The sequence below is a fragment of the Prunus avium genome, chromosome 6 (genome assembly GCF_965620075.1).
Source record: "Prunus avium chromosome 6, drPruAviu1.hap1.1, whole genome shotgun sequence".
Lineage (NCBI taxonomy): Eukaryota > Viridiplantae > Streptophyta > Magnoliopsida > Rosales > Rosaceae > Prunus > Prunus avium.
The window spans coordinates 36,669,624-36,808,186 of record NC_142289.1 but is presented as its reverse complement, the minus strand read 5'-3'; the positions used below and the strand labels follow the sequence as shown (position 1 = coordinate 36,808,186).

The 138,563-nt window shown below is 36.1% G+C and overlaps 16 protein-coding genes and 1 pseudogene across 33 annotated transcripts; 12 read left to right on the top strand and 5 right to left on the bottom strand.

Moving 5' to 3' along the window:
- Positions 1-27,993: 27,993 nt before the first annotated feature.
- LOC110767512 (uncharacterized) lies at positions 27,994-29,587 on the bottom strand (annotated as a pseudogene). 2 transcript variants are annotated; one of them, XR_015836388.1, is made up of 3 exons: positions 29,457-29,558; positions 29,072-29,219; positions 27,994-28,903 (listed from the first exon to the last, which is right to left on the bottom strand). The product of XR_015836388.1 is annotated as an uncharacterized LOC110767512, transcript variant X2 (transcript). The 2 variants fall into 2 exon arrangements; XR_015836387.1 differs by lacking the exon at positions 29,072-29,219 and having other exon boundaries at positions 29,457-29,587.
- A 2,698-nt stretch (positions 29,588-32,285) lies between these two features.
- LOC110767519 (seed imbibition 1) lies at positions 32,286-36,423 on the top strand. Its single transcript, XM_021971083.2, has 13 exons — positions 32,286-32,617; positions 32,840-33,099; positions 33,220-33,310; positions 33,524-33,572; positions 33,704-33,795; positions 33,882-33,989; positions 34,101-34,235; positions 34,326-34,736; positions 34,838-34,979; positions 35,087-35,154; positions 35,251-35,385; positions 35,470-35,687; positions 35,790-36,423. The coding sequence occupies exons 1-13, from the start codon at positions 32,427-32,429 to the stop codon at positions 36,161-36,163; spliced, it is 2,274 nt and encodes a 757-aa protein (XP_021826775.1). The 5' UTR covers positions 32,286-32,426; the 3' UTR covers positions 36,164-36,423.
- A 2,338-nt stretch (positions 36,424-38,761) lies between these two features.
- Positions 38,762-39,329, top strand: LOC110767543 (glycine-rich protein / oleosin). The gene has a single exon (XM_021971119.2). The coding sequence runs from the start codon at positions 38,826-38,828 to the stop codon at positions 39,225-39,227; it is 402 nt and encodes a 133-aa protein (XP_021826811.1). The 5' UTR covers positions 38,762-38,825; the 3' UTR covers positions 39,228-39,329.
- A 2,212-nt stretch (positions 39,330-41,541) lies between these two features.
- CAX2 (cation exchanger 2) lies at positions 41,542-46,258 on the top strand. The gene is made up of 13 exons (XM_021971118.2): positions 41,542-41,722; positions 42,220-42,393; positions 42,556-42,813; positions 42,888-42,955; positions 43,043-43,071; positions 43,752-43,948; positions 44,029-44,241; positions 44,444-44,578; positions 44,826-44,942; positions 45,013-45,066; positions 45,337-45,453; positions 45,698-45,794; positions 45,899-46,258. The coding sequence occupies exons 2-13, from the start codon at positions 42,349-42,351 to the stop codon at positions 45,919-45,921; spliced, it is 1,353 nt and encodes a 450-aa protein (XP_021826810.1). The 5' UTR covers positions 41,542-41,722; positions 42,220-42,348; the 3' UTR covers positions 45,922-46,258.
- Positions 46,259-48,655: 2,397 nt separating this feature from the next.
- Positions 48,656-54,997, top strand: AAP7 (amino acid permease 7). Of its 8 annotated transcripts, none has more exons than XM_021971104.2 (8): positions 50,126-50,223; positions 52,484-52,594; positions 52,693-52,929; positions 53,050-53,143; positions 53,405-53,619; positions 53,914-54,047; positions 54,171-54,398; positions 54,491-54,997. In XM_021971104.2, the coding sequence occupies exons 2-8, from the start codon at positions 52,522-52,524 to the stop codon at positions 54,890-54,892; spliced, it is 1,383 nt and encodes a 460-aa protein (XP_021826796.1). In that variant the 5' UTR covers positions 50,126-50,223; positions 52,484-52,521; the 3' UTR covers positions 54,893-54,997. The 8 variants fall into 8 exon arrangements, with proteins under 8 accessions (XP_021826798.1, XP_021826793.1, XP_021826796.1 ...); XM_021971105.2 differs by lacking the exon at positions 50,126-50,223 and adding an exon at positions 51,299-51,861; XM_088254990.1 differs by lacking the exon at positions 50,126-50,223 and adding an exon at positions 51,299-51,963.
- Positions 54,998-55,822: 825 nt separating this feature from the next.
- Positions 55,823-57,290, top strand: MYB80 (myb domain protein 103). The gene is made up of 3 exons (XM_021971079.2): positions 55,823-56,166; positions 56,246-56,375; positions 56,560-57,290. The coding sequence occupies exons 1-3, from the start codon at positions 56,034-56,036 to the stop codon at positions 57,272-57,274; spliced, it is 978 nt and encodes a 325-aa protein (XP_021826771.1). The 5' UTR covers positions 55,823-56,033; the 3' UTR covers positions 57,275-57,290.
- A 100-nt stretch (positions 57,291-57,390) lies between these two features.
- Positions 57,391-70,556, bottom strand: PA200 (proteasome activating protein 200). Its single transcript, XM_021971077.2, has 35 exons — positions 70,205-70,556; positions 69,841-69,943; positions 69,620-69,732; positions 69,302-69,424; positions 68,806-68,907; positions 68,535-68,700; positions 68,190-68,306; positions 68,016-68,083; positions 67,795-67,896; positions 67,490-67,706; positions 66,777-67,010; positions 66,574-66,701; positions 66,324-66,441; positions 65,998-66,216; positions 65,759-65,914; positions 65,563-65,639; positions 65,260-65,468; positions 64,827-65,043; positions 64,651-64,730; positions 64,443-64,560; positions 64,154-64,324; positions 63,104-63,272; positions 62,985-63,028; positions 62,833-62,875; positions 62,596-62,741; positions 62,261-62,355; positions 61,246-62,144; positions 60,556-60,837; positions 60,369-60,464; positions 59,518-59,696; positions 59,113-59,194; positions 58,696-58,820; positions 58,072-58,164; positions 57,616-57,769; positions 57,391-57,527 (listed from the first exon to the last, which is right to left on the bottom strand). The coding sequence occupies exons 1-35, from the start codon at positions 70,363-70,365 to the stop codon at positions 57,486-57,488; spliced, it is 5,448 nt and encodes a 1,815-aa protein (XP_021826769.1). The 5' UTR covers positions 70,366-70,556; the 3' UTR covers positions 57,391-57,485.
- Positions 70,557-72,426: 1,870 nt separating this feature from the next.
- On the top strand, positions 72,427-74,151 carry LOC110767541 (RNA polymerase II elongation factor). 3 transcript variants are annotated; one of them, XM_021971116.2, is made up of 2 exons: positions 72,427-73,374; positions 73,487-74,151. In XM_021971116.2, exon 1 carries the CDS (start codon positions 72,665-72,667, stop codon positions 73,328-73,330), a length of 666 nt encoding a protein of 221 aa, XP_021826808.1. In that variant the 5' UTR covers positions 72,427-72,664; the 3' UTR covers positions 73,331-73,374; positions 73,487-74,151. The 3 variants fall into 3 exon arrangements, with proteins under 3 accessions (XP_021826808.1, XP_021826807.1, XP_021826806.1); XM_021971115.2 differs by having other exon boundaries at positions 73,473-74,151; XM_021971114.2 differs by having other exon boundaries at positions 72,430-73,374; positions 73,500-74,151.
- A 68-nt stretch (positions 74,152-74,219) lies between these two features.
- On the bottom strand, positions 74,220-77,649 carry TEX1 (Transducin/WD40 repeat-like superfamily protein). The gene is made up of 11 exons (XM_021971112.2): positions 77,465-77,649; positions 77,255-77,350; positions 77,029-77,158; positions 76,857-76,948; positions 76,624-76,692; positions 75,893-75,950; positions 75,712-75,811; positions 75,354-75,440; positions 75,105-75,183; positions 74,666-74,798; positions 74,220-74,576 (listed from the first exon to the last, which is right to left on the bottom strand). Exons 1-11 carry the CDS (start codon positions 77,537-77,539, stop codon positions 74,539-74,541), a joined length of 957 nt encoding a protein of 318 aa, XP_021826804.1. The 5' UTR covers positions 77,540-77,649; the 3' UTR covers positions 74,220-74,538.
- Positions 77,650-92,537: 14,888 nt separating this feature from the next.
- LOC110767530 (lipid transporter) lies at positions 92,538-100,005 on the top strand. 2 transcript variants are annotated; one of them, XR_002528342.2, is made up of 14 exons: positions 92,538-92,738; positions 92,863-92,942; positions 93,298-93,392; positions 93,469-93,629; positions 93,933-94,084; positions 94,973-95,091; positions 95,683-95,846; positions 95,993-96,067; positions 96,307-96,378; positions 96,872-97,009; positions 97,441-97,596; positions 98,033-98,085; positions 98,201-98,353; positions 98,464-100,005. XR_002528342.2 is itself a non-coding variant. In XM_021971100.2 (14 exons), exons 1-14 carry the CDS (start codon positions 92,657-92,659, stop codon positions 98,522-98,524), a joined length of 1,587 nt encoding a protein of 528 aa, XP_021826792.1. In that variant the 5' UTR covers positions 92,540-92,656; the 3' UTR covers positions 98,525-100,005. The 2 variants fall into 2 exon arrangements, 1 of the variants encoding a protein (XP_021826792.1); XM_021971100.2 differs by having other exon boundaries at positions 92,540-92,738; positions 98,175-98,353.
- On the top strand, positions 99,892-104,732 carry LOC110767518 (KH domain-containing protein At5g56140-like). 2 transcript variants are annotated; one of them, XM_021971082.2, is made up of 7 exons: positions 99,892-100,171; positions 100,377-100,462; positions 102,242-102,387; positions 103,230-103,349; positions 103,428-103,544; positions 103,716-103,859; positions 104,016-104,732. In XM_021971082.2, exons 1-7 carry the CDS (start codon positions 100,044-100,046, stop codon positions 104,163-104,165), a joined length of 891 nt encoding a protein of 296 aa, XP_021826774.1. In that variant the 5' UTR covers positions 99,892-100,043; the 3' UTR covers positions 104,166-104,732. The 2 variants fall into 2 exon arrangements, with proteins under 2 accessions (XP_021826774.1, XP_021826773.1); XM_021971081.2 differs by having other exon boundaries at positions 103,200-103,349.
- Positions 104,733-105,374: 642 nt separating this feature from the next.
- LOC110767544 (Calcium-binding EF-hand family protein) lies at positions 105,375-108,351 on the bottom strand. The gene is made up of 5 exons (XM_021971120.2): positions 107,894-108,351; positions 107,059-107,310; positions 106,540-106,742; positions 106,202-106,376; positions 105,375-105,731 (listed from the first exon to the last, which is right to left on the bottom strand). The coding sequence occupies exons 2-5, from the start codon at positions 107,255-107,257 to the stop codon at positions 105,625-105,627; spliced, it is 684 nt and encodes a 227-aa protein (XP_021826812.1). The 5' UTR covers positions 107,258-107,310; positions 107,894-108,351; the 3' UTR covers positions 105,375-105,624.
- Positions 108,352-109,490: 1,139 nt separating this feature from the next.
- Positions 109,491-112,097, top strand: UBC30 (ubiquitin-conjugating enzyme 30). The gene is made up of 5 exons (XM_021971095.2): positions 109,491-109,652; positions 110,379-110,470; positions 111,157-111,284; positions 111,484-111,588; positions 111,692-112,097. The coding sequence occupies exons 2-5, from the start codon at positions 110,401-110,403 to the stop codon at positions 111,833-111,835; spliced, it is 447 nt and encodes a 148-aa protein (XP_021826787.1). The 5' UTR covers positions 109,491-109,652; positions 110,379-110,400; the 3' UTR covers positions 111,836-112,097.
- A 9,377-nt stretch (positions 112,098-121,474) lies between these two features.
- Positions 121,475-126,940, top strand: LOC110767528 (Sec14p-like phosphatidylinositol transfer family protein). Of its 2 annotated transcripts, none has more exons than XM_021971097.2 (15): positions 121,475-121,799; positions 122,872-122,983; positions 123,203-123,506; positions 123,623-123,722; positions 124,010-124,276; positions 124,446-124,523; positions 124,601-124,705; positions 124,791-124,840; positions 124,924-125,023; positions 125,128-125,226; positions 125,316-125,429; positions 125,534-125,687; positions 125,858-126,243; positions 126,340-126,414; positions 126,652-126,940. In XM_021971097.2, exons 2-15 carry the CDS (start codon positions 122,977-122,979, stop codon positions 126,667-126,669), a joined length of 1,857 nt encoding a protein of 618 aa, XP_021826789.1. In that variant the 5' UTR covers positions 121,475-121,799; positions 122,872-122,976; the 3' UTR covers positions 126,670-126,940. The 2 variants fall into 2 exon arrangements, with proteins under 2 accessions (XP_021826789.1, XP_021826788.1); XM_021971096.2 differs by having other exon boundaries at positions 121,476-121,799; positions 126,649-126,940.
- A 1,347-nt stretch (positions 126,941-128,287) lies between these two features.
- On the top strand, positions 128,288-130,255 carry LLG1 (LORELEI-LIKE-GPI-ANCHORED PROTEIN 1). 2 transcript variants are annotated; one of them, XM_021971092.2, is made up of 3 exons: positions 128,288-128,549; positions 128,669-128,725; positions 129,728-130,255. In XM_021971092.2, exons 1-3 carry the CDS (start codon positions 128,444-128,446, stop codon positions 130,090-130,092), a joined length of 528 nt encoding a protein of 175 aa, XP_021826784.1. In that variant the 5' UTR covers positions 128,288-128,443; the 3' UTR covers positions 130,093-130,255. The 2 variants fall into 2 exon arrangements, with proteins under 2 accessions (XP_021826784.1, XP_088111004.1); XM_088254878.1 differs by lacking the exons at positions 128,288-128,549; positions 128,669-128,725 and adding an exon at positions 128,750-129,408.
- A 202-nt stretch (positions 130,256-130,457) lies between these two features.
- Positions 130,458-132,400, top strand: LOC110767521 (pentatricopeptide repeat-containing protein ELI1, chloroplastic-like). 2 transcript variants are annotated; one of them, XM_021971087.2, is made up of 2 exons: positions 130,458-130,969; positions 131,204-132,400. In XM_021971087.2, the coding sequence occupies exons 1-2, from the start codon at positions 130,657-130,659 to the stop codon at positions 132,268-132,270; spliced, it is 1,380 nt and encodes a 459-aa protein (XP_021826779.1). In that variant the 5' UTR covers positions 130,458-130,656; the 3' UTR covers positions 132,271-132,400. The 2 variants fall into 2 exon arrangements, with proteins under 2 accessions (XP_021826779.1, XP_021826778.1); XM_021971086.2 differs by having other exon boundaries at positions 130,458-132,400.
- A 58-nt stretch (positions 132,401-132,458) lies between these two features.
- Positions 132,459-137,393, bottom strand: ARP8 (actin-related protein 8). 2 transcript variants are annotated; one of them, XM_021971088.2, is made up of 12 exons: positions 136,912-137,392; positions 136,421-136,506; positions 136,063-136,133; positions 135,830-135,897; positions 135,447-135,508; positions 135,196-135,293; positions 134,925-135,006; positions 134,313-134,455; positions 133,744-133,892; positions 133,408-133,541; positions 133,124-133,242; positions 132,459-132,899 (listed from the first exon to the last, which is right to left on the bottom strand). In XM_021971088.2, the coding sequence occupies exons 1-12, from the start codon at positions 137,247-137,249 to the stop codon at positions 132,822-132,824; spliced, it is 1,428 nt and encodes a 475-aa protein (XP_021826780.1). In that variant the 5' UTR covers positions 137,250-137,392; the 3' UTR covers positions 132,459-132,821. The 2 variants fall into 2 exon arrangements, with proteins under 2 accessions (XP_021826780.1, XP_021826782.1); XM_021971090.2 differs by lacking the exon at positions 132,459-132,899 and having other exon boundaries at positions 133,124-133,238; positions 136,912-137,393.
- Positions 137,394-138,563: the final 1,170 nt, after the last annotated feature.

Here is a 138,563-nt window from a genome sequence, read left to right as displayed (position 1 = left end):
AGAGGTTTTTTGTCGGGAGAAACCTAATCCGACAAGTATTTGCCGGCATAGACATATGCCGACGAAAATTCGTCGGGAGAAGTGTTTATGTTATTTTTTTTAATTTTTTTTAAATATAAAATTAGTTTCTTCACTTCTTTTTTTTGGCCAACTTCTTTATTTTAATTAATATCTTATCCTTTTTAATTTAAATTCTTCTATGCAAAAACAAAAACAAAAATTAATTTATTTTCGTTTGGGTGTCTTAATTAAACTTCCCTAGAGCCCAAGAGCGGCTATAGTCTTTTGTATGTATATATATGTACGTACGTATTTTTCAATAATACATTCATATTCTATACACGTATATTGTTTTTTAAGTCGTATTGTACATGTACATACGTATTTCTAATGCTTAATACACATATTTTTTACAAAAATTTCAGTAATTCACACAAAGTTCACGTATTATACAAATAATTCTCACATATTATTCAATACGAATAATATATGTTATAAAAATTATACTAAAATATTATATAATGGCTTATTAATATCTACTTTGGATATGTTGGAACTAGCAAATTAATATCTATAAAGTACAAACTCATGAAACTTGGAGGGTTCTCTTTTCTTTTTTTAATTTATATATTAAATAGTATAGATAGACCTTTTAGAATAGTATAGCCGTGCGTCTATACTACGATTTTTTTTTTGTCCAAAAATTGTATAGTGACACGTGGCGTCTAGGGTCCTTTAAAAAAAAAAAATGAGTACAGCCGCGCGGCTATACTCTGTGTTTTTAATTTTTTTAAAAAGAGTAGAACTGTCTTGACACGTGGCGCCTAATGATTGGGGCCCTCTTCTTTTTTATATATAAAATAGTACAGCCGCACGGCTATACTCAGTTTGTTTAATGTTTTTTAATAACGTATAGCCGCCCGGCCATACTATTTTACGAAGCCTTTTTTTTTTTTTTTTTTGGATTAAATTTTACGAAGCCTTTAAGTAGCATGATATGTATTTCTCTTATTTAATTACTTTGATTAGTAATTGTGTTTTAGTTATTATTTACTTAGTGAATATTAAAGGAAAAAAAGAAAAATTGAATTACTATTTATTAAGTAATATAATTCATGAAGTTAATTAAAATATTTAATACTAATTATTCACTAAATAAATTATAATTAAAATATAATTACTAATTTAACTAATTAAATCAGTCAAATATATTATTTAATTACTAAAAACAAAATTTTAAAAAATTAATTAACCTAAACATCCTAAGTTTATATTTTTATTTTTTTTAAAAGACCTCTCCCGACGAAATTTCGTCGGCACAAGTCGTTAGACCTCTCCCGACGACATTTCGTCGGTAGAGGTTTTTTGTCGGGAGAAACCTAATCCGACAAGTATTTGCCGGCATAGACATATGCCGACGAAAATTCGTCGGGAGAATTGTTTATGTTATTTTTTTAAATTTTTTTTAAATATAAAATTAGTTTCTTCACTTCTTTTTTTTGGCCAACTTCTTTATTTTAATTAATATCTTATCCTTTTTAATTTAAATTCTTCTATGCAAAAACAAAAACAAAAATTAATTTATTTTCGTTTGGGTGTCTTAATTAAACTTCCCTAGAGCCCAAGAGCGGCTATAGTCTTTTGTATGTATATATATGTACGTACGTATTTTTCAATAATACATTCATATTCTATACACGTATATTATTTTTTAAGTCGTATTGTACATGTACATACGTATTTCTAATGCTTAATACACATATTTTTTACAAAAATTTCAGTAATTCACACAAAGTTCACGTATTATACAAATAATTCTCACATATTATTCAATACGAATAATATATGTTATAAAAATTATACTAAAATATTATATAATGGCTTATTAATATCTACTTTGGATATGTTGGAACTAGCAAATTAATATCTATAAAGTACAAACTCATGAAACTTGGAGGGTTCTCTTTTCTTTTTTTAATTTATATATTAAATAGTATAGATAGACCTTTTAGAATAGTATAGCCGTGCGTCTATACTACGATTTTTTTTTTGTCCAAAAATTGTATAGTGACACGTGGCGTCTAGGGTCCTTTTAAAAAAAAAAATGAGTACAGCCGCGCGGCTATACTCTGTGTTTTTAATTTTTTAAAAAAGAGTAGAACTGTCTTGACACGTGGCGCCTAATGATTGGGGCCCTCTTCTTTTTTATATATAAAATAGTACCGCCGAACGGCTATACTCAGTTTGTTTAATGTTTTTTAATAACGTATAGCCGCCCGGCCATACTATTTTACGAAGCCTTTGTTTTTTTTTTTTTTTTGGATTAAATTTTACGAAGCCTTTAAGTAGCATGATATGTATTTCTCTTATTTAATTACTTTGATTAGTAATTGTGTTTTAGTTATTATTTACTTAGTGAATATTAAAGGAAAAAAACAAAAAGAAAAATTGAATTACTATTTATTAAGTAATATAATTCATGAAGTTAATTAAAATATTTAATACTAATTATTCACTAAATAAATTATAATTAAAATATAATTACTAATTTAACTAATTAAATCAGTCAAATATATTATTTAATTACTAAAAACAAAATTTTAAAAAATTAATTAACCTAAACATCCTAAGTTTATATATTTATTTTTTTTAAAAGACCTCTCCCGACGAAATTTCGTCGGCACAAGTCGTTAGACCTCGCCCGACGAAATTTCGTCGGTAGAGATGTTTTTTCGGGAGAAACCTAATCCGACAAATATTTGCTGGCATAGACCTATGCCGACGAAAATTCGTCGGGAGAAGTGTTTATGTTATTTTTTTAAATTTTTTTTAAATATAAAATTAGTTTCTTCACTTCTTTTTTTTGGCCAACTTCTTTATTTTAATTAATATCTTATCCTTTTTAATTTAAATTCTTCTATGCAAAAACAAAAACAAAAATTAATTTATTTTCGTTTGGGTGTCTTAATTAAAGTTCCCTAGAGCCCAAGAGCGGCTATAGTCTTTTGTATGTATATATATGTACGTACGTATTTTTCAATAATACATTCATATTCTATACACGTATATTGTTTTTTAAGTCGTATTGTACATGTACATACGTATTTCTAATGCTTAATACACATATTTTTTACAAAAATTTCAGTAATTCACACAAAGTTCACGTATTATACAAATAATTCTCACATATTATTCAATACGAATAATATATGTTATAAAAATTATACTAAAATATTATATAATGGCTTATTAATATCTACTTTGGATATGTTGGAACTAGCAAATTAATATCTATAAAGTACAAACTCATGAAACTTGGAGGGTTCTCTTTTCTTTTTTTAATTTATATATTAAATAGTATAGATAGACCTTTTAGAATAGTATAGCCGTGCGCCTATACTACGATTTTTTTTTTGTCCAAAAATTGTATAGTGACACGTGGCGTCTAGGGTCCTTTTTTTAAAAAAAATTAGTACAGCCGCGCGGCTATACTCTGTGTTTTTAATTTTTTAAAAAAGAGTAGAACTGTCTTGACACGTGGCACCTAATGATTGGGGCCCCCTTCTTTTTTATATATAAAATAGTACAGCCGCACGGCTATACTCAGTTTGTTTAATGTTTTTTAATAACGTATAGCCGCCCGGCCATACTATTTTACGAAGCCTTTGTTTTTTTTTTTTTTTTGGATTAAATTTTACGAAGCCTTTAAGTAGCATGATATGTATTTCTCTTATTTAATTACTTTGATTAGTAATTGTGTTTTAGTTATTATTTACTTAGTGAATATTAAAGGAAAAAAAGAAGAAGAAAAATTGAATTACTATTTATTAAGTAATATAATTCATGAAGTTAATTAAAATATTTAATACTAATTATTCACTAAATAAATTATAATTAAAATATAATTACTAATTTAACTAATTAAATCAGTCAAATATATTATTTAATTACTAAACACAAAATTTTAAAAAATTAATTAACCTAAACATCCTAAGTTTATAATTTTTTTTTTTTTAAAAGACCTCTCCCGACGAAATTTCGTCGGCATAAGTCGTTAGACCTCTCCCGACGAAATTTCGTCGGTAGAGGTTGTTTGTCGGGAGAAACCTAATCCGACAAGTATTTGCCGGCATAGGCCTATGCCGACGAAAATTCGTCGGGAGAAGTGTTTATGTTATTTTTTTAAATTTTTTTTAAATATAAAATTAGTTTCTTCACTTCTTTTTTTTGGCCAACTTCTTTATTTTAATTAATATCTTATCCTTTTTAATTTAAATTCTTCTATGCAAAAACAAAAACAAAAATTAATTTATTTTCGTTTGGGTGTCTTAATTAAACTTCCCTAGAGCCCAAGAGCGGCTATAGTATTTTGTATGTATATATATGTACGTACGTATTTTTCAATAATACATTCATATTCTATACACGTATATTGTTTTTTAAGTCGTATTGTACATGTACATACGTATTTCTAATGCTTAATACACATATTTTTTACAAAAATTTCAGTAATTCACACAAAGTTCACGTATTATACAAATAATTCTCACATATTATTCAATACGAATAATATATGTTATAAAAATTATACTAAAATATTATATAATGGCTTATTAATATCTACTTTGGATATGTTGGAACTAACAAATTAATATCTATAAAGTACAAACTCATGAAACTTGGAGGGTTCTCTTTTCTTTTTTTAATTTATATATTAACTAGTATAGATAGACCTTTTAGAATAGTATAGCCGTGCGTCTATACTACGATTTTTTTTTTGTCCAAAAATTGTATAGTGACACGTGGCGTCTAGGGTCCTTTTTAAAAAAAAAATTAGTACAGCCGCCCGGCTATACTCTGTGTTTTTAATTTTTTAAAAAAGAGTAGAACTGTCCTGACACGTGGCGCCTAATGATTGGGGCCCTCTTCTTTTTTATATATAAAATAGTACAGCCGCACGGCTATACTCAGTTTGTTTAATGTTTTTTAATAACGTATAGCCGCCCGGCCATACTATTTTACGAAGCCTTTGTTTTTTTTTTTTTTTTGGATTAAATTTTACGAAGCCTTTAAGTAGCATGATATGTATTTCTCTTATTTAATTACTTTGATTAGTAATTGTGTTTTAGTTATTATTTACTTAGTGAATATTAAAGGAAAAAAAGAAGAAGAAAAATTGAATTACTATTTATTAAGTAATATAATTCATGAAGTTAATTAAAATATTTAATACTAATTATTCACTAAATAAATTATAATTAAAATATAATTACTAATTTAACTAATTAAATCAGTCAAATATATTATTTAATTACTAAAAACAAAATTTTAAAAAATTAATTAACCTAAACATCCTAAGTTTATATATATATTTTTTTTAAAAGACCTCTCCCGACGAAATTTCGTCGGTAGAGGTTTTTTCTCGGGAGAAACCTAATCCGACAAGTATTTGCCGGCATAGACCTATGCCGACGAAAATTCGTCGGGAGAAGTGTTTATGTTATTTTTTTAAATTTTTTTTAAATATAAAATTAGTTTCTTCACTTCTTTTTTTTGGCCAACTTCTTTATTTTAATTAATATCTTATCCTTTTTAATTTAAATTCTTCTATGCAAAAACAAAAACAAAAACTAATTTATTTTCGTTTGGGTGTCTTAATTAAACTTCCCTAGAGCCCAAGAGCGGCTATAGTCTTTTGTATGTATATATATGTACGTACGTATTTTTCAATAATACATTCATATTCTATACACGTATATTGTTTTTTAAGTCGTATTGTACGTGTACATACGTATTTCTAATGCTTAATACACATATTTTTTACAAAAAATTCAGTAATTCACACAAAGTTCACGTATTATACAAATAATTCTCACATATTATTCAATACGAATAATATATGTTATAAAAATTATACTAAAATATTATATAATGGCTTATTAATATCTACTTTGGATATGTTGGAACTAGCAAATTAATATCTATAAAGTACAAACTCATGAAACTTGGAGGGTTCTCTTTTCTTTTTTTAATTTATATATTAAATAGTATAGATAGACCTTTTAGAATAGTATAGCCGTGCGTCTATACGACGATTTTTTTTTGTCCAAAAATTGTATAGTGACACGTGGCGTCTAGGGTCCTTTTTTTTTAAAAAAATTAGTACAGCCGCGCGGCTATACTCTGTGTTTTTAATTTTTTAAAAAAGAGTAGAACTGTCTTGACACGTGGCGCCTAATGATTGGGGCCCTCTTCTTTTTTATATATAAAATAGTACAGCCGCACGGCTATACTCAGTTTGTTTAATGTTTTTTAATAACGTATAGCCGCCCGGCCATACTATTTTACGAAGCCTTTGTTTTTTTTTTTTTTTTTGATTAAATTTTACGAAGCCTTTAAGTAGCATGATATGTATTTCTCTTATTTAATTACTTTGATTAGTAATTGTGTTTTAGTTATTATTTACTTAGTGAATATTAAAGGAAAAATTACTATTTATTAAGTAATATAATTCATGAAGTTAATTAAAATATTTAATACTAATTATTCACTAAATAAATTATAATTAAAATATAATTACTAATTTAACTAATTAAATCAGTCAAATATATTATTTAATTACTAAAAACAAAATTTTAAAAAATTAATTAACCTAAACATCCTAAGTTTATATATATATTTTTTTTAAAAGACCTCTCCCGACGAAATTTCGTCGGCAGAGGTTTTTTGTCGGGAGAAACCTAATCCGACAAGTATTTGCCGGCATAGACCTATGCCGACGAAAATTCGTCGGGAGAAGTGTTTATGTTATTTTTTTAAATTTTTTTTAAATATAAAATTAGTTTCTTCCCTTCTTTTTTTTGGCCAACTTCTTTATTTTAATTAATATCTTATCCTTTTTAATTTAAATTCTTCTATGCAAAAACAAAAACAAAAATTAATTTATTTTCGTTTGGGTGTCTTAATTAAACTTCCCTAGAGCCCAAGAGCGGCTATAGTCTTTTGTATGTATATATATGTACGTACGTATTTTTCAATAATACATTCATATTCTATACACGTATATTGTTTTTTAAGTCGTATTGTACATGTACATACGTATTTCTAATGCTTAATACACATATTTTTTACAAAAATTTCAGTAATTCACACAAAGTTCACGTATTATACAAATAATTCTCACATATTATTCAATACGAATAATATATGTTATAAAAATTATACTAAAATATTATATAATGGCTTATTAATATCTACTTTGGATATGTTGGAACTAGCAAATTAATATCTATAAAGTACAAACTCATGAAACTTGGAGGGTTCTCTTTTCTTTTTTTAATTTATATATTAAATAGTATAGATAGACCTTTTAGAATAGTATAGCCGTGCGTCTATACTACGATTTTTTTTTTGTCCAAAAATTGTATAGTGACACGTGGCGTCTAGGGTCCTTTTTAAAAAAAATTAGTACAGCCGCGCGGCTATAATCTGTGTTTTTAATTTTTAAAAAAAGAGTAGAACTGTCTTGACACGTGGCGCCTAATGATTGGGGCCCTCTTCTTTTTTATATATAAAATAGTACAGCCGCACGGCTATACTCAGTTTGTTTAATGTTTTTTAATAACGTATAGCCGCCCGGCCATACTATTTTACGAAGCCTTTGTTTTTTTTTTTTTTTTTGATTAAATTTTACGAAGCCTTTAAGTAGCATGATATGTATTTCTCTTATTTAATTACTTTGATTAGTAATTGTGTTTTAGTTATTATTTACTTAGTGAATATTAAAGGAAAAAAAGAAAAAGAAAAATTGAATTACTATTTATTAAGTAATATAATTCATGAAGTTAATTAAAATATTTAATACTAATTATTCACTAAATAAATTATAATTAAAATATAATTACTAATTTAACTAATTAAATCAGTCAAATATATTATTTAATTACTAAAAACAAAATTTTAAAAAATTAATTAACCTAAACATCCTAAGTTTATATATTTTTTTTTTTTAAAAGACCTCTCCCGACGAAATTTCGTCGGCACAAGTCGTTAGACCTCTCCCGACGAAATTTCGTCGGCAGAGGTTTTTTGTCGGGAGAAACCTAATCCGACAAGTATTTGCCGGCATAGACCTATGCCGACGAAAATTCGTCGGGAGAAGTGTTTATGTTATTTTTTTAAATTTTTTTTAAATATAAAATTAGTTTCTTCCCTTCTTTTTTTTGGCCAACTTCTTTATTTTAATTAATATCTTATCCTTTTTAATTTAAATTCTTCTATGCAAAAACAAAAACAAAAATTAATTTATTTTCGTTTGGGTGTCTTAATTAAACTTCCCTAGAGCCCAAGAGCGGCTATAGTCTTTTGTATGTATATATATGTACGTACGTATTTTTCAATAATACATTCATATTCTATACACGTATATTGTTTTTTAAGTCGTATTGTACATGTACATACGTATTTCTAATGCTTAATACACATATTTTTTACAAAAATTTCAGTAATTCACACAAAGTTCACGTATTATACAAATAATTCTCACATATTATTCAATACGAATAATATATGTTATAAAAATTATACTAAAATATTATATAATGGCTTATTAATATCTACTTTGGATATGTTGGAACTAGCAAATTAATATCTATAAAGTACAAACTCATGAAACTTGGAGGGTTCTCTTTTCTTTTTTTAATTTATATATTAAATAGTATAGATAGACCTTTTAGAATAGTATAGCCGTGCGTCTATACTACGATTTTTTTTTTGTCCAAAAATTGTATAGTGACACGTGGCGTCTAGGGTCCTTTTTAAAAAAAATTAGTACAGCCGCGCGGCTATAATCTGTGTTTTTAATTTTTAAAAAAAGAGTAGAACTGTCTTGACACGTGGCGCCTAATGATTGGGGCCCTCTTCTTTTTTATATATAAAATAGTACAGCCGCACGGCTATACTCAGTTTGTTTAATGTTTTTTAATAACGTATAGCCGCCCGGCCATACTATTTTACGAAGCCTTTGTTTTTTTTTTTTTTTTTGATTAAATTTTACGAAGCCTTTAAGTAGCATGATATGTATTTCTCTTATTTAATTACTTTGATTAGTAATTGTGTTTTAGTTATTATTTACTTAGTGAATATTAAAGGAAAAAAAGAAAAAGAAAAATTGAATTACTATTTATTAAGTAATATAATTCATGAAGTTAATTAAAATATTTAATACTAATTATTCACTAAATAAATTATAATTAAAATATAATTACTAATTTAACTAATTAAATCAGTCAAATATATTATTTAATTACTAAAAACAAAATTTTAAAAAATTAATTAACCTAAACATCCTAAGTTTATATATTTTTTTTTTTTAAAAGACCTCTCCCGACGAAATTTCGTCGGCACAAGTCGTTAGACCTCTCCCGACGAAATTTCGTCGGCAGAGGTTTTTTGTCGGGAGAAACCTAATCCGACAAGTATTTGCCGGCATAGACCTATGCCGACGAAAATTCGTCGGGAGAAGTGTTTATGTTATTTTTTTAAATTTTTTTTAAATATAAAATTAGTTTCTTCCCTTCTTTTTTTTGGCCAACTTCTTTATTTTAATTAATATCTTATCCTTTTTAATTTAAATTCTTCTATGCAAAAACAAAAACAAAAATTAATTTATTTTCGTTTGGGTGTCTTAATTAAACTTCCCTAGAGCCCAAGAGCGGCTATAGTCTTTTGTATGTATATATATGTACGTACGTATTTTTCAATAATACATTCATATTCTATACACGTATATTGTTTTTTAAGTCGTATTGTACATGTACATACGTATTTCTAATGCTTAATACACATATTTTTTACAAAAATTTCAGTAATTCACACAAAGTTCACGTATTATACAAATAATTCTCACATATTATTCAATACGAATAATATATGTTATAAAAATTATACTAAAATATTATATAATGGCTTATTAATATCTACTTTGGATATGTTGGAACTAGCAAATTAATATCTATAAAGTACAAACTCATGAAACTTGGAGGGTTCTCTTTTCTTTTTTTAATTTATATATTAAATAGTATAGATAGACCTTTTAGAATAGTATAGCCGTGCGTCTATACTACGATTTTTTTTTTGTCCAAAAATTGTATAGTGACACGTGGCGTCTAGGGTCCTTTTTAAAAAAAAAAATTAGTACAGCCGCGCGGCTATAATCTGTGTTTTTAATTTTTAAAAAAAGAGTAGAACTGTCTTGACACGTGGCGCCTAATGATTGGGGCCCTCTTCTTTTTTATATATAAAATAGTACAGCCGCACGGCTATACTCAGTTTGTTTAATGTTTTTTAATAACGTATAGCCGCCCGGCCATACTATTTTACGAAGCCTTTGTTTTTTTTTTTTTTTTTGATTAAATTTTACGAAGCCTTTAAGTAGCATGATATGTATTTCTCTTATTTAATTACTTTGATTAGTAATTGTGTTTTAGTTATTATTTACTTAGTGAATATTAAAGGAAAAAAAGAAAAAGAAAAATTGAATTACTATTTATTAAGTAATATAATTCATGAAGTTAATTAAAATATTTAATACTAATTATTCACTAAATAAATTATAATTAAAATATAATTACTAATTTAACTAATTAAATCAGTCAAATATATTATTTAATTACTAAAAACAAAATTTTAAAAAATTAATTAACCTAAACATCCTAAGTTTATATATTTTTTTTTTTTAAAAGACCTCTCCCGACGAAATTTCGTCGGCACAAGTCGTTAGACCTCTCCCGACGAAATTTCGTCGGCAGAGGTTTTTTGTCGGGAGAAACCTAATCCGACAAGTATTTGCCGGCATAGACCTATGCCGACGAAAATTCGTCGGGAGAAGTGTTTATGTTATTTTTTTAAATTTTTTTTAAATATAAAATTAGTTTCTTCCCTTCTTTTTTTTGGCCAACTTCTTTATTTTAATTAATATCTTATCCTTTTTAATTTAAATTCTTCTATGCAAAAACAAAAACAAAAATTAATTTATTTTCGTTTGGGTGTCTTAATTAAACTTCCCTAGAGCCCAAGAGCGGCTATAGTCTTTTGTATGTATATATATGTACGTACGTATTTTTCAATAATACATTCATATTCTATACACGTATATTGTTTTTTAAGTCGTATTGTACATGTACATACGTATTTCTAATGCTTAATACACATATTTTTTACAAAAATTTCAGTAATTCACACAAAGTTCACGTATTATACAAATAATTCTCACATATTATTCAATACGAATAATATATGTTATAAAAATTATACTAAAATATTATATAATGGCTTATTAATATCTACTTTGGATATGTTGGAACTAGCAAATTAATATCTATAAAGTACAAACTCATGAAACTTGGAGGGTTCTCTTTTCTTTTTTTAATTTATATATTAAATAGTATAGATAGACCTTTTAGAATAGTATAGCCGTGCGTCTATACTACGATTTTTTTTTTGTCCAAAAATTGTATAGTGACACGTGGCGTCTAGGGTCCTTTTTAAAAAAAAAAATTAGTACAGCCGCGCGGCTATAATCTGTGTTTTTAATTTTTAAAAAAAGAGTAGAACTGTCTTGACACGTGGCGCCTAATGATTGGGGCCCTCTTCTTTTTTATATATAAAATAGTACAGCCGCACGGCTATACTCAGTTTGTTTAATGTTTTTTAATAACGTATAGCCGCCCGGCCATACTATTTTACGAAGCCTTTGTTTTTTTTTTTTTTTTTGATTAAATTTTACGAAGCCTTTAAGTAGCATGATATGTATTTCTCTTATTTAATTACTTTGATTAGTAATTGTGTTTTAGTTATTATTTACTTAGTGAATATTAAAGGAAAAAAAGAAAAAGAAAAATTGAATTACTATTTATTAAGTAATATAATTCATGAAGTTAATTAAAATATTTAATACTAATTATTCACTAAATAAATTATAATTAAAATATAATTACTAATTTAACTAATTAAATCAGTCAAATATATTATTTAATTACTAAAAACAAAATTTTAAAAAATTAATTAACCTAAACATCCTAAGTTTATATATTTTTTTTTTTTAAAAGACCTCTCCCGACGAAATTTCGTCGGCACAAGTCGTTAGACCTCTCCCGACGAAATTTCGTCGGCAGAGGTTTTTTGTCGGGAGAAACCTAATCCGACAAGTATTTGCCGGCATAGACCTATGCCGACGAAAATTCGTCGGGAGAAGTGTTTATGTTATTTTTTTAAATTTTTTTTAAATATAAAATTAGTTTCTTCCCTTCTTTTTTTTGGCCAACTTCTTTATTTTAATTAATATCTTATCCTTTTTAATTTAAATTCTTCTATGCAAAAACAAAAACAAAAATTAATTTATTTTCGTTTGGGTGTCTTAATTAAACTTCCCTAGAGCCCAAGAGCGGCTATAGTCTTTTGTATGTATATATATGTACGTACGTATTTTTCAATAATACATTCATATTCTATACACGTATATTGTTTTTTAAGTCGTATTGTACATGTACATACGTATTTCTAATGCTTAATACACATATTTTTTACAAAAATTTCAGTAATTCACACAAAGTTCACGTATTATACAAATAATTCTCACATATTATTCAATACGAATAATATATGTTATAAAAATTATACTAAAATATTATATAATGGCTTATTAATATCTACTTTGGATATGTTGGAACTAGCAAATTAATATCTATAAAGTACAAACTCATGAAACTTGGAGGGTTCTCTTTTCTTTTTTTAATTTATATATTAAATAGTATAGATAGACCTTTTAGAATAGTATAGCCGTGCGTCTATACTACGATTTTTTTTTTGTCCAAAAATTGTATAGTGACACGTGGCGTCTAGGGTCCTTTTTAAAAAAAAAAATTAGTACAGCCGGGCGGTTATAATCTGTGTTTTTAATTTTTAAAAAAAGAGTAGAACTGTCTTGACACGTGGCGCCTAATGATTGGGGCCCTCTTCTTTTTTATATATAAAATAGTACAGCCGCACGGCTATACTCAGTTTGTTTAATGTTTTTTAATAACGTATAGCCGCCCGGCCATACTATTTTAAATCAGTCAAATATATTATTTAATTACTAAAAATAAAATATTAAAAAATTAATTAACCTAAACATCCTAAGTTTATATTTATTTATTTTAATTAAACTTCCCCAGAGCCCAAGAGCCCCAAGGCCCAAGGCCCAAGTCTTTGATTAATTTAATTATTATTGATGGAAGCCAAATCCAAAACCAAGCCCGTTAGCCCAACTCTCCAATGTTAACCACACTTACTAAATCATCATTGTGCTTTGTTTATAAACACCTTAATAGGAGTGTGAATTTTCGATGTGGTTTTTCTAATTTTTTTCACGCTTCTTCATAGTGTTACCAACCCCATCCCTGAATTTCTTTTCTACCTGATTTGCTGAAAAATGCCTTTCTTTTTCCACCATTGCCTTTTCAATAGCTTTTATTCTTCTTTGTAAATCCTACAAGTCCGAAACACCATCTGATACCGTGGCCACTTTATCTCCATCCAAATGAGAGTTTCAGCATGCAAAAAGTCATTCTGGATACAAATGATATCCAAAATCGCATGCACCATTGAACTATTGAAATTTGGTGTGATCGACACTGGAATTTGGCCTGAATCTGAGAGCTTTAAAGACGATGGTTTCAGTCCTCCTCCTAAGAGTTGGAAAGGTGTTTGTGACGATGGCAAAAATTTCACATGCAACAAGTACGTTCCCTCCATTTTTTGTTTCTCACTTATTTAGTCATATTACAGGATCATGCAAATCATCTTTAGTTGGAGATCTGATATTCTAAAGTGTTGTGAAAACGCCCACAAAAATAACCATGATGAAACTAACCAGAAATAGAGGGAATCTTTGATAGTGATACTCTCATTGTGCTTCAGGCAACTGATATAAATAAATATCACCTAGACTACCATATTTTTTCTTGAGAGAATGATAAAAAGATGGCTCCATGTGCTCTGATTCATTATTTGGATTCAATCCAATCCAGGAGAACTACCAAAGTGTTTAAGCACTCTTCATCCGAGAGTGTACTGAACTACTCTATTTCGAAACTGTTATCTCGATATATATTTTTGGCCCTCATCCTGCTTTTTGGATCACGACGTTGTCCAATATAGAAAACCAAATCCATGTAACTAATTCCAAAATATAGAAACCAACTTTGTACTTTTTAGTTATTGTTTTTCTTTTTAGTACTAAATCATAAATAGACAAATGCATCTTGCATGACAGCAATATATATGCAGCATTGTTGTAATAACTGTTGAGCTCTGAACTTAGAAAGATTATATCAACATTCTGAAATGTTTATTTTGCAGCAAGCTTATTGGAGCTCGACGTTACACAGCAGAGTCTGCAAGGGATGAATTGGGTCATGGAACTCACACTGCCTCAACGGTAGCAGGGAATGCTGTTAAGGATGTAAACTTTTATGGACTAGCAAATGGTACAGCCGCGCTTCGTGTCAAAACGTACAACTATAGTTCCATCACTTCTCCAATTATCCTAAATGAGGGGAAATTGCCTCACCTTCATATGCTACTATAACGAATTCTACTGGGTTAATTAGAGTATTCTAAAACTATAAATACCTAAATCTGCAGCTTCCCCTCAATAAATAAATAAACTACGGTGAGACCAGGAGAAGGGATCACACACAGAAGAGATACACTCAAAATCCTCATTTCATTGGGAATCATGCACACGGAAATGTCACCTTTGGTGTTGATCTGAACGCTGCTCAATCGGAGGGGAAGTGCCCCATCTTCCTTCTGATTCTAATGGCTTAAGTACATGCACTCCACCATCTGTAAGTCCTTTTGCAAACTAATTGGGTTCAGATGGATGTGCCGCAACAACGAGAGGATTCCCCCTTAAGCTGTTATGAGTATAGCCACTATACTATATATTTTTAAATTAAATAATACAAAACCCGAGTAAAGCCGGTCGGCTATACTATTTTAAAAAAATACCCGAGTATAGCCGAGCGGCTATACGATTTATAGATAAATAAGGGAGCGACTAGGCACGTGTGTGGGCTATACTAAATTTTTTTCTATTGACTGAAAGTGGAATGATTGTGAAAGAGTTACGAAGTAGTCATGGCAGACGATGGGTGTGCGTGGGGGTTGAGGGGTTTATCGATGAAGCAGGTGGTTTTTGGGGTTTTCTTATTTATTTTTCTAATTTTTTTAAATCTCTTTAATTTTATTTTTTAAGAGAAAAAATGAGTGTGAATCCAGTTGTCACAAAATTATACACGTTGCGAATTTTTAGTGAAAGTATCACATGGTAAATTAAGATTACTACTTGAAGTGCAAGTACCTATCAATTGAATTCACCAACAGATTCAAACGAGTTAAGTTTTGTTCAAGAACTATACGACTAAAACGTGCATTCAATACATGTAAACTGAAATTCACAAACAAATCCAAAGAACTATACAGCACATGAAAGTTGCTCTAAAAAAAGTGCATATAAAAGCTCCCAACTTCAGTACATATAAATCTTCAGCATGGAATCTACTTGTACAAGTCTGTTGGAATTGTCAAAGCTACATACAATACACCTCACTTAGGATTCCTAAGAACAATGTAACTGAATCCCCACGGAGAAACATCTTGCTGATGATAATCTATCCTTCATTGTTAACGGATTGAGCCTGTTTGCGCTAAAACTAGACGGGTAGTAAATAGGCCAACTTAAAGATGAGGTGGATGCTGAAGGTGAGGACCCTCAGTATGTAAGAGCATTTGGTAAGTAAATGGACATGCATACATAAGACAAATGTACGTGGTTCACCCGAATAATGGGCTATGTCCACGGAGAAGTATGTTCTCATTACGATAATGTGAGTATACATTGCACATAGGTTTAAACTCAAGGAGAAGGGGAAGAATACCGAAGGCCGAAGGCCGAAGACCGAAGGCTGATGGCCGATGCCGAAGGCTGAAGGCTGATGGCCGATGCCGAAGGTCGAAGGCTGTAGGATGAAGGCTGAGGATCTGGTATGATCCGTGGGCTTGTGAATGGGCTCATGGGTAAGCCCATGAGGCCCAAGTAGCTTGCCCCACTCTCTCCTCTCTCCCTTTTGAAGGAGATGGGTCTTCTTTTATAGGGAAGGGAGAGTCCCCTTCTCTTGTGTTTTGTCGATGTGGGACTCCCTTCCCTTTGCTTGGATTAGCTTGGAAATGCTTGACCAGATATTGTACAAACAGAGCCTTTTTTCTTGCCTTTTCCAGTCTTTGGCACCTGCATACACACAAAAAAATCACACAAATATCACGAGAAAAAAAAGAACTTTGATGATTGATGAAGATCTACCAACGAACACAAAATAATCTGCTTGGGTTCGGATCTGTGCATGCTGGAGTATCTGCTTGAAATAATATATTTAAAGGGCTATAAGCTTCAAATAATATATTTAAAGGGTATAGCCGCTCGGCTATACTATTTAAATAATAAATTTTATAAGTATAGCCGGATGGCTATACCCTCTAAATAATATAATTAATTAAAAAATGAGTACAACCTTTATTAAAACTAGCCTCTCTGCACGCGCTTCCACGCCTGCAAGAGACTTTTTTTAAAAAAATTAAAATTTATTTTAGAATTAAAAAAGATAATGGGTAGTTGTGTTCCATAAAAATAGGATCCATTATCTGATTTTTCTTTTAATTTTAATTTTTTTAATATTAAAAAATGTGAATTTACCATATTATCCTCATTTAATTAATAATTTCAATTCTTAATGTTGGCATTAACCAAGGGCAATTTCTGGTATTTTGAATGTTTCACAATTCTCTGCCTTTTGCTTTATATATATAGATAAAATAAAAAAAGAACCCGCCTAGGCCGCCGATTTTTCGAAAACTTGAATGGCGTGTTTTTTTAATTTCTTTCTTTTTTCCTAGCGGGTCTGGCATCTCTGCAAATACTCAAACATGGAGATCATCCCTCCTGATATGAGATATGAATCATTCTTGGACAAATCAAAGCAGGTCTTTGTCCTTTTACTTTCATTTATTTTTATATTATTCTATTTACTTAAGTTTACAATGTAAATAAGGAAGTACCCCCCATTTGGATTTAAATAAAAATACTAGAAAATCAAATTCCCACCAAATCAAAATATGAAAATCGGTTTTAGTGCAAAATACAATTTAGGATAAAAATGATGGCTCATTAAGTCAATATATACTTCATACTAAAATCCCATAAAATCAAGTTTTCTTATTTGATGTGTAAAGAATAAAAGCCGCCAAAAATTATCTTGAGAAAACGATTATTCTAAAAAACCATTTTTCATACTTAGTCAATATTGCACCTCCGCTAAAAAATTTCTGGGTCCGCCAATGCCTTCTTTTCCTTAAATTAGGGTGAACCTTGGGAGTTGCCTATGTTCAATCAATATCATCAAAATCCAATGACCAACTGTCGCTTCGGTTTCAATTCGAAAGGAAATAGAGGAGAAATCTATTAGGAAGGAATTATAAAGCATGTCATTCTTTACCACTCCACTAGAATTAAGGTCCTGTGGCCATTTCCAAATAAAATGAATGCCATTTGATGCTAACACCAAAATGGCATCACCTCCATTTGTGTAGACCAGCCCTGATATAATGAGAAGCTACCAAAACATTTTAAAGGCAAAATCTGAAACTTAAATATTAGACATTCCCATGCTCGTATGCTCCCAGTGCATAAACAGAGAAAAACTATAAATCAGTTTCAGAATTGAGAGACCTCATATTGAATTATTTATTTTCCTTTTTCTGAAAGATAGAGTACCTTCAGACAGAATTGCAAATTGAAACTTAAATATAGTATAGCCGGGCGGCTATACTAATTATTTAAAAAGGAACCGCCTAGCCCGCCGATTTTTCGAAAACTAGAATGGCGTTTTTTTTTTCCCAGATTTTTTTTTTCCTGGCGAGTCTATTGCAATTATGGAACTTAAATATAGTATAGCCGAGCGGCTATACTATTTATTTATTTTTTTTTAAAAAAGGGAACCGCCTAGCCCGCCTAGGCGGCCGATTTTTCAAAAAGTTGAATGTCGTTTTTTTTTTTTCAGATTTCTTTTTTCCTGGCAGGTCTGGCATCTCTGCAAATACATTTTGTCAATTCTCAGTAATGTAATCTGGGTGAAATGCAGGTTTTGGATCCATAAGATGGGCAAAAAGAGTAAATCAAAAACTCCCAGAGAGATGCAAGATAATATAGCTGTTGGTATCGGTGGCAGCTTCTTAGGTCCTCTTCAAACAGGTTTAGATGATTCTTTCCATTTTGTCAATTTATAACTCTATTTTGCAGTCTTGTTTAATATTTAGTGTGAGTTTCCTTGTGAAAATAATTAAACTTTTCTTTGGAATAAACTTTGGGTAGTGTTCACTGGTTTGATTACATTTTGCAATCCAGAGGCTATCGAAACAGCAAGGGGAAGGCAACTGCATTTATAAGTACTTACGTATCAATTTTTAAGTGATTATTTTCTAGTTCTCTATATCAATGAATTAAGAGCCGGTAAGATGCTAATGGTATGAATCCATGTCTTGAGGCTTTTGAAGGGATTTCCCACTACTGCTGTCAAACATTGCGGATTAGCTTTCTTTTAGCTCCTTCATTTTAGGACCTACCTGATTGGAACAATGAGATTGTCTGTGTTCATGAGTTTATTTCAGTGGCATAATTCTTGAAGGAGGGATGCATTCATCTGTTAAAGACATGTAAAGAAGCATTTTGTATTTGCTACGACACATACGATTTTAGGACATGGCATGCTTTTGCTTATGCTTTCAAATATTATTTGTTTTTTTATTTTTGAAAGCAATCTGTATTCTGCGTGTTTGGTTGTATTTGTGGTGGTTGAAGAAACATAGCCCATATTTAGAGACTATGTTACATGCATTCTCTGTGTAAATATTTGGTTGTAGTCTTGGAATTTGATGCATTCTGTAAAAATCCTCTAACATGGCCCATATTTGCAGTTGTGGTAGTTTCGAAGACTTTTACAACAGCTGAAACTATGTTGAACGTTTGAACTGATACCGCATATCCCAAATGCTTGGGTTAGTGCACTGCTATAGCACTTCTTCAAGTATATGAACACGTTGTTAGTGCACTGCTATAGCACTTCTTCAAGTATATGAACACGTTGTTTCAGTTCAGGATTTTTGCTTAATAATCTTTGGGTTAATTTAAACAAACGTGTATGAGCTTGGGAGTGGGCGGGAATGAATCATATTTGGAATAGCTTAGTAATTTTATAATTGAATAATTTAGTCCTCAAGATGGTATGATGGAGTGAAGGTTTATTATGTCTTTGTAGTTAATCATTGATTTTGTCTGATAAAATGTAAGTTTTGAATATATGCCTGCCCCTCTCTCTTTCTCATGATTGAGCGTAACAATTTGATGCAATTGCAAAGCATATGGAATGGTAACAATCAGCACTAATCTTATAGTATGGAAATTTCCTTTGTTCTCTTGCCTTTAGTTGATTAAACATTCAGATTATCACTAAATTTAATTAACAATTTTTCATTATCCGCTGGTAATTCTGAATTTATGTGCTTCTTTTTCTTTTCGATTTTGATGGTGATGCTATTTATTGAGTTCATGAGGACGAAGGTTCTAAAGATATCCTTGTTATTTCTATTTCATATTGACATATTGGAGACATCAAATCAGGTAGAGAGGAAAAATGCGAGGGTCATTTTTTGAAGAATTAAACTTAGTTTGCCTAGAGTGCAAAATGGTTATTTTTCATTGCTCATGAGTTTGACTCCAGCTCTTCAGTTAACTGCATCTAGAATATTGGTTTCGATCACTTTTTCATCCCTTTCAATCATATTTCAATGGATTCAGATGTTGAAGAACTGTTCAACGAGCATAAAGATCAATTTTCTCCGATATGAGCAGTCGAGTCAGTGCAAAACTTTGAGGGACATCAGCATAAGTTATGCATCTGCAGCGGCAGGCAAAGGTAGATGCTTGAAGATGTATTCTCCTTTGAGACATTAAGCAATTTAATTTTCATCAAATTGACTGTAATGTTTAACTCAAGTAAATATGCATTTCATGAACCCTCATAGGGTTCCTCCTGCTTGTAGATTGCCACTAATAACCGATACCCTCCGATTTCTTATGTAGAGATGAGATATGATAAACAGCACAGAAAATAGATCAGTGCTTCATGTAGCTCTTCATGCTCCAAGGGATGCAGTCTTGTTTACTATTTAGTATGAGTTTCCTTGTGAAAATGATTAAGCTTTCTTTGGAATAAACTTTGGGTAGTGTTCTCTGGTTTGAAAACATTTTGCAGATCCAGAGGCTATTGAAACAGCAAGGGGAAGGCAACTGCATTTGTAACAATGAGGTTAGCTTTCTTTTAGCTCCTTCATTTTAGGACCTACCTGATTGAAACAATGAGGTTGTCTGTGTTCATGAGTTTATTTCAATGGCATAGTTCTTGAAGGAGGGATGCATTCATCTGTTAAAGACATGTATAGAAGTATTTTGTATTTGATACAGCACATAGGATTTTTGGACATGGCATGCTTTTGCTTATGCTTTCAAATTTTCTTTGTTTTTTATTTTTGAAAGCAATCTGTATTCTGTGTGTTTGGTTGTAGTTGTGGTGGTTGAAGAAACATAGCCCATATTCAAAGACTATGTTAGATGCATTCTCTGTGTATACTGTTCAAATATATTATTTAAGGCGTACAGCCGAGCGGCTATACTCTATAAATATATTATTTAAGCGGTACAGCCGTGTGGCTATACCTTTTAAGTATATTATTTAAGGAGTATTTTCGGGCGGCTATACTATTTATAGGAAAAAAAACAAAAAAGGGAGCCGCCTAGCCTGCCTAGGCGGCCGATGTTTCAAAAACTTGAATGGCATTTGTTTCTTTGGATTTCTTTTTTCCTGGCGGGTCTGGCATCCCTGCAAATACATCAAGCTAGGGTTTTAGTGACTATATTGAAGACATCAAATCAGGTTGAAGGGGAAAATCTGAGGGAGAAGAATTTTTTTGAAGAATTAAACTTAGTTTACCTAGACTGCAAAATGGTTTTTTTTTTCATTGCTCATAACTTGGACTCCAGTTCTTCAGTTAACTGCATCTAGAATATTGGTTTTGATCATTATTTCATCCCTTTCAATCATATTTCAATGCATTCATATGCTGAAAAACTGTTCAACGAGCATAAAGATCAATTTTCTCCGATATGAGCAGTCGAGCCAGTGCAAAACTATAAGGGACAGCAGCGTAAGTTATGCATCTGCAGCAGCAAAGGTAGATGCTTGAAGATGTATTTGCTAAAACATGAGAAGTTAGAATATGAAAATATAAGAGAATATGAAAATGAGAGAAGATAATTTTCTGGGTTTTCAACTTGTATCAGTTTTTATTGATTACAACATATTTATACAAGTCCTACAACTACAAACAAGAAAACAAGGTTTCATGAAACAAGGAAACAATGTTCCCATAAAACAAGGAAACATAGCTTTAGCTAACACTCCCCCTCAAGTTGTGCATAGATGTCATCAATGACCAACTTGCCAAAAGAGAGACTGTCGATATTAATATTTCTGCATCAAGCTTCTTCTTAATAGAATGTCGATCCACTTCAACATGCCCCCTCACGTGGGACCACTGCATAGTGGGCCACATGTGGAGCAAAGGCCACATCGAAGTTAATCATTTCGGTCTGTCGGTGGCAACACCAAATCCAAGTGCAGCCGGTTGGTCGGTAGATCACATAAACCATGCGAACAAGGTAAAGGCAAAGCAAAGAACACAGAAACCCTGTGAACACGGCAAAGGTAAGGTAAAGAACACAGAAACCCTGTGAACACGGCAAATGACACAGAAACCCTGTGGACACGGCAAGGACACAGAAACCCTGTGAACACGGCAAAGGACACAGAAAACCAGCAAAGGCATGAGCAACAATATTGGTACCAACAAGAGCAACAATATTTTCCCCAACAAGAGACATAACAGGCAGAAGCAACAACACTGGCAGCAGCAAGAGTCATAACAGGCAGGAGCAACAACATTGTCCCCAACAAGAGACTTAACAGGCGGGAGCAACAATACTGTCCCCAGCAAGAGACATAACATGCAGGAGCAATAACATTGTCCCCAACAAGAGACATAACAGGCAGAAGCAACAACACTGGCTAGCAGCAAGAGTCATAACAGGCAGGAGCAACAACATTGTCCCCAGCAAGAGACATAACAGGCAGGAGCAACAATACTGTCCCCAGCAAGAGACATAACAAGCATCATCAACAGTAATCAACACTGTCCGCAGCAAGAGCAACACAGGGCACTGGCACCAGCAAGAGCAATATAAGGCACTGGCACCAGCAAGACAAGGCAGGGCAAACAACTGTGGCAGCAACAACATCATAGACAACTTCTCTTCACTCCCCCTCTCCCCCTAAAGAGAAAGGGTCGATGGAGCCATATGATCAGTGGTACTTGAGAAACATGGACGGACAATAAGCCATTGCAGATAGGTAGGTAAATTGCAGTGGAATATATGAGCAGCGGTGTCACTCCCCCTCAAATCCGACGATGTATGAAAGTCGAGATTTGGAGAAAGTAACACCCAAATAAATAGAGAGTAAGAAGACACGAGTGACTTTGGGCAGACACGGGTGAAGAGAAGATAACAAAAAATAAAAATACAAATAAGGTGAAACAAATGGAAGACAGATTACACGTGGAGATGAGAACAAAGTCTGAGAAAGAAAATTGTGGCTTCAATAATATAAGGAACATAAAGGATGAACACAATTTGAACAAATAAAAAGGAAGTGAAACACATTATCAAATGGGAAAAGGCCATACATGCGTGCACAGAGAGAGAGCATGCGATTAAGCATGAGAGGAAAATAAATAGGAGCATGAGGTTAAGCATATAAGGGAGCCAACATAGAAAAAAAGATGATAAAAGATACCAATGGAAAAATAGACAGAGAAGGAAAAAAAAGGGCGTGAGACGAACAGGAAAAAGAAGAAGAGCACAAGAGATAGCACTTTGTTGGTGAGAAAAGAAACCATAAAAAAGAATAAGAATAAGAAAACACAAGATGTTGTCGTGAGAGAGAAGTCATATTGAAGAGGAGAAAAAGGTAGACAATGTGAAAAAAAGAAAAACACCCTCGGGCCAATAAGTTGGCAAAAGCAAATAAAATCAATAAAGAAAAGAAGATCAAATTGGAAGAAGAGAGGATAAGGAAAAAATAATAATTAAAAGGAGCAACAACCCAAATTGGAAGAAGATAGGATAAAAAATAATTAAAGGGAGCAACCATCACGTGGATAGGTTGTTGAAAAATGAGATAAAATAAAATAAAATAAAACAAATGAGAGACCCACCGAAAAAGAAATAAGAGTTGGGTAGTGGAGAGTGAATAAAGAGAGACAGCGTGGGAAAAATAAAGAAGAGAAATAGAAGGGTGCAGGAGCACATGACAGGGAAGGACTAACAAATATTAAAAAGTAACGTAAAGACAAAACATGACCATAAAGAAAAAGGAGGAAAGAAAAATTGTGCCTGACAAAAAAGTTGTCTGATAAGAAAAATGAAGGAAAACTTTGAAAAGGGTGCTCAAGTGAGCAATGAGAGAACCAGAAAAGGGTTTTCGTGGGTGATGAGCTTGAGAAGGGGACTGAGTTTGGGAAGAAATGGTGAGATATTTGAGATGGAGAGTAAATATAAAAAAAGGTGAAAGAGAAGAAGCTACCCCAATTCCCTGTATTCCAGTATCGATTCGATTCTTTGGATGACAGAGAAGTTGGAGATCACAAAGCGAGTGAGACTTTGTTCTGATCACAAAGGAAAGGACTAAGGAGGGACAAGAGGACTGTGAAAGGGTTTAGAGGTGCCGATGGAGCTGCCATGGCGGATTGGGACTGAAGAAATGTGAAGGCAGTTGTAAATTGCAGGTGGAAGAAGGAAGCAGAGGATGAAGAGGACATGAAAAAAGGCCGACTGCATAGCAGTAGAGGAAACCACATCGGAAGATTAAAGAGGAAGAAGCTAAAAATATTTAAAAAGTAAAGCATGGGAAAGGCATGTGACAAATTTAAAAATTGAAACTAGTGGAAGAAAGGGAGGTGCTAGAACCGAAAAAGGAGAGAATAATGTTGTCATTGAAGGAAAAAAAAAATGACAAAGGGAGAGAAAGGGATGAATGTTGGATAGGTAGGGTAGTAGGTGTTGACAAGTGTTAGTGGTGTTGAAAAAGAAGGCAGATTGTGCAAAACAACACAACGAAAGAAAGCCAAATTTATTGGCATGAAAGAGAAAAGTAGCAACTTTTTTCATATGTATATTTTTATTGAGAAATAGGTAGACAGAAAACTTTGATACCCACCAAAACATTAGGCACAAATGTGGTGTGCATGAGAACGAAGAGATGAGGAGAAAAACACCCTTCACGTGGGTAACACAGAGAAAAGTGAAAGGCAACAAGGGAGAATAAATAATTTAAGAAAATAAAAGGGAATAAAATAAGAAGTATGAGATCGGTGGTGAGAAAACAATTTTAAAATATAAAGAGAAGTCATTATAGAGAGACTGGCACACAGAGAAAAAATGGGGAAAACAGCGGAATAGATGAGCAGTGAGAAGACACAGATCACGTGGGAAAAAGACATACTTGGAACGAAAAACAAGTGAAAGAAATTGTGCCAAAAGGAACATCACGTGTGGCAACAGAGGGCAAGCAGGCAGGTGTCCAAAGTGTGCAGTAGAGAAGAGAGCAAGTATTCTGCTCAGAAAAACGGAGAGATACAGAGAGACAGAGATAGGGAAGATATGAGGAGATAGACAGAGAGAGTTGAGCAGAGCTGCATGAGCGATACAGGCAAGCTAAGGAGCCGGGACAGTGCCGGCAATACAAAGAGAGAGTCCATGGAGAGAGTCAGCACATGTGCAAGAGAGCAACAACACCAGTTAAGGGACCAACGATTGTGCAAAGGGACCAACGACAGAGACAAAGGCCTGGCTGGAGAAGCCTCGGCGAGCGGTGACGAGGCTCGCGGAGGAAGGCGACGGCTCGGTGAGCGGTGCCGAAGCTCACGGAGGAAAGGGATCATGATGATCAAGGGACGTACTGCCCAAAGGAAACAGATCAGGCCATCATGGCCCAGGGGCTTATTGCTCATACAGATGAAAGAGAGGAAATTTAGCAGAAACAAGGTAGTGACAATTTTTATATTTATTTTTATACTGGAAGGGAAAGAAAATGAAGAAAAATGTAGTGATAAAAGAAGCTGCGAAAAAGGCTAAGGTAGAAAGAAAAAAATGTTGATTATAGAGGAGAGGAGAAACAAGAGAATTTACAGTAACATGAAGATACGCCAACAACTCTCAATTTGGCAGAGGATCTTAAGGATTAGCCATTAGGCTCTGATACCATGCTAAAACATGAGAAGTTAGAATATGAAAATATAAGAGAATATGAAAATGAGAGAAGATAATTTTCTGGGTTTTCAACTTGTATCAGTTTTTATTGATTACAACATATTTATACAAGTCCTACAACTACAAACAAGAAAACAAGGTTTCATGAAACAAGGAAACAATGTTCCCATAAAACATGGAAATAATGTTCCCATAAAACAAGGAAACATAGCTTTAGCTAACAGTATTCTCCTTTGAGACATCCAGCAATCTAATTCTCATCAAATTGACCGTAATGTGTAACTCAAGCAAATATGCATTTCAGGAACCATGCCCTCTGATTTCTTATTAGTTGCATATCAGATCATGTATTGAGTTATCTTTAATTTCTCTTAGAGATTCAATCCCACTCGAGCCTAAACTTATAACTAATGATCCCGATCAATCGTCTCCACTCTTTTCTTCTTTGTCGTCTATAATTTTTGGCTTGGCCAAAATGAAATTGTGAAAGAGAGATTGGTGAGTTTTGGCTCAAAAATGACTGTTGAAATGTGGTCAAGATCATCATAGAGAGAGACCAAGTGCCCAAGAAAGAATAGTTGAAACTTAAAAGAAATAATGGCTGCAAATTTTGCAAGAAACTTCTGAGTTTATTTTGTTGAGGATCCATAACATTATTGATTTTAGATTTATAAAATTTGCTGCCGCAAATGCCTAAACTACATAGCATACATTATCTAGAGATGAGTTATTATTATGTTTAGGCCTATATTATCTAGCGAAAACACGCCAAGGACAATGCCATCGGATTCCACAGGCTCGCAGCTCTCCAACTTGCTGCCAAGTCAACCAACGGCAAAAATACCCCATTTATCTTCATCTTCCAAATGCTCAAGGACATGGAGCTCGCCATTGGAGAGCCCCACAACAAACTGGGCTGCTTTTCTTGGATGTGCCGCCATAACAAGTGGATACACCAAAATGGCATCACCCGCATTTGTGTAGACCAGCCTCTGCATTGCTAGAGACAAAGCTAATGAGAAGCTATCGAAACATTTTAATGGCAAAATTTGAAACTTAAATATTAGATGTTCCCATGCTTAGGCATTCTCCAACCCATTCGGGGTTAGACTTAAATTTTCACCTTCCAAAATACAACTATTCGTGTATTGCCTGACTCAAAATTTGACCCCACACCCTTATTAAATTGTTAAAGAATCGTTTAACTCTATGTTTTTTTTTTGGTGGTTAATTCTTGAGTTAATTTTTGTTTATTATTCCGTGATTTATTTTTCTGAACATTTTGACATAAAAATAATTGAAATTTTAGAAAAATGAATTTTTCCTACATCAGAACATATTCACATTTGTTTCATATATGACTTACAAAAAGAATTAATAATTAATATGCGCAATCAGCCCATTTGAAAACAGTCATTGGATTGCTACATATACTTCATTGTGGGCTTGACAGGTGGTGCATGTGGCATGGGAAATGGACAACAGCCTTGGCCCACCTCTGATGGTCCTTCACGTGGCTCATTGGTTCCTAGGACTGCGAAGCACTTCTAGCGCGGAAAGCAGCCCGGGCAACTGGTTGGAGCCGCCAACCCGGTCAAGCCCAAAAGCATATCCAGCCCGTGTTATTGCATGAGGGTTGGTGACGTCATAGCTAACACCAGTCAGTGCAAGATTTTGAATTTTTTTTTAGTGTGTGACGTAAAAAGAATATGTAGGTTATAGTGAGAACTTAGCTAAGGTCAGCATTGTTTATTGATTGACTTCTTGTGAAGTTGTGTCAAACCATGAATTCTTAGTTTTAATTTCATGCCAAATTGTCTCTTTATTTCTTTTGGCCGGTTAATATATCTCTGTACCCTTTACACTTTGTTTAATCTTCTATCAGAACACATGCATTTGATTTCAGAATGAATTTTTTACACTACAAGTATATTTGATCCGGCCAGAGATTTTACTTAGTTTTTACAGTTTTCCTAGAAGAATAGTATTGCTAAAACACTTCTAAAGCATTTTTAGCCCTTCCAGAAGTACTCCCAAACATATTCTATAGAAAATGCTTATAACTCAATCAAAACAAGTTCTCTTGGTATCATAAACCCAGATCAAAACCAATCTGCCAATCTGTTTGTTGTCAGCTATCATAATCATTATCTTTGAGAGCATTCTCGTTCAATACTTAAGCTTACTTGAGAGGCAAGAAACAATGTGGCGGAACATAAGACTTCTCGGAACTGAATTTCACCATATGACATCTCATGAGCCTTCAAAGGCTCAAACTTTGACTTGGGTGGCAAGGAACCAGATGCTGCATCTGCTGCAGTTTTAAGCGTGCTGACTATGACCCTTCAAACATTAGAAGAGTTGCTCTGCGGAGTGGGCGATGGCGATCAGGGATAGATAGCTAACCAGCATAAAGTCTATATTTTTTTTGTTATTTGATACAAAGGAGCCTAGTCTAAAATGAAACGGAAATATAAATATGAATGCAACTCAAACAAAATGTTTCCACAAAAGGGAAATTCTTACAAGATGTAACGTCTAATCAAGTTACAAAAATACCTAGAACCTTTGCAGAGCCACACGCATCCTCGGAAGACTCAAAACTATAATTGGCTATAACAAATGCATTACTCAAGACAAACTCTCTAAGGTATCACAGACTAAAATCAAAACCTTTCTGCCAATCTAGCAGTAACTGCTCTTAATTTTGAATACACTTTTCCAGCAGGGGACCCTAAGATAAGGCTGCAAAGAGAATCCCTTGCAACTTTAATATTTGCAAAAGAGCCCAGTATGTGAATCTTGGTATCAGCAATCACAATCCTCGTCTTTGTAGCATTCTCGATGGCAAACTTTGTTTTACCACCTTTGCCAGACAATCTTCCTATAGCACGAGACAGGTGCTCCCCACGAAGTGTTTTAACATCCTTGATCTCAAAAGACTCCACATACAGCTCATCCATACGCAAAAGGGCAATTGCATCTATCACATCAAACCCCAGCATGAAAGCCTGAACAAAATCAGAGCACTTCTGTAGATTACTCACGTCAGGTGTGTCAGCTCTGGTCTTTAACTCAACTTTGCGACCCTTGAGATTCATATGAATGTCTATCTTCATCTGCTCGTAAACTGGGGTGTATATGTCCATCCATACTTTCTTGAGAGGCGAGTATCGATGTGGCCGAACAGAGACTTTCCGGAACTGGACTCGACCATCTGACATCTCATGAGCCTTCAAAGGCTCAAAAATTGGCTTTGGTGGCAAAGACGCAGATGCTGAACTTGGTTCAGATGGAACTGCTTCGACTTCCATGGAAACAAGAGCTTCATTGGACTGCATTTTTAACTGCTCTGACTTTTGGAACCTTCAAATATTAATCAAAATTTGTTCAAATCTGAGCATAAAATCAGAAATCATGTTTACCAATCCCTAAAAAATGACATCTGTTCTCACAATAAACATCTACTCTAATTCTAATTAAGCTTTATATCAATAAAAATATACAACACAATACAAACTATACAAACTATACCTGCCTTGTCTAAGAGAACTGAAACAGAGCTGTTCTCACAATTACAACCTCAACTGAAATATCCACAGCCTAAGATGCAATCATAAACTACACAGATGCTTCATGGACTTTAAATTTCACGAAGTGCTTCAATAAACCCTGCTTTAAACTTACTCCAAATAAAAGGAAAATTAAGTGACAAAAATTTCCCAATTTAAACAAGCATCAAAATTGGCAGAGACCCAAATGAAAAACACACACAAAATTCTGTAAAATTCAACAAAGATACAAAGATCAACTGCTTTTTTAACATACCCACAAATACTTAGGCCACGAATAGTCTAATTTTACTACGCTTAAGAATGTTGGAGAAAAAAATTAAACCTTTATGATAAAAAGAGAGTACCTGGAGGGTGATGTAAGTAAATTTTGACCTCCCTCTCTCTTCCTCTGCGTCTTCGTCTATATGTGAGAGAGAGGGGCACGAAAGAGGAAGAGCGGGATATCTAGAGTTTTGCTTTTATTAATTTCTAAATAGTGATTTGGGTTATTTTTTTTGGTCAGACTGATTCTCCATGGATTGGGCCTTTTTTGTTTTTAATAAGATTGGGCCTTATTTGTTGTTACATAAAAGTGAATTGGAAAAAAAAGATTAAAAAAATAAATAAATAAATAAAGTATTATCCAAGAAGAAAGATAAGGTTGGAATTAAAAATGTTTTAGGTTTCCTCTTATTCATCCCTTTCCTTAATTTCTCTCCTCTACTACTACAACATTTGTATATGATATGAGCAGAATAAATTCCCCTTTTTATGAGAAAGGGTGCATTGGCAAGGAATGAAAGCTACGGCAATGCAACCAAGGTGGTTTGTGTGAGTGGTTCGGCACTCTCATTCCTTAAGAGAGGTCAGAGGTTCGATCCCTGCTCTTGTACGGAGTCACCACTTTGGCCAACACTTTACCCCTTACGGGCCGACCCGGTGTGAGTGGGGATTAGTCTGGGTTGTGGTTAAGGCTTAAAGGTGCCACCCATAGTTGGGGCCCATCCAGGACCACCTCATGGTTCATACCAAAAAAAAAAAAGCTACCGCAATGCCCTGAGAGGAAGGTGGATTGGAATGAAAACCTTGAGAAAATGAGGTATATATACAATAACATATCCCACTACTATTGTGTGTCACTCCATGGAATCGAGATATATTCACTCGATGCACAGTATTTGTGTTTGAGAGAAGAGAGAGAAAGAGAACAAATGGGATAGAGGTTAAAGAGAGTAAGGCAAGTTTAAAATAAATAGGATGAAATTACCATAATGTTCTTAGATGCGGTCAATCAATCATTAAAATTGCTTGCCAACAGGTTTAACATAGTAGAAAAGAGTTTTGACTTGTAGCCTTAACCATTGGTAACCAAAGAAAAAGAAAGTAAAATATTCATAATCTTATTACTTGTAAGTTAAGGCCATCTCAAATGTATTGCTCAAATTCTCATATTTGGTTCCAAAAATATTGAGTCCTAAATCTTATTATATTTAGACTCAAATTTCGAATTTCAATCTTAGCATATTGGAGATGTTGTCACGTCCTTATTTTTATATGCCAACCAACTCCCTCCTACTTTTATGTGCACATTTGTTACACTTACACATACCAGTGTTCCTAGGATATAGACATGCACATAAAAGTATTATTAGGGGAAGTGATTTGAAGACACGGCCTTTTTGAATGTAGAAATAATACTTTTAACCACGTGAACTAATATAAGATTAGGACTTGTTTTTGTAATTATATTTGCACTACAATTGTTATTTGGCTGTAAAACTAGACTATGGAGCGATTCATTACATATATGATCACGCAACTAAAGATCACAGTCGGCCCTAGTATGGACTGCAGAATTTGCATAAACGTGGCCACATTAATTATCATTAAAGTAATTTGCATTCTATTGGACTACTGACCATGTCTCAATCTGCCTGGGCGTTGCTTGTGAAAAGGCCAAGCGTGTTGTGACATGAATTCCAACTAGGATTTGAGCTGTTTTTATGCATTATCCCACGTTGCGCCACGTATACATTTCTGAATTCTTTATGATAAGTTGGCTGCAATTTTGAGTTTCCACGTCAGGTCCACGTATTTCCAGCTAAAAGCCAACGTTGTATCCTACAATCAAATTCAGAGCCCTTACCTACCAAGACTGAGCTGTCCTCAAGTTATTGGGTACAAATTAGTGAAGGACATTCTATCTAGCCATTCATCACATGCCGCGTGGTAGGGTTCATGTGACTTTGAGCTCATTGGATAACTTGCCTATTCTCTTTCCCTCAGAATTTTGTTGTTGTTGAATTTGAACCCTTCAACGTTTAAAACCGCCACTTTTGCATGCGCCGCCGGGAAGTCACATAATTGGTCATACGAAGTGGATATTTTTCACAAAATAATCCAGTGCTTCTCGTGTGCATCCACGTGGATCAATACCAATCACGACCGTTGGTCAATCTGCGGGCCCACTCCAACTATTCTGATCAACCACATCCCGAAAAATGGCGAAACCCAATTGATCTCTTGACCATCACTCAAATTCACATGCTGCGTAACTGTGCGTGCACCTTATATGACAAAAAATTCTGATTCAGCAGAATAAGCAGGGTGGTCCCCACCTATACATCTGACGGCTAATAATCAAAGATTGGCTACTTGGCAGGTGACCGGGTTCACATGCATGCGATGTAATTACGGTCCAAAAAAGGCCTAACTTTATGTCTGTCAAAAAAATGGAAAAGTTATCCAATAATACAACTCCATCAATTTTTTTCTTCTTATTTATAGGGGGTAAATTGTTTTAAATTGACATAATTTGCAGAGATAAGATTCGACATTAGATGCAAAATGCGTGTTTTTTTTTATTTTTATACTTGTAAAGTATCTTAAATTGGTCTAATTAGCGCAGAATGAGATTCGAACTTTAGCACAAAAAAGTGGCTAAATGGAAAAGTTATCCAATAATACAACTCTATGATTAAAAATGTGACAGGACATCATGTTACAGCAACGCATACCAGATATAAATTAATGTACTCCCCCGCCAACAAAGATATTTTTGTTTACGTGGGACACGACAACCGAGGAGGGGCTTTTCCCGGTTTCCACGGAGTCCCTAGATTGCAAAATTCAAATTTGCACAACTCCTTTTCAGTTAAACACGACAGTTCTTCCCGGGCTATAAATACCCCTATAGTTTTATCCGTCTTCGTAACCACCCTGCAATCCAATTGCATTATTGCTGTTGGGCAGGCATTGTTTTGTTGTTTCACTCAGATTTCTAGTGTAGTTTTTGGTTGAGTTTTTGCAGCAGAGGAAGAGGAGGAAGATCAAAGATGACGGTTGGGGCTGGGATTTGTGTTGAAGATGGGAACTTGATGGTGTTGGGGAACAAAGTGTTGTCTGATGTTCATGACAACGTTGTTGTTACTCCAGCCTCTGGTGGTGCACTGACCAACGGGGCTTTCATTGGGGTCCAATCTGATCAGATTGGTAGTCGCAGGGTCTTTCCAATTGGCAAACTTGAGTAAGTTTTTTTTTAATCTTCATTTTTCACTTTTTAATTGTTATTTGCAATGTGGCCAAGTGTTGTAATTTGAATTTGTGTCTTGATTGTGTGTTGAGGTTAATGCAATTAGCAAACTTGAATGAGTTTATCTTCTTTTTCACTTGTGATTTCAATGTGGTAAGTGGATTTGTGGCTTAATTTCATGTTGATGTTGAAGTATATGTGATTTTTTGTGTGCAGTGGATTGCGTTTTATGTGTGTTTTTCGGTTTAAACTATGGTGGATGACACAGAGGATGGGCACAAGTGGCCAAGATGTTCCCTTTGAGACTCAGTTTTTGATTGCTGAGACAAAGGAGGGTTCTGATTTTGGTGAAGGAAGCAAAGATGGGGTGGATCAATCTGCAGTTTATACAGTTTTCCTACCAATTCTTGAAGGGGACTTCAGGGCTGTTCTTCAAGGGAATGAACTTAATGAGATTGAAATCTGCCTAGAAAGTGGTAAGTGAAAAGGAGAATGATTTTGAATTTTAAAAAGAGGGAAGGTTTTTCATATACTTCTTGTTCTTTTAGAAGCATTTTTGGTTGGTTCTGGGATTATGAAAATTCTGGGTTTTGTAGGAGATCCTGCTGTTGATGGGTTTGAGGGTAATCATTTGGTTTTTGTTGGAGCCGGATCGGACCCATTTGATGTCATCACAGATTCTGTGAAGTAAGTTCAAGCTGTTATTTCGACTCATGATCTTAATGTGACAGTGGCCAATTTAAATTTTGGTTGAAATTTAAGATTCTAGTAATCCTTATCTTCAGTTTATAATTTTAAGAAGGAAACAAAAAATGGAAATTTCCAATAGAACCATTTTTAGGACAAAGATATTGAATTGGGACTGTCACAGGACTTAGTTTTATTTTTAACTATACACAGGACTGTGGAAAAACATTTACAGACATTTTCTCATCGCGAGAGGAAGAAGGTAATTTGATTTTTTTTTTTCCTCAGTTCTTTAACTTGCGGATTGAATTTGTCTTTTCTTTTTGTCCAGAAAGAAGGTGAATATATTTATTTGTTTGATCATTTCTAAATCACTTATGCTTTATTTTACAGATGCCAGACATGTTGAACTGGTTTGGGTGGTGCACATGGGATGCTTTCTACACTGATGTGACTTCAGAGGGCCTGAAGCAAGGATTACAGAGGTACTGATTTTCTCATTGTGGACAGTATCTTCAATGCTCGGTGTTAGCATTATGCAGACGGTCACAACTGTTTTGTCCTTTCGCAGCCTAGAAGATGGTGGAGTACCTCCAAAGTTTGTTATCATTGATGACGGATGGCAGTCAGTCGGCATGGATTCCTCTGGTATTGGATATGAAGCTGATAACGCAGCAAAGTGAGCACTTTGGTCCACAGTACTATCATTTTGATGTTTTTTCACCTTTATGTGTTGATTGGCTTATAGGTTTTCTTACATAATTACATTTGTTATTTTCTTGTTTTTCAGCTTTGCAAACAGGTTAACAAACATAAAAGAAAACCACAAATTTCAGAAGGATGGTAAAGAGGGTCACAGAGTAGAGGATCCTGCTTTGGGCCTTCGCCACATTGTTACCGAAATTAAAGAAAAACACGCTTTGAAGTGAGTCATAATATTCGAATTTTCTGACTTTGGCTGTGATAATCATTTAGTTGATTAGAGATTAATTCTGTTTGTTTCTCAAATTTCCAGGTATGCTTATGTGTGGCATGCTATAACTGGATATTGGGGTGGTGTTAGACCTGGTGCTACTGAAATGAAACACTACGATTCCAAGTTGTCCTACCCTATTTCATCTCCAGGAATTGAGTCTAATGAGCATTGTGATGCCTTGAAAAGTATTACCACAAATGGGCTTGGCCTTGTGAATCCTGAGAAAGTTTTCAACTTTTATGATGAACTGCATTCTTATCTCGCATCAGCCGGTATTGATGGAGTCAAAGTTGATGTTCAGAACATTCTTGAAACTCTAGGGGCAGGCCATGGTGGAAGGGTGAAACTTTCAAGAAAATACCATCAAGCATTAGAAACGTCTATTGCTAGAAACTTTCCTGACAATGGTATCATTTCTTGTATGAGTCACAACACAGACGGTTTATACAGGTAAAAATTTGTGTCAGATCTGTCTGTTCAATAGTAGCTCTTGTTCTATCCTGTGAATTATTAACTTTAATGATATTATGGTATGGCCTTGAATTTTTTAGTGTGAAGCGGACAGCTGTTATAAGGGCATCAGATGATTTCTGGCCTAGAGATCCAGCATCCCACACAATTCATATTGCATCAGTTGCTTATAACACTGTTTTCCTTGGGGAGTTTATGCAGCCAGATTGGGATATGTTTCATGTAAGCAAGCAAACTCTGATCTATAGTTTGAACTTCAAGTATTCACTTATGGTTCTTTTCATTTTTGCATTTTCGGATTCTTATTTTGGAATTGTTCCGAATGTTAGAGCCTGCACCCGATGGCTGAATATCATGGAGCAGCTCGTGCAGTTGGAGGATGTGCAATTTATGTTAGGTATGGTCTTCAGTTATGAAAATATGCCAGTTTCTGATGTGAAAATGATCAACCAGACAAAGTCAATTAATAATGGTGTATCTATATGTGATGCAGTGACAAGCCTGGGCAGCATGACTTCGATCTTCTGAAGAAGCTCGTACTTCCTGATGGCTCTATCTTAAGGGCTAAACTTCCAGGAAGACCAACAAGGGATTGCTTATTTTCTGATCCTGCCCGGGATGGGAAAAGGTTCGAAAAATATTTTATCACTGTTTTGTGGTTTCGTTTTTTCAAAACAATGCTGTTTTTCTGATTTAAATTTTGGTATTGTAGTCTTCTGAAGATATGGAATCTGAACGATTGTACTGGAGTTGTGGGGGTCTTCAATTGCCAGGGAGCTGGGTGGTGTAAGGTTGGGAAGACGAACCTCATCCATGACCTAGAGCCGGGAACAATGACTGGGGTTGTTAGGGCTAAAGATGTTGATTATCTGCCTAAGGTTGCAGATGACAAATGGTCTGGGGATGCTGTCATATTTTCTCATCTTGGTGGTATGTTTAGCATTTTGATTTTGCTCTTGTACACTCTGCGTGTTTTATTAGTACCATATAGTTCTTAAGTAAACTAACCAAATTCATTGATATAAATTGCAGGAGAGGTGTCCTATCTTCCCAAGGATGCATCCATGCCGATAACACTAAAATCCCGAGAGTACGAAGTTTTCACAGTGGTTCCTGTTAAGGAATTGTCCAGTGGTGGTGTAAAATTTGCTCCCATAGGCCTAATCAAGATGTTCAATTCTGGGGGAGCCATAAAAGAGTTTGAATCTAAAACAAGTACAGCAGTTGTTCTGAAAGTTTGCGGATGTGGCGTATTTGGAGCCTATGCATCAGCTCGACCCAAGAAGATAACAGTTGATTCAGAGGAAGTAGAGTTTGGATATGAAGACAAATCTGGTTTGGTCAGCATTGCTTTGAGAGTGCCAGAGAAAGAATTGCACCTTTGGAACATAACCATTGAGTTTTAAAGGTCATATATATGAATTATGAGTTGTAGTAGTATGAGTGTTCTGTTAGGAGCTTCTGTAGAAGAAAATGGTTGTAGCTTGTAGTTGTGTTGATTACACTGGGAGAGAAATGCAGTCTGCCATTATGCCTGCATGGCTTGTAGTTGTTTTAATTAAAATTGGAAGAGATGCAGTCTGCCATTGTTGCCTGCATGGCTTATAGTTGTATTCCTCAAAATTGGAACAAGTTTCCATTTATTTATGAGCCTAAGGTTCCTTTTTCTCTTTGTTCCCCTAACCCAACCCAACCCAATCTTAATGATCATATAATTCACTCTTTTCTATTTTCTGTTTCACATATCTGTGACAATATGAATATATTGTATACAGAAAGGAACCCCCAGACACATACAGACACAAACAACCAGGATCTAACTATATTACCAATAACTTTCTAGCTATCTCCTTATTACCAATCAAATTATTATTATTATTATTATGTTGGAGTGATGCAAGTTGACCGGCTTAATTGTTAAAGAAAATCCAAGGAACCATTCCAAAAAACAAAACGCTAGATAGAGTCCACAGATAAGCTTTGTGGGTTTGAGTGGCTTTGCTTTATGCGCATACAAGGAAACCCTCACCGCCACTCTCATCTTCCAATTGGGCCAAATGTATCTTTCCAGCTAGCCTTCAGGGTATTGTTTTTAGATGTGATGATGCATCAAAGAATGATGTCATACCAGTTTAGTAGTAAATTGAATAGCAGACTTATTTTAGGTATTCCTCTTTCGAGAGTATATTTTTTTCCCTCTATTATTAATATTGATGATGTTGGCGATGGCTGCAGGAGTGAAGAAGTTGTGTTTGTAACATATTAAGATGGGTGGTGGTGGTGTTTATTCCTTTTAACATGGTGTATAGTTTTCCTGAGCTTCCTCTCCCTTTATACTTTTCTTCTAGGGTTTCAGAACTTTTGTAATGGGGTGGCTTGATGAAGCAAGGGATTTATATAGTATAGCACAATGCATTCCTAAAAATGATACACTTATGAATTTTAAATAGAATGTTTAAACCGTACAGCCGCGCGGCTATACTGTTTGAATATATTCGAATATTTAAATTGTCTAGCCGCGCGCCTATACTCCGCGAATATATTCAAATATTTAAGCTATACTCGTTAAATGTATTCGAATATTTTAACAGTTTCGCCGTGCGGCTATACTCTTTGAATATATACGAATATTTAAACCGTATAGCCGCACGGCTATACTCTGGGAATATATTCGAATATTTAAATAGGCTATACTCGCCGAATATATTCGAATATTTAAATAGTATAGCCGGACGGCTATACGCTTTGAATATATTTTCGAATATTTAAATAGTATAGCCGCCCGGCTATACGCTACAAATATTTAAACAGTATAGCCGCGCGGCGATACCATTCGAATATATAAATAGTATAGCCGCGCGGCTGTACTCTTTAAATATTCGAATATTTATATCGGTGTAGGTCTCTATGTCACCGTCACTCTCCTTCCATAACATAAGAAGCTTAAATATAGAGCCTAGTATTTCCGGTGAGCCAACTCCTGCAAAATATAGGCAAGATGTTTCTCACTCCAAACACTAATCTGTGCCCACTCAAAGCTATCGAGGGGTTGGGATGGACTTTGAAGAACTCATCTACTTCCTTAACCTTCTCGAATGAAGTCAACTGCAGAGGAAGGTAAAACCACCAAAAGTACAATGAAGGCACAAGCATTGAACAAAATGAAAAGGCATCAGAACAAAACAAAAGACCTCAAAGACAAGAACAAACGTTTCAAGATAAATGCGTAATACATTATAATTCACTTTTTTCTATTTTCTGCACATATTTGTGACAACATGAAAATTAAAACATTACAACCTAAAAAAAGTTTGACAGTGTTAGGAAGGGTTTTCGTTTGAATCATTTAGCTTCAATCAAGGAAAGTGCATGCTGTCTTCTTTAAAGTCATTGAAATGCCATTCCATTCTAAGCACTACAAGAAACACTTGTGTAGAATGGAAATAGGCCAATTACAGTATGCTAAGTGAAAAAGTTATCACGCATTTACATACCGTGATTGGCCGGAATGTTATCCCTGTTTCACACAATTTTTTCTGCAGCTGCCCCCTTATCTCTTTGAGCTTAACATGCTTACAGACTTATGCTTTCTGAAACTACAGAGTTTCTAAACCTTATCCTGTATTGGCATGCATATCCGGCCGTTTGATATTTGATTGGAGCTACTATTTCCTGATCAAATTAATCAGTCAAAATGATTTAGCAGTTGATTACAGTTAACCACAAAAATTTATGCTAAAAGTGTCTTAATATAATTACTTTGTCTTGTGTAGTTGTTGCAGGGGCTTTGACTTTGTTATCCTTCCTTCTCAAACAAATTCTAGAACAGACCTATCAACAAGAATTATCCATTTCACATGCAGCAGCAACCTACGTGTCACAGTACCCGTTGCCACCTGTCCCACATGAACTCCAACAGTTGCCACATAACATCAGAAATGAAACCAACACGTAACGAAAGCCTCCACGCACCAAATATAAAACCACACTTTCATGTACAATTTCAAAACCACACAGCCAAAAAGATCACAGCAAAAGAGCAAAAAGAAAAAGAAAAAGCAAAACCCAATGGAGGTTCATGGGAAGCAGCAGGCCTCAGGCACCAAGGTGGTCTTGGCAGCCATGGGAGGCTTGGCAATTGGAGGGTCGCTTGTGTTCTTGATGGGGTTCAGTTTCTTGGCCTCAGTGACGCTTATGGTTTTGAGCTCACCACTTCTGTTGATCTTCAGCCCTCTGCTGTTTTTTTCTGGGTTTGTGTTTGTGGGAGCAGTGGTTGGGTTTGCTGTGGCTGGAGCCATGGCCCTCACAGGCATGTCTACTTTGGGGTGGATTTTTCAGGAGCTTGGAGGCACAAGTCTTTTGGGATTTGGTGGTGGTGTGGCCGAGAGATTGAAGGAACAAGGAAAAGATTGGGCTGGGTTCTTGCAGCATGGGAAAGAGCAAGACGTCATGATCACTAGTAGAGGCTAGAACTTATTAGTTGTGTAGATAGCTGTGTGTTGGTTTTCTTTGTCCCTGTAAAAGTTGCTCCAAATTCAATAAGATATATTCTCAGTGTCTAGTAAAAATAAATGGAATGATTAACAATTTTCATGGGATGATTGGAAATGAACACCCACAAACCTGAAAAAGGAAGGGAAAAATGCCCTGTACTACATAGAATATGGCCAATTATAAGATGGTTCGAGATGTCTGTAATATCCTCTAATTTCTAGACATTATCCTCTAATTTCTAGACATGAATTGGCTGGAGTATTGAAGTATAATATCATTTTTATTATTAAAATAATAAAAAGCTGATTTTTTTCGTTCCTCTTTTATTCACTTACAACAAATTAGGAAGAAAAAAAAACAATGCCCTATAATATTGATTTATAGCATCCAACTCTCATCATATACTAAAACAAGTAAAATGGATCGGACCCATAAAGTTAGGTTGGGTAAAAAATCCTAACAAAACCGTAGGCCTAAAATTTAAAAAGTTTACAAATTTTTATCTAAAGGAAACCAAATAAGGGAAGAGTTTATAGTTAGAATTGGTTATCTCTGAAATTGAGGTAAAAATATCTAAAAATTAAACGCTCCAATAGTATCATTACATACACTCGAATTTCGAATTGGAAAGCTCTAGTTTGTAAATTAAGACCTTTTTTATTAAATTAGACCGTGTTGATGCTTATTAACTTAAGGGTTATTCGCAGCAATGGTCCTTCAACTATACCCGTAGTTACACTTTGGTCCATCAATTCAATTATTAGTTGCCGGGGTCACTCAACTCTGTGTTTCGTTGCACCAGCAATCCTTCTGTCAAGTCCGTTAGTTTTTTCCGTTTAAAATGATGACGTGGCAAGCATCTGTGAGAATCTCATAGATTCGTGAGGGGCAAATCTGACTTTTTAGTTAGCCTTCTTCAGCTCCAATCTCCCCCACCTTAGCCGCCTCCGAGCCTTCAGACCCAGCTCAGTCGTTCAAGGGCTGGTATGTAGTTTTCGTGTTGTGCTCAACCTGCAGTTTTCAATTTGGGGGTTTGTTCAAGGGGGTTTGTTTCACTCCCGACACCTGACAAATTCTCCACCATCAGATTCCATCTCAACAAGCACAGATCCAAACCCATAGACCCAGCCCCCCTCCCCCATCACAGATCCAAACCCATCCTCCCCCTACTCCCCCGCCGTTTTCTTCTCCCCTCTTCTCCCCCAATTCCTCCATAACCAGAACCTGCAAGCTCCAACCCCCAAACGAACCCAGAACCCACAGACCCAACCCCCCTCCTCCATCACAGATCCAAACCCATCCTCCCCCTACTCCCCCGCAGTATTCTTCTCCCCTCCCATTTTCTGCCCCCCTAAACTTTTGAATTCGAATTCACACCATTTGGAATTGAATTTAGAGACAAGCATACAACCCACGCAATCGGACCACCATACCCACTCTCCGACGACGACGAACCCAGCCATCAACCCCACAGCAACCCCGAGTGGCTTCGCCTACCCCCTCACCCTCTCTCCATCTCCGACCTCGCTTTCCACCATGTAAGAATCGTACAGTTTACAAGTTTCAATTTTGTTTGTATTCGCCGTCATCTATGCCAGGGAGCTGAGAGACAGAGAGTTACAATGAGGATGGGTTTGTGGCTAGGCATGGGGCGGAGAAGGTTTGGAGATACGGTGTGGTGGCTGGGATGAGGGGGGGCTTGGGAGGTAGGTGATTTGGGTTTGGAAATACAACAATGGTGGAGGGTTGATGGCAAGGAGTTATGCGAGTACGGAGGAATTGAAATGGGCGCTAGACGCCAGGCGGGCCTCTTTCATTTTTCATAAATAGTATAGCCGCGCGGCTATACCATTATTTGGGTTTAATGGATGAATTTGGGTTTTTGGTTATTTATTATTTGATTCTTGTGGATGAATTTCCGAATTTACCCTCACTTTTGATAGAAAATTTAACAAACTTGACGGAAGGACTACTGGTGCAACAAAGCACCTAGTTGAGTGACCCCGAAAACTAATAATTGAATTGATGGACCAAAGTGTAACTACGGGTATAGTTGAGGGACCATTGCTGCGAATAACCCTTAACTTAAATATATATAAAGTAAAAGGTAGAGTTTTTTCCTATATTTATAAATCAAACAGATGGAGATAGGCTGAGGTGAAGGTACGGAATAGTGTCATACCCTATTACCGCCATCGGTTAACAACTTACTTAACTGTAGATACAAACACGACATGTCGTTTGCCTGCACCAATTGGATATTTTATTGAACGCGCTTGCGGGGACGGTGCGTTGACGTATCAACCAAAGTTATGCTTTACGAAACTGTCTGGTGAATGCAAGAGAAGAGAAGCAAGATCCAATCTTCCAACAGTTCCTCAGGAGGACAAGAAAACCCAACAAACAATAAAGAAAGAAGAGAGGCAGAGACTCGCAAATTCAATTTCTTTGCTAATAATAGCAACAATCAAGTACGTGATACATTCAATTTTTGTGTTCTGTTTTCCTTTCTTTCTCTGTTTGTTCATTCACTTTGTTGCTTCCTGCTGCTGAGATTGTTTGAGATTGGCAATGTTAAGGTTACTGCTCCCTCATATTCAAGAACCCACCAATTCCCATTCGAGTATAGTGAATTTAATTCTAGTTCTTTCAAAACCCACTTTAAATTTCGTATTTTGATTCCGACCCAGTTCCATTTTCAGCATTTTTGTTGTTTATTCTGAGTTCTAGAGCGGGAGCAATATGCAAAAGAAAGAATTTATTCTACCCTTTATATGGATTAAATGGAGTCTTGGAGTTGGAACACCAGAATTAGGATTGAGACTACAGTTTCATAGTAGAAGGAACAAACTTTAAAGTTTGGTTTTTGTGGGAGTTTTCGTATCCTTTAGTGTTGAGTTATTGATACATTATGAATCTAATTGTGTTTATGAGGTACGCTTCATCTTTGAATTCCAATTTTTTGCAGTACATCATCAAGCTTGGCTGGAACATTTTGAACCTTTTGTCGCATCTTTGAGAATGTACACTAAGACCTTCGTGCATCGATGCCATTTTTTATCGTATTGATGAATCATTGCGTATCTTATAAAAGAAGATGAATTATAAGTTACAAGGGCTTGAAATCCAGTCTCAACTTGAAGTGAGTTTTATTTGCTTTCTTCTATAACTATAACTTTGTCACGTTTTTTTTTTTTGCCTACGTAATGTAACTCAAACTAAATAATGTAATGTCATTCCTGCATAGGCACTGGAAATCATCTTTAAGTGATGGTTTTGAATGTCATGGTGTTTCTTGTAACAGATGGAATCACTGGACAACAGTTCAATACATGAATTTGAGGATGAGAGTCTTTTTACTCCGGGGGCTGAGGCTCAAAAGACACATTCTATACAAGCAGTGGGGGAATGCTCATTTTCACGAGGTTCACAAGCTAGTGGTGATAAAGTGTGGAGAAATATATGTAGAAGCATAAAGACTGTAGTTTTCTCAACTAAGCTCAACTTGCTTATGCCTTTTGGACCTCTAGCGATATTTGTATATAAGTTAACTGGCCATAATGTGAGTTGCAACTTTCCCTTCTTTGCTCATTGCATTGCCCAATTATGTTTCTAATTTGTGGATGTGAACTGCAGGGCTGGGTCTTTTTCTTTAGCTTGTTGGGCATAACACCTTTAGCCGAGCGTTTAGGTTATGCTACAGAGTAAGTACCTTTATCCCTCTTTTCCAGCTGTATCCTAGTAACTTGAATTCTTAAGAAGCTAAGTGAACTTTATTTTTGCTCTTATAGGCAGCTGGCGTTCTATACTGGAGCTACTGGTAATGTTTTCCTTGTTCTTTTATTCCTAATCGGTTACTTCTTACCTCTTAATCCTTTTTGGATTGTTCAATCAAATTTTTCAATTGCTATACTGGAGCTGGAAATCTAAATATGCGTTTCTTTCATATCTGTGTGAGAGTTGACTTTTGCTTGATATTTCTGAAAGAAGTTGGAAAAAAAAAATGGAAAAGATATCTTGCTGAAATTAAACATAATCTAGGTTGCATTCTTTTGAGGAAAGGATCTTGATCTCATTGCTCCAGCGACAATTTAATAGAAATCTGCAATTTATACATGTAACAGCGGAGATGCATGCCTTTTTCGTAGTCTGTTTACCTCCTTGCTTTCTTTTATTTCCTTTTTTTTTTGGGTGTGAAGGAATTCAAGTTCATGTAGTAACGGAATGGTATAACAAATATCTCCAGTTTTCTTTGTTCATTATTTTTTTTTTATCAACAATTTATCCAGTTATATACATACAACATGCATAATATATATGTATTTTCCTGTTGTCATTAAAACTGTGGTGTGCTACATTGAACGTTGCATTCATACTTGTGCCTAAGCATTTGAGATTTTATCCTTGTATAATTAATGTTGTAGTGTCTTGTTAATGTCTTATAAAATGGTTATTTTTCCTTCTAGTTCAATTTTTGATATATCAAATTGGAACTTGCAGTTGGGGGTCTTTTAAATGCTACTTTTGGAAATGCAACAGAACTGATTATATCAATTTATGCACTGAAACGTGGAATGTTACGCGTTGTTCAGCAGTCATTGTTAGGTTCTATTCTGTCAAACATGCTGCTGGTGCTTGGTTGTGCATTCTTCAGTGGTGGGCTTGTTTTTCATGAGAAGGAACAGGTGTTTAACAAGGTAAACATATCAACTCTTTTCTTTTCTCTAGAATTTTCAAATCCTTTTATCTCTCTCTGAAGCTTATGTATACTGGGCAGGCAACTGCTGTTGTGAACTCAGGGTTGCTGTTAATGGCAGTCATGGGCCTACTTTTTCCAGCTGTTTTGCACTATACTCACACTGAGGTGCATTTTGGGAAGTCAGAGTTGGCACTTTCAAGATTTAGCAGTTGCATCATGCTTCTGGCATATGCCACATATCTTTTCTTCCAGTTAAAGAGTCAAAAGAATCTGTATGTTCCTCTAAATGAGGTTAGTTGAGGGTCTTTTCTTTTTGTGTGCAAATAATTTCCTTTTATTATTATTATCACCATCGTCATTGTTATTAATATTTTCAATATTTTAATTTGTTCATCCTTCGAGTTTGAAATTGTCAATGCGACTTTTAGCACCATTTACTCTATTAAGTATTAACTTAATGAATTTTGTGGTGGTATGTATGATATGAACTCAGGAAGTGAGTCAGAATGAAGAGAACTCAGATGATGATGAAGCTCCTGAGATCTCTAAATGGGAATCAATAATTTGGCTTTCAATAATGACGGCTTGGATCTCAATCCTATCGGAATATTTAGTTAATGCCATAGAGGTAAACGGAAGATGTTGTACTTGGGTTCTTTAGACCACTACATCTAAAGAAACATTTCTTTCCCCCTTCGTTTTTTCCTCTCTTTCCTGCCTTTTACATTGCAAGTGGTTGATTTCCAAGAGTTTTCATGGGAAAATTATTTTTACTAAGGATTTCAATGGGATGGAAGTATGGTGAAAGTTTGGAAACTCTTTGTCTTGTTGCTATTATGATTAATGAGCTTTGAGGTTGGATGATTGATTTGTAGGGAGCATCTGTAGCATGGAACTTGCCAGTTGCATTTATCAGTGTTATTTTGCTCCCAATTGTGGGTAATGCTGCAGAGCATGCAAGCGCGATTATGTTTGCCATGAAGGACAAGCTTGTAAGTCTCAAGTTTTTTGACTTCTTGTTTTTGTTAATTTGTGTTGCACTAACCGTGATTTTCTCTATAGGACATTTCTTTGGGAGTGGCAATAGGGTCATCAACGCAGATATCCATGTTTGGGGTGGGTACTCATCTGATGCTTTTTAATGTCCATTTAATGGTTCTTATGAAAAAATGTCTATTATGTTTCAAAACTATTGTTTTGTGTGTATACTGTTTTTCCTTGATTGGCAGTTGGCGTCCGATTTCTTGCAGAGAGATACATACCACTCTTTATTGTAAATTGTATATATTATCATCCCTGTTGATGATTGTGCAGGTTAATTGTGATAATTAATCATGATTTGGCATATATAAATATCTAAAAAAATTTATGTTTTAATTGTTGCAGATTCCTTTTTGTGTAGTTGTTGGGTGGATTATGGGGCGCCCTATGGACTTGAACTTTCAGCTTTTTGAGACAGCAACACTTTTTATAACTGTCTTAGTTGTAGCCTTTATGCTGCAGGTATACATTCGAATTCCTGTGATTAAGGACAAAATCACTTGATATATTTGGAGTTGAATTTAAAATGGGTTGCAGCACTTTTGAAGTCGATTATCTGCCTGAATCCACATTTTTGTGCTAATGAGCTTGAATTTTTGAACAAGTTCATAACATTATTTTTTAAATATAAATTTTTTGGTCATTGTAATATTTTCCTTTTTCAAAATTGTAACATTCCTTATTTGTCGGCCATGATTGGTTACAGGATGGAACCTCTAATTACTTCAAGGGGTTGATGCTTATTCTTTGTTATCTGATAGTCGCCGCAAGTTTCTTTGTTCATGTAGATCCTTCTCCAGCAGGTCTCTTCTTAAATTAGACCTCCATTTTAACTGCTGAATAGTTTATACTGAGCATGCTGTGTGCTAAAAGTTTATTTATTGACATATTGTTCATAATCTTGCAGATGAAACACAATCGAAAACGTAGTTGTGGAAGATGTTGAAGACGACTATAAACAGACAATCGAGTCTATTCGAGGACCGACTACATACGGAATGAGATGTGATATTGGAGATGATGCGCAATTAGAAACATAGTCCACGAAGCTGCGGGTTGCTCTGCAAATAATTTGGATCATCATCCTGTTTGTATATATATATATATATACGAGTTTTCACCTGCTTTTTAGCTTTTGGCCAACTTCTGCTTGTTTTGTTCAATGAATATTATCAAGCAGGTATCTTGCTGAGCTCTGGCTTGGATGTAAACCTTGAATAAGATGAGGGGAGTGGTGAATTTTACATAGGAAAAACATGTTCTTCTATCTACTTTTTTTGGTTTGAACCACAAGGTGGTCCCGGATGGGCCCCAACTATGGGTGGCACCTTTAAGCCTTAACCACAACCCAGACTAATCCCCGCTCACACCGGGTTGGCCTGTAAGGGGTAAAGTGCTGGCCAAAGTGGTTCTTCTATCTTTTCATTCGTGGTAAAAACTTTTTTTATTTTTGGGAATTATGTTACTCTGTAGTCGATTGTCTTCCTTTCCCATCTAGGCATAACATCACATCCATGGAGGGATAATTATCGAATTGTCACCCGAACTTATACCTCATTTTCAATTTGTCACCTTAAAGAAAAATTTAAGAGAAATGTCACCTTAATTTTTCAAAAGTCATGATTTGTCATCCGGCTTTAACACTATCTAATTTTCCATCCATTTTTAAGAGTATTTTAGTCTTTCCATTTTTAAGAAAAGAAATAGAGAAAACAGAGACCTCTCTCTCCCTTTCTCCCCCATCCCAACCCCACCCGCCCCCAAAACAAATTCATAGGACCCCCCATCCCCCTCTTCTCTCTCTCTCTCTTTGACCATGTATAAACTTTTTCTATAATGATTTTTCCATTTTTAAAATACCCTTAAAAATATAAAAGACTAAAATACCATTAAAATGGATGGAAAATTGGATGGTGTTAAAGTTAGATGACAAATCATGAATTTTGAAAAATTAAAGTTACATTTCTCTTAAATTTTTCTTTAAGATGACAAATTGAAACTAAGGTATAAGTTCAGGTGACATGTCTACAAAAATCCTCATCCATGGATAATGGTTGCTTGTATGATTATTAAGTGAGAATAATTGGTTAGATATTTTAAACAACTTTGGAAATTATGATCAATCCAGCAAAGACAAAATGGCATTTTGGAAAATGTACAAATCTTGAATTAACCTTCAGGGCATGTATACTATAAGGATGATACTTCCCTCCTTACCCATACCTTACCTGGTAATGTGGCTCAATCACAAATTGACATGTGTCTTTTTTTTGGAAGTCTCAAAAGTGTTTTTCCTTTCTCTTTCATTAGTATAACTAATTTCCTTTTTCATTACATACCTTAGTTAAATTTTATGTCTGTTGTGGACTTTTCTAACTCCAACCCCAACAATTCACCTTCATCCAAATTACCATTGACAATATTGAAATTGGTAGCATAGTTTCTTCATAGAGGGGTTTTTTTTTTTTAAAAGGATATAGACATTTTTGAATCAAGCAAACTTTGAGTTGTAGAGACCGTAGAATACGAAATTAAAATACATCCGTAATGTCTCCTTCCCTAGTTATGAAAAACTAAAAAGGTGGTTTGTGGGATGGATGAAGGCAATTAAAAAAAAAACCCCAAGAATTCAATTATGAATAATAAAAGAGAAGAAACAAAAATATTTTTTAGGAGAAAAAATGCACATGTCAATTTGTGATTGAGCCAAATCATTAGGTAAGGAGGGAAGTATTGTCCAATCTGTAATTGGATAAGGAGGAATCGAATTGAGGAGGAGTTGGATTGAGGAGAATTAGATTCTGAATTCCTATTGAAGTTGTTTACTAAACCATATGGAATTGGGTTAGGAGGAGTGGTCTTAATTACTAAAATGTCCTCGTTGGTGGGTTAAAGTAGATGGCAAATTTGGAATGTTTAAAATTGTGAGAGGATATAATGGGTAAAAAAGATAAATTCCTAATAAGTTAGTTCTCTAGAAATTAGAATACCACCTCCCACCCAATAATTGAATTAAGAATTCAATTCCTACTTTTGTATGGGCCCCACTTACTTTTTAATTCATTGTTGTGAAGTAAACACATGAATCCTCCATGAGTGAAATTCAATTCCTGATTAGTAAACACATTATTAATAGAAAATTTGAGGTTGTTAGTCATGTGAGACGGGATTGAGATTGGGATATACGGCCCTGTCATTTGACAAGGTGGGAAGTTTGTCTGTGGTGGTATGATATTTCCTGCACATGGGATCTTTCACCTCACGTGTTACAGTGAAATCATTACCCCATCACATAATGTGACCAATTTATCAATACTATAATGTGATTTTAATATAAATTCGTAAACACGCAAATTTGTGAAATGTCATAACGTTGTTACTATACAACACATTGACTTTTCATCGAATTATTTGTCAGCATAGACGCATTTTGGCATTTTCTTGATCTTTGATTTTTCTATTGCTTGTATCTAAGGACCTTCACAGAATCACGTCAATGAACAAATAGTGACTTGGAAGAAATCTAGGAAAAAACAACGCCCTCGAAATTATCAGTCTGTGCATACGTAAGCGTTTGAAATTCAATAAAAGAATACAATCGTATGATGAACAAATAGTAAGGTAACAACTTGGTTAGTTCGTACCAAACTGTCAACTATGTGCCTCACCAGAAAAAAACCAGTCAACTACACCTTGCGTGAAATGAGAATGGAATAACTTTTTGTAGTTCCACTTGTTGCTTTCAATCCATAGTTTCTGACGTTTGGTTGATGAACCAGCAGGACTTTATATGCCCAACTTTTCTATGGCATGCCACTTTTTACCTCGTGTGAGATGCCAATCTGTTTATTTAAGCCTTCAAATATTTGATCGATCGAAGTTTTTGAGGGAGAAAGATGGTTGGTGGTGGTGAAGCAGAAGAAGATGAGCAGTTGCCATTGCTCATAAGCTCTTCTTCAACAAATGAACTCAGCCAACAACCTCTCAAAAGAACTGGTAATCTGAGCTCAGCCCACTATTTCTTGTCTTGGTGATCTTCATTCTTTTGTTTTTTTTGGCAATTTTATTGAGGCAGATTCATACATATAGTTAGAAATTAAGAAATCTGTAAACAGAGGACTATGATGGTTCATTTCATTTAATTGGGTAGAAGTGGTTTTTTGTTAGGTATGATTGGTAGTTGAGGAAGTACAAAAAAAAAAATTCAGTGGTCCTAAAACCCTTTCTGGAGATGATACTTGTGAATCTCTCTCCACTTTTTAATGTCTCTCTCAACGGATGTTTCAGTTTCATGGCAAATCTGGACTTAGCTAATATAGATATTTTCTGAACCAATGCTTGATTTAACCTTGGCTCTCAAATGTTCTTAACTTTTCAACAATTTGGTTTGCTTGCACTTTCTGCTGGATTGTAATAGAATCTGCAGAATGTCATAAAAATTTGGAGGCTAATTTTGTATATGAATTTTCTCTTGGCTTTCAATATAATTTCCATATCTAAAATGCACCTTCTTCAATTTGGGCTGTTTCTGCACTTTCTGCAGAACCTAATTTAAGACTTGGAGGCTGATTTTGTAAATGATTTGTTATGTATAGGAACCATATGGACTGCAATAGCACATATAATCACAGGTGTGATAGGAGCAGGGGTACTATCCCTTGCATGGAGTGTGGCTCAGCTGGGGTGGCTTGCAGGTCCATTGCTTATGCTAGTCTTTGCTGCAGTCACCATTCTTTCAAACAACCTCCTCAGTGACTGCTACAGATACCCGGATTCGGATGGCCCGACCAGATCCCGATCCTACTTGGAAGCTGTCAAGATCTACTTAGGTTAGCATTTCTAACTCTCTGTCTAAACATAATCTCTAAGTTTTCTTTTTCTAATTTTGTCACATGCCATTGTAAATTTTGATGCAAAGATGTTCACTTTGGTATCTTATGTTTTCCAAAACCTTTGTATCTACATGCATTACTTCAAAAACTAACTAGAGTAATGATAGGTTTAGTCGCTCATGTGCAAGTGGATGACCATGAGCCGTTGATGCACGGTCACCCAATTTCACGTGGGGTACTGAGCCTAGCATAGTTTATAAGTACATATAAATTATCAACTTTGACCTGTGTATGATGGAATTTTAGGAGAGAAATGGCAAACAGTGTCTGCAATATTTGTACATGAGAGCTTATATGGCTGTGGCATTGCCTATACCATTACAGCTGCTAGCAGCGTCAGGTATTCTTTATCAAACCTTTCTCTGCCTTTGAGTTGAACATTCTTTGCCTATATCTTGCTTGTTTGCTTCCTTATTCTCTGCTTAATTTCTTGTTGGAGTTGTTTTGCAAATCCTAAGTTCTTTCATTGCATCAATTGTTTGCCTGAACTTTTTTAATTGAATCAAAGTGCTTTGACTTTTTCATTAAAAAAAAAATAAAATCGTTGAGGCCTTTTTTTTGGGTGGGTTTTGAGACCTTTTTCAACAACAAAAAGCCGATAATCCAATTCAAGATGGCTCTTGCAACTCCTTCTGTGATGGGCCAAAATTGCTATTTATATTTGGGCTAATAAATTGAACACAATTCTTTTGGGTCTTTTAATATGGTAGACTGGTTGGGTTTTTTTGGGTCAATCTGTTAGTTATTGAGTTTTTGACTCTATGACTATTCCAAGTAAAATGCCAAGGCACCGATGGAGCCAAGCCAACCAAGACAGGCCTCTACGCATTAGACATGAAAAGACAAGAGTAAGGCAATATTGCAGAAGGGGACAAAGCAAAACATGTCAAGCCAAACTTGAATAATTGAAATGGGAATCAATGGCCATGGCTTAGTTTGGCACCTCTGAAACTGACCCAGCAATTTCTGTGATGTGAGGACAAGTTTGAAATGATAAGAGATCAACAAATCTGTCTCAACCAAATATCAGCATGTCATGCTGTTTTTTAAGGGGTTAATTGCATATAGCCCCTCAAATTTTAGAGTTTATTTCAAAGATCGGGTACTAATTTGAAATGTGGACCTTAAAGTTTGAGGGAGCTAACCCAAAAAAAAAATTATATGATTGTTACTAGATTCTTGCTTAGATAAATACATAATAGAATGTTCAACTTGTGTGTTCTTAGTCTTGGATTCTTGCTCTTTTTGTGTCAGAATCATCAGTGATTAGTGATTACTAGTTTGAGCCGCCAGACAATTATAAAGTAGCTTTTGATGATTCAACAATAAAAAGAGGAGGGAGGGAGGGAATCTCTGTTTTTGTGACACGTCTGAAAAATTCTTAGACTTTTTCTTTTGGCATCAACAATTCACCAACTCTAGTGTGAGATACTGAGGTGGGTTTTTGAGCTCTTAATTCAGCCAGCCTAAGATTATTACGTGAAGGGAAAACCTTACCCCGATTATAATTTCAGCTTGCCACGAGTCAGAAAGGTGGATGGATACTCATAACTACTGCCATCTGCAGTCAAGGTCTTAAAAGTCAACAGAATTTAGGTCTGCACAAGTGTTTAGGTTAAAATGGATGTATCATATAGCCTTCTTTGGTTAAAATGGAGTGCCGTCAATGGAGAAGGACAACTTGTTCTCTGTTTTCAAGCAATTTTTTTGTTAGCGAAGTGGACTGACCACCAACCCACTTAGGCAAAGTCATGTTACTATAAATCCAAAAAATAAAGTAAAGTGAGGAAAGTTAACAAATGGGAAAAAGATGAACATGACAGGTTTGATATCCCATTCCTCCATTATTGGTATGGAATCATGGAAGGTTCAAATAAGACTATATAAGTATATGTCATCCATTTCACAGGTGTGTAAGCCTCCTTGCTAGGCTTAAGCCCCCCCCCAACTGCAGCCATAAATTTTATTCCAAACCTGGGTAACTAAGTTGCATAAAGATTTATTTTCCTTTGATTTAACACCCTTTCATCCATCATGTAGCTGGTAATTAACTCCATAGTCTGTGTCTGTCTAAGACTTGGTAAGGTCCAAGGATCAATCTACAGCTGTGTAGGGATCATCTGTATCAAATACCCATTTTTCTTTTTTACTGAGTCTACTCCACATAGTACATCAAAGAAAGCCTAGTTAAATATTTATTACTCTTCCATCATCATGTGGCTGGTAATTAAATCTTTAATCTGTCTACAACTTGGTAAGGTCAAAGGGACATCAAAAATTTTATTAAATTTTACCCAGTAGAATTTCTATACCAAATAGGCAAATACCTTTGTTTTCTTTCTTTTACTGAGTCTATATATATATATATTCTTACATCAAAGAAGGCCTAGATAAGTCTATTCTATTGAAGGTTCAATGATGGAGGCAAAGCTACATCCTCAGCACATATATGAATGCCAAGTCTAATTTAGAGGCATGGAAATGGCAAATGGAACTGTTGCCTTGTCAGGCATTGTGTTTAGTTACATCAATGCATGTTTGGTAAAGTGTTGTTTTATTAGAGTATTTGCCTTAGGCCTCTCTATATTTGCAATACACAGGTCACAAAACTTCATAAGCTATTGTTAGTCTGATAAACATGGCAGTTCAGCACCCTCTTGAATTAGCTAATAATGGTTCCTGTGATGATGATGGCCATCCACTAAGAACTGGTAAATTTTTCAGTCTACACTACACTTCTCCATAATTAAGAGTAAAATCCAATTTGTTCTTGAATTTACTTAGTTCTAGTGGGACACTTATCAACCAGGAACCTTATGGAGTGGTGTGGCTCATATCATCACTGCTGTTATTGGATGTGGAGTTTTATCTTTGGCATGGAGTACTTCACAGCTAGGATGGATTGGAGGCCCAGTTGCCTTGCTTTTTTTTGCAATTGTCACCTACGTTTCTTCCTTCCTCCTCTCAGATTGTTACAGGTCTCCTGACCCTGTAACTGGAACTCGAAACAAATGTTACATGGATGCTGTCAAAGTGAACCTCAATAGTAAAAGACTAAAAACCTCTTTGTTTTGACTCTTTTTCTATGTAGTCTTCAATATAGGATACGTTTCTAATGGATTGAAATCTTTGATATGCGTTCTGATTTAGTTCAGTGATAGTTCAGGTAGAAAACAGTCCTGGTTTTGTGGTTTCCTTCTATATTTCAGCATGTATGGAACTGGTATTGCTTATGTGATTACCACTGCAACCAGTATGAGGTAACTACCCCTTAGTGATGAATGCTGTGTTTTTCATTTTGTTTCATCCCTTTGATATAAGAACATCAATGGTATTGTGTGTTGTGGGAATTTGTAGTTATGCTTTTCCTTTTTTGTATTTTTTAATTTTTTAATTAGTGAATAAGATTAATTTTTACTAAGATTCTATTCATATGTTGATCCTTACTCCTCTTCTTTCCAACCGATTTCAATTTGGCTAAGAATCCGTATTAACTTTTGCATTCTATTTTCTCAATTTAGAGCTATTCAGAGGTCAAACTGCTATCACAAAGAAGGGCATCAGGCTTCATGTGAATATGGGAAAAGTCTGTATATGCTGCTGTTTGGACTTGTCCAGATTGTAGTGTCACAAATACCAGATTTCCATAACATGGAGTGGCTTTCAATTATTGCAGCAATCATGTCCTTTACCTATGCTTTCATTGGACTTGGTCTTGGCTTCGCAAAAATAATAGGTATTGCTTTGATTGTACCAGCTTCTTTTTGCCAAATCTCCTTCTTCTTCAGAAGAAGAACTACATAGAAATCTGGACTATGTTACAGCAATATAAACCAGTAATGCTTTGTTGTGTTGCTAAAACTATGTATGTAGTGAACAGAAACCCGGAACATCAAATTTTTTTCAATTGGAACTTCAGAAAGAGAAAGAATTGAAAATAGCCCCCACATAATGGAACTTAATAAATATATAAAAATTATTTCTGGTTCATCCAGTTGTTCTGCAGTTTAAGATGTGTTTACAATTGCAGAAAATGGCAGGATTCAGGGGAGCCTGGGAGGAGTTCCAACCTCTAATGTTGCTGATAAATTATGGTTAGCCTTCCAAGCACTTGGAGATATTGCTTTTGCCTATCCATACTCCATTATTCTTCTTGAGATTCAGGTTGGATTTCTAATATTTTCACAAACAAAATTGTGATTAAAACCTTATAAAATTATTATGTTCAAGCACAGATTTAGGTTGATTTAGAAGCTAACATGGAATTGTGATATCTGTCGAATCAAGGATACTTTGAAGTCCCCTCCAGCAGAAAACAAGACAATGAAGAAGGCCTCAATGGTTGCCATCTTTGTGACAACCTTTTTCTACCTCTGCTGTGGATGCTTTGGCTATGCCGCCTTTGGGGATGACACGCCAGGGAACCTCTTGACAGGATTTGGATTTTATGAACCTTACTGGCTCATCGATTTCGCTAATGCTTGCATTGTTCTTCATTTGGTGGGAGGATATCAGGTACTACCTGTTTACATTGAAAATGGTCAAGTTTGAATTACCATTTCGATCTTTCATAGACACCATTCTTTTTACACGATTTTATCTGCCAGGTCTACAGCCAACCAGTATTTGCAGTTGCTGAGAGATGGTTTAGCAAGAAATATCCAGACAGCGGATTTGTGAACAACTTTTACTCCATCAAAGTTCCATTGTTGCCAAGGTTTCAAGCGAACCCCTTCAGGCTATGTTTCCGAACTGTTTATGTTGTGTCAACTACTGGGATTGCAATGCTGTTTCCTTATTTCAACCAAGTGTTGGGAGTGTTAGGGGCCTTGAACTTTTGGCCTTTGGCTATATATTTCCCTGTAGAAATGTACTTTGTACAAAAGAAAATTGGGTCCTGGACAAGAAAATGGATTGTTCTAGAGGCATTCAGTTTAGTTTGCTTTCTTGTCACAGTTGTGGGGGTTATTGGATCAGTTCAAGGACTTATAAGTGCCAAACTTAGCTAGGGAGTATTGTAATTTCCTCATAGATAAATATAAATGTAAATTTCTTCATTTATAATGTAAAATTTTTCCTTTGCAAGTAATGGTAATGAGATTGCGCTGAGCAAATATGCAGCTTTGGGATTTTGGACAGAGGAATATATAACAGATGGTAAATATGAGGTGCGCATGAGGTCTAACCCAGTGGAAAATGGCCTTGATTTGCAGACGAGTAGTCTCAAATTCGAACTTCTATGGCACTGGTAAAAAACCCCTTCCCTCATAGTTTAGACTATTGTTTGTATTAAAAAAAAGATGGTAAAAATGAGGCATGCAATCTGATGATAATCATGAAAACTGAACAAAATTGTTTTAGACCTTATTTATTAGTTTAGGTAGGATTTTGGTAGCTTTATAGGCTGATAAGTGGGTAAAAGCAACATCAGTACGATAGGATTGGGCATGCCCTACTGCAGACAGCCACATAATGCTTTGCATATGCATGTCATCTTCTGTACGAAAAACAAAAGCTGGTTCAAGACAACATGAACATAGCTGGGAACAAATGAATGTGCACGTGACCTGCACGTGCAACAACCTTAACTTTTTGCAACTTGTAAGTGAAGGGACAAGTAGACATTCGACCCCCTCTCTGTAAGTTGGTTTTGTGTGAGCAGAGCAAAAAGCCACCCAAACCATCCAGGCATGCATGCAGTCAACAAGAGAGAGAGGGTTGACCGGGTGTCTTGTGGGTGAGCTACCGGCCCAAGTCTCACACGCTCAATGGCGTTGAATTCTTTAATAAAATCATGCACCTTTGATGGCTTTATCAGTAGCCTTTAGGCCATGGGAAAAACCCCCCCCCCCCCATGCACTTGAACACTCATCCTTTATATAAAGAAAAGAATAGGTAAACCTGTAAGTCTCACAAATTACAATAGAAATAGAAAACAACCCAAGAAAAATGTTTTCATTTCTTTGTTTTTAACAAATCCAAATTACCCAAATCAAAGAAGGAAAAAAAACAAGCTTTATAGCTCTTATAGCTTAGTTACTTCCACTACTCTCAACTCTAACTCTAGTCTTGTATTTTATTTTTTCCCCCAATTTTATTGGCATTTTTCAGTTGAGTGAGTTAAAAGTTTTAGAAAATAGACAGAGAGAGATGGGTCGGATTCCATGCTGTGAGAAGGACAATGTGAAAAGGGGGCAGTGGACACCTGAAGAAGATAACAAGCTATCTTCCTACATTGCCCAACATGGCACTCGTAATTGGCGGCTCATCCCCAAGAATGCCGGTAACAAGCTCTCTCTCTTCTATCTCTCTCTCTCTCTCTCTCTCTCTCTCTCTAAAGCTTTCTTTGTTCGATTCATAAGGTCTACAAAGATGTGGGAAGAGCTGCAGGCTGCGGTGGACGAACTACCTCCGCCCTGACCTTAAGCATGGCCAGTTCTCAGACGCAGAAGAGCAAACCATTGTCAAACTTCACTCTGTTGTTGGTAACCGGTAATTATGACATATCAAATTAAGCACTGCATATATCTTGTGATTATCCTTTTTCTTTTCTGACTGAACTGGATTTCTTATCCCTATGAATCTCCAACAATGGTGGATAATCTGATTGTTCATGCAGTTTTTTCTGTTTATTTCAAGTGCCTGCTCACTAATCATTTCCCCATGAATGTCACAGATGGTCGTTAATTGCAGCACAACTGCCTGGTCGCACCGATAATGATGTGAAAAACCATTGGAACACCAAGCTGAAGAAGAAGCTATCGGGCATGGGGATAGACCCTGTCACCCACAAACCCTTTTCCCACCTCATGGCCGAGATTGCAACCACACTGGCACCGCCACAGGTGGCTCACCTTGCAGAAGCAGCGCTTGGCTGCTTCAAGGATGAAATGCTCCACCTCCTCACGAAGAAGCGCATTGACTTCCAGTTCCAACATTCTAATGCAACACCAGGGAACAGCACAGCCACTTACATTAACAGTAAGCAGGAAGAAAAAGATGACACTATTGAGAAGATCAAGATTGGTTTATCCAGGGCTATGCAAGAACCAGACATGTTAACCTCAAACAAACCTTGGGACCCTACTGGAGCAACATCTGCAAACTTTACAGGGAACTGCAGTGCTTTTCCCTTGCCCATGTCTGGATTTCAGTATGGCCCTTCGACTTTCGGGAATGAAGGGGATGGATCACCATGGAGCCAGAGTATGTGTACTGGAAGCACATGCACAGGGGCAGACCAGCAGGGCCAGTTGCATGACAAACTAGGGGAAGAAAATGGAGAGGAATCCGAGGGTGGAAAAGAGTTGAGAAATGGATCCAACATATTCAACTCGGATAGCATCTTGTGGGATTTACCATCTGATGATCTAATGAATCCAATGGTCTAAAATAATTTATACAAGCATTGTGAGGGGAGATTGGTAAAAATAAATATCAAATGGCAGCGCTAAACAATGATAATGTAAATAAGGCTCGTTATATAAATTATGGTGAAAGAAAAATCTTATGAAAAATGCATAATTTATTGCTGACTTTCAATCAATTGTGAAATTGTGATACAACTATATCTTTTCTCTTTACTATGAATTACATGGTGAATCATGCAAAATATGAAGAAGAAGAAGATGTATCAGCCAGAACCTGCACATATCAATCAAAGAAGAAAGTTAGAAAACCAGCACTAATAACTAGATATATGAATGTAAGGCTTAGTTTGGCCAATACACACCTCAAGTTGCTCTTCAGTAAATGAATCTTTCTGAATATTCCATGTATCAGCATGGGTACGTCGAAACTCTGCAACTGCTTTTGTAACTGTGGATTTCACTGGCGATGGCTCTCCACCAAAACGAGCGAGTAAAGTAACATGCTCAGGTAACCAACTGAGAAAGCAGTGGAAATTGCTATGAGGCAGACATTCAAACATTCAAATTATTGGATAAATTGAGAAGAAGGGCCACCGGGGAAGCGAAGGAATAAAAAAAAAAGGATGAGCAAATGAAGTCCACCCTTATTTCAAGATAACTCGCTACAACATGCCAATGTTAACCCAAAAAAAAAAAGAGTAAGGGGCCAGTGGTGTTCATAAATACATTGGAGCTGCCAAAACCCGACCTTTAGTGTGATTGCTAGAGTAACTGTGAATAAATTACAAGACCTGTTCCCTGTACTGAAGATGACGTACCTAGGCATATCATAAGGGGCTGATAACACAGAAGCTACCAAAGCAAGTACAGCGCCATGAATGGAAGCTATGGACTGGCTCGAGCTCAAACTTCTGCATTCAAATATAATAAATGTAAGCCCATCAATGTATACAAGGTGTAGTATTGAATACTAAAAATCTAATAAGAATGGGTGCAGAGATATTTTATGTTGAAGTCATATAAACCTGAATGATTGTGCGAATCAAGCATTTTCACATAAGTACAGAAATGAGATAAGACAAAATAAAATATATATAATCGTCCTGATTTTTACTAATGAGAAAATTTATAATGCAATAAACAAGGACTGAGTTATGGTATTCCAAAACTGGGGCTTGCATGTATTCTGCCCACAATTTATAATTCTATAGGCAATTGTTTATTTGCTTCAAAAATAGCTTCGTACACTCCTCATGTTTGAGCATATGTAAGAGTGTGGGAAGCCACTTTTGGGGTGTAAATAGCATTTCTCTTCTCTAAATCATTTCTCTACCCAATAAAGACGTTGAGTTTCCATGAAAACAACAAAACTTGATGCAAGACCAGAAGATTATAAGACTGAAAACTATGAAGACGAGTCTTTTCAAAAGCCAGGGAAATACCTTCGCTTTCTCTTCCTCTGAAGAATAGTAGCTTCAGTGTAAGCTCTATCACGAAAGTCTTTAGCTAAATCTTCATCTCCACCCTTCATTAGGCCTGCTAATACTGCAGCAGCATGTTCTCTTACCTGATACATGAATCGTAAGTTTTTTTTTTTTTTTTTTTTTTTTAAATTCTACCTCATTCCTAAGAAATATAGGACCTAAAAGAGTCACAGACTCCCTTAAGATTTATGCATCATTGTTTAAGGACCATCCTGAAAAAACACCTGAGTTCAGGTTTTCTCTTCTTCACAGGTCAGAAGCTTTAGAACATAAAAGTGAGTTTATACATCAATGTCTTTAGAAAATGTTCTGACAACAGTAAATTTTAAGTCATCGAAAAATGAATTATATTTTTCACTTGAACCAGAAACTTGCCTCAACTTGGTTGTCTACAAGTAGCTTTTCAACAGTTCTCCAAATTTGCTGTTTCTCCATACTTGAGAGAATGTAAGTGTGCCTGTTGTTTAAGAAAATAGCAATAATAATAAAAATGTCTTCATCTACATGCTAGAATCAACATCATATGTTATTTTTTTGTCAAGAATGCACATTGTATGAAACTGGAAACTTTAAGGTGCAGACAGATAAAGGATAGACGAAAACATTTTTATAAATAACAATTTTGAAGTTCCAACGCTCTTGAAGTAAAATATGGACACACCGAAAATGTATACACCAAAAGCACTATTTGGTTTGTATTTCAGTATTCCTAATAGGAAAAAGGATAAATACATTAGAGGATCATAACGAAAGGGAAGATATCCAAAATATGTGTCATACCTATACATAAAAGTTCTCAGATATGTAAGTGTTGCAGATCTAATTCGCCAGTTAGAGTCATTGGCAGAAGAAAGAATCACGGATACAGCCTCCTGGAGATGAGGTCCCCAGAAAACTCTCCACTTCAGCAATTCAAAAGATGCCTTGGCTAAAGTTGACAAATCTTTACTTGAAGTTTCCTTAGAAAGAAAAAACCAACAACATTACTCAGATATACAGATCTGATACCCTACCAAACTGCTATCACCATTACAATAGAGCAATCCAGTAGATTGTTAAAATATCAAAGCAATTGAAATGTACACTAAGAGAAACATAGAGGTTATCCAAGGATTACTCAGAGAGTCATTGAATTGATAAGAAAAGGGGAACAGCCAATAATAGATCATGTTAGATGAATCAATTAACGACTAGCGTCTGCTCAAAACGTAGAGTTTTTTCTTAAAATAAGATATTTAGTTGTTGCAATTACCAATCAGCTTAAATTAAGAGAACTGATTGCTTATAATTACAAAATTATTAAATTAAGGGCGCAACTTTAGGAAAGATTTGAGGAGAAATTTATGTACTGGTGCTCTATATAAACAACTGCAATACACAGACTTTCCCTCTTTCATTATTTTTTTTTCCTAACAAAACTCTTTCATCTTCTCCTGATTCCTCGAGAAAAGATTCCAAAATGTCATATACAACATGATGATAAACTATCCACAATTATTCATTCAAGATTAGCCAACAAGGATTCAAACAGAAGGAAGAGTACATTCTAGCGAACTTCATAAAGAGAAATGACCTCATAAGCAAACTAGTGAAACACTACTACCAAAAGACTCAACTTTAACTTCACATACCTGCAATGATATTACAGGATAAAGAAGTCCCACAATTACATCCAGCAGATATGAAGCTCGCCCAGACTTCAAAGATGAGATGATAAAATGGAAAAGCTTCACAAAATATGAAAATGTACAAATTGATCAGTCCAATATTTTATAAGACTAAGAAGATACTATTAGAAACATTTCTAAAAACTAGTACCGTTTCCATCCATTTGACATCATCCTGTGAATCACCATTTAAATGCCCATTTTCAGGACTGATAGTTGCTGGGGTCTCCAAACTGTCAGACTGGGTGGTATTCTGAATATTTATTAGCACTTCAGATGCTCGCTCTTTTAGAAACTGAACCCAACTTCTCCCATCAAATTGCTTGGCAACATCTCTTCTTTCCTCCGCATGTGAATGTTCACGATCAAATGATTCATACAGTTGGATGTTAGAGCACAACACAGAAAGGGTAACACCTATAGCTTCTCTTACCTGTCCCAAGAAAAACATTTGTCAAATCTATAAACTCCCAAGGAAAATGCAAAACAGACCAAATGCTGCCTTGAAAATGATTAGTATAAGAATGAGGCATTTATAAGCAAAAGTCTCTTGTTCATCTGATAAGTGCATAAAGATCTGGTATTTGACACTGCATACAAAAAAAATTAATTTGTAGCACACAACTCTGTTCCATGGATTTTTTTTGGACGAAATCACATGATAGAGCCATTATCTGATGAGAATGATAAATTAAATATCTGAACACAACCCAGCCCTTAAGTCCTTATGAGAAAAGCGCTGTTAAGAGTTCTCCTAATGTATCTTATCCCTTTGCATATTATTATTAAAATAATAAAAAATAGTGAAAGACATGCACATGCACAGAATGAAACAGCTTACTTGGGCAGATGAATGGCACATGTTACTGAGCAACTCCTCCAGAAGTCTATAATGGAGCTGTACTTCAGTTAATGGCATTCTCTGTGGAGATAATTCAATAAGTGCAGCTGAAAGAAAAGCATAGCGCTTGGCAACTACAGTAGTAGTTACCGTTCGAGGTAAAGGTGTGGCCAAACAATCAAGTACTGGTTGTCTCAAAAGAGGGACTCTTGTTCCATGTTTCCCTTTCCCAGTAACAGCATAACGTATACAGGCTGCCCATTCAGGTATTGATTCTACTGATTGTGATAGAATGATATTCTGCAACTGGACCAAAATCCAATTCTCCCATGCTACTGAAATACCGTTAACATCAGAATGCAATATTCCAGCCAATGCTTCAGCAGCAACACACTGCTTAGACCTCTCCTTGGCATTTGCAAACTCCTCCAATGAGCTTTTAAGTGCCAATAAAACAGGCATGCCACATTCTTGTATTAGCCGCTTGAAAATTCTCGCAAAGTTTGAGTAAAATGTGTCACTTCCTAATAAAGAGATCCAAGTAGGAGTACGTGGCCATGAAGCGGTAAAATCAAAATAAAAACGGGTGATTGATTTGTCTGCTAGGCTCTGAAAAGAACTCCCATGGTTTCCTCTAGAAGATGTGCTTTCAGTATCAGTAACTATGTGAACATGAGAAAGACTGGTCAAGGTCTCACTGAAAAAACCATCTTCCTGAAATATTTGGGTTAATTCTCCTTCAAGGGATGACTTTCTACTTCCGTGCAAATTCCCAGAGGGGGAAGCCTGTTCTTCAGGTGACAGTTTATAAGGCGATTCTTTTAACAGTGTATTTAAAGCTGATATTGCAAGTATCCTTGTCTGAGGAAGCTGACTTTTTAAATTCTTTAAGAAGTGACCTGAAGCAGCATTATCTCACAATTATAGAATCTTACTAAAAAATTGAACTTAAAAAACAAGATTAGTGCTAAAAAGTAAAGAGTCAACTTATGAGTTAACAAAACCATGAACCCACCAGCAGTTTCACTCAAAATTTTTGAGGAGGAATTTGGGTCATTCCTAGATGCCATTGCCAACAGGAGTAGAACCCTGTTAGCCATCAGATTGTACCTGAAAAAATATAAAGAAAAAGATTTACCCCATAAATTTATGAATTTTAGAGTCTATGCAGTTAAACCTTCTAGAGACGTAAATTGTTCTTCAAAGCGAAATCAAAGGTAACACAAACCCTTGGATATACTTTCTCAGTTTCAGTGTTCAAAGGACACACCAGAAAGTTCAACAACATAGGTGAGACTCAACAACGTTCTTCAGACCTTAAAGAAAATGTCCAAGGTATTAGTTATTTACCTCCAATGCAAGCCAATAGAATCGAAACTCATAGAAGTGATCTGAGAAACCAAATCTGAAAAATCTGGTGCATCTGTATGATTCCCTGATGTTGTGAAAATGCTTCTAGATACTCCAGCAAAGTAGATGTTGTATTTGACAAAAAGCTGCTAGCACAAAGTTTTTATTTTTTATGAGAACAAACATTATTTTCGACAACAAGCAAATCACAACAATTAACTTTATATCATATTTTACCTCATTGATTGCCTTCTGGGTTTTCAGTGATTCATGATGAGAGCTTCAAGAAGGAGAAAGGCAAATCAAAATTCAATCTATAACTTCAATATTCAACAATTTTAAACCGAACCCACAACAGATATTGCTACATGTATAAAAGTAAGTATTACCTTGAAAGAATTCCAAGGATGAATGAAGAGAATGCCTTCGGGTCCTGGAATGACAGAAACATATCAGAAACTCTCATTTTATCATAATCAGTTGTGAGCAGTTTGTGTGGAATGACTACCATTGTCAAATGCTTGAGAACTGTCTGTGTGGCAAGGACAGCGCATGAACCTAGCACCACATATTCTGGTGACTTAGGACTCCTTAAGTTCTCAGTTAGAGAAAGAACGCACTTCGAAATCATAGATGGCCATCTCTTTATCATCTTTAAAAGAGCTTTCCCAGCAAGCCTGAACATCATGAACAAAATAATAATCAGATACGGTTACACAAAATTGCAAACATTGAAAAACACTAAGCATAAAAATCAGTGCCATGAAGAAAAATCGAGCAGGAGGTAATAATTACGTCTGAAATAAGTGATAAACAACATAACAAATGAAGCAACAGATAAAGGATCTTTTATTCTTCACTTGCAAAGAAACCACCCACAAAAGTTGACATAAGTGGCAAAAGAACACACTAGTGGAAGAGACAAAAGGAAACATGGAAAATAAGTTCTATTTTAGAGGAAATTCCTCGCTACTCTACCAGAAAAAACAGGAGACACTTCTATTGCTCATTGATATTTCATTCATGGAATTGTTCTTCTGCTAAAAGTTAATAACTAGGTCATGCATTGGTGCTACCGTAAAAGTCTTCAACCAACTAATTAGGTTTACAGACCTACTCAGGAACAAGACACTTGAATATATATCAGAAACCAAGACAAAAAGGCTTATTCAGCAACAAGACATCCAACAAACTGTTAAATCTGTCAGGAAGAGACCTCGTTATATGACAGGACAAGAAAAAACTCTGCAAACCTTCTTAAAACATGAGAAGACAAGTAAAAGTGTAGTGGGTTGCACACAGTGTTAACATGTGACCAGATCAATTTCATTCTTTTGGTGAGTTGTTGCTTCTATAAGTATGTTGATTCCATGTCAGATACACATACAGGCATAGTAGACTGCATTTTCTTAAGAAACTTTATATGCATTACCAAAATTATAACGTGCATTCACATGTGTGCAATTGCAGTCAAACTAATGCTGCTGAAATTAAATTGAGTAAACAGTACTTCTGCTATAGCTTCATTATAAAGTAAGGTCAAGAAGATTAGACTCACACACGAACTGTTTCATAGCTATGCAATGTGAGATTTAGAAGATTATCCACCAAAAGATTCACATGGTCTGGTGGACCGAAATTTGCATTAGTACGATATACATGATAGGATGATTGTGATGATCTCCAGGTACTGTGCATGAATGCCTTGTCAATAAGTGCCCACCGCGGCCTGGTACAGAATAACATAATCAGGGTTTGAATTCAAGTATGCATGGTTCATGTGATAAAAAGGAGATCCATCAAACTTTTTTCTTTTGGATAGTAAGATCCAGCAATAGTAATCTTACCTTCTCTTCCCCTTAGACTGAGCTGAAACTATAAAGTTTATTGAAGGCTCTATAATGGCAGCTGATTCTAGTTTCCATGCCTGCCTGTGATTTGACCATTCATCATACTCCAAACTTCCTGCATATAAGGTAAAGAACTGATGATGAGACAAAGCACACCCTAAAAGAGGGGTGGGGATGAGTATTGTCTAGAGTCAGTGTCCATTACCATAGTTCCCTAAGGCATCCATAATACGAATAATGAGTATCAACAGAATGCTGTCATCTGCTTTTTTGTCTAGTATATATCTGCACAATGCACAAAGACCAAATAAGATTCAGTAAATCGGATCTGCACAGTTGAAATGGATGATATCTGCAGGAAAACTCATATGTAAACATTACTTGCAGGCTGCATGTATAATCTCAGTAGCTTTTTCCCGCAATTTAGTGCTGCCAACACTTGCACCTGTTGCTCCAGCTATTAGAAAAGAAGCCTGATTTGGATGTTCAACAGTCCCATTCCTGGAGGACGGGGTGAAGTCAGGCAAGCAAGACAAAACACCTTGCAATGAAGAATCTATACGTAGAAGAGTCACTTTCAAGTGCTCTTTCTCATCTCCTGGGTTGAAAATAGCATGCATTGTCAGACAATATAACTTCACTTCCGTACATACAAAAACACACATGCATACAAGTGTATATCCATGTCTACATTCATTGTTGCATATGAATTTGATTACTATTATTTGATTCACTGGATCTAGCTCCTGATAACTATATCTCCCTTCACTACTACATTTTCCGAGGATAAGAAGATAACACCATAAAAAATTACCTGGATCAGAATGGACTTTAGTTTCACATATTCTCAAAAGATCATCCAAAGCCAACCGAAAATGAAGGTCCAAAAGTTCATTTGCAAATTCAACTTCTTCAACACTTGGGATATGCCACTTGGGAGCCACCACTGGTTTATCATCTGAACAATCTTTGGTGCTGATCCATTCCTCTAATGCAGCAGCATTTGGATGATGCAAAATGCACCTAAAAGAAATAATATTATTTTTCTTCTTTGGCTGACAAATTTAAAATGTATGTACTCACACAATTATGTAACTAGCAAGAAAAGTTAATATACTTGTATTGATCAATAGGATAATAAAGAATCAGGCTTCCAAGAAGGGATCGAAGAAGATGATCACCAGCTCCATTGACCTGTCGAAAAAGAATCATTCAAACCATTGAACAATTTCAGTGAGCATTGCATGTAGAGACACATGTATAGGAAGAAACAGTTGATCATGAGAGAACAATAGTCATCAAAGTAACAAGACCTTCCAAGATGGGGACTCAAAAGCAGAAATAATCGCCTCTTTGAAGTGATCCTTGTAGCGCAAAAGTGCAGGACCTCCATAACTTATAGCAACTGATAATACTTTTAATTGATAGTCAATTGCTGTTTCAAGAGCTGGAGAAATTGTTGGTTTAACCTGGAAAGAAAACATTAAGTTCATAATAAAAATCTAGGCATAGACAGAAGCAAATAGTTTAAAACATTCATAAGAGAAACTACCTTTGTTGAAACTGAGGCATCGCACATTCCTCTACCTCCAAATCCTGTAGCTGGTGTCCCTTCTAAAGAAGATATAACAGACAATAAAATTGGCTCAACAAGTTGAGTAACAGCCTCTTCTGGGTTAGAATGAACGCAGGCACAACAAAGCAGTCCAACCTCTGCAATTGCCCCAGGAAGAATATTTGTCTTCACAAACTTGGAGATCTTCTTCAAAGCCTGACAGTGATTTGAGGAAGAGTTTAGAAAATTGTCATGCTGAGAAGTATAACCATTATATATAAATAAATAAATAATTGAGTATTTGAAGTCAAAAACTCAGAAACCTGATTATAGAGAGGTCGTGAGAGTCTCCCAAACAAGATTTCAAGCATACAATAGTAGTAAGGACCCTCCTCGACCAGAAAAGTTCCTGACGTTGCTGATGAATGTAGGCCTTCATTCCTGCAGCAAGTGTAACCAATTACTCTGACTACAAATAAGTTGTAAAGGAGAAACTGCGGAGAATGTATATCTTAAATAGTTAATACGAAACTATACAAGTCAAGCAACAGAGAACTGAATGTCATTACTTACGTAACACTGCTTGGTTCCAGGTGTAAGAGTAAGGAAAATAGGCGACATAAGAACTCATCTAACCATTCAGAAAATCGAATCATTGGCATGACTGATAACTCATCAATGTCATCATCCAATGAAGACATCTGCAAATACAAGTAAATTATAAGACTGTACATGCACAACCTACAGACATGTTTGATAGGTGATTGTATACTTACATTGGAAAATATAGAACCAATTAATTGCATTGTTGCCAAGGTTTTAGGAGGATCATTCGCGTCCATACCAAGTAATGCATTGGATAGTGAAACCACCAGAAGATCAATGAACTCATCACCACTACCAGGATCAACTGGTTTTACTGCAGAACTTGATAGGGATGAGAGGAATAATGAACGCCCAACAAATGCTACAGACATCACTGCAATCTGCAACTGGTGGGTGGCAGTCATCTGACTAGACACAAAAGTTGGTAAAGAAGAAGTTAATTCAATGAAAGGAACACCACTTGCAGTAGCAATTTAGCTAAAATTTCCTGTTATCCTGTATATTGGATGCACTTATGGAAACAAACTGATAACTTTTCTAAGCCTCTGTATCTTTTAGCGGAAAATAGTTCTGCGGAAAAAAATTTAAGAAAGGAACACACTTCTGATGTTTGTTCGAATGGAAGGTTTTCTTTTAACGAACAGTTGACATTTTGTAAGGCTCTGTCTTTCAGCAGACACGGAAAAGAGTTTTCCTAAAACTTACCAGACAGCAGAAAAATAAATTTCAAAGAGAACACTTTCCAATAAACTATTCCAGCAGATATATTCCCTAAAATTCTATTCTCCATCCAAACAAACAGAGCCTAATGTAAACCACATATTGTCCATATTGTCCATATTCAGTAGTTCTAGAATAAAGAAAAACATGGAATATGACTAACCGTCTCTAAGGCCATATGGAAGCGAGATGCAACAAAAGGAAGGACAAGAGAAGGCTCCACATATGACAAAATTGAAGTTGCGGCAGCAACTGTCTCAGAAAGATGTTCATTCTTGCTATATTGACCACGATCAATTAACTTCAGCACGACATTGACAAAGAAAATCCTTTCTGATCTTCCGAGATACTGGTCAGCCTGAATATTTTTACCTATGTTTCTGTAAAAAAAGTAATTTAGTGGAAAGAGGATAAAATAGGCTCAAGCATACAAAGAACAGATGCCATATCATGCAAACAGATTCTTACAGTTGTTCATGCTGTAGGCGCTTCTGGAATGAAACTACCAAATAGAGCAGAAAACGTTCTAAAGCATAAGTCCAACGACCACCATTAGAAGGATGGTAATATCTACAAAAACAAAAACCGGTAATGAATCGATAATAGATGTTCAGAACAAGTACCATGCTTTTAAACAATATAACAGGAAAATAAAATAATATTAACATTGAGTATTTGAGTATACAAACTGTTCTAAGAGGTTGACCAATTTTTCGAAGTGTTCCTGTGCCGAGCTACCAGGCTTTAGCAAATAGACCTGCAGTTCCAGGTATAAAATATCTCACTCTACTATCAAGGAAGAGTTTATACAGGCACCAGTTAATTTACACTGCAAAATGCAGGCATCGGCATATTAAACTTACAATTGACTTTGCAATGGCCTTTGCTGGGGTAACTGTTTTATTGGAGAACAAGAACCTTGTGTTTCTTGGAACATCCACAGAAAAGGGATATGATCCACTTCCATTTGCCACAGGAACCTTAAATGCAAGATAAAAACAAGAAAGTTTTATTATATTTCAGTACTACTTTTTGATATGTTTGCTATCATTACAAGCTAAGTTACGGTATAATTATCAATAGTAGTGTATCATGCATCAGTCAAGATGTAGTTGTACTTCTTTTATGGAATGACTTGAATATCAGACAAAATACATGTAACCTAACTCTAAGCAAATTCAAGCTTTCTCGAAGGGCTCATCACTCACCTCAAACATATTTAAGTATCTGGTGAAAAGTGTAGGCAAGTAACACTCCCAATCAATAAAGTTGTAGTTCTTTACAACACGAGCTATAACAGCTGCCCATTGACTGTTCCAAAATTGGCAATTCGGTATCGAGTCCCATAGGTGCAAAAACTCTTTAATCCAACCGCTACAATACCAAGAATACAAGGTGACTTGCCACAAAAAGAAATATAAAAATGAATAAAGTGTGCCAAAACCATAAAGAAAAAAGTGCGAGATATGTGCTCCTTACTGCGAAAAGAATTCCTGGTTGTCCAAGTTTGTGGGAAGAAACAGTCTAACAAACCCAGATCCCTCAAAGGATGAATTATGCCATGGATTTTCCAATAAAGATCTGCACGTTTGTTTCATTAAACAAAAAGACAATACAATTACTCATGAGAGAGTGCGCAGAACAACTAAGAGTTCAACTATAATCACCTAGCTTATGGTTTTATTTAAACATGGGTGTGCACGTGTGTGTATCTATCTATTTAAACCAAAGCACAATACAATTTTTGTTTGTATTGACAATAAGAAAAGGTCACCCAAAAAAAAAGCTGAAAAGAATAAATTTATACAAATATGACTTGGAGCATGTGGAACAGTATTTTGCTTGTTTTGACATGGTGAAATATCAACTCAGTGAAACATCACAGAGATGGATGGAGGTGAAAAACCCCAGAAATGAAATTATGTTTCACAGTCCAACTAACTAACTCTAGGGAAAAAGGCCTCAAAGTACTTACCTAAACTCAGACCATATCTCAAAGGCAGAACCTGGTGGGAAGAACTTCCGGCAGGACCGAACAAGAGAAGTAGTAGTCTCAAAATGTCTTTGTCTCAATCTCCAGCCTTCGGGCCCTGTATTCCTGTAACATGTATCAACACATGAAGTTCTTTAAATGTGGTCTGTATGTAAAATGTCATCCCAATTGTAGTTGAGCAGTTGGTTGCACACCACAAAGGTAGCAATCAAGCCAATTATGTCAAGAAAAACAATGACAAGAACCATAAAACTATGAAGGAAATGGAAATATACTTGAAGGTGGATATATAAGACTCACCTAGTGAAATGTGTATGGATCAAAGTATCATACAAAGGCCGCCATTTCACTTTCAAGGACAACTTCTTTCGGTGCTTATTGAGTAATTTGACAAGGATGTTTCCCCATCTAACCTAATCAATACAAATGGAACCCACATTTTAAGAAACAAGAAATAATGACAGCAAGCATGTAACCAAAAAGATATGTGAATATATAGAAGCAGCTATGCGAAGTATTACCTGGGCATAAAGCTTATTTTGCGACACATGAAACAGTTCCAATCCAAATTCAACAAGAGCAGTTACATCTTCCGAAGATACGTCACTTTTTGCCTTGACAAAACTGCATAGCAAGTATAGAACCAACTTCAACATGATTAAGTACACTTGAAACTGAAATTCATAACCAATTCATTGCTATGAAAGCTCAAGTATTATGAAATGATGAACATGAGTAATTTCAAATTTCAATCACATACTAACAAATCCCAATTCAAAGAAGCAAACTTTAAACACACATAGAATAGCAAAAGAAGAAAACAACATAGAAAAATCACATAATTGAATGAAAATAGAGAAGATATAGTGAATTGGGTGTACTGACAGGTCGATAACAGAAACCCATTTGAGAGTTGAATAGACGGATTCAGGATCGTCGGGTTTGTACGAGCCTTTGACGGAGGAGACGACCCAAGAGAAGGACTCTTTCTCTTTCTTAGACTCTTCAGCCACCGGCGGTGGAAGCCATGCATTGTAAAGATGCATACTTTACACGATTTGCTTTGTGAATTGGTGATCCAAATGAGAAGGGAAATTGATTTGAGAGATAAAAGCAGTGAGTATGTTGATGGTATTTATCGATAGCATTTGAAGACTTTGGCTTCAGCTTTTCTTTCTTGTCAAGAAAGTTGGGAATTGAATTTGAGAGTAGAGAGAGACAGATTGGGATTTTCCTTAGCGTGTGTGAAAGATCAAGGAGAGGGATGACCGGCTACCGGTAACGGCGCTTTTGTTCACTTTATTGACTTTCTGATTTTAAAGAGAAAAATCTCTAGCTGCTGCCTTTTTAACCATTTTATGGCATATTTCCTACGTACTTGAATTTCTGAATTTTTTCAGGTCTCGAATTACGAATCTTAATGTTGGTACTTTTCGTTATGTATTAGTAAACGTACGGACAATCATGATCGGAATATACCTATATGTTCTTTCTCCCTATATATATATACACACATTAAGCTACTGAAGATATTACTATTCATTTTTCATTAAAAAATATAGACTTATTTGGAGAGAAAAACCCAAACAAGCCACTTGTCATTTTCTAATTGGTTCTTTAAAAAATTTAACATCTAAAAACCACTTAAAAAATAAAAAATGCCTTTACTAGATCATATATAATTATAGACTTTCAATTTTTTAATCAGGAATTATAAATAATATATTAATTTGATTTGGACCGATAAGGTGCCAAGATGACCTTTATATTCATGATGTTAAAATAACATCTCATATCCGTTATTTATTTATTTATTTATTTATTTATTTATTTATTTATTTAGCAACAAATGCTCTATAAAATAGAAGTACTTTACGGGAGTACAAAAGATATCCTTCCCGTTATTTGTGCATTTTAAATAAAAAAATTCACGGCACAAAACAAATGCATTTTACAGTTAAAAAAGTGACGTATCGTATAAGGTCATCTCGCATATACTTGCTAAACAAGTTGAATCTTTTTAAATTTATTTTTTTCTCCTGTTGGTGTTGCAAACAAAATGATTTTTGTTAAGAGAAAGTGTTGCTGGCTGCGGAAGATTGTGAACGATGACACAAAAAGACAGAATATTTCAATGGCCAGATTGCATGCCACGTGGAAAGTCAAAATTTTAACTGGCTATTTTCTATAAAGGGCCGGCCGTAGAACTGTGTGTGGGATTTTTGCTAAGTGAATGGAAAGCAACGTGACAAATTGGATTCTGATCCAATGGGCCTACAGAACTTGATGATTGAGGTGGGTGACGGATCAATCATAGAGCAATTCTATTTGGAAACATCGTGGAGGAATTTTATGAGACATCCAAGCATGATATGATTCCCAATCCCAATCATAAAATTTTGTCCACAGCTTCCAATTTGTTCATGTAATTAAATAAATAATTTTTTTTTTATATAACCGATAATAGTCGAGGGTGATTTTGAACATAGGACCTTGAATGCACAAGTAGTTGCTATTAACCACTTGAACTACAAACCTTTTGCATAAGCAAAAAAATTTAAAGCTTCCCCTCACACCCCGTATCCGAAAAATCCCTCTACCCCCTATTATGAATCATTGACGACCACGGTGGGCAATGAGCCCCTCTTCTATCCTCACTTCTACACTTCATTGGCAACCCTAGAAGTTCTACGAGAAAGAAGAGGACGAAATAAATAGTAAAGAGAGGGAGTAGGGGAAAGGCCATTGGCTACCGTGGCTACTGGTGATGTGAGATTAGGATGGAGGGGAGGTTTTTAGGAAGATAGGATTCCAAGTTTTATTTGTATTGAAAATAAATCATATTTTGTATTCCCTCTCTAAAGCAAACCTAACTGAACGATAAGCAACCCCGTTTCTTTTTTTTTTTCTTTTTTTAAAGTTCGCGGGATGCGTGTCTAAAGATCAAACTAGGGTGTCCGTAGAATTCCACGCACTCATATGGGCTTATAAGAATTAGACCGGAACACTTTCCAGGCCCGTCGGAGATGGAAATGTGACCGTTGGAAAATAATAAAATAAACGGCCATAGAATCGGACCGTTTGCGAAGAAAAAAAGTAACCGTTGGCAGCCAACGCTCTCACTCACTCTCAGGCTATTTTCAACAAATTTAAATACCTGAGAGTCCTTCTTCTTCCTCCACCAAAAGCAATCGATACTAATCATTTCTGTTACTTGCGCTCTCCCACTGCTAATTCTCAAAGCTCCCTCTGTCTCATTTCATTTGCTTTTCTTAATCTCTTAATTTCTGCATTGTTCTTTTTGCTCTTTCAAGGTTTCAAATCTAAGAATTTCTTTTTATAACAATGGCTGAGATGAAAGATGCCCACGTTGTGGAAATCCCAGTAGATGAAGAGCACCAACAGAAACTCTCATCTGCCATGACCATCATTTCAGCTATCCAACACCACCCATTAATGGAAATCTCCGAGAGCCCCGGCCATCTCTTGCTTCTCAAGCTCTGGCGAAGAGAAGAAGACCTTTTTGGCCGGCGCATTGCCCGAAAAGAGTCCCGAATGGACTCAATCCGGCGCGAAATCTTTCAACTCTGCTGCTTCTTCTTAATCTTTCATGGGTTCTTCATGACCATCTTGTTCACATCTTCGGTTAATTCCGAAGAGCACATCTGTAAAAAATGGTGGATACCTAGCATTTTGTCGGTTTCGACCTCCTTTGTGTTTGTGTTTTTGGTGCAGGTGAATCTTTGCAGGTACTGGAAGGTATGGAGCCAGTTGCAGAGGGAGAAGACTGACAACAGGGCACTCACTAGGTGCATTCAAGAGCTGAGGATGAAAGGGGCTAGCTTTGATTTGTCAAAGGAGCCACAGAGCGGGAAGAGGATGAAGAGCTCAAGTGTTGAGATCAAATGGAAGCCAGTGACTTGGTGCTCTCAGTATCTCATTACCATCTGCCTTGTTTGCTTTGCAGGTTTGGTGTTTCCGGTATCAAAATTCATGCTATGCAGCTTCTGAGCTTCGAGGAGGAGTTTCCGTGTTCTTGTGGCTGCGTTGTGAAGGTAGTTAATGCTCTTGCATTAGAGGGATTTGTGTATATGCTTCAGTTTCATTTGTGGTTTGACCAATTCTATTATCTGCATACTGTCTGACTTGAAAGCTATTGCAATTGAGAACGGAATTGTAGAGGTAGCTGGAGCTGGAAACAAGTCTTACATTGCAAAGTAAAGACACAAAATGCAAATTGAAAAGATAAGAGGAAAGAAAGACGGCAGAAAGCAATCCCTCCAACCACCCAACATGTGACCTTGAACACAACACTGACTTTGGCCAGACTCTTCCATCCATCAATCTCCTGGCGGGCTTGCTCCTTCATGCCTACCGGTCGTGGGTTGATCTGATCGAACCCCGGACACGCCAGAGCCCAGCACTGTTTATACGAGTCTCCAACAAGCACTTGGGAAGTCTGCTAGTATCAGATATCTGTCATGGTATCTAACTCTTTTGCTGCTGTAAGATCACCCTTTTCTTCAATGTCCAGAAGGGGAATGGGGGATGAAGCATCTTTGGTCCGATTACTAGCCAGACTCACTCGAACAACCAGATCAAACAGATCAAGCATACACAAGAACCAAATCAAGCATCTTTGGTCCTATTCAGATCATTCAACATGAAAGCTAGCAAGTTGATCTTATCTCCTTCACTACCTCTGAAGTCTATTGCGCCTGCAACTTTAAACCTGTTCGCATATGTACTACTTCGAGCCAGATCAAGGGGATATTGCTTGTGTGCTCTTTTTGTACATGTGATTATTTATCATTCAATGCTAACTTCTCAAACACCAATTTACTCAAAATTATATTGTTCTTTGTCTACACAGCAACACACGTGTGTCATACGCTGAAGGTAGAAAATAAAAGTGTCAAATACTTGATATCTATCTAATGTCATATGCTGTTCTTTTGATAGTATGGAAGTTTAGAACCAAACAGTTATGGGCACAAAAGTGCTCTACTTACAAGTCAAACAGAAAAAGGGCAAAACTCTCAGAGAAGGCCGCACTAAGCCAAATATCCTTTAAAAAGTGCCTATTGCCTCATCTTGAATGAATGCACTCGGGAAAACTTAGTACAAACAGAACCAAGTGGTCACACACCGCACTTTGTCTTGGACAACCTGTCAGCTGCTGTCAAATAATCACACATCTGCGGACATGAGGTCAGACATTAGGCTGAGTTTTTGAAGCCAAATATCCTAAAAACACCTGCAACAAATTGAGGGCCAAAACATGCATCAGTTAAGTTTGCCTTGTGTTGATGAATAAGCTTAGTGGAACAAGAAACAGCAATGCACCTTCGTCAGTCTGGTATTTGTTCTTGTCATCCCCAGCATAAGCAAGCAGATTGGATTTAGGATTCCACTCAACACTGTTCATGGCAGCCCTACATGGGATTTGATGCACTGTCCTCCCAGTTTGAACATTGGACTGTTTTATACAGCAGCAGTTATATTGTTACTAGTTTTACTTAGGTGATGAAAGATGGATTGAATTCATATGAATGAATTAGCTACAAATCCTTTGTAAACAAAAAATAAAAACTTCTGTGAATATATATATCTTCTTCTTTTTTTAAATGGCGTCTATGCTACAAAACAAAGTCGGTGTACAAAAGTAAATTGACCAGGTATGATGACAGGCTGCAGCCTTTGTAACCAGACATCCTCCCACAAGGGAGAATATACTTCTTGAAGAGATAAATTCCAAGTGTAGTGAGCCACATAAGGTACTTACTATATCAATAAATAAGTCTTCGCTGGCAGAAGCAAGATACTCTCCAGTGTTGTTGAAGCTTATTGTCCTCACAGGCGATCTGAGAAAGGTACAAACAGAGATCATTCCAGGAATAGGGATGCTGATGATTAAAGCATACACAAGAACCTAACGTAAACGAATGTGTGCAATGTCCAAAGTTATTCACTAACTGCAGAATTTAAAAAGAAAAAAGAATCTGAATAATAGGGAATACAGGGTAGAACTCACTCAAGTTTTGTAAATGTTCTCACACAGAGCATCTCTGAGATATCCCACAGGCTGACCAAGGAATCGGCACTTCCAACAGCAAAATACCTGTCATTGTATAAAGAGCATTTAAAAGAGTATATGGAAGCGCTAAAAGTAGTCTTCGTGTGGCATTTTCAAGAGAGAATTTTGGAACAAAGATAAATAGAACTACATAGATACAGCATATAAAAGTTCTTTTTCGTGATGGGATCAATGAAAGTGGACATGTTTATATGCACAGTACCAACTAATATTGCAAGTTAATGGCCCAGATGAAATCAGACAGGTTTTTTTTCCCATTAAACAAATGAAAAGATAATACATCTTTGTAGCATACCTTCCAAGTGGGTCAATCGCAATGCAATAACACCCAGCTGTATGAGCCATGAGAGTGTCAACTGGTCGAAGAGATGGGTATGCTAGTACTTCAACAGTACCTGAGCCAGAGAATATACAATAAAATACCCATTCCAAGTTCCATTATGTAGAAAGAAATTATGCAGAAAACTTGTTCTCACCATTTCCAGTCGTCAAGAAGAAAATTTCACTTGTTGTGCTCCAAGCAATTTCATTAACCTGGAAAAGAAGAAGAATGCTCAATAAGTATTTGAGGTACAGAGACAGATAATATAAACAGGATTTATCGGCATCGCTTGTATTAGGATGAAGCAACTCTGTGTAGGGATGAGAAAAACCATCTATGGACAAGTTACATGTGAAAAAAAATACCTTTGCAAACATAATCATGGGGATATAGACATTTCTACAAAAAAATTTAAAACAACTCATGTTCACTGAGAAAAGTTATTTCTTGATAATTTCATAACTTTTACGGCTTCAACATCAGCAACTCATCATAGTGGCGTGCCAATATGTTTTGGTAATTTGAAGTGAAAAAAACCAATTCATTTCAGATATAACACCTGGTCAACATAAGTATACAAAATGGTTCATGAATATATATATATATATATATATATATATATATATATATATATATGTATGCGTGTGTGAAGAGAAGAGAGATAACTTAACATATTGTGATTTGTGTTCTACAAGCAATCGTTCTTAAGGTCAATTTCTAAGGTTACATTTGGATATCATACAGAATTGAATGACTTCTCCAGGTTGAGTAACAAAGTTTTTTCTAAAAGCCTTGTGCTGATGAGACATTAATAGCCTAAAACTCATATAGAACATGCAATATACAAGGGGGAAATTAAAAAGAAGCATTCCTTTCGATATTTACCTCATAATTGAACTTTCGCTTGTGAATGGGCTTAAATTTCCGAACATCCAGAATTGTTAGTTCATCATCCTACATTGTAAGGAGGGGCAAAAAATAAGAACAGCAAAACATAGCTATTAGCTATTGACACCCACTACTCATAATTCAACAAAATTAAGTTATTCACAATCAGAAAATTTAATGAAGTTATTCACAAACTCATACAATAGAGGTTGAGCACAAGTAAACATTACCCTATTACCAACGGCAATGTGCGTCCCATCAGGTTTATAGGTGATGTTAATGTTCTCGCCACTAAGTTCTGCTAGCTGCGCACATTTTCCACCTGAAGTACCCAGATGGATACAACATCAAATTCCAATCTTTGTACCTAAAAAATTGAAACTTGAAAGAGCAATGACTTACTACGGGCATCCCATAGACGAACTGTCTTGTCTCCAGAGGCAGTGGCAATCAAATCGGCATGCTTGGGGTCCCAACACAGCTGATCCACACTATCAGTATGCCCCTTCAATTCAATATCTTTAACCTTACCCTGTAACATATATACACAAATATTCCCTCATTACATAGAAATATAATAAATTTATTGGGAAATAATAATGAATTTTATTGGAACAGCTGAACTTACATGTCCGTGGGGCTCAATGTGCCAAACCCTAGCGGTTTGATCTACAGAACCCGATGCGAGCTTCGTGCCCGTGCAGTTCCAAGCCACAGAATGCACCTTTTCACAATGACACATACAAAATTTAGCATATTGAAAATGGAGAGAAAGAGATTAGGGTTTTGTGGAGGTTGAAATTGGATTAAAAAAATGTAACAGATAGAAAGAGAGGACCTTCTTCTTATGACCCGGGTACTCTCTGCTAGTGAGATTCTTAAAGGTTACTGTGGTGTCCTCCATCTCTGTCATTCTTTGAGTTTCAGTTCAAATTTTGAGAGAGCGATAGAGTCAGAAAGTTCTATTTTCGCTGTTATCGATAGCGAGAAGAGAATCAATCCCTCCATAACTGAATGCTCACCAAAGTTCACATCTTTGTTTCTTCTCTCTTTTTGGACTGAGCCCAAGTCGAGATCCCAAATTTGGCCTTAGCCCAACCCATATAATATCAAACCCTCCATCAGTCCACTGTTATTAAAAATAAAAATAAAAATAAAAACAAAAACTTTTTAAAGTAATTTTGTAAAACATTTATCCTTTGTATAGTAATGAAAAATCATAACTTTGGGAAACAAAGTTGATCTTACCTTTATTTTTTGATATATAGCATGCACCCTGGATGAGCAATAGATAATTAGCAGTAATTATAGTAGACAGTTGTATGGGTGTGTTTTTAAGCCCGAAGAATGCCTTATGTTTTAATGTGAGTGGTGCTCATGGTAGGTTGGTAGCTAGTCATTATTTTATGGTTGAATACTAGATACTCATCAAGTTAGCATATAAATTGTGTAACTTAGTGGAATATGATCAAGTATGTATCCAAAATATTATAGGGTTAGCATAATCTAATGGATATTGGCCCCGTAACAAACGTCCGTTCTTTAAGGAAAAAAAAAATTGTTTATATGTCATTGTTAATGTATCGATATCATTGTCGCCAACAAAACATTCCAACATGTTATTGATATATATTTACAATATCAATATTCATATAGAATTTATGTAATAGATATAGTTTCAAGTAATCGTATTTGTCTTTATCAGTGTTCTTTAGTTGACAACTCTATACTTTCAATTTTGGTCAATGTGATTTGTGTCGATTTAAACTTTGGTCGTTGTATTTATTATAGAGAACTGGTAGACTAAGCTTCATTGAAATAGATGGCGTGGTCCATGAGTTTGAAGCAGCGACTATTAATTATAGCAAACAAAATGAAATCTACAATATGTGGGGGGAGGACAATAATAGAATTTTAGACATAGATGAAATTGAAGTTAGAACTCCAATTACTGCAGCAGCTCTGTTATGTGGTGATTTTCATATGGTATTTGATCTTATAGCTAGCAACCAAAGGGTTGAATGAACAAAACTTAATGGACTGCTTTGAGCTTGATCCGATATTACTACGCATAAGCATGATGAAATTTAATTGTTCATTATTAATACTTGGTCAATTTACAATATATGCATCATTAGTTGAAAATTCTCGAATAGCTTCATTGATTGATTGAGAAAAAATTTGTATATTTCTCGCAACTAATTCCCAATACTAATTGATTGATTTAATTTGCCAAACAATCTCACTCACGTATTACATTATCATCTCATCTATCATCATATTTAGAAAGACATCAATCTCTTTGGCAAATAGAAGATTACTCATTAATGCATACCAAAAGAAATTTACTATCCAAATAATAGTAAAAAGAAAAAAAAGAGTTAGTAGTTAATATAGTAGTTGTGGGGATTCGACCAAAAAAAAAAAATAGTAGTGGGGATAGTAAAAAGTAAAAGGCAATGTAAGTATAAGTGAAAATCCACCGATGCTTAGACCTAGGCAATGTAACAATGCATGAATTGTTAGTAGCCTTAAAACATATTCTTGGAACATATTTGAATAAAAGAGTTTATTTCCAATTATTGACATTATTGGAGGAAAGGTAACACTATTGACTCATATATGGTGAGCACTCTAATTTCCAAAACAATGATACACAAAGTTAATTGTCAAGCTGACTTAGATAACTGCAATATCTTTATATAACTAACAAGTTTTGTCCTATGCATAATGCTCAAAGAGTATAGTTGTAGAAGTTGGTTACAGGAGAGAACAAGGATTGTTTTTGGGTAAAGATTCTTGTCTCTTAGTTTATTTTTCTTCACTTGAATCTTTTTAAAGTCGGGAAAAAGGATTGTTTGTTTTTTTGTCCAACCCGTCAGGGTTTTCTTCATGAATTTTTTACTAATTTGTTTCTTTTCCATTGCAGACAGTTTATTTTTTAACATATCTATTGAAAGAGCTATGCTGATTATATGAGGCCACATGAAGAAAGCATAGTCAATTTGCTAGTTACATGTTCAGACTTTGTAACTATTAGTAAGGTAAAGATTCTTGCCTCTCTCAGTTTATTTCTATCCACTTGAATCTTTTTATTCTTCCATGAATGTAAGTCTGAATCATAAATATTTTGTTGAATGCATGAATTGTTAGTAGCCTTAAAACATGCTATGGGAACAGATTTCAAGAATGGTTTATTTCCCGTGATTGACATTATTGGAGGAAAGGAAAAATTGTTGCTTCAATCATATGGTGATCACTCTAATTGACAAAAAAATGATACAAAAACTTCATTGTGAAGCTGACTTCGATAACTGCAATATCTTTATATAACTGACAAGTGGAGAACACGGATTCTTTAGGGTAAAGATTCTTGTCTCTTACTTACATTATTTGGTACTATTGCATAATCAGAGCAGCCATCTTGTAGATATATTCCTTTGATCCATATGAGTGCTAGAGCCTTGTCTATGTAATAAAATGTGGCACGGTGTCCAACATGACTGAGACTATGGATTACACTTTCGGGTAAAAGTATAGTCTTCATCTTAGTGCGAGAGCTATCCTCAAACTTCTTTTGAAACCGTTCGGTTGTATCGCTTCATGCATAGCCATATCTTCATGTCTGCTTGCCGAATCATCAAATTGTATATTCAAAATCAATGTTGTGGGCATGAGATGGGTCTGCTTAAACAGATAAATTAAACATAGATAGAGCGTTTCAGTTTCACATTTCATCAGATAAGAATGCGGGGTAATTTCAATGTTTTTTTTTTCTTCTATGTATTGCATTCTATTCAACAAATCACAATTAAATGGCTCAATAATTTATGATTTTGAGTAATTTTGAGCTTCGGATGTAGTCTAGATGCCTCATATCATTGAGTTTAGACCGTAAAAGTGAATTGCATACATGTAGCAAAAAGTAGTAATCATTTCAGCATTAGATACAAAAAGGTAATATCCTACATTAGGGGTGGCATTTTAGACCGATAAATCGAAAAACCGCAAAAACCAACCGACATTATACTGCATTGGAACAGCAATAGCTAAAAATAGACAAAAAATTGCGGTTTTAGAAACCGAACCGCAATTGCGATTGCCGTTGTGGTATGTGATTTTGGCAACTCGAGGTTACCACAAACCGCAAATATATTTTTTTTTACTATTGCATTTTAGTAGTTGGATGTTGTGTTTTAATTTGGTTGAGTTCAATATGTTATTAATATGCTTTTACGTTGTTGCTTTTGTGTTGTGTTGTGTTATAGATGGAGTCTAGCCACTCTAACACACATAATGCCTCTAATCCCCCAAATACAAACCGATACACCCGAAACACAATCTCCACTCCAACTCATAAAGAAGGGCTTCTTCTTATAATAAAATCCACTCACCACAACTTACACTTGAGTTCTCCTTTTGGTTTGTAACTTTAATTAACTTTGAATTGGATTTTTCTTTAGGTTGTGAATTTATTTCTTTAGGTTGTAAACATATATATGCTTGAGAAATTGAGGTTGTGAATTAATATTTTTCGGTTAAAGTATGCTTGAACTCAAAAAACTTCAAAAGAAGCATCAAACCTTGGCATAAAAGTATGGAAGATTGAATTTTTATGACACAAAAAAATCACACTTAAATATCTAAAATTATCTAATTTAGGCCCAAAATATTCAAATCGGTTTAAATCGTTAATTCACGATAACCGACCGATTTTTGGGGTTTACCGCAATGCGTTAAACCGTAAAAAGCAGTCAGTTTGCGGTTCCAAAAATCACCTTATCGCAAATTGTGGTGGTTTGCGGTTCGGGTAAAAATTCGTAGTTACTGAACCGCAACCACCCCTATCCTACATACATGGGGCAATTTGGAATATTGCCGATGCAGAATTAGCGGAGCTTTCAGATTCTGATAGTTACCAAAAAGAGAAGAAGAGCTGTGACAACATTGAATGATGATCAAATGAGAGTTTAGAACAAAAGCATGGTAAAATAGGAAGCATGAAAACACTAAAGTAATCTCAAGGTCTTAGAGAGAATAAAGATCACCATTTGTTTGGATTACAATAACAAATTTGTGTTGATATAAGACTTACTTTTGTAGTATTGAATATTTAGTCCCCAATTTTCGAACCACAGACCACATAACTGCCACATGCCTCTTCTCCAACTCCATTATGCAATGCTAGAAGAATTCCAAAATAAAAATCAAATCAAATGAATGCAATTGAATAATAATAATAATAACAAAAAGCTCATGTCACTCATGTCGCTACAACTAGCCAACAGAGGCTGAGAGTGGAAATATCATTGTATAATTACCTGACCGACAGAGGCTGAGAGTGGAGGCGGAGGCGTGCTTCTTGTGATTCCTCTCTTCATATCAAATCAGCTCATGCTACTCCTCTTGTTTTTATTTGAATTGGGCTTGAATGAGGGTCTTACTAGTTAGTGGGCTTTTATTTGCATGGGTTTTAAGGAGGGTCTCACTAGTAACGAACGTCCGTTCTTTAAGGGGAAAAAAAATTGTTTATATGTCATTGTTAATCGAATTTATGTAATAGATATTGTTTCAATTAATCGTGTTTGTCTTGATCGGTGTTCTTTAGTTAACAACTCTATTTTCAATTTTGGTCAATGTGATTTGTGTTGATTTAAACTTTGGTCGCTGTATTTCTAGTTTTCTCAATTTGATTACTTTTTTTTTGTGATATAGTTAGTAGTTACAATATTACAATTATATGGCTAGGGGGTTTTCGAAGTTTCTCCAAATGAGCCAACCCTTGTGAACTTAATATATGCATGTGCTCATTAGTATAACTCTTGATATTGCTCTTATAGACATGTATGCTAAATGTGGCAGTATTGAAAACGAGGCCTATGAAGTCTTTAAAAGGATTGCACAATGCTTTGGGGGTTATTATTAGTTTTAACAATAATGTGTTGTAGGTCTTTTAAAAATTAGTTTTAACAAACTCCCATTATCAACATTAAGAAGACCAAACAATTGTAGCTCCCTTTTGTGGCTACATACAAAAATCAATGCTTGATAAACTTTAACCACACTCTCATCAACTGCCTCCAAGTTCAGAAAATAATGATGACCACAACGTTTGCGTTATGCCCTTAAAACTATCACAAGTTGCAACGGAGAACATTATATAGAATTCTAACAATTAAACATTAATATAAACAACAACAAAATCACTACAATTTGTAAAATATTAATGATTATTTCAAAAAATTGCAACAGTTGTGTTATGTTCAAACCATTTCCTTGTTGTACTCTTTCACGGTAAAATTGGCAAGATGTATAATATTGGGATCATCCATAGAACAAGAAGCTACACCAAAACAACCTACTAATCTCTGTCCGAATTGTACAGGTAGTGTTACAAGCACACACAATCAGAACAAATTAACACATGCACACATATACATATACATATATAGTCGTGTTCTAGATATATCTCCATCATCCATATGAATGCTAGAGTCATGGCGGAGCCATAGGCTGTGGCACGCTCTTTAACACGACCAAAAGATGTTCGATTACACTTTTGGGTGAAAGTGTAGTCTTCCTCCCAGTGCATAAGGTATGCAAGGTCTCAACGTACGTGGTTACCGCAAAAGCCCAACAGTATGCTAATAAGAGAGATTTTGAATTAGTATAGTCTAGGAAGAGAAGAAAGAGAGGGCAAGTAATTTACTTACGTTTGTCATGCTAGTTACGGATGGGACGCATCAACGGCCTCAAGTCAACCGCTGTAATCCACGATCTCAAGTCAATCTCTATAATCTTTCTTGCTGTGCTCAAAGTGTTGGACCTCTGTAATTTAAAATTGAGTTAGGATTTAGTAGTAGAGAAACAAAAAGTTGCTTTATCAAATGGTACTTAGACAAAACTTTTAAAATCTTTTTTGAAGTTATGAATTCCATTAGATGTCTTTAGAAAGAAAATGCACTGTAGAAAATTTTTTGGTACCTAGGCCTGTCGAAACTGCAGAACCTTTTTTGTACATGCCTTCGCTGAAATCGTAAGCTGATTGAAAATTGAAAATAAGAAAAAGATACCAAAAAAGGTGTACAAACTGAATGAGATTTGAAAATCAGAAAAAATATTCCTAAAAATAATAATTAATTTGATTTGACAAAAAAAAATTAATCGCCAAATTTAATCAAATTGAAGAGTTAACACATACCTGCGATTTGGATCGAAATATTGATCCTGTTCCAATTATTTGGAATTTGAGGAGAATGGTCATAGTCATTGCGAGAAGAATTGAGATGAGGAAAAGCGGGAGTGGTGTTGGAGAAAAGGGGAGAATGATGGACTTAATTTGGGTTTACCCTTTTCTTTAATAATAATAACACTTTAAGCTTTTTTCTTATATGAAAGTGTGATAGAAAAATATGACAAAGGCTTGCCATATGCCTCTTCTTCAACTCTTTTATGCAATGCTAGAAGAATCCCAAACCTCAAACCCCCAAACCCAAAATCAAATAAAATCAAATGAATGCAATTGAAATCAAATGAATGCAATTGAATAATAATAATAACAAGAAGCTCATGTCGCTTACGTCGCTACAACTAACCGGCAGACTCTGAGACTGGAAATATCATTTTATAATTACCTGGCCGACAGAGGCTGAGAGTGGAGGCGGAGGCGTACTTCTTGTGATTTATCTCTTCGTATCAAATCAACTCACAACTGAGCTGCTGCTCCTCTTGCTTTGATTTGAATTAGGCTTGAATGAGGGTCTCTCCAGTTAGTGAGCTTTTATTTGCAGGGGTTTGAAGAAGAGTCTCACTAGTAACGAATGTTCGTTCTTTAAGGGAAAAAAAATTGTTTATATGTTATTGTTAATCGAATTTATGTAATATATATTATTTTAATTAATCGTGTTTGTCTTGATCGGTGTTTTTTAGTTGACAACTCTATTTTTAATTTTGGTCAATGTGATTTGTGTCGATTTAAACTTTGGTCGCTGTATTTCTAGTTTTCTCCATTTGATTACTTTTTTTTTGTGATGCAGTTAGCAGTTACAATATTACAATTATATAGCTAGGGGGTTTCCGAAGTTTCTCCAAATGAGCCAACGCTTATGAACTTAATATCTGCCTGTGCTCATTAGTGTAACTCTTGATACTGCTCTTATAGGTACGTATGCCAAATGTGGCAGCATTGAAAACGGGGCCTATGAAGTCTTTAAGAGGATGGCACAAAAAGATGTAATTGTTTTGGGGATTGTTATTTATGGTTTTGCAATACATGAGCAAGCTGAAATGTGCTTTGAGTTGTTTGATGACATGGTTGCCAATGGAACTTACCCGAATGAAATTATTTATGTGGCTATTTTTTCTGCTTGCTCCATGCCGGCAATGTTCGCTGGTCATTTCTGCTTGCTCCATACTGGTTCAGGGAAGATTTGTGAGGGCTGAAGACCGAGAGAGCACAATCTTCGGAACGAGTAAGTCACTGATGGACTAAGCTCCATTAAGAGAGTAAATTGCTGAATGACTAGGCTTTAGTGAAGGAATCACTCAAGTGGTTACTCTTACAATTGTGGAGAACGTGTGGGTGATGCATAATGTTTGACACAAGGTTGCTAACTAATATTCGGAATGCTGGAGTGTTCCAAATGAAGATCCCAAAGTCTTTCTTGTGAGGATGGTGGCTAAGGACGTAGGATGTCTGCACTTAATGGCAAGCATAGGTATGAGTAACCTGGGGGAGGATGTCTTACTTTTTCCCTTGTGGATGCTACGGAAGTAGGCTCTACCGAGTCCAAGTGTGGGCATTGGTTAGGTGGTTTTCTCGTAATAGGGATGATGTCTTACCTTGGTGAATTGCGAAGGCCTAAGTGTTACGGAGTTTCGCTTCGGAGGCACGTTGACGTGAAGGTGCGTCGACGAGATAAGTGGGGGAGACCCAAGAATGCCATTGAGGTATGGCAGCGCATTTGCGCAAAACAGATCGAGGAGCCGTGGAGGACACACGGTTGACAAAGTGATGTTGTTGGTTCAAGGCTATGACATGAGGGAAAATGGCAGTGTGAGTTTGGTGAAAGTGCCGAAGGTTGGCTATACTCGAACTACAGCATGCCAGTGACAGTTGTGTTGAATTCAGTGGGTGACTAGTGTTGAATGGATGGTGCAAGACCTTTGTTCGGGGAAGAGTTGTGGGAGTTCAAAATCAAAATGGTGCAGTCTTCGAATGGAGTAAGTCGTTGATGGGCTAGGCTCTATTGAGGGAGTAAGTCGCTGACGGGCTAGGCTTTAATGAAGGAATCACTTAAGTGGTTGCTCATTCAATTGTGGAGAACGAATGGGTGAGGCACAATGTTTGACACAAGGTTGCTACTGATATTCGGAATGATGGATTGTTCTAAAAAGGGGGATCTCGGAGTCTTACTCGTGTGCATGGTTGTTAAGGACATGGAGTATGTTCGCACTTGATGGCAGACAAAGTTGGAGTATGAGTGTTGACATCTTACTTATTCCCGTGGTAATGCTATGGAAGTGGTACTTTGAGTCCGAGTTTGGGCGTTGGTCGGTAGGTAGGGATGATGTCTAACCTTGGTGAATTGTGATGGCCTAAGTGTTGTGGGACTTTGCTTTGGAGGCACATTGATGTGAGAGTGTGTCGACGAGATAAGTGGGGGAGAACCACAAATGCCATGGAGGTATGGTAGTGCATATGCACAAACAAATGGAGGTGCCGTGAATGACACACGGTTGGCTTACCAACCACGCCTAGGCGTGGGCACGGTACGGTATGGTACGGTATTGAGCCCATACCACTACCGATATCGGAAATTTAAATCGGTATGGTACGGTATGGGATTATCGTTTGTCAAAATTGGTACCGTACCGTACCGTACCAAATCGATATCGGTACGGTATCGGTACCATTTCGGTACCAAAAATGACACAACTAAAAAAAGAACCAATTCAATATCCAAATCCTAATCAACATATTCAATATCCAAATCCTAATTCAAATATTCAACATATAAAAACATATCAGTAAAATTCAAATTTCCAAGGTGGTGTACACGTCATAGCAGCAGAATGTAGATGGCTAATAGATGCTCGAATGTAGCCTACCACAAGAAGAACAAAAGAATTATATCTGGAAAATCATAAAGCATGGCAATGGAAATAAAGATAAAACATCTACCAACAGATCAAGGCAAGAAACAAATAATCATGGGATTAAAATAATATGGGTATTTAGAAAATGGTGGAAAGTATGGCCAAAAAGTAGGTGTTAAAATTATCTACAACTAAAGACACAGCACAAGAAAGGGGGATCAAGGGAAAGACACAGCATAAGAAAGACACAGCACAAACTAAAGACATAGCACAATAAAAAATAGTTTGTTTATACAAAATGATTGGTGTTAAATAGTTTGTTACATTTTGCAGAGAGGGGAAGGGGGATCAAGGGAAATTCTCTACAACTAAAGACACAGCACAAGAAATCCAGAGACTAACATTAACAAAAATAACAGAAATCAACAATATTTCATTAACCCTAAATAAATTAACAAAATCACAACAAAATTACCATTTCTCCCTTCGTCGATTTGGGGCTGCTAGAGAGCTGACAGTGACAGATCGAGTTTGAGAGAGTGAGAGACAGAGAGAGCTTGAATCTAGAGACTGACAGTGAGACAGATCGAGTTTAAGAGAGTGAGAGACAGAGAGAGCTTGAATCGTGTGAGAGATCGAGATGAGATGAGAAGGATTTGGCTTGGAGAGAGCTTGAATTGAGTGAGATTGAGAGAGAGACAGAGACAGAGAGTTGGGTCTGGTCTGGGTATGGAGTGAGAGCGAGCGAGAGCGTTTCTTCTTTCTGTCAGAGTGAGTGAGTGAGAGGGTTTGGCTTTGGAGTGAGAGACAGCGTGTTTCTGTCAAAATTATATTTCAATATTACTATTCGGTACGGTATGGTTTTAAACCGGTATCAAAAAATTGATACCGCTACCGTACCATTCTTTATTGGTACGGTACGGTACGGTACCAAAAATCTCCCCATACCAAATAAAACGGTATGAAATCAGTACGGTACGGTTCGGTTAGGGTACGATTTCGGTATTTCGGTTTTAGATGCCCACCCCTAACCACGCCTAGGTGGGGCCATCTCTTTCAATGTGGAAAATGTGGAAGTACCTGACCAGCGAGCTATGGTTTGTTCAATGGTTGAGTGCGACAAGAGACGAAGGTCTCGGCCCAAAGAGGGAAAGATATGGAACTTTGAAAAATAAGTTGAAAAGAGTGAACACAGTGGTGCACATCTACGAGGATGTCGACACCATCAGTGGGGGAGAATGTCACGGATCGCACTTGAGCGTGTGTTATCGTGACTCCGTTGGGACATCTATGCGCTTATGAGGTAGTCTAAGTGTGGAAGAGCGAGAGCTTAAGAGCTAGAATGGTTTGTGTTGGCTGGATTGCATGGATGAAGTGTATTTTGGGTATTTCCGAAGGTTACGAGAGGAATCTGAGGAATCTAAAAATACTGGGACGTTCGTGATGTTGAGATACACGCAACGCAACTGACAGTTCGCCATTCGGAGTTCGTATGAATTAGTTATGCTCAATTATGACTCATCGTGCGTACGTGATGTTTCCTCCTGGCAAAAGGCTAAATGCATAAAATGCTATATATGGGATGACATTGTGTCATGCTCTCCACCACCCTTGGTACTTACACCCTTTGTGGCACTAAGCGAGCATCCTTATGACATTGGAAGTAGTCATAAGGGCGGGAATAAGATTGTTGAAGGATAATCTATGTCTCTGAGGGAAAGGAATTCCCGAGGACAGTACGAACACGAGGAGCCGTTCGTATTGCACATCGTTGTAAAGAGTGAGGTCAACGTATGGCATTCGCTATGCCATCGGCTAGCGAGACATTTGACAATACTTGATGGACTTGGCTTGGGGTTTGGCCTTATCTAAGATGGAAGGAAGATATTCGGATGCCGATACGCATGGGTTGTGACCCTATGCAATGCATAGACGATTATGTGGGACATTCAGAATACATATGTCACCAAGGCTTGGGCGACATGCGAGTGTGACAGCTTGCGTGTATAGCTTGAGGATGTGGGCTATGAAGGTTGCTAACGGAATGACCGACAGAAATGTGGGTAAACTGATGGTGTGTTGGATCGCTATGTCTTGACTTGGACATGAGCGAGCCACGAGTTTGGCATGCGATGTGGTCGATGCAATTGACGTGTCTTATGCAACGCTTGATGTATGGGCCTCGAGGGTTCGTTGCCGGATGAGGGGTGATTATGTTGTCACAAGGAAGTGTGACTCGTTGTCTAGCTATGGGGCATGGCGCTTATGGGAGACGGCACATGATGGTGAACCTCTCGCAGAGTTGTGAGAGTCATGAATATCATAAAGAGGGAGAAGGCTGACTAGGATCCGAGGGGATCCTGGGCCGCACGGGTGTGTTTAAGTGAGCGAAATGTGCGTTTTGCTTCCGCTGCGCGGCGTCACACGGTCATCCTGTGACACTGTGCTCATTGGTGAAACTCTTGATACTGCTCTTATAGACACGTATGCCAAATGTGGCAGCATTGAAAACGGGGTCTATGAAGTCTTTAAGATGATGGCACAAAAAGATGTAATTGCTTTGGGGGTTATTATTTATGATTTTGCCATACATGGGCAAGCTGAAATGTGCTTTGAGTTGTTTGATGACATGGTTGCCAATGGAACTTACCCGAATGAAATTATTTATGTGGCTATTTTTTCTACTTGCTCCAAGCGGGCAATGTTGAAATGGGATATCATGTACTTTTATTTTATGAAATGGTGCATGAGTATGGGATAAGACCTTCTTGGCTGTGCCAGTTAGCTGTATGAGGCGGAATAACTCATCATGTCACTGTCGGAAAAGCCTAATTTGGTTTACTTGGTGCTTGTGGGATGCACCATAACCTGAGGAGAGGAAACCTTGCTTTCAAGCACAACTTGAGCCAATATGTCTGATGACAGATATAAACCTGCAGGGTTTATGTTCGATACGGTTGCTGGGAGAAAAGGAAACTGCAAGTAAAATTAGGAAGCTCATCAGAGAAAATGACTTAGAGACAACTGGTAGACTGAACCTCATTGAAATAGATGGCGTGGTCCATGAGTTTTGTTGGCGCTAAATCTTGAATAGATAGAGATGAGTGCAACTTACAAGTGGGATGGACGATCGAGAGATCGATTGGATGTTGGATGCCGATTCTTCCTGTCCTTGGATGCCGATCCTGAATAGAAAGAAGTCGGGACTCGTAAGGTCTATGGAACCGGTGTGGAACCAGCCTAAGACCCTCCGATGCTCGAGTAAGATTGTTTTTAAGAGCTCTTGCTGTTGACCATATAGAAGTATAAAAGTCAAGCTGAAAAGTCTTACCCCTGTATTGTAGTGGAGGGGCCTATTTATAGAGGGCATTTAGTATGCTCTTAGTGCTCATTTTCGATGTGGGACTCGTGGGAGGGCCTTCTGAGGTCGACACGAGTCTTTAGATATTTTGGGCGGGAACTTCGAGGCTGATTATCTACAATCGGTAGGGGATGCCGATTGTAGACGAGTTGGGCTCGTAATGGATGTTCGCAGCTTTGAGACAATGCCATCGGTGGCCGATGCCGATTGTCCGAGGCCTTGGGTACTTGGGCGAGTTTATAAGATCCACGTGTCGTTGTACGAGTGGAGGGTCAGATATGGTACAAACAAGTTTGAAGCAGCAACTATTAATCATAGCAAGCACAATGAAATCTACAAGATATGGGGGGAGGACAATAATAGAATTTTAGACATAGATGAAATTGAAATTAGAACTCCAATTACTGCAGCAGCTCTTTTATGTGGTGATTTTTAGATGGTATTTGATCTTATAGCTAGCAACCAAAGGTTGAATGAATATAACTTAATGCACTGCTTTGAGCTTGATCCAATATTACTACGCATAAGCATGATGAAATTTAATGGCAAAGAAGAATGATTGTTCATTATTAATACTTGGTCAATTTGTCTTCAACCCAAGCTTTACATATGATTTACAATATATGGCATCATTAGTTGAAAATTCTCGAATAGCTTCATTGATTGATTGATAAATTTTTTGTATATTTCTCGCAACTAATTCCCAGTACTAATTGATTGATTTAATTTGCGAAACAATCTCACTCACATGTTACATTATCATCTCATCTATCATCATATTTAGAAAGACATCTATCCCTTTGGCAAATAAAAGATTACTCATTATGCATACCAAAAGAAATTTACTATCCAAATAATAGTAAAAAGAAAAAAAAAGAGTTACTATGTAGTTAATGTAGTAGTTGTGGGGATTCGACAAAAAAAAAAAAAAAAAAAGGGTAGTGGGGATAGTAAAAAGCAAAAGGCAATATGTAAGTATCCAATTAAGATTTTTAAAAGAGTTAAATGGAGTTATAAAGTTTGTAGAGTTCAATGTAGTTCAATTAATTTCTATCAACTCCACATAGAGTTTGATTGAATTCCTAGATTGATTTTAATGGTGTTTGTTAGAGTTTTACGTAGATTTTAAACCTTGTACTTTCTCTTATTTTAGCTAGCACTGTGGATCCAGGTTTGACCATCATCTCTGGGGCTATTGTGTTTAAGGCCTTCAAAACTTTGTTGAAATTTTTGCTTGTTGTGAAATGTGATCGCTCAAATGTGTCACGAGTTTGACAATATCGAGAATTTTGACCAACATCAGGGTACATCTTATATAGCTGTCGAAAGTGTTGAGGATCCTCATTCAGTACGTTATTTATATAATTGTACCCAATTGTAGAAATTGGGCATTGAGCTAACGAACGTTCAATATGACCATCATGTAAGAGAGCCATTAAAACATTGAGCACTTGAGCTATTGCTTCCGTTGCCATCAACAATATCTTAATGGTTTCAGAATCATGTTTCTCTAATTCTTCATCGTCCATTTCCTCTTCTTCTTTTTCTTCCTCGATTTCTTCATTCCATAGTACTTCATCTACTTCTTCCATCTCCATTATTTACAACAACAACAAAATATGAAGTGCACATATAACATTGTAACACAAGCAATACTCATAAGTTATCGATATTTGATGAACAGCAACAAAAAAGAGAGAATGATTGTAGATGAAGAAGGCTATCGATATTTGATGAACATCAACAACAAAAAAAGGATGATGTAGAAAAAGTACAGAAACAAAAACAACAAAAAAACAGCAACCAAAAAACCATTCAAGAAAAAAAAACAGCAACCAAAAAAAAGGGAAAAAAGAAGAAGGAAAAGTAGAAACAACAATTGCTTGGTAATAAGGCAGACGTGCAAACCTTGTTTCATTTTCTTAAGATAAAGATGTTGTAAGTGTATAGGCAGGCAGCTCATGAAACAGCAGCCTAATATATGACGACAACAATAACTATTCAACTATTCATACATGATGTGCATCGAATACAAGCAACAACAATTGCTTGGATATATGGTGATGTATAACACAACAATTATTCAAGCACTGGAAAGCGTAGAAAGTGTAGAAAAAGAGGAGATTTTTTACCTCTATTTGACAAGCACACACGTTCAAGGACTGGAAAGCGTAGAGCACGTTTAAAGTTTCTAGGGTTCACATAAGATTTGTTAAAGCCTTTTGTATTTATACTTATCACTTTATTTTCTAACGAAATCGGGCAACTTATTAATTCCTTCAAAATAAATTACTTTTTGAATACACCTAAATCGGGCAACGTATTTATACTTACCACTTTATTTTCTAGAGAGAGATATATAATAAAATCCAATCCCAACTAATATTCACGCACATATCTATCAAGCCCGCCACCACCACCAAAACCAAGAATCCAGCTGTCATTATTTTGTTCACATTTGTTAGAATCACTTAAAGTCGGAAATATTTTGGAATTCGAAGGTCTCTCATTCTCATTCTCCCTTTCGCTTCTGAACTCTGAGAGAGAGAGATCCCAGAAAAGGTCATCGAGATGTCAAGAGCGTCGTCGGTTGGATCTCAATCTCAATCACTCAGTGACAGCAGTTTCTCTCGCACCTTCAAGTACTTGCTCGGTCAGTCTCTCTCCGTCTCTCTCACTCTCTCTCTCTCTCTCTCTCTCTCTCTCACACACACACACACACACACAAACCCAAGAATGAAGATGATGCAAATTTGCTTTCTTTTTTGTTGCATCAGCTACGCAATTCTTGTCAAGGGGAATTCCATTTATATTCAATGCGTGGATCGTCAGGCACCTTTCAGTTGAGGACTTTGCGGTAACAATATATACTACTTTCTCCATCCTTTACTGCATTTTCCAAGTTCCTGCTTGATTTTCTCTTAAATCTTTGTCTATTTTACATGTTTCCATATATTTTCTTTTTCTGCTTTGGATTCAACTGTAGCCCACATGATAAATTTGTAAGCTTTAGTTTGTTACTTGTTCTTCCATTAAATTGGGCAATTGTCCAATCTTATACTGGACCAAACTCTAGCAATCCAGTCCAATACAGCCTCTCAAAGAGCTAGGCTTGGAGCTTGAATATCTGTTGTGGCATTTCCATTTGATTTGGAAATTAAATTACTTCACTGTGAAGTCATTTGTGTATTTCTTTATTCTTCTGGTGGCAGCTCTATGGAGTACAATTTCCTCTTTTTGTCACCTGTGTACTGTTTCTCAGTCGTGAGGGAGTTCGGCGAGCATGCCTGCGGGCAGACATGAAAAGGTGCTTCTTCATTTTAATAGCAATGTGTTTATTTGTACCAACTAAGGACGTTTTATTCTTATTTATTATGCTACAGTGATGGTACTTCAACAGAAGAAAATATAGCAAAGATAATGACATTTGCCTGGTTAATTCCCCCATGTGGAATTCTTCTTACTGTTGCAGCATGCGGTGTTGTCTTCTGGAATAAAGGCTTAAGCTTTTCTGATCCATATGGGCAAGCAATCTTGATTAATGGTAGATTGCTATATATATTATTTTCTTTTAGAAAAGTATGTCTTGTTGCTGTTGCTGCTTCTCTCTGTTTATGGAGATTTTCACATATAATTTGTTATGACTACTCATTCAAAAATTATTTATGAGTACGATATATGTTTGGTTTTCAAGTTCATTTGTGATTTGTGACTCATCAATATTGTTTCAGTACTTTTATAACAAGAATCGTTGATGGTTGGAAATCATAGACCATTTGGCTTTGCTTAAATGAATTAATTGTTTCACATTAATGCATCAGTGACATGAGTCATTTTTACGTGGCAGGCTCTGCATGTATTTTTGAACTACTGGCAGAGCCCTTGTATATCCTTTCTCAGAACTTGCTTCTGCTTAAACTAAGGCTAGTAGTTGAGACAGTTGCTACTCTTTCCCGCTGCATAACAATGTTCATTCTCATTGTCAAGCAAACTGACATGGTAAGAGCTTTTATCAAATTATTCTGGCAATCTTGATTTTTATTCATTTTTTAACATTGTTCCCTATATTCAAAATGAAACCTGCGAGGAAGTGTAATGATCTGTTTGATTCCCTTTTGTAATATGAACATCATATGGGTGGTGTACACTGGTTCCTTAACCAGTAATTTTGTGCTTTAATGGAACCGATTTATTGGTTACTGGACATGGGAACAAATCTTGTAAAATATACTTTTTAACCTATATCCATTTGAGAGGACCATGAAGAATTAAATTTGTATTCTGCCAGTGAACCTGAATAGTCAGTATGAGTAGGTGAAGGCCTCTTGATGCAGAATGCATATTATTAGTTTTCCTAATTCTACTTGGATTAGTTTTCCTATTATTAGTTCATAATTCTACTTGGATCAGTTTTCCTATTATTAGTTTTCCTAATTCTTAAAGATTCCTTCCTAGGAAAGGATTTCTTATTAGTTAATTTGCTTTCCTATTTCATAAAGTTTACTTTTCCTTTTCCTAGACTAAAAAGGGTTTTGCCTCTATAAATAGAGTTGTTTGTAATCTTTTAAGGCAGACTTGATTAATGATAAATTTCCTTACTTTAAACTCTCTGATTCCTTCCCTTTCCCTTCGTCTCTTCGATCTCTAATTCTTCTCCTCGATCCCTTATTTCTTCTTTGTTCTATTGCTCAAGTATTTACTCTAAATCTACGGGCTGTTCTACATCAATTGGTACTGTAGTAAGGATAGTTACTGTAGTAAATTGGAGTGTTTAGAACTGACGCACCAACTGAACTTACTTAAAGGGTGGTTATCAATCCTTGACCTTGATTATTTCTGGTATTAGATGCAACTTCTAATTATGAATGATCAATTGATCGGTTGCAGGATAAAGCGATTGTATTTTCATTGTCACAAACTGCGTATGGAGTGTGCTTGTTCCTAGGTTATTGGGTCTATTTTCTTCTTTTTGGTACATGTAGAAGTTCTGCTATTTTCCCATTCAGGTATTTTTCTTTTTTCTTTCTTCAAATTCTACATTATTTTCTGTAGATGATGAATTTTCATTTTCTGTTATGCCTCAGAAGGGAAAAATTTTATTGGATAATGCATGAGTATAATCCAATGTTATCTGAAAAGACATACGTTAAGAATGGATTCTTCTAGTGGAGAGAAGTAGGGAATTCATAAGATCTTTAGCTGATGTCTCTTGTGGCCAAATATGTGGGCATCACGCTATTTGATTTCTTTGACCGCAGAAATGACTTCTTATTTATTTTTGGCAAGCGTTTTTGTAGAGTGCCTTGTTGGTCCTGGTCTTATCTGGGAGGCAATAATCCAGTGTCATATGTTCACTATGAATGGTTTCATGGGAGCTAGTCAATCTTTATTATCAAATGTGTGGATTTGTGTAGTTGAGTGGAATATTATCACAACTTGTATTTCTTCACTCGTCAGATTTATTTGTCATATTCATATGTATCGACAATTACAATTGGCTGGCTTAGCAGAAAGGATATGATAAGCAACACTGTTTTTCAATTAAATCTTATGTCTATAACAAATTTGCTTTAGTTGATAGCTTAATACTTTCACAGAGTAAAGAATAAGAAGCATTATGATGGGCAGCTGTCTGACATGTGTAAGTTGTTTACACTTCAATCCTTGATGAAGTTGATCCTTCAAGAAGGACAAAGTCTTGTCCTTTTATGGCGGGCGACATATTATAACCAAGCCGTATATGGACTTGTGGACAAATTAGGTAATTATTTGGTCCAGATCTTTTGAGTCATACAATTAATCACTTTGTCATCACAATAAGAGCTGATTTTGTTCCGAGACTACATCAGAATAGAAAACATGTCAGTAATTTTGAATTTTATTTTTATGATATTTATCACTTATTAGGGAGCCTAGTGGTGAGGCTGGTGTTTCTTCCTTTTGAAGAAAGTTCCTATGCTACATTTGCAAGGTCTGCATCAGGTTTACTTTCCTCCTTTGTTTACTTGATGGTTCTTTTGATGTTATCTTGATTTTGGGTTAATTTCTTCCTGCTTTTGTTTCTTGTCATGTGAGTTACAAATGATTCTTCACATATGCTTTATGCACACTTCAAATTTGGTTTGTATCCATGGAGAAAAATCCATGGTTCCATTAATATTGCATCATACAGTGCTAAATCTAATAAACTTTAATTTTCCAATAATATCTTTCATTGACAGGAAAAGACCCAAATAAAGACAGGAGGCTAGGAAGTAGCCTTACAGAGGCCCTTAAACTGGTTTTGTTAATAGGTGCGTGCATGTGTGCATTTCAATTTCCTTTTCTCCTTTGTTTATACAGATCAAAATTATAGACAGTATATATTGATATATGTGCATAGTCTCGATCTAATAAGTAGCCAAGTTGATTATTGTAATAGCATCTCAGTCGTTTAGATCACATAAGAATCTATGATGAACAGAACCCAAGGGACTCAAACAACCTAGAAAATGTCTTTTAGAAAAGAAAAATTTATAAAGTTAATCGTAGCATGCAGATATGCAGACACTGCATGTTATGTTGTAACAGAGAGATCAGGTAGTGAAAACACTTGTATTGGCCTTTGATTCATTGTATAATGAGTAAATTAAAAGATCTGATTTTGATACATTATGAAATAGGACAAATTGATGACCACAAAAGGAGCGAGATAATTATCTATAGTAGGAATTAATATTTGTTCTTTTCTTGAAGTCTTCTTCCTTAGTTGTTTCCTTGGTCTCACGATGCTCAGATATCCTGTAGGTCTTGTATTTATGGCGTTTGGTCCAAGTTATGCTTATTCTCTCATCAGATTGTTGTACGGACAGAAATGGAGTGATGGGGAAGCATCAACAGCCCTTCGATATTATTGCATTTATATAATTGTTCTGGCTATGAATGGTGAGTAATGCTCTGGTTCTTCTTGTCAATATTCGCAGGCATATGAGCCATAGTTACTGCTTTTCTATTTTATGGGTCTTTATGATTTCTTTATTCGATTACTAATTGTGGCATAATATTAATGAGATATGAAATTTTTTATGGTTACTTCCTTTCGAATGATGAATTCCCTTATTTTTGAAGTAAAGGAATTCGTATTAAGATGTAGTAAGGCCGCTAAGGACTAGGATACTAAAGTGGTGGTGATCGTTTGAAAAAATAAATCGTATGTGTGTCCCAATCCATTGACAATCTGCTAGTCTTTCATTTGGAACTGGTACCCCTTTTATATCATCAATTTTTGGTTGTGTTTGGTGTTAACTTAAAGATCTTACTGCTGTCCCTAAAAGGTATCAAGCTAGAACTGAGATTGTGCTTTGGTTTTACATCAGGAACATCTGAATCATTTCTACATGCTGTTGCAAAAGAGAAGCAACTAGTACGGTCAAACCTTTCATCATTTATGTTCGCAATATTACATGTAGTACTGAATATCCTGCTGATCAACTCAGCTGGTGCAGTTGGCTTAATTTTGGCAAACTCAATAAGTATCCTTTTCCTAGTTTAGGCAGTTTTCTTAAGGTTCGTTTGGTAAAGCTTTTGCCTTATATTTTCTGTTACTTTTTAAAATTAAAGTCACTAGTTATTTTTCATTTTTTTCAAAGAAAGCAGCTGCTACATTTTACAGATGCTTTTGTCAGAAGAGTAAGAACATAAGGTTGGTGCTTTTCCCATGTATAAAGCTCACAGTATAGAAATGTCTTTATTCAACTTTTGATGCATTTGACCTGAAATTTTTTTGAGGCATAGAAATGTTTTTATTCAATATTTCTTATCTATTTTTGTTTCACAAAAAATTACATGACACGGCAATATAGATGACATCATCAGTCTGGAATGGTGTTGATCGGTAAGTAATGTGCATTGTCAGCAAATGCAATTCAATTTATTGGTTCTAGTCTCTGGTTTCTTGACATGGTAAAGATATGATCCTGAGAATAGCGTACTCTGGGGTATTCATCAAGCAATACTTCCAGGTATAATGTTAATTATTTATCTCGCATGTTTCGTCAATGATTTTAACCTCATAGGTTTGTATGTGCTAATTTTTCTTCTGTCTTCACAGGATTCCTCCTTATTTTCTTTTTACAGATGCTTACCTTCAGGATGGAAGGTCCTACTGTTTTCAGGAATAACAACTATTATTTCTGAGAGGATATTTCTGGACAGGGAGAATTTCTGGCCGACTTTCTTCGTTCATTTCTCCATTGGGGTCGCTTGCTTCTGCATGTCGTCGTTTGTCATGTATCTTCTTGTGCCCTGTGTCCGCTTTGAAATTGTTGTTGTCATGCTACTCTTACTAATTTGCACATGAGGATATTCGTCACCTGTAATATTTCTATTTTCCTCAACAGATATCGCCGCGAGAGATCCTTCATCAACAGAATTATCCGCTTCCGCGATCACTCAGACTAAGAAAACGGACTTTTCATGATCCATCTAAGCGTGTAGAGAATATTTATTTGCCACTAATCTGATTGACAACTTCTTACATACGTATCTGGGTATGAGGATTACCGATTACAATGCAGAAAAAACAACAGGACGGGGATTAATGATACCTATGGAAGGTAACTGTAAGCACCTACTGATATATCTATGTAATTTGTTTGAGTATGCATTAATGAGAAAGAAACAGGTTCTGGATTGAAGACAAATGCACAAGGGAGAACCCATTTAGTGGGAATTTTTAAAGAATTTATACCAGAAAGATTTCATTACATTTCATATGTGGGAAATTTCAAAGCAGGGATAATTATCATGTAAATCTCCTTCCCATAAGAACTAGATTTACTGCAATAGCTCTTTTATATGGTTTGAATGAATAAAACTTAAAGTTGATCACTGCTTTGACCTTGATCCAATATTACTACGCGTAAACATGATGAAATTTAATGGCAAAGAAGAATGATTGTTCATTATTAATACTTAGTCAATTTGTCTTCATAGCTCATACAAAAGTGTACATTACATTTGGATTAATTGGTCAAACCATACCAACCGCTAAAGTTTATAATTGGGTTTCTTACTTTCAAAGCATTATTGGAGAGGATGCTATTATTATTGCACATAAATTATATTTTTAGTCAACATAATTGGCAGCAATTGTTATATGTAGTTTAGGAATATTGAAAATCAGAAAACTCATTGCCATACGAAACAGCGATATCAAAGAATTGACAGGACCATATACAACAAATGTTGACATGCCAATGAAAATATGGGTCTAAATTGATCCACGTAGCCATCTCTCTAGGGTTCCAACTTTCATGGTTGAGAACTTGAGACTAAAGAGTCCATTGATGGCCAACCTCTCTCACTCCATGGTCTATATACTAGAGGTTTGGTATAATAATAAGACCTATTATAGGTTTCACACTAATCAACCACCATTAAACATCTTAATTTTAATTTCCTAATAACACAAACTTGCATCTTTAGTCGAAATTCTGTGTACAAATAGGTTTATCGACTAATCGAGAAAAAGTTTGCACATGCCAAACAATCAATTCCCACCATGAATTGACCAATTTAATTTGTGAAACAATCTGACATGTTATATTATCATATATCATATTTAGATAGACACATCAATCTCTATGGCATATAGAAGATTACTCATTAATGCATACCAAAAGATATTACTTTCTAAATAATAGTTAAAAAAAAGATAGAAAAAAAAAAGTTACTGTGTAGTTATTATAGTAGTAGTGGAGAAGGTAGAAAGTAAAAGGCAGTGTAAGTATAAATGAAAATCCACCGACGCTTAGACCTGGATTGAGAGATTTGAGAGACGGAGAGAGAGCGAGCGTCTGGTTGGGAATCGCAATCGTCCCACCAGCCGGCCCCAGACACACACAGAGTCCCCTCAGACTCAGAGACAGAGACGACCGGAAGAAGAAGACGACGATCGGACGGTTGAGGCGTTGTGGAAATGACGTCATCATCGGGCGGTGGAAGGTATATGTCGTACTCGCCGTCGCCGTCGGCACCTCACTCTCCTCACCTCTCCGGCCTTCGCTCCGCCTCATCCGCAGCTCTTGTCGCCGCCGAGCAAGAAAAGTATGTCGCGAGATCTGTTCTTAATTTATCGATTGCCTAGATTTCTTGTGAAGAAGAAAGCTTGAGCTTGATTAATTGATTTGTTGACTTTATATCAATTATCATCATCATCATCATAAATATCGTTTTACTTTTTGGCATGGTTTTTTTTCTTTTTGCGAAGCACGATGTTGTATAATAATAGCTTTACTCTCTTTGTTTCCAGATATCTATCTGAGTTACTTGCGGAGCGCCACAAACTCGGTCCATTTTTGCCTTTGCTACCGCATTGCTGCAGGTTAATAAACCAAGGTCAGTTTCGAACTTTGAATTCAGCTTGTTATTGTTTATCTAAACTGCTTTTATGGTACAATTGCAATGTTCAAATGTGAAGACTCTGCGATCAGTAACTGCTCAACCCGAATCAAACGATTCGAATAACTTCACAGGTTATATGGGGACATACCCTTTTCATCTAACATGATTATGCGAAGCAAACAGTTACAAAACACTCAAAGTGGTGAAACATAGTACCATTAGAAATTCATCACTGCTCAACTCACTTAATAGACTCATAATTATTTTAACTTGGTAATATGTGCTAAGTTATTAGAGATGCTAATGATCCTGCAATTCAAATTTGTTGAGTTAGTTTATGCACGCACTTCCTAATGATATGTAATGGATTACAAGGACAAGCAACTACTAAGTTGGGACTAATTGTCTCGTGATTTCATTTAGCTCGAGCTACATTGTATTGCATGCCTGTAGGCTGTATGTATTGAGAAATCCAATGAAGGATGCTGAGCTCATCTAAATAATTCAGGGGTACTTTATTTCACGGGGTAGAATTATCAAAACCATCACTTAGTTTATTGGCTTGGAATGCCAGTTCCAACTCAAAATTCATAATTGTTGGAAAGTATTGAAGAGCTGCACATATCACAGGCAACTGGTTTGCATATGAAGCAAAGAACAATAGGATTATAATGATTGCATGTGCAATACCATTACTTCAATCAAGGAGGAGTTCTTCTTGGTTATGTCTCTTCTAGCACCTAGTTCTTTCACATACCTCGGAGGTAGGAGATAGGTTACCTTGTTTAGTCTGACTTGGAGTTCAATATTTAGTTCTCGGTTTCTCTTTTTTTTTTTTGTGGGTCATAACTCGGTTTCTCTTATAGACCTTGTTTTTCTTATTTGTTTACAAATGATGTTTTTTCCCCAAGCAACTGTTGAAGAAATATATTTTTTGGACCAAAAGGGAGGATAAAAGTAAAATCTTGTGTTTATCAGTGGGAAAGATGCTGACATAACAAGCATTGGGTGTTTTCATTTTAATTAGAGGATAACAATATGATAAACCTGGCCGTCATATATAAAGTGATACTGCCAATGTGACTTGGTCTTTGGATGTTTATGGTGGGACCCTCCTTTTGCCAACCATCTCTCCTTTCTACGAACACAGATACCTAAAGACTACGAAATCACCTGTCCCAACCAAAAGGTGAACCTTTCTGAGGTAAAGGTTTTTGATTTGTAGTCTATCTTGTAATCCAACATTAGCAAATTCATTCACCAAGTTCCTAGCTGAAGACATAGCTTGATCCATAAGTTTTTCTTTCTTTCTTTTTGCGAGTGCTTGTTGTTTGCTTCTTCCTGGGTATTTGTTCTTTTGGTTTTCCTTCTCTCCAGGAGGAATCTAAGTATTTTTGTTAGAATCGTAATATTGACATTGATTTCTCAGGTTTTAGCGGTTTTGGTGTTATCATATCAGGTGGTGATGTTTTGTGGATGTATATTCTTTTCGGGGGTTTTGCCCCTCTGTTAACTTGGGTTCTCGTGTATTCTTTTCTGATGGTGTTCATAACTATTGTCACAATTAATAGGCTTCCTTTCTTTATTAACTTTCTCATTACTTTGATGTTACAGTACTCTTTTGAAGTTAAATTTATTGCATGGGGGAAACATTGATTTTAACTGACTCAGAAGAAAAATCCGTGTTGTCTCTCCATTTTGTGGTGACTGCTAACCTTATAACAAATGCTAACCGGTACATCTTATTCTTGAAAATTGACATTTTTGGAGCAGAAATATTGCGTGTAACTACACTGTTGGGGAATGCATCAGTTTTAGGTCAAAGTGGGCTTGAACATGCTAGCCCCCTGGCTTCTGGAGGAATGTTTTCAAATGGAGGTGCTGATGTGAACGGATGGGCTTCACGGTTTCAATCAGAAGTACGGATACTAACCATTAACTTAACATAACCTTATTTTCCATCTAATTTTACTGTCTTTTAGAAGCATTTCTGACACGGCTTTTACATTTCATGCTAACTCTTAACATTTGTTTAGGTGCCTGCAATTAATTTGCCACTTTGAGACAGGTAGTCTGAAGCTAACATCAACAACCAAATGATAAACAATTAGCTTTGCTTCTGGAATTCTACTTCAATTGATATGGTTCTCCATTATTCTGACTTTGTCTGTTTGTCAAGAGAACATATTTCAAGTATATGACATATTATTAGATCTTACACTTGGCATGAGATGCAATTCCTAGTAGTAATACAGAGCATTGAAAAGAGTTTGTCCAATCTAAAGGAGATTATTGGACTCCTGGTTTTCCTGTGTAGAGTACTGACGCTTCGGTTATGTTTGTTAATTGAGTTTGCCTTACAAGGCACAGCCTTTTTTCATTATTAATATGGTGTTGAAACATTTCAGCTACTGATGCCTCTGTATGCAAGAGGGATTGCAAAATGATATTATTGTTGGTTATGGTATTCATTTTATATTTACTGTCCTTGAAATTCATTGTTTTCGACAGTCGTATATATCAGGAAATTTTCCGAGTTCCATTGTATCTGTTAAGGTGTACATTTTTCTCTCTGTTTAATTATTTATTCTTTACATTCTTCAAAGCTGCAATGATGTATCCCTAATGAGTTTCTTTTTTAGGATCTTGGAGGTTCTTCGAGGACCAATATCTTATGCTCTCATATGTGTAGTGAAATATATAAATAACGGATCCCTATATGTTATGTTAGGTTTTAACGTACTTGGATTCCACTGCTCAGATGTCAGGTTTATTACAGCCTTCATCAACACAAAACTGGCTTAATTCTCCAAGTAGCTCATCTGGTCTAATTGTTAAGCGAACAATCCGGGTGGATATTCCAGTGGACAAATATCCTAATGTATGGATGAACTGCTAGATCCTGTTAATTTCTCAATGTATTTCTCTTTGGTTGTCTGACATCATTTTATTATTGCAGTATAACTTTGTTGGACGGTTGCTGGGCCCTAGGGGGAACTCTCTTAAACGAGTGGAAGCAACTACTGAGTGCCGTGTTCTGATTAGGGGCCGTGGTAGCATAAAAGATCCGACAAGGGTAATAATGAGACTTTTCTTCTTTGATGATTGCACTGATTTCACATTCATGCATACCAAAAGTATTCTGAATGAACATCTGTTGCTCTATGCTGTAAATGAGAATTTCCATTTATTCAGTCCTCATTATGAGGATCTAATGTCAGTTCACTGTACTATTTTTGTTCTGAAGGAAGAAATGATGAGAGGAAAGCCAGGGTATGAACATTTGAACGAGCCTCTTCATATTCTGGTGGAGGCAGAACTACCAGTTGAAATTATTGATGCTCGTTTATCGCAAGCACGTGAGGTACTTGAAGATTTACTCAGGCCTGTGGTATGTTTTCTCTCCTCTTATTTGGAAAAGGTTTTCCTCTTCCTGGCAAGTAAATTTTGTGAATTCTGCCTGCAAAACAGCAAAACTCTTGACCATGTTTTGGAATAATTTCGGCACTAATTGGGTTCCTTTTCCTTTTCAAAATATATTATTTAGGATGAGTCTCAGGATTTCTACAAGAAACAGCAGCTGCGAGAGTTGGCAATGCTCAATGGTACACTTCGTGAAGAGGGTTCTCCAATGTCTGGTTCTGTGTCACCCTTCCACAACAGTCTTGGTATGAAGAGGGCCAAAACCAGGGGGTAATGGATGCTCTTCTTGGAGGGCTCTCGGAGCTTGTTTGTTAATTTCTGCCAGTAAACAGCAGTTTCCACGCCACAGGTGTTGCTGTGTCAGCCAATCCAACAACTGCCATCGGGGCACTGGCAACACCATTGTGTGCCAGTTCTAACTTGTTTCTATATCAAGTGTGTGTACCTACTGTTCGGGGGGAGGTTGACGTATTCGCATAAACAGGGACAGTTTGATTTCGGGGGGTTTGCTTTTGTATGTTGCATTAGACAGTTTGGTCCGAGCATTTGCTCTCCAAGCCGGTCCTTATACTATTATAAGCATGTGATGACAGTTTTGTTACCGTCTTGGGGTTTCTGTGAGTAAGCTATGGCATGGTGTGTATACGAATAGTGAGGCGAACATATGATCTACCCGAAGCATGTTGTCTGGGTTGGAGTATGTTGTACCATCTAGATTCTTTGTTTTGTTCTAGAGTCACTTTTCATGTTATTTGTTGCTTTGTACTCTAACATTTCTGGTTGTCGTATTTGTCGTCAACGATTTAAAGACTTATAGTTTTGTAATTTTAATTCTGTTGAAGTTGCACTGTGTATGTGTTTACAGGTCCAGACCGAAAAATAAGTAGTTGCATGTTACTAGAAGTTGAACAAATTGACTTTTGCACATAAAGGCATATGGAGTTAGTAATATTTATTAAGCCTTTGCACAATTAGGGCCCGTTTGGAGTGGTTATGTATAGGCTAGAATCACTTCTGGAGAGAAGCACCTCTTATGTGATTCTCTATATAATTACTTTTTAAGTGATTTTAAGTCATTCATAGTGATTTTTAGCCTATCTAGAATCAACAATAGCTTATAGGCTTATAGGCTTCTAAAATTGGGAAACGATAGTATTCTTTTGGGGATGTATTAAAACAGTTGTGAAATAGTCGAAAGGATTGCAATTCAGTAAGATTCAAGGCATCTAAACGCCACCAATGCGGGGTTACCACAACGGTTGTGGCCATCCCCTTTTCCCCTTACTTGGCACTCAGGATCGAAACCCCTGGTTTCCTTCCTCCCAATGTAGCAAAAAACAAAAGGCATCTAAGCCCCATCCTAAGGTGGGGAAAAAAGGGTCCCCCTCCTTAGAAGCCATGAACAAACAAATGCAACCCGATTCTTCTTGTGGCATATGAATATAAGATAGGAAAATCCTTTAACACAACACATCATCAAGTATTAAGTAAAATAAAGATTGCTGATAATAAGAGAAATTAGAACAAGTCTACATTTCCAACTATGTACATAGGGATCTCAGTGAAGGACTCGTTGCAAAATTTTACATGCTCTATGTCAATTGGCCCATTATTGGAAAAGCAAATGAGACCTTGTTTTGGAACTTCCAGGACTTGATTATATAATATCAGCCATGGTAAAGCAGAGCCAACTGCATGGAGAAGCTAAAAGCTACCAAACCTTCTCTTCCTGCTCAGTCCTCATCCTCGTCCTCAAGATCGTCAATTCCGATCCATCGGGTAAATGCAAACAGAAACTCCTTGAAGTTCACCATTCCATTTTTGTCCCAGTCCATCTCTTCTGAAACAACAGAAAAGTGAGAGATTAATAAGCAAAGGGGTTCTCTGTACCAGATAACTTCAGACCATTTAACTAGATGAAGTAATTCCTATGAGATCACCATTATAGCTACGAACTAATAGAATCACAAGCTTCCATTTTCATCAAGTTACAAAATTTTCTCAGCAAATCATCCATGCAAATGCATACAGATATACACAAATGATCTTAGGCGCACAGCGTGCAATAGGTAATGATTCTACTACGGTGCGACAAATTCGCAAACTGATCCTAAGTAATCGTTGTTGTTCATTGGATTCCGGAGGAACTACTAGCAAAGAAATGATTCATTCTAATGAATGTAACGACCCTATATATTCACAAGTAAAAAGAATCCTTTACAAAGGAAACCACATGTTCTAGTATGCCATAATGTGTGTGTTTGTGTGAGTGTGGGTTGCTCTGAGATAGAGAGAGAAAGAGAGGCAGACCAAATCTTTTCATGGCTATTCGGCCAGAGGAGCGTTCTCCTGTTGTAGTTTCATTAATGGCCTGGACCATTTCACTCTTGCTGACATAACCATCCTTGTTCTTATCCAAGAACACAAATGCGTCTATCAATGTTTCGAATGTCGCCTCCAGATCTGGCATTTCCATATGCAATTTCTAGGAAAGTCATGGAATACAAAGAGAACAAGCAAATGAAAAGAAAAGAAAACTGGAAAATAAGATTGCCTCCCAGACAATTCCTCTATTTATGAATTGTTAAAGAGCAACAAATGGTAGCTAAAAAAGAATATGTAGAATAAAAGTTTTGTGTTTCGGATACAGTGTGAACGTCATTACTGTCATCCTTGAGAAGATAGACTAGGCAAATGAGAACAATGAACTCATTAAACTTGATACCCATGTCCTCGTTAATATCACATGCCACAAAGAGATCACTGATTTCCTCATCTGTAAAAGAGACTTCCAGCTTATAAAAACATTTTTTCATCTCTTCTTGATCAATTGCGCCATTTGAATCCTCATCTGTCAAGAAAAGAAAAAGAACAAACCTCTTAGCAGTTACCAATTACGAGGACAAGGAAAACAGAAGAAGAAAAAAGCATATTCTTTGGTGGAATATGTTAATGGAAGAAATATGCTTAACCTAGACTGTTCAAATCTAGGCAAAGCAAAATTGGTAGAGTCAGAGTGCCTTTATTATCGATGAAAACATTGATGCATGCCTATGTATTGTTTTGCTAAGGATCACAACATATAACTTTAAGCCTATATTTTTACTACATGTTTTACTTTGCAGATACATATTTAAGATACAATTGAATAAGAACTGGATGCACACCAAATTGCTCAAAAATAGCCTTGCACTTTCTTAAGCTTTCGTCAATCTTTCGAAACTTCAAGATGAGGCTGTTAAACGATTTCATAACACTTCCTTTAACTGCTCTGCGCTTCATAGCTTCAACCATTTTGGCCTCTAGCTTCGTTTCATGGATTGAAAACTGTCTAGGGGAATCCCCCTTTCCCACTACAGCCCCCATTGCCAATTAATAAGACAAAAATTGGGATGCAGGCGCGGATTTAACTAGTGTACCTGACCAGTTAAGTAAATCAACACTTCAGCTGATATTCGAACCACTACTGCAAACTAATGCGATGAAGAAAACTAAGAATCAATTTCAATGAAAAGAACTGAATAAACAGATGAGCAACACTGTAAGGATTGTGCAGCTCAATTCCAGCCTTCTGGCATCACATCATCGCACTTCGAATAAGATCAAAGTGATGATGAATCTTGCCAGAAACCATCTAACATGCCATTGGTTTAGTGCTACTATAGATGCAATTATGCACTGACCAAGTAAACTTAAACCATTTTCACCAACTTAAAGATTCAAAATTAGATAAAGCACAAATTGATTATACATACAATTCAAATTAACAAAACATACAACAACTGGTTTGAATTGTTGAATCATATCACAACTTTTCACTCTCAAGTGATCCAAAAGGGACACAAGTCAACTACTTTTTCATTTCAATAGTAAATTGGCAAAAATCTCATGCTTAGTTTATCAAATTCAAGAAACTAACAAATTGATTAAGAATAAGAGAGGATTAATGAAAGTATGAGCTCTGACTAAAAAGATGATTTGAACTAATGGAAGAACACACACCAGAAAATTCCCAGGCTCTTTTTACTGAATGAAACTTGAAACTTAACAGGATCAGAAGCGCCAAAATGAACAAATCAAGAACCCTGAAACATGAAGAACAGAGAAATGTCTTCCTTTTGTTTGTGCCTGAAATTGATCATAAACCAAAGAAGCAGATAAAACCATCCAACAAATAAGAAAAAAGGAGAGGAAAAATGGAAGAGAGCGAAGGTGTCAAAGTTTTGGTGCAGTTTATTGGCGTTGCAAACAAAGATGCAAAGCCAAAGTATGAGGGGGGGAGTTTGGTTTGTTAGTCAGATGGGGTTGGCTTCATGTTTCTCCCTTTGGCTTCCGAACCAACGTTTGTGCTCTACCCACCACGTATTGCAGTCCTTCTCCATCCATCTCCAAAATCGCTTTCAAATTTACAACAAATACCACCTTCGCTGACTTTTCACAAGAATACAACGAAAGACTGAAAAACCATTTTATGAACGCTATCCATATATTAAATGCACGAATGTGGAAAATCAACCACATATATTAGAGGGGGGAGACCAAACTTCATTATCCAATAGTTAAAAACACACATAAAATTGGAAAAAATTTGTAGTTCGAGCGGTTAAGAATTCAATCGATTCTCCTATACTTTAATATGCTTATATAAAAGAATTATAAAGTTTCAAAATTAACAATCCTTAAGAAGGGACATATTTTATTTGTGGGAGTGATATTCTTAATCACCCTGGTTATAGACGTTGTCATTAAAAGTAGCTGACATTTCAAACTCCGAGGAAGTCCACACCATACATTTATTGTAGCTTTGTTGTTCGTGCTCATATTAATTTCCAAAAGTAAGCATATTGAAGAAGTGCCAAGGTAATTCTCGATGCACAAAAACATGCACGTGATTCCTAATCATTAATGCATGTACGATTAAAAAATAAACGTGTATGAGTGATTAATCGTAACATGTCTTTTTGTGATTTGATTGCTTGTTTTAAAAAAAAACCTAATGGTTTGTGAGTGTAGATGTAGTGATATACTATTATATTTTTCCACTCAAATGTCTCATTATTAATTTGTGTGTGTACATGAAGTGTTTCTTTGGTACACACTCTCTTATAATTGTTGTATGGTAGGGGCCATACTTGTAAGAGAAAGAAAGTAGCTTCCAATCATAAGATGCTTTGGAATATTCGTATGCCACTAACGTTTCCCCAATCCTGAATAGTCCCAACTGGACAACACCCATGAGCCATGTTTGTGGAGAAGAGAATTGAAAAAAAAACAAAAAAAAAAACAAGGAAAAGAAAGAAGAAGAAGAATAGTTTGAGGGCTATGGTTGAGCCCACACTTTTGAGCTGACCCAATTTATTGGGTCTCAGAGTAAAAGCCCTTGTAAGTATTTCTATAAATTCTGTGGATATTTTAGCACAAAAAGATAAGCTATTTAAGAAAAATATATTAGAGGCTTAAAATATTCTTCTTCTTTTTTCTTTCTTTTTTGGGTTAATGAACAAGAAAAATATATTTAATAATGAATAGGAAAAGGTGACAAATAAGAAGGTGACGAATAGGGAGCTTACGTGGCGGAAATCAAATTCGAGTTTCACATGAAAACGCCCTCACTCACTCTGTGCTCTATATATAAAAAGCCAAACCCAAACCCACTTCTGCGTATCTCCTCTCGCTGTACGGCTCTCAGTTGGGAGTTTCTCTCTGTTTCTCGAAGCTCAAGCTCCCAAACCCAAAACGAAAACCCTAACCCGATTCACCGGTGAGCCAAGCCCTACCATCTTCTCCTCGATTTACTAATTTGTTATGCTTTCGTTTTTTCTTTACCGTTTTGATTGTTGATTTGTGGAACAATTATCGGAGCAAACTTAGATTTTTAGGTTCGTAATTTTCGTTTGATTGTTGTGTTTGTTTCGAATTTTTTCTGATTTATTTTTGAAACGATGAATTTTTTTTGGTTATTTTTATGAATGAATTTAATTAAAGTGATGACTCTCAATAATTAGGCTTTTCGTATCTGAATAGATCGTCACGATGCCTTGGTTAGTTGGGAGTTTATCAATTTTGTAATGCTAAATTTTTCAAGTTTAAGAATTATGAACCCTAGTGTTGGTTCAGTAATAGTACTGAGATGGATAGATAAGGGTTTCGATGTGATATTGTGAGTTTGTTTTAATTTAAGAAATCCTCCCTTTTTAGTTTTTTAAATTAGGCACCCAATTTGTTTTAGGAGAATGGAGCATCTGTAGTGTTAAAATTTGTATGTATCTGGTGATGGGTCCGTTATTTTGCTCCTTATGCAAGCTATACTTTAGTGGCTCATCTGGATGGTATAGGCTAATGGGCTTGTACTGTTTAATGAACTTTTCACTTTTCATCACAGAATTGAATTTAACACAGAATTTTCCTGTTTTCTTTTTTTGGTTGGGGAACCTCAGTCAGATGTATAGAGTAATTTGTCTTAACGTTATTGTGTTTGACCTTGCAGCAAACTATTCTAGTATTTCATCATGGCCTCAAAGCGAATCAACAAGGAGTTGAAGGACCTTCAGAAAGACCCACCCGCATCCTGCAGTGCTGGTATTTTTTCTATTCTCTCATAATTTTCAAATCTTTATTTTGTTATGTATATTTTCCAGTCAGTTGGTAGCTTGTACATGTGAAGTTCCACATTGACCAGTTATAGTTCAAGTGTTCATCTTTTCCCAGCTAGAATTTTTGTTGTGTCCTTGCTTTTGATTCATGGAGGTTATATGAAGAGAGTGTTCTCATTCATTATTGGCATAGAGAGTTCAGCTGATTATATGAAGACAGTGTTCTCATTCATTATTGTGCATTGCTTGGTATCTTAGGCTGCTGGTTAAATGAGACTTTTAATGCTCTCTCCCTCTTGCCTTAGGTAAATGTGTTTGTTATGGTATCAAAAATATTGTCCTCAGCAGTTTATTTTATTGTAAAGTCCTGATAGTTCCTTCGGGAAGGACCCAATGCGGCTGGTTAGTTTAATCAGAGATGTATGCGACTGGTTAGTTTAATCAGAGATGTATGCGACTGGTTAGTGTTACCTTGCATTCTTCCGGTTGGGTGGATATATTGGTTGTTTTGAAATATTGTATGTAATTAATTATTTAACCACACTTTTTTTTTTGGTAAGAACTGGGGTTTAATGCAGAAGAGAAAAGAGGCATCAAGGTTTCACTATTGAAGTTTCTTACAAAATACTACTGTTTCAGTGTGGTTTACAATTAAGTTTTCTTTTTTTACAGGTCCTGTTGCTGATGATATGTTCCACTGGCAAGCGACTATTATGGGTCCAGCAGACAGCCCATTTGCTGGAGGTGTTTTTCTTGTATCCATTCACTTCCCACCTGATTACCCTTTCAAGCCACCCAAGGTATAATGGTACTTCCATGAAAAATTTGTTTTGCTGGTACTGTCCCAATACAACCTAGAGCTTCCAGAACTTTTATCAAGCTGTTTTAGGCTTTTTGATTTTACTGCAGTTGTATTGGTGTAAGTTTTTTATTTATTTCTCTAATTGTCCTTTGGGGTAAAGATGCTCATAACATGCTCACTATTCTTGCATTGAACAGGTTGCCTTCCGGACAAAAGTCTACCATCCGAACATTAATAGCAATGGCAGTATCTGCCTTGACATCCTCAAAGAGCAGTGGAGCCCTGCCCTGACCATTTCCAAGGTAACATACTTGTCCCTTATATGGATTTTTTTGTTCTTTCAGTGTTGTTCCATATTGATGCGCATTATTTATCAGCTAAATAAAAATGAAATACTTCTTGCAGGTACTTCTCTCCATATGCTCGCTGCTGACAGATCCAAACCCCGATGATCCTCTGGTGCCTGAAATTGCTCACATGTACAAGACTGATAGAGTGAAGTATGAGACTACTGCTCGATCCTGGACTCAGAAGTATGCCATGGGCTAGGGGCTTTTCTTCTGCCTGAGGAGGAGATCTATTATGCTTAAATGTTATTCTAATAGTAAATAAAAATAGATGTAAGAAGTGGAACTGGGTTTAAGGTACTTGTTCTTGTTTGGTCTGCTTATTGTCTCTTTTGTTCTGGAGATGGCCCTACACAGTTGGGCTTCTTTTAGCTGAGACAATGCTATTTCAATAGGTCGGTATAGTAATTGAAAGTTTGGTGGAAAATTTGTCTTTGCTATATGCATTTCTTATTTTGCTTGCATGATGAGTCTCTGCTTTTATCTGATGTTGTATGTGCATGAGAAGAGGTCAAGTGTTTCGTCTGCATTTATTCATTTGAAATTTTGAAGCATATCAACATTGAAGCAATTTCAAATGTTTCAATCCCACGGGAGTTGCTATAATGAGGGGGCTATGTTGAGGGGGTGAGCCGTCCGATAATGACTTAATGACTATGCAATTGATCGGATGACTATTAAGATAGGATTCCTTCATTGTAACCTCCCATTGCAGTCTCTGCAATCTCGCATTCGCAAATCTCTGAAACTTTGGGCTACATTTCAACTTGAAGTGCACGTCTCAGATGTAAAAAGGTAGAAAATGGAAAACAATCTGAGACAATGCAAGGGCATGTAGTTTGGGCCTTAAGATGTCAGACGTCATGTCGTGGTTAGGTTTAGCCCATTGTCACATTGAGGCATCTGGGCCTCAACATATTGTCCTTCCTTGTAGAATTCTCCACTTCTTTGCCTTTTGTTTTCCTTGTTTTCATTCCTCAAGAATGGAGAAACAATGTTGGGGGCGTGGTCAAAAGGCTGTGGGCACGGAGCACTTCACCAACCGGACCAAACCAGTGAAATCATATGGAGTTTGTACTGAAATCCAGAGGCCAGGGTGGGCCATTCTGCTGAGGCAATGTTTTGTTGGGTTCACTGTCCTTTTCTATTTGTTTCTTTGCTATCGCATATTTACCGTGAAGGGAAATTCTGTAATGTAAGGTACCGTTAAATGTTAATCATGCTATGTTAGTCACTCAATTACATTAATATGGCTTCTTTACGAAGATAAACCCTAGTGGGGATATACAAAAGTAAAGTAATCATAATATGTAAATCTCATTTTGTGGTCACATAATATTATTAGTCATGAGTTGATATTTTTTTGATACTATACTCTAGAAATGTGAAATATGAACTTTTCCGTTTACGCATATTATAACACGTGATCGTACATCATGGTCTTATTTGCATATATTACCCCTGGTAATTGAAACTCAAAGCCAAACTGTAAATTTTTTAGTTTTTAGTTTTCAGTATCTTGCGCAGCTGTTGCATGTTGGCCTCTAATGACGGTGTGAAAACAAATGTCTGCATCAATGGGACCCATGAACACTCATCCACCCTAATTTATAGCATGTTTCTTCCACCACACCTTTGCTTGCTTTTTGCTGTCTCCCTCTCTCGTATCGTATTATTTATCTTTCTTCTCTCCGAGTAAACCAAGCACTGCAAAGGAACATGGGTCTCCATATATTTTTTCCAAATGCTGTAAAAGTTTCAGCCAAAGGAATGGGGGGAGGGGGGCAGCAGAAGTGACTTAAGAACAAGGACCCCTTTTTTTGGGTGAAATTTACTATTGGCTTGGCTCTCAATGGGTCCAAGACAAAACCCAAATTATGCATTGCAGTTTGGCTCTTCTGAAATATTTATTCATGCTTGCTTCTTTCCCCAGAGCATGAAGTGAAAGGCACATGGCTATGATTGCTTGCCATCATGTTATAAGGACAATGATAAGGTACTTTATTTACTGCTGACCAAAAAAATATAACTCATTTATCATTTATTATTATCACTTAATAAATAACTTGTAATTTAAGTTAATGATCATCTAAAAGAAATTAGACACGATTAAATTAGAAGTATTTTGCTCTAACACGTAATTCTTGAGTGCTTATGTATCATGATATACTTTTACTTGTATTTTCTATTTCGGCCGCTAACTTCTATACATACAGCAAGTAAAACAATTTGGTTTCTCTTCAAGAAGGAAGGAAATTGTTGTTGTTGTTCCTATTGGCATAGTGCACTAGCGATTAACATTTACCTTTCTTTCAAAGTGAGAAAAGGCATCTGAATTTGACCCCCAAAAAAAAGGGGTGAGAAAATGTTAGGGTAGTCCTAAGTTCTTAACCAATGAATGTGCATTGACCCGAAAGGAAGTATCTTGTCTTAGCAAAAGCTGTTGGTCAAGATTTTGATGTCGGCGCGTAGGATACTCATCATCTACGGTACTCTAATGTATGTGTATTATTTTGAAGTCACACTGTATTCTATATTTAATTAAATTAATTAATTAGTATTATTCTGAGAGAAAAGAAAAGACTAAGGAGAGAGGAGAGCGTGCCAAGCTTTTGTAAAAGAGATGCTTATTTTATATAACATCTTCTCAATTTCCAAGTAATTGTGACTCATCCGCTGCCAAAATGTACTCTTTTTTTCTGTTCTTTTTTTTTTTTTGGGTCAAAGTGCCAAATTGTACTTAGGTTGGGTTTTTTTTGTTTTCTTTTCAGTCTTTTAGGATTTTTTTTTATAAAAAAATTAGGTAGTACTATTTTCTTTTTATGAACTCATATAATTTTTAATTAGATGGTTTACTCTATATAAGTTTTTCTAGAGAGAGAGAGAGAGAGAGAGAGAGAGGTTTGTTTAATATGAAAGATGGCGGGGTTAACTTATAGTCAAACAAAATTGTTATAAAAATGAAGAAGATTGACCAGAGTGTGAGTGTGGGATATAAAATTTTAAAAAAATGAGAAAACCAAAGCAAATGATGAGGAGTATATAATATCTTAGAATAGAATTAAGATGGAAGATTGAGTGAATGATTAAATAATGAATGAATGGGAAGTGGAAGGAGAAGGGGAATGCCAAACAAATGAAATGATTTTCGTTTCATGAGATGAGCCCACTAAAGATATGGCGAGAACCAGGGGAGCCAAAGGCAGCAGGAGCACAGCAGGCACAAGCATCAACTCTCTCTCTCTCTCTGTGAGTAACACAATAGATATAGAGATAGATATAGAGATATGATTATATCTTTGTGCATGCGGCTGGCTATATAGGTCACAGCTAGCTACACAGCAATATAGAAAGTGTGGTCTAAAACATAGCAAAAAGCTCGATATGCAGGAGGGCAGGTTGTCAGAAAAACTACAGAGAATCACGGGCTTCCCTTTTTTATCTTTTGATCTTTTTCTTTTGGGTAGCTAAAGATAAAGAAAAGAAGAAAAGAATGTGTTGATTATAAAAACAAAAGAGTTACTTGGGAGTGAGAAACAAGGACGTATCAATCACAAAAAGAAATTTGAGAAAGAGAGTGTGATTCTCCCTGCAACGAAATCTTAATGGGAAGAGAGAGAGAGGGGGAAGAAAGTATCTATTGATTGTCGGTTTCTTTAGGGTACATTGGAATATCTGAACGGTATGTCATTTACGATGATGACACTCGTTAGGACAACACAGCCATGCAGTAGAGAGAGGGAGAGAGAGAGAGAGAGAGGACATGGTACTGGTGAAAGCTTGACTTGGCCTAAAACATTAAGCTAGTAGTAGGGTGCAATGCGTTATGTTATTTATGGGGACTAGGGAGAGAGAGAGAGAGAGAGATTCAAGTAATGAAAGTGACATATAACTGGCAACAGCTTTTATTTCTCTTCTTTTTTCTTGAAACTGACCTCTCTCCCTACCGACGCCCACTGAGGTGAGCAGTACTATACTATGTGGTCTTCAATAGGAGCAACGAATTAACCAGAAACTATAAAATATCCCCTCCCCATCCATCTTGCATTGGGATTTCAAAGGTACCAACTAGCTTTCGATTTAATGGTATTTATCTTTACTTGGTTGGAGGAGATCTCTAATTCGATTTACGTAGATGATAAAGACGATAATTCGATACTTAGTTGCTTATGGCTAAACTTAGTATTGTGATGTAGTCTTATTGTAAGTGTATTAGGTGTTTATTTTTTGAATATATTAGTTCGTTTAATATATATTGAATATATCCTTATTTTTTAAAAGGGAGATTCAAAGTCAAATGTTGCAATGTCGTGGTAACAACAAAAGAGAGCTAATGGTGTAAAGTGGTTTACCTTTACGGGATATGCAATAAATTAACAAAATGTAATCAGTCAATCTCATATGTATGTATAATGTATCGGTAAAGATTGGGTATGCCAATCAAAGGTTGGGAGTTTCTTGTAGATAAGATAAGCATGTACATATATTTGAGGGACGTCTTTTAGGGTTCCTTATAATAAAAAGGGTAAAGGGTCTAAAACCCCCCTGGACTATTTGGCTTGTCGAAATGTCCACCCTGAATTTTTTTTTCAGCCAATTTAGCCTTCGTATTAAATTTAATCGCCAATTTCACCCCGCCGTTAGTTTTCATGCAATTTCATCCAATTTTCTGTCTAAATGTCACATGTTAGGCACGTGACTCACTGTTCAATTAAAATTTAAATTTTTTTTAGTTTAAAATAATTAAATTGTTAAAACTACAAAATTGAAGAAAAAAAGAAAAGAAAAGGAGAGGCCGAACCCTATCGCCCTCCATCTCTTTGCCTCTCTCTTAGGCCGAACCCCCAATCACCTAGAATGGGAAATGGAGATATAGGAGCTAAGGCCAGTCAATCGGAACCTCAATCAAACATTAGGTTGCCTTCTTCTCTAGGCGGGAGGAGTGAAGATTATAGGACAATTGCGGAGGTTGAAGGCCCTCGCGACGTTTCTTCTGGAGGCTTTCTTCTCTGCGGTTCTTCCTGATCTCCACCATGTTGTCCTCCCTCCGCCGACGACCCTCCTCCGCGTCAATGAAACTAAGAATCTGAAACCCTAAGAGAGAGGCAGAGAGATGGAGGGCGATAGGGTTTGGTCTCCCCTTTTCTTTTCTTTTTTTCTTCAGTTCTGGCCTCTTTCATCCCCATCCTACCAGCTTCATCGCCGATAGCCCAACAACTACAAAATTGAATTCGCCCCATCCTTCCCAACACCCCATCAACTCGAACCCGCCTATTTCAAAAAATAAATTATCTGCTTCTATGGCTGCAAATTCAAAAACAAAAAAAATAATAATTTGAAAACAGAGAATGAATTCAATCCAGCACATGAATTTTCTCTTTGTGCCTAATGTTGTATCCGGTTAGAGAGAGAGAAAGAGGGCGGATGGGATCTGGCTGGGGTGGTAGTGGGCATCGGGGAGGAGCATGTTTCTCTTTGTGCCTAATGTTGTATCCGGTTAGAGAGAGAGAAAGAGGGTGGATGGGATCTGGCTGGGGTGGTAGTGGGCATCGGGGAGGAGCATGAGAACATGATCCCGAGAGAGATATTGTGGTGAGGTTGTGGAGTCGCCGCTGGGTCTGGGGATGATGCGGTGCTCCATATATACATCGTTTGTGTTGTGATGATGGTGAGTGTGGTTGGTAATGGTGGTTATGGAAGAGAGAGGAGGGGATTGGGTTTGATCGGGAAGAAGGGAAACAGAGGTTCTAGAGAGAGAAAAAGAAAAGTTTTTGTTGGTTTTTATTATTTTTATTAATATTTTATTCAACTTGTGTTTTAAAAAGATTATTTTATTCTTTTTAGACGGGCATTTGGATGGAATTGGGGAAAACCTAACGGCGGGAGTGAAATTGGCGATTAAATTTAATACGAAGGCTAAATTGGCTGAAAAAAAAATTCAGGGTGGACATTTCGACAAGCCAAATAGTCCAGGGGGGTTTTAGACCCTTTACCCTAATAAAAAATTGGGTTATTCGCAGCAATGGTCCCTCAACTATACCCCAATTTACACTTTGGTCACTCAACTCAAATATTAGTTGCAGAGGTCACTCAATTAGGTGTTTTGTTGCACCGTCAGTCCTACCGTCAAGTCTGTTACATTTTCTGTTTAAAATGATGACGTGGCAAGCATCTCTTAGATTATTGATGGGCAAATGTGACTTTTCAGTTAAGATTATTTGTAGCAATGATCCCTCAACTATACTCGGAGTTACATTTTGGTCACTCAATTAGGTGTTGTGTTGCACCATTAGTCTCTAGCGTTAGAGAGACTTGACGGTAGGACTAACGGTGCAACAAAACACCTAATTGAGTGACCACTGCAACTAATATTTGAGTTGAGTGACCAAAGTATAACTTGGGGTATAGTTGAGAGATCATTGCTGCGAATAATCCTAAAAAATTTAACGATCCAAATCGTCCATTTTTCAAATCTTTATTTATAGATCATTCTTATAAAAAAAATCATGCAAATTGAAAATCATTAAAGCATATAATTGGGACCCGAACGAACATAGTGCTTCAAGAGAAACTATAATAACAATCATATAATTAAGTGGGTAATCAGAAAGCACTATTAAGTGGAGACTGTTGATATCTGATCCCACAATCCCTAGGGGGACCTCTCGCCAAATATATGCATTTTCTAATCAAGTGATCGATCTCAAAAGATTTCGTGTAATGTAATTTCACAAACTGGGCAAATGGCTCAAATTCAAATATGTGCAAATGGATTGTTAAAGGGGAAGGAAACACAGATTGCGTAGGGCGGTGGGATTGACAAAGAAAACACAAATCGATTTTGTAAATCACGTTTTTGGATTGACTTTGCTGTCTTATTGCATTTACGTGATGGTTTGCACTCACTATTATCCCATATTCAAAACATTAGTGGCCTTTTTTTGATATTGGGTTTTAGTGACTTGTGAAATGTGATGACTCAATATCCCATGAAGATTACCTAATCCATCTCAATTCTAGATCGATCATACGTACCCACCAAACAATACGAATAGCTTTTGCAAAGATTAATCTTCCTTTTATATCATGGAAAATGCGAGGTCGGGTGATGAGACATATCACAATTATGCAACATTCCTCTTTACCAATCATTCGAGTCTAAAATAATTTCTACCCAAAAAACAAAAAACAATAAATCTAGGGCTCGTTTGATAACAATTTCAATTTATTTGAAATTGTTTTCATTTTTATTTTTGTTATTCCTCCCTCCCATCCTCCCCTCTCATCCTCTCTATCAATCTCACACTCACTCTCATTTTTCTCTATACTCTAACACAAAAAATAAAAAATTAAAAATTAAAATTAAAATAATTATCAAACGGGCCATAGACAATAATATATGTTCATGCTTGTTTTGGCCTAGCCGATCGACATACCCCACGCGTTGCATATATGCAACAAGAAACCTTTTCCCAACTTAGAAAATTTGATAAGTTACCTCTTACACGAGGATTAGTCTTTTAATATTTGCAACCACATTAGTTATTAGTGAAAAACCAAATAAATGTTGTAGACGTAATCCAAGTTAGGTGAATTCGAGTTCTCACTTTTTCTTCCAGAACGTTCAGTAGAATACTCAAAACACAGTCATGCATGCTAGCACTTCTAGGTGGGATAGAGTTTGCCGTGCCAACTTCTTCCAAGTAAATTCATGGTTACAAAAGGAAGAGAATCTCACTCAAATCTTGGTTAGCTTTTATTTTTCCCCATTCATATGGTACCAATATTCCACAACTCTCACTAATTAGGTTTTAGCTTTTTTAAACTACTTTTCTATTTTGGTTTTCATATAGAACTTGTTTGGTAGGGAGGACTAGGATAGACTAGAAAAATACCTAGATTTCATGTGCATTGAAGATATAATATGAGTATGTTACCTAACTTGGAGGAAGAATGGGGACTGTCTATAAGACGTTGATGAGTAAAACTTATCCCCTCTAATTCCCTTGAAATTAGTGGGATTATAAGGGATAACTTTTAGTCATTAACCTCTTATGAATAGTCCTCCTTCGTCATTTAAGTTAGACAACAATATCCATATTATGTATTGATTGCACATGAAATATAGACATTTTGCTAGTATAGTCCTCCCTAACAAACGAAATCTAAGTGTAAGAAGATGATGACTGTAAATTAACAACTTTGTGTCTTTTTTTTCTTCTCAAAAAGTACATATACCCTATAGTATTTTTTTGTTGGGGTCAAATCTAGCCTATAATATTGTATACTAAATTAGGAAATCTTTTTATGCAAGAGATATTGGAGGGGAATTTGTACGCAATAGCTTAAGTGCATGAGTAAATACTTTTAACGTCTTGCTACAAGCCCCTTGCAAGAATTACAAACTTAGAATCATAGGAAAAATAAATAAATTGTAGTGGCTAAATTATGCCATTAAATTGGGTCCATAAAAGGTTGTCGACATACATGGACACACAAAATTCATCTCGTTAAAATATCCAACACTTTCGGAGTGAAGTTTAGTTTTTGTTTTTATGGAGTGAATTAATTCAAGTGATGGTGGTGGCACCGTGGCAAGGCAAACACAAGATGCTTGTGATGAGATCATGTCATGAGAGATGACAGGTCTCCATCATCCATCATCCATGGACCATGGTGGGGTCGGGGGCTAACCTAATTAATTTCAAACCCTAGGTGGGCGTAGTAAATTCACTTCAACAGTACGGTGCGTATCGTCTTTGTTTTGTTGCGTAGCTGTTGTTGTTAAACCCTAATTTTTAACCACCATCAACTAACTCTACAGAATTCGACTGTTTTCCTTCAACATCCTCCTCCCCTACTATCCTATCAGGAGTTTTCTGAGCCACACGATTGACTGACAAATCATTGACCCATCACTCATATCAGGAATCAATGATCATGATGACACCGTACTAACTAAATAAGCTGACACTACGAATTTCGTGCCAACAAACAAAACCTACTTTTTTAATTATAAATTATTTATTTATTTTTTTGGGTTACAGCAAACAAACCTACTATTTTGGTCGTATGGAAAACCGTTTCCTAATTTTAGTTTGACCTTTTTTTATGCACCCAATTTCGTTGTCTTGGGAATTAGTAACTTCGGCAAGTAAATTAAATTCTCAATTAAAAAAAAAATTATCTTTGTTTAATCCATTTTGACTGTATTTATAGCCCATAAACAAATGGGAGAGTTTTTTTTTTTTTTTTAAATTTATTTTTAAACGTGTGAATTTAAAACGCTTCAATGAATGTACAGTACATGTACGTTTAATTTTTTTAAATTTAATTTTCTTATAAAGTGGAATAAATGGAACGTAAATTTACCTAAAGTGTCATTGAATCGTAAATATTTTTTACTCAACTTTTCTAGACTTTACAATTCTAATTCTTTTCGTATGTGGAAAATTATAGAATAAGACCCCATGTATCATAGGTCGAATAATCTTTCAATTCACTTCTAGAATTTTCAAACAGATTAGAATTGTTTAACTTTTAGTTCGCAATCGAAAAAGTTTACAATTTAATCAAAGAAGTGAGTTGATATATATATATATATATAAATAAAAAGTTAGAACGAAACGAATCGAACAAGCAAAAGAGCATAACTTTGCTTTATCCGACTCCAATCACCACCGTCAATCCAATTTTGCCGCAACCTAAATACAATTAATAAAAAAATAAAAAATGAAAATGAAAGCAGAAACTGCCACGTATGCAAATCTGAGGGGACAGCGGTGCCAAATAAGCGAATTAAGGGCCATAAATAAATAATAAAAAAGAAAGAAGAAGAAAATGAATAAAGAGGGAGAAGGAAAATAAAAAGAGAGAGGAGAGAGGACAGCTGGGGAAAGGAGAAGGAGAAGGAGAAGGAGAGAGCTCTCTCTTCCGAATTGTGAATTTTGTTGCTTTTCGTTTCTTTCTGCTAATCCATCCTATTATAAACTCATTCAGCTGTTCATTAAATTTTCTCGAGAAAATTCCCGACTTTTTCTCGGGAAAATCTCCTACCGACTTTCGTTTTTTTTCCGTTTATCACTCCGTCTCTGTTTCTGGATAGATTCTCTGCGCGCGAATCGATGACCTAAGCTTCTCGGATGGTGATCCAGCTTTCAATCTAGGTTTTTTTTTGTTTCCACTTCTCTTAAATTTTCTTTCTTTTTTGGAAATTAGAATATCGATATGTATGTATTTTTGGATTTTGGCGTGTACGTTTGGTTTTGTGGAAAATTTACGTAGAGTTACGATGTGATCCGAACGTGGCTTATCGGCATTGGTGAGATTTAATGCGATTGGGGGATTTAGGAGCGTTGAGAAGGTGTAAATGCGAGAGCTTGATGGTTCAGATGCTCAAATAGCTTTTAACGGTTTCACTGTTCTCACAAACTCATAAGTTTCAGAGCTCCTGGAATTGAGTTGCTTAATGGGGTTTCCCTTTTCAGTTCTTTCATTAATCACCTGAAGTGAGAAAGATTCCTTTTCGACTGGTTTTCGGAAATCAGGCTGCTTCTTGTGGTTTTTGTTAAAATTAATGGAAACAGGAAAGTGAAATCCGTCAAAGGTGGCAAATTTGGATATGATGAGATTGGAATCTGCTTGTTCTGAAGATAGAGAAAAATGGGGTGTCTTTAGTTTGGAGAATTTAGCTGCTTCAGATCTATCTACCTTTTTAAGAGTTATGTATTGAATTTTAAAGGGTTTGTTTGGTGAGCCTACAGGCGTTGGAAAGTGACTTTTATTTGCAAGGTTTAATTATGCGGAAAATGACTCAGTAAAGTAGTGGAACATAGGTTCAACGGTTCAAGGGAGGCCTAATAGTGATAAGGTTTCATGAGAATGTGAAATTGTGGGGTAGGAATTCACAGGGAAAGTACCAGAACACAATGCAGTTGTTTCCTTTTCTCATTTTTACCAAATGCAGCCAAGAGCTGGTGATTTACATTTAGATAGTTATTCAGGTTTATTATTCTGATTTTTATATTATTTGGTTCCATGGGGGGGTTACTTGTTCTGACTGCGATGGTTTGGAGGACTTGATTTGGTTGTGTGCGCATTTAAATTAGTTAATCATATTTCATCTTCTGTCCTACTAAAGAATGAAGTCAGTCACTTCACTTCTGCTTTAATTCTGTATAATGAAGATATGATTATGTCTTACCTTTGAATCCTAAGTCGTTGCTTATCCTTTTACAGTATATGGGCACATGCATGCTGTAGAGTTTACTGTGGATTTGCTTTCTTGCTCTGAAAAATTAGTGTCAAGCAACTCGGAAGATCTTCCTTCTGCATAGGACTAACATGTCAGGTATGCTTTTGGTCCACAAGCTTAATACATATTTTTTTTCTGGTGGAAGAACAATTTTACTCAACACAATGTGTTAGTTCAAGGGAATGTGATGCTTGTTTCATTGGAAAATGCAAATTCGAGATAAATTTTGCATAGGAAAAGAATATTTGAAAACAACGGTGTATCAGAAAAAGTTCATAATTATGATCTTTGACTGTGTACATTTGTTCACTTTAGGCCTAGAAGGGCTGGGAGCTTGTGATGAAATTCGAGATAGAAGGTCAGACTTTGAGAATTCTGAAGAGGAGAGACGACGCTCAAGGATTTGCAACCTCAAGAAGAAGGCGATAAATGCTTCAAGCAAGTTTACTCACTCTCTTAAGAAAAGGGGAAAAAGGAAAATCGATTACCGGGTTCCATCAGTTTCCATAGAAGATGTACGTGATGAAAAAGAGGAGAGTGCTGTCCAAGAATTGCGTCAAAGACTCCTTGACATGGACTTGTTGCCAGCGAGGCATGATGACTACCATACTTTGTTGAGGTCAGCCAATGCCTCAATATATCTGTGTTTCATTAACATTGTGACTAATTATCAGCTGAAAATTCAGATTTACTGGATAGTAAGCTTAATGTTATCTTTTTCCCCATCTCATGTAGATTTTTGAAAGCTAGAGACCTTAACATTGAAAAGACAATCCATTTATGGGAAGAAATGCTTAAATGGAGAAAAGAATTTGGAACAGACACCATTTTGGAGGTAAGGATGTTAATTTTTGTTACTAATGATGTATCTATTGATGTAATAATAGACTGGATAAGTTTTTGGTGTGCTAGGGAAGACTTCATTAACTCAAATTTAGTTGGAAGCAAAAAGTTAGTTAAACTAATCTAAGACCTTGAAACTGATGGTCAATATTTGGCCATTAATTCATTAACATCTGAATTAAAACTGGCCTCGGAATGATGTCGTATATTTACAGTACGAACTTTTAATATATATATATTCCTTTAGTTCTAACACCTTTTCATAATAATCAATTGAAGGATTTCGAATTTGAAGAGCTCGATGAAGTATTGCAATATTACCCTCAAGGGTACCATGGGGTTGATAAAGAAGGCAGACCGGTTTACATAGAAAGGCTAGGAAAAGCTCATCCAAGTAGGCTTATGCAAATCACCAGTATAGAGCGATACTTAAAGTATCATGTCCAAGAATTTGAGAGAGCTCTACAGGAGAAATTCCCTGCTTGTTCAATTGCAGCAAAGAGACAGATCTGTTCAACAACAACTATACTTGATGTACAAGGCTTGGTATGCTAACCTCTTCACTCTAATGCATTTCCTTTCAGTATAGAAACCCCATTTTTCTAATTTGATACTCGTAGGATCTTAAAATATTTGTACGAGTTTGGTACTTCCATAGCTGCCATTGTGAATTTGCAGAATTTGAATTAGAAATTTGATGTTATGTGAAATACAGGGCATGAAAAATTTCACAAGGACTGCTGCGAATCTCTTGAGTGCCATGACAAAGATAGACACCAATTACTACCCTGAGGTAGCTGAACTTTGGTTTAAACAATTATATGTTGTTATAAAGTGCTGTATGTGATCTAACTGTTTTGCAATATATAGACATTACACCGAATGTACATCGTCAATGCTGGCCCTGGCTTTAAGAAGATGCTTTGGCCCGCTGCACAGAAATTTCTTGATGTAAAGACTATTGCAAAGATACAGGTAAAGGATATTGTTCGGGCCCGTGGCATCTAGTTTTCCTTTCTCTTGCAGCCTTGATTTTTGTATTAACTGTCTTAAAATCCAGGTTCTGGAACCCAAATCTTTGTCTAAACTACTGGAAGTCATTGATTCAAGGTATGTTTACATTATACTATCTGCAATGTTTTCCTTGGCACTTGACAGTACCCATCATCTCATTGTTACACATCTCCTTTCAGTCAGTTGCCAGACTTCCTGGGCGGATCATGTACATGTTCTGCTGAAGGAGGCTGCCTTAAGTCTAATAAAGGTCCATGGAATGACATAGAGATAATGAAGGTTATTACCTTTCTTTTTTCTTATTGAATTGTATGGTGGTTTTGGGCTTGAATCACTTTATTGAATTGATTCGTGAAGATTAACCTGAGGTCTCTAATTTGTAGCTTCTGCATGCTGCTGAAGCAACATTTGTGAGGGAAATTACCAGAGTGTCTAATGAAGAGCAGAAATTTGACTCTTATATTCAAATACGCCCGCTGAAGGTTAGTTCAGAATTGTTATTTATGGTACTTTCTCTTACTGGTTCAGATAATGATGCATCCATCATTCTGTTCTTGTTCTTTTTAAACAGGGGAGAACAAGTGATACATCAATTGTAGAATCCGCGTCAGATAATGATGATCCTTGTTCTTCGCTAGGACGAAGGAGTTCTACGTTTCCTCCTTTGGACGCAGTTAATGAAGAAGTGAGTTTCGAGATTTATTTTCTTTGTGATTTGTGTGGTTCCATATATGTACTGCATACATATGTTGGTGTGTGTTTTGATTAATTTGTTTTATGCACGTGAAGGCATCAGATCCAAATGCTTACTACAGCTGTGATGATAATTTGCCTCTGGTTGAGAAAGCTGTAACAAGTGATCAAGGAGTGGGACTTCGTCAGGGTCAATCACTTAATCATAGCATGGAAAATGTTTCTCGTGAGGCAACATCAAATTCAGAAGGTAAATACTATTACTAACTTATTTTCATTTAGTTTTGCTACAAGCTTTATTATCAACTTTTACAAATGTACAAATTGTTATTACCGCTGATTTGTATTTCAGCTATCAGCTGTTGTTTCCTTGTCAACCTTACCTTTTAGCTTATGTTCTAAATTCATGGATCTTTTCAGGTAGTTCAGTTAACTTTCAGCATAACATTGTTAAGGACCAAATTGAGACGAGGGACTTCTCTCGTGTGGCAAGAATGCTGATATCTTTCCTGGTCAGACTAATACCATTTTCTCATAGTCTACGATTTGAATTTTGGGGAAGGAAGAACAACATTTACCCATCCAATTTGGGGGAAAGCAACACACATAGCCAGTCACCAACACCTGAAGCTGTGAATGAAGAAGACTATGTCCTCCCATGTTTACAGCGTCTTCAACAGCTAGAAAAAGTATACGAGGACCTTAACAACAAGCCTGCTGTGATTCCTTTAGAGAAGGAGCGAATGTTGATGGACTCTTTGGACAGGATAAAGTCTGTTGAACATGATCTTGAGCAAACAAAAAGAGTATGCTATGTAACTGTGACTACTTTTGGTCATTTGATTATTGAACTCTTAATAGCATAGATAACAATTATTTTCACTTGAATGTTATTGTTACAGGTGCTGCATGCTGCAGTGGTAAAGCAACTAGAGATTGCTAGGTTGCTGGATAATCTGCAGGAATCTAAATTTCGTGTAAGTCTCTTAGCAAAAACTGCAGTAACTTGGAACATCATTAAGTCTTCTATGGGGAATTTTGTTCATCGTAATATGATCAATATGAACGTATGATATAGTCACAGGGGTCTAGCAATAGATAAGTAGTGAAAGAAGCCTTTTCTAATCATAGCGCTTAAAACCTGATGTTCATATTATAAATTATAGTTGCGTCGAGCTGAATCTGACATTGGGAATGCTTTTTTGATGCAGCAGAAGAGACCGTTTTGTTGAACAGGTAACGACTCATAGTAGAACAAGCTACATGCGTGGATCTATGTTAAAGAAGTATGATAATATACACACTCGGAAGAGGCAGAAGGATACGATTTTCTCGTCCCTCCCACCCCCTTTTTTTTACCTTCTTTTTTGATATTTCCTGTCTATCAAGCTACATGGGCTGTAACCTTTTTGCTGCTTTGAAACAGAACAGTGCAGAGATGAACAGAAAAAAAAAAAAGAAAAAAAAAGAAAAAGAATTAATGAAATCTTGTACAATTCGGCATCACTTGTTTTCATTTTGGAGAAAAAAAAACATGCAAGGTCTTCTACTCTTCTTACATGTAAAGAAAATTTCAATATTCACTCAGATATTCACTAATTATATTTCAGAGTAAGAGCCCCACTGGGTTGATCTCTAGCATAAGAAATACTGAAATGCCAACAGAGTTTCCTTTTCACCTTGTTAGTTGATACTTGAATTGGCATGCAATTTGCCCAAAATCAGGAAGAGAACAAAAAAAAGCCGCTTAACTTGTCTACCAATTGATGCACTGGTGATGACAAAAAGACCCTCCAAGTCCAAAAGGTTGTCTTGAAAGGCTAGGTTTATGAAAAAAGTAATGTGTGACTTTTCTGTGGAAATGCAAAGCCTAAGGTGTTGGGAGCTCTCAAAGACTTATCTACTTGCCTCCTCCTTACCTGTAAAGAGATACTCCTCTTTCATGTGAATCACACTTTGATACATACGTAAAAACAATTCATCAAAAACACAAAATGAAAACTTTTGCACACATGTCACATTACTATTAGCAGAAATATAAGAGTTCCTTCCCACTAACCTGATAAGGAAGTAAGTATTTTCTTTTATCAAGCCTCGTAATATTAGTTACTAATTATGGTGGACCACATTATTCCATTAACGTAAATAATTTATCATATTTGTTTTGTGGTGAATGGTGACAGCAAGATCTGGTTGGAAAAGGTTGAGCTAACGCGCAATTCCATTAAGATAAAATAAAATAAAATAAAATAAAAGCATGTTGGTCATTTTCGGAAGAAACGTGACATCCAAAACCACCAATTGTGGGAAGCTAAGTATATAATTATGAGGTTGGTGAATAAAATTTCAAATAATAATTATTTTTGAATAAGGTAAATTGAGCTTATCTATCTTACTCTTAAGTATGAACTATTTAGTCCACAATTTAGTTGTAGTTGCCCAGTTGCAACTAAACTAGGCTTTGGAATTTGGCAGTGAAATCCCAAAGACACAAAGACAAAAACCACTAGTTAAAAACAAACAATCATCATGAAAATAATAACATTTTGATCTTCCTAGATTCATGCTTGTCCAAAAACAATATTAGAAAAATAAAAAAAAGAAGACAATATTAGAGATCTGACAAGAAAAATAAATAATATTAGAGAAAGACAATAATACCCACTGGCCCAATATAACCAAAATTAAAAATCAAATGGGAGGAGGAAAAAAAAAACCAATTTCCGCGTAGCCTGCTGTACTCCATTTTCATCAACCACGACTGTTCCTAAAAGGTAAGTTGCTAGCTACTTCAACTTGCTAGCAAAATTGCAAAAATTAAAAATAAGAAAAAACAGAAAGATTTAAGCTTTTTACCCTCTTTTTTTTTCTTTCCAGAAGAAGAAATATTGAACAAATAAAAGAAAGGGAAACAGAAGGGGGAGGAAAAACTCTCTTTAGTCAACAAAGAGAGATCTTTGATCTCTAACTTGGCTTCTCTTTTTTCTCTCCAAGAACCCAGAAAGCATGGTGTTGAATCAAAGCTTTTGCTTCAGCTTTTCAATTCTCTTCTTCTTCCTTTTGATGGGTTTTCCTGCTTCTTCTTCTTCTTCTTCTCCTACTTTCATTTCAGGTGTTGCTCAATTTAACAGATAATTTCTATATATGTAGTGCCATACCATTACATTGAATACAAGTAAGCTCAGATTCAACAAAGCTCTAAACTTTTGTTTCTTCTGTCTGTAACTACAGATGGTATCTTTGAATCTCAGGCTTCAATCGGCCGGAACCTACTGCAGGCCAAGAAAGGTTTCATTTCCTTCACACCCTTCTCTGAATTTTTTTTTCTTTGTTTGTCATGAATTCTAACTCTAGAAATTGAATTGTGGTGCCGCAAGGTATGCAAACTGCTGTTTTCTAGTTTTCGACAATACCCATTTGATGGCCTTTTCTAGCTTCAATTTTACTATTTGGACGATGTAAGCAGATTGCAGTTTGCATCTATATGCTGCTTGTGTAGATGATCTGTTATTGGAGGCTGATGGATTGGCCTTAATTAGGATAATTCACTAGTAATCCAGTACTTATCTTTTCTGTTATTTCAGTTTCTGGTTAGTTAAATCCATGTCAAAACTTGCTTTGAGAAATTAATTGACCAGAATGGAATCGAAATCTAGTGACTAAATTGGGGGGTCTTTCACAGAATAGTATATATTTGCAAATGGTTGATGGTTTATCGTGTCTTCTTAAGTTCTCATATGCTAAGATTTCCTTTTAACTCGCATAGATATAAGGAAGAGAAAAATAGAGGAGCTTGAGATTGGGCTTTAATTTGAAGCCAAGCTGATATTCTGCAACTTGATTATGCTGTGTATTGTCTCAGCTTGCATCCTTTTGTACCACTGGATTGCCCATATTCTGCAAGATGATTGGAAAATGGCGTTGCTATTTGATGCCCCTCTCTACTTTTTTCATTGATTTGGAAATTATAGGTAGAAGAAGCTTATATATTGTTCGTTTGAGAGATCGGGAAGGCTAGAAGCATGTTTAGGATTGTAAATGAAACAGCAAAGAAAGAAAACACAAAACAAGAACATGATTCAATTAGGCAAAATATTTTTTTTCAACCAGATTGCATTACTTTGAAGCTTATTTTTCAGTAAGAACTTGGAAGCTTATATGTCTCACTGAGGCTCTTTTTGGTTATGGGTTGCGTAGAACCTTAATCCTCTTGTGAGCTTATTTTTCTGTTTATAGATCTTATTAGAAGGTAACTAACTCTTGTGAAATATTGTCTCTTGTTATCTGCAGGCTGTCCAGTGAACTTTGAGTTTTTGAACTACACTGTTATCACAAGCCGATGCAAAGGACCACAGTACCCTGCTGCCCAGTGTTGTGCTGCATTCAAGGAATTGGCTTGTCCTTATACAGATGTGCTGAATGACTTGACAAATGAATGTGCTTCAATTATGTTCAGCTACATTAACCTCTATGGAAACTACCCACCGGGGCTTTTTGCCAATGAGTGCCATGACGGGAAGGAAGGTCTTCTATGCCCTGCATTACCACCATCAACTTCGGCTGACGATGTAAATGGTGTTCATACCACATGCAATCAATCTCCATTGCTAATGCTCACAGCTGGTTTCGTAGTATTGTTATTTGGGTTATTATGAATGTCAAGACCATTTTCAGCCATTTAGTATATTTAGACTTGTGAGGAAGTTACAATTTTTTCATTCATCGGGTTTTCATTCATGTTTTACCACAAGTGCTAGAGCTAATACCGTTGTAATAAGATACTTTCCATTGATTTCAATGCATCATTTTGTGGTGGCATTTTGGTATTTGTAATATTTAAATGTCCGTTTGTGCAATACGTTGACAGCTATATACTTCAAAATCTCTCGTTTTCAAGAGTTCTGCTTCGTCCTTTTAAACGCGTCGAAATATCTAATTGCAAACTCATCATGGTTTCCAAATGTGTCAAATGAGCTGGAGTGTGTAATGTGGGGACCAGATGCAATTATCTTCATATCATCTGTAGCTTGGACTTTTGTTTCTGTGGCTCTAAATAATTGATGCCAGTGCAGACCAAAATATAAAATTTGGGAGAATCATCTAATTTTCTCCCCCAGCCGGCCAAAGTATAACAATTTGGAGGGTTCACAGTGAGGTGTACAAGGCCTTTACTTCTACTAAACTCTAAGGTTCATCTCCAACAACAATTAGCAATTTATATGGCAATCATGGCTGCTCTTGCTCCTCCGTCTCTTGCCAATCAGAACAAGTTACCATCCTTCTCTTCGAAAATCCCGGTTAGAATGCCAACCACTCTGGTTTTTCTTCAAATGTGTAGCAACTTCCAAGAAGTAAGACAAGTACATGCTCAATTAGTTGTATCAGGACTGCTTGACCGCCCTCCAAATGCAGGGAGGCTTCTTCAGTCCTATGTTACAGTGTCACAAATTTACCATGCCTCATCAGTTTTCAATAGAATATCTTGTCCTGATGTATTTGCCTTCAATAACATGATCAGAGGATTGATACTGGGTAAGTGCCCAAATAATTCTTTGTTGCTGTATAATAAACTTTTACTAGATGGCTTAAAACCAGACAATTACACTTATACCTTTGTTCTTAAAGCATGTTCCCAACTGAGTGCAATCTTTGAAGGTAGACAAGTGCATTGCCGGATAGTTAAGGACGGCACATCAATGGATACACACGTTCATAGCTCACTAATACACATGTACTCGAGTTCAACTGACAGTTTGGTCTGTGCAGAACAAGTTCTTGCAAGCTTCCCTGAAGAGAACACGCTTGCGAAGAACTCGTTGATTTCCGGGTACCTCAATCAGGGTGAAGTAGAGAAGGCTAGAGAAATGTTTGATAACATGGTAGAAAAGGATGACGCATCATGGAGCGCAATGATAGCAGGGTACACAAAGAATGGTATGTCTGTAGAAGCATTAGGCCTCTTTCAGAAAATGATGATGATTTCCGAAGTTTCTCCAAATGAGGCAACCCTTGTGAGCTCATTGTCTGCCTGTGCTCATTTGGGAGCTTTAGACCAAGGAAAATGGATACATGCATATGCTGATAAAATTGGGGCTAAGATTAGTGTCACTCTTGGTACTGCTCTCATAGACATGTATGCCAAATGTGGCAGCATTGAACATGGCTATGAAGTCTTTAAGAAGATGCCACAAAAAGATTTAGTTGCTTGGGGGGTTATTATTTCTGGTTTTGCCATACACGGGCAAGCTGAAAAGTGCTTTGAACTGTTTGATGACATGGTTGCTAATGGAACTTATCCGAATGAGATAATTTTTGTGGCTATTTTATCTGCTTGCTCCCATGCCGGCTATGTTGAAATGGGATATCAGTACTTTTATCAAATGGTGCATGAGTATGGGATAAGACCATCCATTGAACATTATGGATGCATGGTGGACCTTCTTGGCCGTGCCGGGTGGTTGGCTGAGGCAGAAGACCTTATCATGTCACTGCCGGAAAAGCCCAATTCGGTTATATGGGGTGCGTTACTTGGTGCTTGTAGGATGCACAATGACCTGAGGAGAGGGAACCTTGCTTTCAAGCACTTGACTGAACTTGAGCCAATGTCTGGTGACAGATATAAACTTGCAGGGCTTATGTTCGCTAAGGCTGGGGAAAAGGAAACGGCAACTAAAATTAGAAAGCTCATCAGAGAAAATGACTTGGAGACAACTCGTGGACTGAGCTTCATTGAAATAGATGGTGTGGTCCATGACTTTGAAGCAGGGACTATTAATCATAGCAAGTACAATGAAATCTACAAGATGTGGGGGGAAGGGTTAATAGATTTTTAGACATAGATGCAATTGAAGTTAGAACTCCATCATAGCATACATTTTCGATGTGGGAGAGGCCATAGATTCTTCACATCTTATTATTTTAAAGATGTTGATGCCATGCAATTAAGTCCAATTTTGGTACTTATTAAGAGGTTGTACACATCAATGGTCTCCTGTGCTCTCTAAGTTGGAAAATTGCAAAATTGAGGAAAATCGAAAAAAATTCCACTTTTAGACATACAAATACTCGACACAATTATATGCTCAGTAAAGCCTCATGATACATACAGTTCGTTCGGCATGGCAGAGAAGCTCGCGGTATTCGTAATTTATTGAAACTACATAATAGAATACTCTTATTCTATAGCACGCTCCGACATAAATAACTAATATACAATGAGAAAACCTCTCAAATTTCAGCCTGTTCTTCAAAAGAGCCTCTCTCTGCTTTGTCTCTCTGTTTTCTGTGGGAAGTTATAAGAAAATAACCTTGGAGTTCCACCATAACCTCTTCATATCTTGTATAGGCCACGGCAGTTCTCAAACAAATAATCCAGAGTAATTATTCACCACATAAGCTTGACTTTAGACTTCTGCCGGAACTGCTTCCTTGTCATGCACCAAGGACGGGGGAAGGTGCTCAGCTGTATTATCACCAGGTAATTATATATTAAACAGAATTTCAAACACCACCTTAAAACTTGCAACTCCACAAGTCACATGGAGAAATCCAGATATCTGATAATGTTTATAGCCAACTGAATCTATGATGGATTTCTTTTAAAGATATTTTGCAATGGATATGTGCAGTTTTGCCTGTTCGAAATGTACATCCAAACACAGGTTTTGAGATAGTGACAACACTTACATTGCTGATCAGCTTGGCCCCAAACCATGCAGTATCTGCACCATATGGAGGGGGAATGACTGTGATTCCTTTAGATACAGATGGAGGGAGAAGTCCATGTAATTCCTTCTCTAACCTTCCTGAATAAAAAAAATGTTGAAAGAAAAAGGTAATGATTTGTATTATCACAAGTAATTTGCAACATTTTTTCACATCTCTATTGCCACTAGATTAGTAAGCTGCCCATTTCAGATTCGGTTTTTTCTTTTGTCACAAAAGATAGAGTGCGTGTAATTGAATGATACCTGCAAGTCCAGGTAAACATGCACTCCCTCCTGACAAGACCACAGTTTTGAACCAAGCATCATCATCTGTTAGTGCTGCAGAATGACAATGGTCCATACAAAGAGCAACAGCCTGGTGCAAACCCATAGTACGCCTATACCAAAAATCATATTAAAATTTAAATACAGCTTCCCTCTGAAGTTCTGCATTCCGAATAAACTAAATGGTAATGTTGGACAGAAACCATGATTGATGATTTTATGTGATGGATGCAACAGAATCTACAAAATGGGAAGAGGATGAGGGGGAGGGAAAAATAGAAAGCAATTAATCTGAAACTTTCTAACAGTACTTACACTCCTGCAAGCCGTGGCTGGAATAAGATTTCTCCTGTTTGAAACCTCTCTTTTGAAAGAGTAAACCAACCTTCTCCAGTGGCTTCAAATGACGCTTGAGTATTTTTAGATAGCTCAGCTTCATAATCCGCAGCAACATAACATAAGTTCTGAGTGTTATTCAACCAACAGAACATTAGCCAAATTCGATAGTCTTTATAATGAATTTAAGAAACAGTAAAACATGAAATTGAAAAATTCTTTCTTTCTTTCTTGATTTATCACAATAATGAACACACTTCTTTCTTAACTTTGCATATTCCAATCCTTGACCCAGTAAAGCATGGGGCGAATTGAACTTCTTCACCCATAATATTCACCTTACTTTCTAACTTTCCACTTGTCATTACACCAATAAGTTTCCATATACAACTATGACATCAGAAGAAAGAACAAAAAATAGAACCAGAAATTGTCCTTTATAAAGAACTGTTGAATGCTACTGGTAGCAGTAACAGTCACTGACAGTATTCTATGAGGATAAATATCCAATAACCACAGCCTGCACCATGAAAGGATAGCCAATATACCTCTTTCAGAGTCCGAACAGTGTACAGTGATTCAAAACTGATATTGTTCTGCTGCATCAGCTCCCTAAGGAATCCTGTAAGCTTTAATGCTCCCAATCCCATAACTTCCACGCCCACCTTGCGCATTACTTTACCATTTAAAACTGTAAACACAATAGTAAAACATAAGTACAAAGTTCCAAAAGTCCCAAGAACCAAAAATGGAAAAAAAGAAACAAGAAAAAAAAAAAAAAAGGATCACCAGAGACAAGGATAAAAGAAACTATTGGAACTGAAAAGTTCAGTGGATAGTTTAGAAAAGTTTCAGTGGAAGAATTTTTCTAGAGATATCTAAAGAACTAAAAGCAAACAAGCAAGCCTAGAAGTACAAGTCACACAATGCCAGATTGCCACCTAAAAATGAGAAGTAAACTCACATTTCAAAAAACTAATTCAAAAGGTTAAACAATATTATGTCATGCATAGCTGTGAAGAAAAAAAATTATATACAATTGCAAAAGAGACACTATCCATGTTCCCCAAGAAAACATTAATATGGACAGGGATCTGTTTTCCATTAGTTAATATTTCTGAAATCACTAGGAGAATGAAATGAAAATGAAAATAGCTTACTTGGAACAATAGAAGTGACCTGGAAACCAATGTTTACAACAATCCCTGAGGTCCTTCTTGCTGCATATAAAGCTAAAGTTGCCTACAGTTTTAAAAGCAGACAGTGAATCTGGATCAAGAACTCAATTAACCCATCTACAATGCAGTTCCAGACCACATAGAAAAACTTTGCATGAATGCAATCCATCTTAGGTATGCTTTATTTCCTTGCTTTCCTATGGTTTTTAGACAACAGATTATATTACTATGGAGGGGAAGGGGAAGAGTCTACCTGATTAATGGCACAAACAGCAGGGACATTCATGTCAAAGAGTACTTTATATATGGCTTCTTTGAGTTTTCGTCTTGATGCTTTGGCAGATTCTGTATCTAGAACAAAAGGAAAAGGAAAGTAAAAAAAAAGCACACAAAATGGATGAAAAGTATACCTTGCGAAGGATAACAAGACCATGACCATAACACAGAATTAATGTGACCAATGCAAGATATAACTCTAGGGGCACGTAATAGATAGCAACTCACCATCATAATGGCAGATGGGTATAGACAGAACCACTGGCTGTGAAGATGGTTTCACCTGCATCCTAAAGAGAAACACAATCACACATCAGCTATACCTGATATTAAAGATTTGAAGGCATCGATAGTTTGAAGGTTCGAACCGCCATGCCACATGATAATTAATGCAGTGCATAAGTTCTGTTTCTTCCATACTTTTTCAACTTGAAATTTTAGTGGAAAATTATTTTAAATGTGCTCACTTGTATTTAAGTTATTGAACACGTAGCTTAAATTAAACATTTATGCCATTAACTGAAAGAAAGAGAATAGCATCGAGACAAACAGCTATAGTTTTTTACTAGGACAAAATAGTAATGAAAATTTAAAATGATAGAAAGGCACACCTGCTGTAAATAGTAACAAAGAAGTAGCGGAGTCTAGAGTACATTGGAGACTCAACGTTACCAAACTCCTGCAAATCAGATCACTTCAGAACAGACATTGCAACAAAGTCCAAATCATGAAACTAACAATGCAGGAGAGCTTGAAACATAACCAACAAGCATGTGGGATTTAACCCATTTATGGGAATTGTATGCAAAAGAAATTCTAACTGTGAGCTAAAACAAACACTCACCAAAAAGGTTGCTGACCGCCCAGATGGGCAAGCATATTTACTCCAGCCAAACTTGCAATAGCCAGAGCCCCCTTCCCAAGAAATGTAAAGAGAAAATGAGGGAATGGTTTATGTAGAAGCAAGATAAACTCAAAGGTTGTTAACAAAATTGAAATCTTATATCTAAGCATATCCTTCTGGATGGTAGATAAAAATTATACTAAAACATTCAATAGCCCTTGGTTTACATGCTTCCTAACAAAGCACAAAAGAAAAGAATATATGATTTCAAGAAAAATGGGAATAATAAAAGAAAAAAGAAGTAAGCATTCTCAAGAATAATGAATTGTAAATGAGTAAGGAGGTTAGAGACACTCACCATCAATGATAACAGAACCAGGAACTTGCTCTCGTTGGCCATAAATAGCCATGAAGGACAATTGGGGCATCTGACTCCAGAATGGTCTGCAATAGAAATTCCATTTTGATGAGTCAGAGCATAACTCTTTAACCACAATTCAATGCATCAAAGAAAAATTAAGGTTTCCTCAGTAAAGCAGTTGATGTGGCATTTTCTCCAAGTTATGAACACTCCACTATCACATTGACAAAATACACCAACCAATTGAAATCCAATTTACAAGTGACATTCTCTATCTTTGGTTACTTGAAAATTAGACCTTTATGCCAAAAAGAAAAACTCTCTTAGGAAAATCCCAATATTTACTACCAATAACACCAATTTGAATTAGATTTCTTCTATTTTCTGCATAACACAGACTTTAGAATTGAATGCTGAAATGGGTTTGGTAGCTGAGCTGCTAGAATTTAAAAAGTGTGGAAAGTCAGCTGAGTTGAATTTGAACATACTGAAGTGGGTAACCGTATCTCAAATGGGTTTCAGAGAAAAGAAAGGAATCCCAGTGAGGCTCTTCCTGCTCCTTCTGATTCTGTAGAAAGAAAATCCACAGCTCATTGTCTGAGATCAGACACCTCCAGGCTTTGCATACAGCGCTCAATTTCGCTGCTTCCTTGGGCCCCACCAATCTCACGATTTGCATCAGTAGGTCTATCGGTACCCGATCGAACGCCCCCAAACACGCCGTCGAGGACGTCGCCAAAGATGACGATGACGATGACGTTGACTCCGAGTTCGAGCCCTTGCGGCTCGACACCGACTCCCACACTTTTCTGATCAAAGTCGTCATAATCTCTCTGCCTCGGACTGATTCTCTGTTTCTTTTCAATTGTCGTTCGGAAAACTTTTATTGGGAAAATGTGGCGAGAAAGTTTCCATGGAGCTGGGCGTTGTCTCTGTCTGACTCGAGTGGTTGGTACTTGGTAGCACCGTGGAAAAGGAAGGAAGAAATTGATGACGTGGTTGCGTACATTGTCGACACGTGGAGATTTGAGAGCCTCCAATTTAGATGCTATCTGAGTAGCTGATTGTCGGGACACATATTCTTGTGCGTTTCCTTTGCCTGCTAACTGCCAACTGCCAACTGCCAACGGAAGTGCGCACGGAGGCTCAAGTGAAACATTTATAATTCCAAAAAAATTCCTTAATCTATATATATAAAGCAAAAGGCAGAAAATGGTGAAATATTCAAAATACCAGAAAATGTCATTGGTTAATGCAAATATTAAGAATTGAAATTATTAATTAAATGAGGATAATATGGTAAATTCACACTTTTTCATATTTAAAAAAATTAAAATTAAAAGAAAAATAAGATAATGGCCTATTTTTATGAAACACAACCACCTATTATCTTTTTTAATTCTAAAATAAATTTTAATTTTTTTTAAAAAAACCTCTTGCAGGCACGGAACCACGTGCGGAGAGACTAGTAATATTAATAAGTAAGGATAAGGAATGAAAACTATATAAGGATAGATAGTAAATTAATTATTTTTCATGTTTAAAAACTAAAAATTTAAAATAGGAAAATAAAAAAGAGAAGATGAATCTCTTATAAAGATAAAAGCATTAAACAGTATGAAACTACGATTAAATTTTACATTGCTCCTCAAAACTTAAACTATTTTACTTTACTTCCTTAAACAGTAGAACTAATAATATTGTACATAACATGTTAACACAACATTAATTCACATGAAAAAAATAAATATTCGGGTTGGACTTAATGAGTTGTGTTGAAAACGAGTCGACCCATTAGCCATCCCTTAAGCTAACAGATCGTTACGTTATCTATGGGAAAATACATATTATCCAACCATGAATAACTGTTATTCACCCATTCGCGAGTACCCATTTGAAACTTTAGTGAATGAAATGATTTTTTAGATTTAAACATCCTTTTTAATATTGTCTAAAATGAGGTGTTTTCATTTAACAGTTTATTAAGAAATATAGTTTATTTTTGAAATGGGGTGAAATAGGTCATGTAGGTTAAAGCAAGTGAAATAATTCATGTAAGGTAAAGTGAGTGAAATGGGTCATGTAGGTTAAAATGAGTGAAACGGATCATGTAGATTAAACGGACCCACTATTCGTAACG

Coding starts and splice junctions, on each gene's coding strand:
- LLG1 (XM_021971092.2), top strand. CDS start 128,444: ATGGTGTTGAATCAAAGCTTTTGCTTCAGCTTTTCAATTCTCTTCTTC. Junction 128,550..128,668: donor TTCTCCTACTTTCATTTCAG/GTGTTGCTCAAT, acceptor CTGTAACTACAG/ATGGTATCTTTGAATCTCAG. Junction 128,726..129,727: donor CCTACTGCAGGCCAAGAAAG/GTTTCATTTCCT, acceptor TGTTATCTGCAG/GCTGTCCAGTGAACTTTGAG.
- LOC110767519 (XM_021971083.2), top strand. CDS start 32,427: ATGACGGTTGGGGCTGGGATTTGTGTTGAAGATGGGAACTTGATGGTG. Junction 32,618..32,839: donor TTTCCAATTGGCAAACTTGA/GTAAGTTTTTTT, acceptor TTTTGTGTGCAG/TGGATTGCGTTTTATGTGTG. Junction 35,688..35,789: donor CATATTTTCTCATCTTGGTG/GTATGTTTAGCA, acceptor TATAAATTGCAG/GAGAGGTGTCCTATCTTCCC.
- LOC110767530 (XM_021971100.2), top strand. CDS start 92,657: ATGTCAAGAGCGTCGTCGGTTGGATCTCAATCTCAATCACTCAGTGAC. Junction 94,085..94,972: donor TTGTCAAGCAAACTGACATG/GTAAGAGCTTTT, acceptor GATCGGTTGCAG/GATAAAGCGATTGTATTTTC. Junction 95,847..95,992: donor TGGACTTGTGGACAAATTAG/GTAATTATTTGG, acceptor ATCACTTATTAG/GGAGCCTAGTGGTGAGGCTG.
- LOC110767544 (XM_021971120.2), bottom strand. CDS start 107,257: ATGGGGGCTGTAGTGGGAAAGGGGGATTCCCCTAGACAGTTTTCAATC. Junction 106,743..107,058: donor GGCTATTTTTGAGCAATTTG/GTGTGCATCCAG, acceptor TTTTCTTGACAG/ATGAGGATTCAAATGGCGCA. Junction 105,732..106,201: donor AATAGCCATGAAAAGATTTG/GTCTGCCTCTCT, acceptor CTGTTGTTTCAG/AAGAGATGGACTGGGACAAA.
- PA200 (XM_021971077.2), bottom strand. CDS start 70,365: ATGCATCTTTACAATGCATGGCTTCCACCGCCGGTGGCTGAAGAGTCT. Junction 65,640..65,758: donor TTGAGTCCCCATCTTGGAAG/GTCTTGTTACTT, acceptor CTTTTTCGACAG/GTCAATGGAGCTGGTGATCA. Junction 57,528..57,615: donor TTACTGAAGAGCAACTTGAG/GTGTGTATTGGC, acceptor TGATATGTGCAG/GTTCTGGCTGATACATCTTC.
- TEX1 (XM_021971112.2), bottom strand. CDS start 77,539: ATGACAGAGATGGAGGACACCACAGTAACCTTTAAGAATCTCACTAGC. Junction 76,693..76,856: donor ACATTGCCGTTGGTAATAGG/GTAATGTTTACT, acceptor CTTACAATGTAG/GATGATGAACTAACAATTCT. Junction 74,799..75,104: donor AAGACTTATTTATTGATATA/GTAAGTACCTTA, acceptor TGTATAAAACAG/TCCAATGTTCAAACTGGGAG.
- AAP7 (XM_021971106.2), top strand. CDS start 48,888: ATGGTTGGTGGTGGTGAAGCAGAAGAAGATGAGCAGTTGCCATTGCTC. Junction 54,048..54,170: donor TTATTCTTCTTGAGATTCAG/GTTGGATTTCTA, acceptor TGTCGAATCAAG/GATACTTTGAAGTCCCCTCC. Junction 54,399..54,490: donor ATTTGGTGGGAGGATATCAG/GTACTACCTGTT, acceptor TTTATCTGCCAG/GTCTACAGCCAACCAGTATT.
- CAX2 (XM_021971118.2), top strand. CDS start 42,349: ATGAATTATAAGTTACAAGGGCTTGAAATCCAGTCTCAACTTGAA. Junction 42,394..42,555: donor AAATCCAGTCTCAACTTGAA/GTGAGTTTTATT, acceptor TTCTTGTAACAG/ATGGAATCACTGGACAACAG. Junction 42,956..43,042: donor CGTTTAGGTTATGCTACAGA/GTAAGTACCTTT, acceptor TTGCTCTTATAG/GCAGCTGGCGTTCTATACTG.
- MYB80 (XM_021971079.2), top strand. CDS start 56,034: ATGGGTCGGATTCCATGCTGTGAGAAGGACAATGTGAAAAGGGGGCAG. Junction 56,167..56,245: donor GCTCATCCCCAAGAATGCCG/GTAACAAGCTCT, acceptor TCGATTCATAAG/GTCTACAAAGATGTGGGAAG. Junction 56,376..56,559: donor CACTCTGTTGTTGGTAACCG/GTAATTATGACA, acceptor TGAATGTCACAG/ATGGTCGTTAATTGCAGCAC.
- LOC110767543 (XM_021971119.2), top strand. CDS start 38,826: ATGGAGGTTCATGGGAAGCAGCAGGCCTCAGGCACCAAGGTGGTCTTG.
- LOC110767521 (XM_021971086.2), top strand. CDS start 130,657: ATGGCAATCATGGCTGCTCTTGCTCCTCCGTCTCTTGCCAATCAGAAC.
- LOC110767528 (XM_021971096.2), top strand. Junction 123,507..123,622: donor GACTACCATACTTTGTTGAG/GTCAGCCAATGC, acceptor CATCTCATGTAG/ATTTTTGAAAGCTAGAGACC. Junction 124,524..124,600: donor ACACCAATTACTACCCTGAG/GTAGCTGAACTT, acceptor TGCAATATATAG/ACATTACACCGAATGTACAT.
- LOC110767518 (XM_021971081.2), top strand. CDS start 100,044: ATGACGTCATCATCGGGCGGTGGAAGGTATATGTCGTACTCGCCGTCG. Junction 102,388..103,199: donor CTTCACGGTTTCAATCAGAA/GTACGGATACTA, acceptor ATGTTATGTTAG/GTTTTAACGTACTTGGATTC. Junction 103,860..104,015: donor AAGATTTACTCAGGCCTGTG/GTATGTTTTCTC, acceptor TATATTATTTAG/GATGAGTCTCAGGATTTCTA.
- ARP8 (XM_021971088.2), bottom strand. CDS start 137,249: ATGACGACTTTGATCAGAAAAGTGTGGGAGTCGGTGTCGAGCCGCAAG. Junction 136,507..136,911: donor AGATACGGTTACCCACTTCA/GTATGTTCAAAT, acceptor TTTCTATTGCAG/ACCATTCTGGAGTCAGATGC. Junction 133,893..134,312: donor CTGTTCGGACTCTGAAAGAG/GTATATTGGCTA, acceptor AATAACACTCAG/AACTTATGTTATGTTGCTGC.
- UBC30 (XM_021971095.2), top strand. CDS start 110,401: ATGGCCTCAAAGCGAATCAACAAGGAGTTGAAGGACCTTCAGAAAGAC. Junction 110,471..111,156: donor ACCCGCATCCTGCAGTGCTG/GTATTTTTTCTA, acceptor CTTTTTTTACAG/GTCCTGTTGCTGATGATATG. Junction 111,285..111,483: donor ACCCTTTCAAGCCACCCAAG/GTATAATGGTAC, acceptor TGCATTGAACAG/GTTGCCTTCCGGACAAAAGT.
- LOC110767541 (XM_021971116.2), top strand. CDS start 72,665: ATGGCTGAGATGAAAGATGCCCACGTTGTGGAAATCCCAGTAGATGAA.